Below are 114975 nucleotides of genomic sequence, written 5' to 3' on the forward strand. Positions count from 1 at the left end.
AGGATCTACCCATAGATCTTGGAACCTCTGACAGGCGTCAGCTGACATCAATCAATGCTCCAACACTGAAGCCGATGGTGCTATGCTGATCTACAGCAGCTGAGCATCTGGACCATTTTCTCCAAGGCGCTGGCAGCTTGAGACCACAGTATTTAAGAGGGAGTGAGGCCACTCAGAATATCTGTCAAAGCGTTGAATGGGATCCAGCCACAAGACATGTCCTATTTATACACATGAGTATTGCATAGCTTCCCCCTGCCCTTATGGCCCAGTAGGGGAGTGAGGACAGTGCTAGTAGTGAGGGTATATTCATAGCAAGAATGTGTCAGATGTTAATGAGAGGAAAGACGGGGTTTAAGCAGCAGTGCCTAGACTGTAACAGACCCAGCCCATTGATTCCTGGGAGGGCACCATTCCCTTCTATAAGTCAAACAGGAAGGAGGAGGATGGATCTAATCCAGCAGCCCTTCTGTAGGCAAAACTCCCCCTGGCTACAATGCCTGAATAATGAACACTGGGATTCTTCTTCCACCAGGTTCCCACTCAGCAGCATTTGGAATGACTGCTCTGATTGCTCTAGCAATGACATGTCCGCTGAGGCGTATAATGTATGATTAGTAATAATACTAATGCCATTAATATAAACTATTGTAGGATTAATTGAAAAGTAACCACTTTCAACCAACCATAGCCCAGACAAATCCCGCACAAACATTGATGTACCGGTAAGTATGTCAAAGAGTGGGCATGAATTTAGTCACATGTCCAGCTCCTGGACTCCCCTTCCCTCCTCCACCTGTGTACCACTGTACACTGTAAGCTGAGTGCTTGGAGGGAGGGGAGCCACCCAGGAGAGATTCAGATGCCAGCTATCTGTTGAACAGCGTGCCCACAGCTGGCAAGCAAGTGTTTCTACTGGTGGTGCACATCCACAGATGCTTTGGTGCACATAACAACATTTATTCTGCACAGAGATGGAAAAAAAATAGCGGGAACATTGCTGTGCACCATGGGCATTAGCACTTTGCCTGCCAGGCTCCACAGCCATCACCCCGAAATAGACAACAACAAAAACACAGCACTAGAAACTTCCAGGAATAGTCAGCTCCATCTACCACAATGTTACCAGCAGCTAGAACATGTGGGGAGAGTGGTAGTTTTGTACTGAGCAATGTCATAATTTTAGAACAGCCTATCTGCTGCCATGGTGGTGGCATAATATAGTTTTTCCCTTCAAAAAAAAAAAGAAAAAAAAAAGGTCACTCCCTCACCCACGTCCATGGAGAGACGGAGGAAGAGAGGGCTTTCTGGAAACCTTTGCTCCCACGTCATTTGCACTGAGAGCACAGACAAGAATTCTTGCTGCGAGGTGACAGCCTTGTCTGGGTCTGCGAGGCTTTGATATTCATAGCTCCATGAGGTCGTCACTGGAAACAACCTTGACGGTGATGTGACCTGGCATTTCGTCTGCTTCTCGGCCGCCTTTTCCCCGGAGCTGGAGAGTCTGTTGTTCTCTGGGGTCACTGGGGAGTGCTGCCAGCAGCACTTGTCCAAGGAACTGGTCACAAAAGACGTTGCTGTTCCAGACCTAGAGACACAATTGCAAGGGAACAGAAATAACTGCAGCTCAGCCAGCTTCTCTGTCACGTGCCACTGACAAGGGCCATTCATGGTAGAGAAGAGGCACTCACATTAACCCTCCAGATCAGGAGTGTGCATGTGTGTGTGTTGGGGGGGGGTCTAAAGTTGGCTAATTAACTGGAGTCAGAGGGCTGTTCTTGATTTGCATTTTAATTTACATACGCTATTAAAATAAAGAGATGAAAACACAATTTTGCTTGGCCTCGTATCTAACCTAGACAAGGAATAGAAATTGCCTGCTTGGGGTCATCATCAATAAAACCCTGTGTTGAATCAGCTTGTCGTCTCTTCCCTACAGCTCGTTCCCAGCCCCAGGCTGCCCATGGCCCCAAGGGCTATTCCTGCCATAGAATTCTGGCCCCACCTCTTTTGGTCCAGCCACACCTCCTCCACCACAGGCCAGGTGGTGGTTGGGGGGGGGTAGGGGCGGGGAATAGGCCAGCCTTGGGCATCTCTATGGCAGCTCTAACACCACCATATGGGGTAATCCTCCATTGCCAATTTAAGTACCGTTTAGGTTGGTGTCTGTTGCCACAGTGACACACGACAATCTTCACAGGGGCATACATCTGGCTCGGCCTGTGAAGCACTGTAATTCTGAAGTAGTCAGCTGTGTTTTTCTCTAATTTTTTCTCCACTAACTTGGAAAAGTGGGAGTTTGTGTCAAGTGTTATGGAGGTGATAGGGGCTGTGTAGATTGACCTCCAGAAGGCTTATAAATCTGCCCACACTGAGACTATGTCTACACAGCTTCCCTCTTCCGCAAAAGCCCATGCAAATGAAGCATGGATTAGCATACTGCCATGCTTCATTTGCATAATTAGGGTCCGTTTTGTGCAAGAGGTTTTTGCACAAAAAGGCACTGTCTACACAGTGCCTTTTTGCACAGAAAACCCCCTCTTGCACAAGAGCTGTTCTTCCTGAAAAAACGAGGAAGAACGGCTCTTGCGCAAGAGGGGGTTTTTGTGCAAAAAGGCGCTGTGTAGATGGCGCCTTTTTCTGCAAAAAATCTCTTGTGCAAAAACATCTCATAATTATGCAAATGAAGCACAATATGCTAATCCACACTTCATTTGCATAGGCTTTTGCAGAAGACGGAAGCTGTGTAGACGTAACCTGAGTGGGAAACAGATTGTTTCCCTTACTTGTGTTATTAGCTTACATTCGTACTCTGATTGCATTCCAAAGGCTTTGAGATACCTCTTCTCTCAGCCTCCTTTTGCTCATAGTGGATGGAGTAGAAACCTTTCCGCTCAGAGAATGGCTCCAGAGGAACTCTAGGTATAGTGTAGTGAACAGTCAGAAATAGTCACTACTTGTAACCTACTCTTACAGCATTGTCAGGCTAGCTTCCTTCTCTGGCAGTCTTTTCTCAGTGCTTTAAATGGAGTAGATGGAGTTATGGATTATTTGTAAAAATCCTACAGAAGCACTGACTCAAGCAAGGAGGAGAAAAAAGACTTCATTTTTTCTTACATTCATATGGTACTAAGCGATTATAAATTGTCATTTCAATGAGGGTATGGTCCCATAGCTGCACTGGCTTTTAATCTAAACACTCATGCTCCTCATACTTAGAAATTGACGTGGTCTGTATCAATTAAACCACACAGGTTGGTGTGTCAAAAGATTCTGTTCTTCGGTTTTAATCCTGGCTCTGCCATTAATTCAATGCGTGAGTTTGGGCAAATCCATTAATTGTTCTATGCCACAGCTTCCTCAGCTAGAAAACAGGGATGGAAGTGTTTAACCAGCTTTGTAAACTGCCTTGCAGTTTACAAATGAAGAGTGCTGCATAAGACCCAGGTATTATTAATGGTGTCTATTTTGGAAGGCGGATACAAGAGAATCAATATAAATTGCTCTATCCATTGGGACATTAAGGAGTAATTCTCACATTCTTCTGCACCAGCAGCCACAGTTCTGGGTATTGATCTTGTGAAGAAGCAGTTAACATTTGTCAGACCTTTAGCTCATCAATGTCATGTTTATTTAAAACCCACTGCGGTTTTCCATTTGCATTGCTGTATAAGCGGCACACAGATGCTGTGGACAAACCTGTCTGTTTCCCCTGCCCTAGCATTCCTCTGGCTGCTTTTGGGAGCACATACTTTGCTGCAGGGTGCTGGGATTCCCTTCCTTACCTGGACAATAATGGAACGTTCTATGTTCTTTCTGTAGAAAACTGCTTGTGTGTCAAAAATGGCATGGACGGTGTCTTTCTGGATGGCAGAACGAACTTTTTGATTCTCACACTTGATAATCAGGTAGGGATCTGCTCCTGAAATGCAATCAGCAGAGTCTTTATTAGTCCCACTCCACTAGCTGAGAAATTGATTCTGAGCCAGAAACACCAGTGAGTGTCAGAGGAACAAGTGCCAGCTACTTATGGAGGCGAGGGCCGGATTAAGGGGGGGAGGGGGACTAGCCAGGCAGCAGCCCCGGATGCCAACCTATGGGGGGTTCCTGATGGCAGCTGTAAGGGGCGCTGCGCGCCCAGTTCCGTGGCACCCCTTAGAGCTGCCATCAGGCACCGTGCGCCCGATTGCAGCTATAAGGTGTGCAGCACACCAAGGGGCAGGTATGCGCCGTGCACCTGGGGGAAGAGCTGCACATGCATCATGTGCCCACTGCCCGGGGCGCAGGAATGGCTTGAGCCGGCCCTGATGGAGGCATCATTGATCAGGATGAGAACAGGTCACTTGGCTTGGGGGACAAGACAATTCAGGGTTTGCAGTTTCCTGATCTGTCCTGGCTCGCTGTAAGACAATGAGAGACTCATTTAGCTTCCCTATGCTGCACTGTGAAGGAAAAGGGTGGCATACAAAGAAAGCCACGATGAAAAAACATTGTGCCTTCCCTACAGCTGGAAGCTGTTTACCAGTGTCATGCCGATCTTCTGCTAGCATCCTGGCAGCACATTTGAATATCCAGGAAAAGTCCCTCTCCCTTTGCCTTTTGCCAGAGATCAGATGATCATTTTTCATCCCACTTTGGTTAACCCAGTAGTTGCCAAATGATCCTAACTTCCCAGTCACCAGGAGAAATCCTAAGGAAATTCACAGTAAATCAAAGATAAGCTGCATAAGATCCGGGCTAATCTGAGGTCTGGGTAACAGCCTTACAGTTCAAAATGTATTAAAACAAGCACATATTCTTAAAGGTCATTTGTGTTTCCAAAATCCTCCTTAATCTTTATTAACACTCCCATCTAGCTCTGATAAGGGGGCTCCTCATCAGCACACCTCAAAGCACTCTACAAAGGAGGCCATCATCATTAACTCCATTTTAGCAATGGAGAAATTGAGGTGCAGAGAGGGGGAAAACCATTCACTTTACACAGCAGTGGATAAAATGCAGGTGCCCTGCGTCCCAGTACAGACCTCTAGTCACTAGACCATACTGCCTCCACCTTTGGATTTCTCCTTCTTCCCCAACACGATGGTCTGCTTGACAAATTCACCCTCTTTAACTTGCGCCTGGCTTATACACCAGACCATCTTTAAAATAAAGGTGTGTGGCCCCCTCGGCACCTCTCTAGATATTAAGGAAAAACATAAAAGCATAAAATTAGAGATGGTTAAGAAGTGCTAATTCCCACCAAAGGCGATGAAAGCCAGTGCTCAAAACCATTTTCATGTAGCTCCCTAACTAACACAGGGTGTGTCTACACTACAGGATTTTTTCGAAAAAAATTGGCCTTTTTCGAGAAAAACTTCCCCTGCATCTAGACTGCCACCGCATGTTCGAAATCAAATCAAAATAATGCAGCGGGGTTTTTTTGACTGCGATGAACCTCATTTTACAAGGAAGAACACCTTTTTTCAAAAGTGCTCTTTTGAAAAAAGGTGTTTTTGAATGCAAACAGGGCTTCTTCAAAAGAGAGCATCCAGACTGCCTGGGTGCTTTCTTTTGAAAAAGCGGATCGCTTTTTCAAAAGAAGTGGTTGCAGTCTAGACGCTCTTTTTCGAATGAGGCTTTTTCAAAAAATGTCTAGACGTAGCCCCAAAGTTAGATGTCTAATGCTGAACATCTTAATTTGAAAGAATGGGCATACACCCTCTTCACTATTAGGCCCAGAGCTGGTCAAATATTTTTCTATGAAACCATTTCCCTGTCAGAAAACACAAGTTTGTCGAACAAAAATGTTTCATGGGAACATGTCTGTTTTTGACACCACTGTCAATAACAAAGTGTCCAAACAAATCATTTACATTCTCATTTTGTTTTAATCATTTCAAAACATAAGGCAAAAACATTTCATTTAGACATCATTTCAATTCATTTTGTTTCTACTTTTATCTTAAATATCTCATATTAATATAATGTTATGTTTGCAGCATGCACTGAAACTTCTTTACTAGATGATCTCTCAATTGGAATAATGGCCATTTGCATGTGACACCTCCCTGCTCCAAAAGAGGTTGTTTATGGTGTTTGTACAAAATGCCAGATGTAAAAGTCTAACTCCCTTGTAGCCATTAAATTAAAAGTGACTGTAGTTTCTTAACGGATATCACGTATCATTTCTCTCATGGGCATCTGCTTGGTTACAAGGCATATTCCGACATCTCCCACGAAGAAGCAAGAGAATAGTTAAAAAGAAGCAAGAGCCATTGATATTTAAGGGAAAGGAATAGACTTGCTCATATTCTGTAAGCTGATGTAACCTGGCTAGCCATAGAATGGGACCGTTGCCCCTGACAACGGATAGCACTTACAGATTACTGCAGCAGGTAGCAATTTCTTGGTTTTTTTTTCTTGGTAAACAATTACTTCTGTGTCACTGCCTTTGGCACACAGGGGTTACAGTCTGTTACAAGTGACAAGAGAGCCCACTGCTAATCAAAGACATTTTGAAAACTTCTGAATAAAATGGGGCCTTTTCACAAAATGGTGTCAACCTCTATGGCCTTAGGCAAACAGCAAAGCAAAATGCTAGAGCAGATGGTTAATAGCAATCAGAAGAGCGATAGGCACGGTGAAGTCACAGAAAGGAGTACACAGGATTCTAATAGTTAACAGGCATATCTGTATTTAAAAAAAAATTGTAAGTATCCCTAGTACCTACAGTTTTCAGACACACATTTGTTTTTTTACCATTTCAACACATTTGTTTAAACAACTTAATCATAGCTGGGTGGGCGATAACATTTTTGAGTGTAAAAAGTGCAAACATAATAAAGTGGTGTAAAACTTAAAACAAAAATTCAGTTTTTTCCAAATTTCAGTTGTCTTGAGGTACCCCGCAGACTTCTCTCAAGTACCCCTATAGGTACTCATACCACTGGTTGAGAAACACTGACCCAGATAATTTCAGTCGATCCAAAAAAATAGAAAAGCTGGCATTTTAAAATTTGACTAAATGGACCTGCTCAGAAGTTCCAAAAATACAGAAAGAAGAGGAAGGAATAAGAGAGAGGAAAAGTGCAAAGGCAGGATAAATTCATGGATGGAATGTTGAGCTTTCTGTGACTAAGAAAAATGATACAATCTTCAGAAGAAACATGGTGCAAAAGCAATGACCTAAAAATCCGAGACAAGAAAAAGATATTTTTCTCAACGCTTCTAAAGGGCCTGATTTGCCACTGTCCTGTGATTTGTAGATTTACCTGTACAAAGCAAGGTATAACCGCTGCTAAATCAGAATGGTGGCATTTCACACGCACGTTTTACAGCAATCAGTATCTACACAGGTGCCAGGTGATAAAGAATCAGGCCTCCTAGTTCAGTTCAAGGTCTCACCTACACTGTAGCTCTGTGTCAATCCCATGGCTGTGTTCCATCATCAGGAAGGCGACGTGGCAATGTAAGGAAAGGATAACACAAAGACAAAAACAAAGCCAAAAATGTGAGTGAAAGCCCAAAACTAATAAAACCCAATGTAGACCCAAGAAAGGGGTGATTTATGAGATAGCTTTCCTAAGCCAAAATGAGATCTGGCCTGTGATCACCTGACAGTGCAGGCAAGCCATTGTTTTATGGATAACTGATTTTAGACAAGAACATTCACAGTCAGTTGCTATTGCGCAAATCAAAGGCTTTCAAGAGTATATGGAAAAGTGTTCTTCAGTAAAGATCATGGGGTCCTTAGTCAGTCTGTACTCAGTCCTTACTCAGCAAAACTCCCAATGACGGAAGAAAACTTGTTGACTCAAGGCAACAAGACATGGCACTTTATTATTAAAGAACTGAAATGTCCTGAAGATGACACTTAGATTAGAAACTGTTTGCAGCAGGGACCACTGTTCTGTTCTGTGTTTGTACAGCGCCTAGCACAGTGGGGCCCTGACTTATGAGCAGGAGAGGTAGGCACTACTGCAAAATAAATAATAGAGGAGAATGCTTATAGTGGTGTTAGAAACTGGGCAGGAACACCAAGTTTTGGAGGTGGCTTTGAGGACAGCACTCAAAACTATTTTCTTTTCTCCGTCACAGGAATTTGCTAGGGGTTTCCCGCACCCTCTCTTCTCTTGCTTATCAAATAGCCATTAGTGACCACACCATTTTAAAAGGAGAGGGAGCAGATAAAATACAGTGAAAGAATTAAACATGGGAATCCAGCACGACGCTTCAGTGCAAAACTTGGTGGGTTATTTGGTTTTAGAGATGAGCTGTGTTGAAAAGACCATGACAGACAGTCGCTGGGATGATTTTCAAATAGATGTGGAATGAAAAAAGGAAAAACAAAGGAAATATCCTTCTTCATCCTCTTGCAAGTCTGCCATTATAAGTGGCAGGAGGACAACTGGCTAAATCTCAGAACGAGTTTGCTCACAACTGAGTAATTCTGAGAAATATCTACTCCACTTAAGAAAGAACAATCAATTTCACACATACAGAAAGGAAAGCAATTGTCTAGGAAGGAGTACAGCAGAAAGGGATCTAGAGGTCATAGTGGACCACCAGCTAAATATGAGTCAACAATGTGACACTGTTGCAAAAAAAGCAAACATGATTCTGGGATGCATTAACAGGAGTGTTGTGAGCAAGACACAAGAGGTCATTCTTCCGCTCTACTCTGCACTGAGTAGGCCTCAGTTGGAGAAGGTTCTGTTCTGGGCACCACTTTTCAAGAAAGATGTGGAGAAACTGGAGAAGGTTCAGAGAAGAGCAAGAAAAATGATTAAAGGTCTAGAAAACATGATCGATGAGGAAAGACTGAAAGAACTGGGCTTATTTAGTTTAGAAAGGAGAAAACTGAGAGGGGACTTGATAGCAGTTTTCAAGTATCTAAAAGGGTGTTTCAAGGGGGTGGGCTGGAAATTCTTCACCTCAGCCTCTGATGATAGGAAAAGAAGCACCGGGCTTAAATTGCCACAAGGGAGGTTTAGGTTGGATATTAGCAAACACTTCCTAACAGACAGGGTGGTTAAACACAGGAATAAATTGCTTAGGGAGATTGTGGAATCTCCTTCACTGGCGATATTTAAGAGCAAGTTGGATAGACATCTATCAAAGATGATCTAGACGGTGCTTGATCCTGCCATGAGGGCACGGGACTGGACTTGATGATCTCTCGAGTTCTAGTTCTAGTATTCTATGATTCTAAGAGAAGCGGAAAATATGCAAATATGTGTCTGACTTATGAGTGACCAGACTCATCACTTAACATTGTCAACATCAAACAATCAATCACTTTGGACAGGACAGACTGCTTACAGCAGCAGCAAGTGTAGCCTTTAGAGCAAGTCTTTTAAAAATAAACCAACCAACCAACCAGCGTTTTGGTTGCAGGAAGCAACATTGTCACAATAAGCAAAATAAGAACCATGCCAGAATGGGTGTTTGCCATAGGTAGAGGTTTGCTCGGCTCCAGTTTTTGAGTAGTTTGTTCAGAAATACATCCACAATATGGCTCTCAGGGTATGTCTACACTACAGTGTTATTTCGAAATAATGCGTCTAGACACAAAATGTATTTTGAAATAGCGTTTTGCTATTTTGAAGTAGCACATCCACACTGATTAGATGCTGAATTGCATTTAAGGCCATCCAGAACCAGTACTGGTAGGGCATCAGGTCAGGAGTTAGCTTCAGGCAGTAGCCATACAAGGCATCTGAGGCCTGTGCTTAAAGGGACTCGCGCGCCCCCCCACCCCCGCCCTGCAGACAGCCAGTTTTTAGATTTCCCTGCTTGCTTGCTTACCTCACTGAGGGACAGCAAAGCATTTTTTTCTCTGCGTGCTCTGGTTGCCCTCACTCTGGATACCACAGCACTCGCAGCATGGAGCCAGAGTCGCCCCTGGGCACTCTGGTGCTTCTCCTGGACGTGTTGCTGTGAGCCTGACAGCACATTCTGCAGGCAGTAACAGTCTCCCTGGTGTGCCCCACTGGGGTCTTGTGCCTCATTCCTCCCTATTTGATCTGAGGAAGTGGGTCTGGCCCACGAAAGCTCATCATCTAATAAACCATCTTGTTAGTCTTTAAAGTGCTACATTGTCCTGCATTTTGCTTCAACTACCCCAGACTAACACGGCTACATTTCTATCATCATTCCTCCCTCACATCCTTCCACTTACCCCTCTCTACCCCCCTTCCTGCTATACAATAAAAGACATGTGTTCATTACAACAAACTCTCTTTATTGAACAAAACTGCAGTGGGGGGCGGATGAAGCTGAGGTGAGACTGAGGAAAGAAGGTGGGAGGGGGAGGAGGGAGGATGGGAGAGGGGAGGGGGAAACCTGGGAGGAGGGAGCTGGCAGGGGGAGGCAAGGGGAGGAAGGGGGAGGAGAAGCTCAGGGATCAAGGTTGGGGGTCTCACTGGTCCAACTGTCTCCCAGCACTGCAGTGCGGGGGCCTCTGTATCCCTGCGGGGTGGGGTAGGGTGGGGTGGGGTGGTGTGTGGAGGGTGTGGAGGAAGAAGCAGGAGGGGGAGGAGGAGCGGTAACTGGGGAGGCAGCAGGGACTGAAGCGGCAGGAGGCAGCACACTCTGCACCAGGGTCTGTAGGTGCTCTCAGATGGCACGGCCCTGGGCAAGCTACTCCTGCCGAAGTTGCAGGTCTTCCTGCACCCAGTGGTCGAGAGTGCGGTGCAGGGTTCACAGTGCCCCCAGGTGCTCCTGCTGGTACCCCTCCACTGCACAGGTGGGCCTGCGGTGTCCTCGGGTGTGGGAGGATGTCCTGGGTGGTGTGGTGTGCCCTGCACTCACAGCTGGTGCGGCTGTGGAGAAACAAGAGAAGTGGTCAGTTCTCCCTGGGGACACAGGGGGTGAAGCCCAGCCCCACTCTGCAAGGCGAGAACAGGTCTCCGCACCATCAGAGCCAATGTGCTTCCACAGAGGCCATGTTTGGGATGTCCTGCTATCCTCGGGAGTGGGAGCTGCCCTGGGACTGCACCCATGCCCCTGTGCTGTATATAGTGTGGGTGTGTGGGGGGAGAAGATATCCTCTGCCTCTGTGTAGATGGGGCTTGTGGAGGGAGGGCATCCTGCTGTGTCCCAACACGGGGTCAGGAGCATGATATGTCTCTTCACACACGCGTGTGGCTAACAGGCCAAGGCCCCTGTGTGGCAGCCAACTGGAGCCACGTGCCCAGGGGTGGCATGGTACGTGCTTGCACGTGCACAGGTTGCTGCATGATTCGTGGTCAGCAAGGCCCACATACACGATCCCTGGTCTCCCTCTCCTCCCCACCCCATAAGGGGACAGTGATGGCACTCACATGTTGTTGCCTCCTTGGATGACACCAGTGACAGGTCCGCTGGGATGGCTCGGGGGTCCTGGCTGTGCAGCATGCTCCCTCTGGGCTCCTAGCCCTCCTCCTCCATGCCCTGGTCAGGGCCCTCTGCCCGAGGGTCGATGATCACCTGGGGGGCACAGACCGTCCCGGCCCCCCCCAGGATGTGGTCCAGGGTGTCAAAATAGGGGCAGCTCTCTGGGTCTGCCCCTGTTTGGGAGCTGCCCCATGGCCCTGACATAGGCCTGTCGCAGCTCCTTAATTTTCATCCGAACCTGCTCCTGGGTTCAGATGTGGCCTTTGGTGGCCAGTCTGGCATCCATCCTTCCATAGATGGCCGTGTTCCTCCATCTAGTATGGAGGTCATGGATGTCGGAGGCATCCCCCAAACCTCAATCAGGTCCATGATCTCCGCACTGGACCAGGAAGGTGCACTGGACCAGGAAGGCGCCTGGCACTGGCTGCCTGGCTCGTGCTGGGGCCACTGGGTCAGGGGCAGCGAATACTGGCTCTGGGCTGGCAGGGCTGGAGCTGGCACAGACACTGTTGCCAGACTCTACCCCTTTAATGGCTCCGGGAAGGGGAAGGAGGAGAGGAGTTTTCCTGGTTGGGGCCAGAGTGGCCAGCAGGGCATCCTTGGAAGGGCTGGAGGCCCCCTATTTCGAAATAGCCCCTATTCCGCATCTACACAGCACTTATTTCAAAATAGGTGCTATTCCTCGTGGAATGAGGTTTACCAAGTTCAAAATAAGCCCTCCGGTATTTCAAATTAATTTTGAAATAGCCATTAGCTTGTGTAGATGCTAGTACAGTTATTTCGAAATAATGGCTGAGATGGGTGGGAGCCGGTCCCCAAATCAAGAGAGAGAAAGAAGAGGATTTGTTTTCTATATGGCAGTATTAGGAAGCTTACTCAGAAAGAATGTTTTCTAATGTCTCTGTGAACCGTAACTTTAATGCTGTAGAGATGCTGGTTAATGACCAAGATACAGGATCTACCTGAAGGGAAATTTAACAGAGCACTATTAACTCATTTGAAAAGACACAATAAAATTCTGTACAGTATTTAACGCCCTGCCCTACAATCCAATGTAATGACAAGCAAGTGGCTTACTGTGCTCCTCACAGTACATCAGCACCTCTAGGTAGGGATGACAGCTAATGGACAGTGTCAAGCTAGAGCTGCATACAAGGGTGGCAGAATCTGCCTTTAAAGCTATTTTAAACCATCTTGTAGACATAACTATTAATCACCAGTTACACGTCCCAGGTGCAAATTAGACAACTCGACAAAACCCATTTCACTACCTGAACTGAAGCAGTTTTTGGCAGCAGTGGGAGTTTACTTCAGTGACCCTGTGAGCACTGCAAGAGTGCTGGTGATTGAAGTGATAGAACTCAGTTCTCTTCCCCAACTATGTTCCTGTAGGGGATGTTGGAAGAAAATGTTTAAGGAATTTCAAAGGGGTAAGAAAAAGAAGTCTAAAAAATGAAGTGTCATTTTTGAGGGGAAGAGCAAGAATGCCCCGCCTCTCTTGAAACCCCTCCTCTGCTGGTCTTTAATGATTTCTCCCTTTGGTCTCGTCCATCCATTGTATCTCTGAAAAAATAACTGCATTTAGCAAAAATGAACTGTACAGCGACGACTGCATTCAGCCACTCAGAGGAACACAGATATTGGTTGCTGTTAGGGAACTGGATCAAATTCTATCCAACAATTTGGAGATGCTTAGGAACTTTTTCTGAAGAAGTGCATCTACAGGTCTCACTGTAATTGCTTCTTCACTGTAAGGAGTTACAGGAGCTTCTCTCCAGGTTCCTTGCCAACCAAATCTGAAGTTCTCTCTGGAGCAAACACAACAGGGACGCTGCTGTGTCAGCAGTCTTATTCCAGGTTCACCCGGACTGTCTTTGTTCCCTGTCTTGTTTTCTCTTAACCAACTGCTCTCTGCCAATTGTCTCTGCCAACGACTATCCCTTTGGTCATTGGAAGGGATATTAATTTAACTGCAGCAGACAGAGAGAGGATGTGAAAAACAGGACCAAAGAACAGTGGCAAGGCAAGTCTGTTAATTAGCTGTCAGTGACAGGCACCAGAGAGAGTTTCTCGCCTCTCCGCCTCAAGACAGCTTTTCTCTTTGATAAACACTGACATGTAACTGGTACTGTACAAGTCACAAGTCACTTAACCTCTCTGCTCAATTTATGAAGCCCCAAACAGTTGTAATAGAATAGTAATTACCCCACTGTGATTAAGCTGTAGTTGGCTAGATAAATCTTGCAATGCTGTATAGAGTTCAAGTGTCAACATTTTAAACTGGATATTAAAAAATTGGAGAGGGGGAAGAAGAGAACTACAAAAATTACCAGAGAAAGTCCCTCAGGATATGTCTACACTAGCCACCCTAGTTCGAACTATGGTGGCTAATGTAGTCATTCAAACTTGCAAATGAAGCCCGGGATTAAAATATCCCAGGTTTTATTTGCATGTTCCCGGGCGCCGCCATTTTTAAATGCCCGGTAGTTCGGACTCCCTACCCACGGCTACATACGGCACGGGCTAGGTAGTTCAAACTAAAGCCCCTAATTCGGACTACCGTTACTCCTCCTGCAATGAGGAGATTTCCTCCTTTCAGAGCAAGACTGAAAGCCCTTCTGGAAGATATGCTTTTGCCAAATACAAATGATGCTTTATTCAAACAAGTTATTGAACTCACAGCAGAGGAAAATGAGTGAATGGTAAGGTCCTGGGACATACAGGAGATCAAGCTAAATGATCTAATGGTTCTTCTGGTCTCTAATGGTATCAACTCAATGAATCTATGAACTATAAAGTATATTGAAGTCCTTGGATGAAATGTGGCTAGATGTATATAGCATACTGGACTTCATTACAGGGAATTCCCTGCAACTGACTCACTGGCCATTTTGAATTTCAAAAAATAAGTAACCCCAAAGAGGATATGATTTCTGTGAATTTCTAAAGAATCCCCTCTACATGCTTGTCAGAAGTGACCGCTCATTACATGCTCTATGGGCTAGCATGTTTAACTTATAATTCCTGCCATTTGTTGCTGCCTCCTTAACCCCAGCTCTTCTTTTGAAAGCCTGCTCTGGTAGCACAATGTTCCATAAATGCTGCACTTGTCTCTCCAGACAGAAACATCTAAGGCTTAAAACTCACAAATCATTCTAATGAAGTGAACAATTTGCATGCCAAAGGAGCATAGTCTCAGAGGAAATAAGTATTTCCCACTCTTTCAGAGTCTTCTTTTGCACTTACCACCGGATCTGTCTTGCTGCTGTAGACCTTCTGCGGAGTGAATTTTAATTTGGGTAACTATCCGAGGGTAACCACACAGAGTGCTCCAGCATGTCAGTTTAGGCTTATCTAGCTTCAGCTCCCTGCAAGATCAAGATTAAGCAGTTAAAATCTTTGGTGATGAATGTCAAGCAACAAAACGGTGAACTTCAGTGGAATTTTGATTTTTCTGGAACATAAAATGTAGTTCTTTACCTGTTTATTATCAATGGTTTCTGTTCCCGGAATGACATAATTAAGTAAATAAAAATCTCTCATATGACAACAATACATGGTGGAAAACCCTAAAAGTTACAGATATTAATAGCAACACAACAACATAACGGGCCTAATATCTTTTTCCATCCATTTTACCTTGTATATTTCCATTGGTTTCAATGGAATTACTCCAGATTTTGTCAGTGACCAGCTCATGAGTGATCAGGTGTAGAGGCTGGAGTGCGCAAGTTAGAGTTGAACTTAGATGGGGTAGCTTGAAGAGCAAAGCCAAGAATTACAGACTAAGCCAAAGGGTTAACCAGAGTTGTAGTCAGAATATATAGTGGAAGACCAGAGCTGACAGTCAGGCCTTGTCTCTAATTACAGGAAGATCAATGCTGTGGAGATCAATCTACCTGGGTTTGATTTAGCAGGTCTAGTAAGGCCCCACTAAATCGACCACTGACCATGCCTCTGTCAATGCTGGTACTCCACCAGGTTGCGAGGAGTAAGGAAAATTGATGGAAAAGTTTTCCCCGTTGACCTCCCACGGTGGGGATGCTGCAGAAATTTAAACTAAGGTATTCATGTAGCTGGAGTTACATATCTTAGATTGACTTGTCCCCTAGTGTAGACCTGGCCTCAGAAACCAAAACCTAGAGGAAAGGGTTTCAGTCACACATGAGTTTCAGTCAGAAGGCAAAACCAAGGATCTGAGAGGGAAGTGAGAAATCAGGAAGAAGCTGGGGGCTGGAGAAGGAACAGTTAAAGGCTGGGGTTGGAGCAAGACTAGAAACAGTGGAGGCCAGGACAGGACCAAGCGTAGCTGCAGGCAAGGGATCCATTGAGCAGCTGGCTACTGAAATACTGTTGCTACTCAGCTTAAGTAGAAGTCAGCTGATTCCTTCAACCAGTCAGGTGGCTCAGTCAGACAGCTTCAATGAAAGCCAGCTGCACTCATTAGGTTGCCAGGAAACTGGCTCTGCTGCAGGCTGTTCCCTTGACAGCTCTACACTCACATAAAGAAGAATAAGACCCAATAAACAAAAAGGTTCACAGTGTAGCTGACAGGAGGAAGCATGTGCATGGGAGACTGCATGACTGAAGCAAGTAGCAATGGGGTCAGGGCCCTTTCCATCAGTAGATCCCCAGGTTAAAATCCACCCTGACGTTGCAATTTATAGATGTTAGTGTCATCTGTGCAGTGGCCTGTGATAAGTGACTTTGGTGATCAAAAGAACCTCTCTGCCAACAGCCCAAACTGGCACTCATGCTGAAAATGCCACAGTAGAGAGGTCAAAGATTGAATGGGCTATGGGGAGACTTAATTATCCTCGCATCCCTAGAGGCAATCCCTTCCAGAGCAAGTCATTGTGGGGAAATTTTGCACTGCTGCTGCCCACCATGCAGTCCCAATTCTATGAGCTTCCTCAAACAAGCATCTCTTTAGATTGGGTTTGAAGGCTGACTTGTGTCAGAGACTTCAACTCAGTGTCCCATTTTACAGGTGTAAATATTTGATGCCATCGGCATGTCCAGTGACCTGGTCTGTGAGCTAGATTGTGAGAGAAGCAAATGGAATCAAATACACGTGTAAATACTAGTGCCCACAAAATTACACCTGCAGAATAGAAGAGGACTATAAAAGTCAGACCCACGTGCAAAAATTTCCCAAACTCGAGGGTCTACAGTGGCAGACAAACAATGTCTTGCCAAGTCCTGGACAGAGCTTTCAGACTTAAGACAAACTTTACTGAATTAAGTTAAAACTTATTTGGCTGTGTCTAGACTGGCCAGTTTTTCTGTAAAATCAGCCGCTTTTCCGGAAAAACTTGCCAGCAGTCTACACTGGCTGCTTGAATTTCCGCAAAAGCACTGACTTCCTACTGTAAGAAATCAGTGCTTTTTGCGGAAAATACTATGCTGCTCCCATTCCGGCAAAACTTTTGTGCAAAAGGGCCAGTGTAGACAGCTGAGATTTGTTTTCTGCAAAAAAGCCCCGATCGCAAAAATGGCAATCGGGGTTTTTTTTGTGGAAAAGTGCTTCTAGATTGGCCACGGACGCTTTTCTGCAAAAAGTGCTTATGCGGAAAAGCGTCCATGCCAATCTAGACGCTCTTTTCCGAAAATGCTTTTAACGGAAAACTTTTCCGTTAAAAGCATTTCTGGAAAATCATGCCAGTCTAGACGTAACCATTGTGTTCAAACCTTATGCTAATGGTTGAATCGTAATATCGGATGGCTCACACATTATCAACCAACCAACCAATGAAGGTGCTGCTAGTGGTTCTTGATAGCTGTGTAGAATCTGGGGTTGGTCATCTTCCTTTCCAAGTGCAAACTAATGGTTCTTATCAGCCTCTTGGAACTATTTAGTTTTTGAGATGTTACTAGACTAATTGTTGTTCTTTAAGTTTTTCCTGTTACAGACTCACTCTGCTATCCTTCTGAAGCTTATCTACTCACTGTCTTATTTTCTTCCTCCCCTTCAATTTTTTTCCTTCTTCCCCCCCATCCCTCCTTCTTTTATTTAGTCTTGGATCTGGACTTCCAATACTCTGGTCATCTGAAGAAGTGGGTTTTGCCTATGAAAGCTAATGATACCATCTATATGTTTTGTTAGTCTTTAAAGTGCTACTAGACTATTTGTTGTTTTTTAAGTTTTACCTGTTACAGACTAACTCGGCTACCCCATCTGAAGCTTATGTTAGATTTAAATATCTTTCAGGTCCATGGTATTGAAAATGCAAATGTTTATGTACTATTGTATGGAACTTCTTTATCAGAAAGACGGGATTGATACAATCACTGGGAGATATGAGGAATCTCAAAGACTTTTGGAACACTGCATGTGGATTTCCTAGGAAATATGGTGGTGAGAGAAGAGAGTGGGGATGAAGGAAGGGAGTGGTGGGGGGTGGAGGAAATGCAAATGACTCACTTTAGATCCATTCTTTTTAAGCTATTCCCTGCGGAGAGAAACCAATTATCCACTACTTACCTGCTCCTGGAAACTCCAGATCAATGATCCGCTGCACTGTATAAAAGATGAACTGGTTAAAAATGTTACCAGGATCTGAGCTGAACCTGTGATGAATCTAAATGCATAAGGCCAGCACTTGAGTGTGGGTTGAATGACTGCCCTTGCCAGAGCCCATATTAAGGTTGGGGTGATCTCTGGTAAGTTTATTAAACGCATGTAAGTCCTTTTACTGTTTCCAGCATAGTCTTTTCCCCACTATTGCTTTTACCTTAAGAATAAAATGGGCTTTCACAGGAAAAGCTGTGAAGTATCGGATAATGATGGATAACTACTCTGTTATTAGGGTCTGAAGCAAAAGTAGGCAGGTCTTCTTTGGCAGTCTCTTGCTAGGATATCCCAGTATGCTCAGGGGACTGTGAGGCACGTCCTATATAAGCGAGATGATGGCTGGAGGAACAAGAAACCAGTGGGTGCCATTATTGGACCATAGAGGGGGAATACAGAGATAACTGCCTGAACTGTGACACCTACTTTTAGGAAAAACTTAAACAAGAACAAATAGTCTGGTAGCACTTTATAGACTAACAAAACATGTAGATGGTATCATGAGCTTTTGTGGGCACGGCCCATTTCTTCAGATGAAGAATTCTTCAGATTTTAGGGCAAGGGTGGGCAATAACACAGTGGCAGTTCACCAGGATTAACCTCTGGTGGGCCACCACTGCTTTATTTACATGCACAGCCACAGGTACTGGTGATCGCAGATCCCATTGGCCAAGGATCGCTGTTCCTGGCCAATGGAGAAGTGGGATGGATTGGGACACCGCTTCATGCACCGCTTCCTGCAGTGGCTGGGAATAGTGATCCACAGCCAAGGGAGCTAAGATCACTGATACCTGCAGCCGGGAAGGTAAATATAGCAGTGGGGGCTTATCAGGTGTTAACCCTGGATCCAGCCTGCGGGCCAGTATTTGCTCACTCCTGTTTTAGGGCCTAACTAAAAATGGCCTCATTTTCAGAGATTCCTAGTGTTCACATAGCTTCCAATGAAGTTAATGTGTCTGAAAATGTTTAGCACGTCAGAACCCCCCCCCCAAACCCCACATCACTTGTATTGAACTCTGACTGCAGGCATCTAGCTTCAGAACACTGAGAACCTCACCTTCATTTAGAACAGCAGAGACTCATGTGGAGTCACACAGTCAGCTTCCATGATCCAGTGGTATTTGGAGGGTTAACTGTTTTAATGAAGGGAGAACTGGAGTCGGCAGGAGAAGCCTGTGTACGCTGTGGTAAAAGTAGCAAGTACCTGAGTTTTGATGGTACATCTGTAAAGAGCCTCAGGATAAACGCAGTGATGATGCCAGGACGGTATGTCGTTGGGATAAGAACATAGCGACCCTGTGTAAGGAGCTTCCTCAGGAACACAGTGCGTGTATTGATGTAAAGGGAGGTTGCCACTCTTTCCTGTATTTGCAGCTTGTGTATCCGATATTCTCTGTTCAACTCCACCTACAATTACACAGCAGAGCAAGATCTGGCATGTTTATTTCTCACTCACAGGTCTTCCTTGCTGCATTGTTTGGTACCGGTTTTCTGTGATGACAAGTGAATGCATACAGAATGATGTGCAGCTATGCAAGAATGAAAATCAAACGTTTGGGTTCCCTAGCCAGACCAAAGGTTCATTTAGGTAGTTCCTGGACATCATCATTATATATTACAATTGGATTTTGTGCTAACGGAGTTGGTTGACATCACCCTTCACCCACAACCACCACCCAACAAAATAGGCAACATTTCTAAACTTTAAATATAATAAAATATTTATAATAATACTTGAGCTTTTAATCCGAGGATCTCGGGGTATGTTTACACTTGTACCCTATTTCGAAATAGGGATGCAAATGCAGCAATTCTAAATTGCAAATGAAACCGGGATTTAAATATCCCATGCTTCATTTGAATAATTGTGTTATGGCACTATTTCGAGGTAGCACTATTTCAAATTAACAGACGCTGTGTAGACGCGGTTATTTCCCTTATTCCTCTTACAATGAGGTTTAACAGTTATTTCGAGAGAAGGGTTTTCTCTAAATAACCACGTCTACACAGAGTCTGTTACTTCAAAATAGTGCTAACTCGAAATAGTGCCATAACGTGATTATGCAAATGAAGCACGGGATATTTAAATCCCGGCTTCATTTGCAATTTCGAATTTCTGCATTTCCATCCCTATTTCGAAATAGGGTGAAAGTGTAGACATACCCTCAAAGCATTACCAAGGATCAATATCATTACCCCCATCACACAGATGGTGAAAATGAGACCCAGTAAAGTAAAATGACTTGCAAAATCAGTAGCAAAGGCAGAATTAGAAGGTGTGATTCTCAGCTGAGTGAAATGCTGCACTCTTTCCCAAATGGAGAGTGGGAAACCCTTACTATCTGTGCTAGTGACATTGAGCCCCTATATTTTTATGGAAATGTGGGTGAAAAAACCTAACAGTGGCAAAGCAGATACACAGCCATTCCAACCTCTAATGAAAGCTTCTTGTAAACTTCACAGCAACTGAATGTCTCTCAACACTTACGTATAGCTAGCTGGAATTTGTTAAATGAGCTTTTAAAGGGTATATCTACACTACATTCCTCTTTCGAGAGAGGAATACAAATGCAGCCGAGCAAAATTGCAAATGAAGCACGGATTTGAATTTCCCATGCTTCCTTTGCATAGTCACGTCCAGCCACTATTTCAAAATACCTTCTTTCGATATAAAAAACGCCATGTAGACACAGTTGTTTTGAAAGAAATCCCTTCTTTCGAAATAACCCTTACTCCTTAAAAAATGAGGTTTAACAGTTATTTCAAAAGAAGGGGTTTCTTTCAAAATAACCGCGTCTACATGGCGTTTTTTATCTTGAAATAGGGTATTTTGAAATAGCAGCCGGATGTGATTATGCAAATGAAGCACAGCAAATTCAAATCCGTGCTTCATTTGCAATTTCCCTCAGCTGCATTTGCATTCTTCTCTTGAAAGAGGAATGCAGTGTAGACATACCCAAAATGAAAAACTGCCTTTTTCTCTAAAGAAAATACATTATTTTCTTTTGATTTTTTTTCATTTTTTGACAAAAATCAGAAACGAAAAATTGATGTCTTTCAATTTTTTGTTTTTTCCTGTTTCTCTCTTCTTTCCTCTAACTCCTACGCCCTGCCCCTTTTTTCTTTTTCTGTTTTGCCCCTGACTGGAACAGGGAGCAGTGAGGGCATAAAAGCTAATTAGTGTCAAGATTGAGCATAGTAAGTTTATGGAGGGGAGGGGATGTTCAGAATTGCATGAAACTGATCTGTGACTGCGGATGGAAAATGCCTCCAATGGTCAATGATGAGACACTATAATGGAGACGGTTCTGAGATACTACAGAGAATTTCTTTCCCAGGTGTCTGGTTGCTGGGTGTTGAGCCTCTTGCCCAAATTAAATGTTCATGGTGTAACTGATCACTGCCTTTGGGGTATGGAAGGAATTTCCCAACAGGTTAGATTTGCAGAGACCTGGGAGTTTTTCATTGTCCTCTGCAGTGTGGAACCAATGTCACTTCCAGGTTTGAACTAGTGTAAATGGTGGATTCTCTCTAACTTGAAATGTTTAAGTCACAATTTGAGAACTTCAGTAACTCCGCTAGAGTTTGTTTAGGGGTTTGCAACAGGAGTGAATGGTGAAGTTCTGTGGCCAGTGATCTGCAGGAGGTCAGACTAGGCGATCATGATGGTCTGTTCTGGCCTTAAAGTCTGTGAGAATGAATGATGTGCAGAGTTTGCTTTTTAGTCCCCTACTTTTTCTTCTTGCTTCTTTGGAACTTTTAAAAATGTCCTCAACTTCTGTAACTTTTCAAAGTGGTCAGAGAAAATGGGAGAAGAGACAAATGTTTGGATTCTGTTCATTCTGTTGCATGGGTTCATTGGTAAAATGAAAAACGAGGGGAAAATGAGAACTCTAGCCAATTCCCAGACCTTAACATTTCAAACATGACAATTTAGATAATTTTTTAAACACATTTTTAAAAGTTGTATCAAATCAAAACCTGAGGAATACAAAATAATTCAAAATGTTCTTCAATTTCTTTCCCCTTGCCTCAAATGACTCTAGTTTTGTGATGAGCTGTTTTATACAATCATTAAAAGTGCAGTATTACAAGCTGTCAGGAGGTGGCTGAGTAAACACAATCATGTCTCGGGCGTAAGGCTTGCTATAGCTTGCCATTTCTTCAGCTCAATAGGCAGACATTCGAGCTTTGAAAACGAAGCTCCTAGCAACAACTATGGTATGTGAATGTATTTGTAGTATCTGTGCAAGAATCATGTTGAGAGAAGATCTAAGTTAGAACCCATCCCATGTGAACGATGCTGTGACCCTATTTTTTTAAATATGATTATGCATAACTCAAATATGCTTTAGGCAAAATGGAACATATGACCTTTCCTCAAGAACTTGTAATCCTCTGATTGTGTATACTTGATTTGTGTGTACGTATTTTTCTTGTATGCAAAGTTAGTAATATAAAGTGTAACCATTAATCTAGCTATCTAGGGAAAGCCTTTAGCAGTGCTCAAGAAACTTAATTGCCCAGTACTCAAGACAAGTCCTGTTTTTCCTGTAAGCCTAAACTGTGGTTGGTTGTTTTGCTTCCTATTCCTTACATAGAATTGCCACCTGATGGAATGCATTTTGAATTTAATAATTTTCCACAGGAATGAGGAGAAAAGGACAAAGGATTCCCACCCTGGGGAAATTCTATTTAAGGAATAGGAAGCAATACAATAATGCCTTCATCTGGTTTCACAGACTGCTCCTACCACAAGAGGGCACATGAAAAAAATCATGGAAACAAAGAACTCTAACGAGGGGGCAGAAGCTGATAGAGCCAAGCAAGAAAAAATGAAACAGCTCTGGCTTGAAGAACTCCAGCTGAAATAAGAACTGGGAATGAGAAATTGTGATTTGTAATTATTTCTTTTAGGGTATGTCTACACTAGCCCCCTAGTTCGAACTAGGAAGGCTATTGAGGGCAACTGAAATTACAAATAAAGTGTGGGATTTAAATATTTCGTGCTTCATTAGCATGTTCCTGGGCGGTCGCCATTTTGGAAATTAACTAGCCCAGAATAACTGCCCGCGTCTACACGTGGCAGTGAAACGGGAGTTCAAAGTAAAGCCCTTAATTTGAATTAGCTGTTAAACCTCATTCCAGGGGGAATAGAAGCTAATACAAGTTAGGGCTTTACTTCGAACTCCTGTTTCACTGCCACGTGTAGATGCGGGCAGTTATTCCGGGCTAGTCAATTTCCAAAATGGCGACCACCCAGGAACATGCTAATGAAGCACGGGATATTTAAATCCCGCGCTTTATTTGCAATTTCGGTCACCCTCATTAGCCTCCATAGTTTAAACTAGGGGCCTAGTGTAGACATACCCCTAGTGTATTAGACTTAACTAGCGTGTTTGTTTATTTTAGTTTAGTAATTTACTTTGCAAGTGATAACAGATAGATCAACCACTTAAATACTACTTTTTATACTTAATAAAGTCAATTTGTTTATTACCAAACAAAGTGTAAATAATTGTTACCTGAGGGGGAATAACAATGCATATTTCTCTTTCAGTGATAAAGGGAATGAACTTTAGGAGCTTTCTCTGTATAAAAGCTTTTATACAGAGTAAGATGGGTTTATTTGGTGTTTTGGTCCCATTGGGTGCTGTCAAGTCCCTCTGAGTCCTACCAGAGCTGAGCTGAGATCAGAGTCTGTGTTACTTTGCTGGGGGGACTATTACCATAATTCTGTGCCTTTGCTGGGGAGATCAGAACCTCTGGCTCAGCAGGCCAGATGGGGTGCCCCGAGGTGGGTGGGCTCAGTGCTATGATCAACCCATCAGATAACAGTCTCAAGGGGATCTCTGTGACCCAACCAATCACAAATGCATATACCTGTCAAACACCCATTGTTGAGATGAAGCTGCAGTCAGGTGCAGGCTTCCAAAATTCTGACCAGTTCCAAACCCAAATGGAGATGCTTGCCTACCTTGAAGATTTCAAAGCCAATAGGGAAGTTGTCGCCTTTCCCATCTTTCTTGTAAATGCGCTGATCCTGTTGCTGTAGTGAAATCAGCACTTTATCCTCAGCCTTCTTAACATCAAAGACATACTATCAAGGGGGAGAACAGAACAGAGAACCAGTTGTTAAGGCCAACATCTCTAGGATACCTACTATACACAAGAGTATAGTGCAGAGGTATCTGGAAATGGGTTTATCCCTGGAATGATGATTCTGCATCCGTGATCAACTCCTGACAACTTGTAGCTGGAAATTAATTACAACTGTAGAGATTTTGAAACTAACAGTATCAGAGATACTGAATATAGTGTTTCATTGAGACACTGGAGAGGGTCCAAAAAAGAGCAACAAAAATTATTAAAGGTCTAGAAACATGACCTATGAGAAAAAACTGAAAGAATTGGGTTTGTTTCGTTTAGAAAAGAGAAGATTGAGAGGCAACACGATAGCAGTTGTCAAGTATCTAAAAGGGTGTTACAAGGAGCGGGAAAAAAAATTCTTCTCCTTAACTTCCGAGGATAGGACCAGAAGCAATAGGCTTAAATTGCCTTGCTGCACGATGCCCAGACTCCCTGGCCAGACACCCTATCCCAAGCCATCTTCTGGCCAGACACTCTCCCTCCTAGCCAGACACACTCCCTCTTGGCCAGACACCCTACTCTCAGTCTGCTCCTGCATCCTTCCTCCTGGCCAGACACACTCCCTCCTTGCCAGACACCCTACCCCCAGCCTGCTCTGGCACCCTCCCTTGCTTCTGCTCCCTCCTCCTGGCCAGACACTCTACTCACAGCCTGTTTTTGCACCCTATCTCCCATCCAGACCTTGAAATCCCTCCCCCTTTTGCACATCACCTCCCTCCCAGATCCTGCACCCCATCCCTATCCCACTCACTGGCAGCCCTGTCCCACACTGAATCCCTCATTTTTGTCCCCACCTCAGAGCCTAAGGGGGTCCATAAAATCCACTAACTCTGGAACCCCAGGAAAGTAAATCTGGCCTATGGGAAGCCCTGAACGTCAGTCCTTCCTGTCCCATCCCTTCGCCCCGTGAGGCTGGGCAGCAGAGGAGTGAGGTGTCTCAGTTGGGGGCCACATCAGTGAGGGTTGAGGGTTTTTGAAGGAGTTTTTTTGCTTCTCACTTGTGTGGTCCCCAATTGATTTTTCTGTTGGTCAGTGGCCCCCAACAGAAAAAAAGGCTCCTCACACCTGCTATAAATAAAGAAAAAATGGAAACCTTTTGTGTTGGACATAAAATAATATTTTATTTTATTTAAAATGAAGTTTGATAAACTAACATGAGGAAGTTAAAATGCTTAATCTGCTTAATCATTTAAATTAAATCCTTCTCCCTAGCTGTAGCACTAGCAAATTGATTCAGGTGTAATTATGTAATTAATGGTGCATTTCTATTATCAACTGGTGGTCCATGGAAAGGTCCATTCAGCCAGGTGGTCCATGGGCCCAAAAAGTTTGAGAACCACTGCTATAGATGGTGCTTGGTCCCACCGTGAGGGCAAGGGACTCAACTTAATGGCCTCTCAAGGTCATTTCAGTTCTAGTATTCTAGTATTCAGTAGCATGACAGCAGTTGTACTTTGAAAAGAATAATAAAAAATTAGATCTACATAAACTCTGAGAAAATGGCCAAGATCATAAAGAGGAACTGCCACTGTGTGAATTGAATAAATTCATACCAGCGCTGATCCTTTTCTAGAGAGACGTTTGTGGAAGAGATATAGAAGAGAAGCCATTGTTCCCTGGTAGCCATCTAAAGACAAAGACAAATGGGGAGTTACAGATGATTCCTACTCTGAGCAGCGAAGATTGCAGCTCTCTCGTGCCCTGCTAAGAAAATAGAAGGAATGCTGACAAAAACTACCCATCTAAATGCAGACAAGGAGGCACAAAAACAGTCTGCAACTGAAGTATGTGGAGTGCTGCAAAGAATGTTTGTAAGCAAATGAGATTGATTTTCAAAGTAATGCGCAAAGCATTGAGTGCCCAGCTCCCACTGGGAATAATGGGAGTTTTGCATTTGACTCTTTATGCACTGTGCTGGAAATGTATGACAAGGATGAGAAAGAGGAGCCAGCTAACTTAAATAGTTTGTAAACAATCAGTTAGGAAAAGGAGAGACTTGTGGGCAGTGATGGAAGAGTCAACTCTGGAGAAACTTCCAACTCATTTGCATGTCTTGGAGTCTTATATATCCTTAAGGAGCATAAAAAGTGCAAAGAGATACCCCTTAATCACACTCAGCCAAATTCTCCACAGGGTTAATACTATTCATAAAATGGATTAGTGCCATCAGCAAATTTGGCTGAAAGTTCCTTTAAGTGTTGTAAGAATAGAAAAGGAGTCAGGGCAATGGGTCACTCACCTCCCCTCATCATCATCCATAAGGGACACCTTCTTCCTCCTGGTCTGTGTGGGCCAGGCTCAATAGAACTACAAATGAGTCCTAAATAAATATCTAGGTATTCTGCAAAATACTCCAGTAATCAAAACATATGAGTGTCTTTATACTGTGACAATCTCTGACCATGTTTAAACCAAGGTGGGTTGATTGTCTAAAAGTTCTGCTCTAGGAATTATTTTGGAGGATGTTCATGGCCTGTGTTATACAGGTCAGAATACATGATCACAGTCCCTTCTGGACTTGGAATCTAAGACACAACATGTGCTCCCAGTCCCAGATGTTCTTTACATGGATTGCACAGGCTTCCTCTTCAAGAGTCACCACTAACACCCAAGTCTTTGCCTTCTTCCATGACCTTATCAATAAACTAGGGAAATACAATCTAGACAGGACTACTTTAATGTGGGTAATAACCATTCTCAGATAGTATTTATTAATGTTTCACAGTCATGCTGGAAGGGCATAATAAATGGGGTTCCACAAGGGTTGGTTTTGGGACCGGATCTCTTCATTATCTTCATCAATCATTTAAATGATGGCATAGAGAGTAAGTTTATTAAGTCTGAAGATAATACCAAGCTGGGAGGGGTTGCAACTGTTTTGGAGGACAGGATCATAATTCAAAATGATCTGGACAAACTGGAGAAATGGCCCGAGATAAATAGGATGAAGTTTAATACGGACAAATGCAAAGTACTTCACTTAGGAAGGAACAATCAGTTTCACACTTGGGCTATGTCTACACTGGCACCCTTTTCTGGAAATGCTTAAAACGGAACAATTTTCTGTTATAAGTATTTCCAGAAAAAGCGCATCTACATTGGCAGGATGCTTTTCCGGAAAAGCACTTTTTCCGGAAAAGCGTCCATGGCCAATATAGACGTGCTTTTCTGGAAAAAGGCCCCGATCGTCATTTTCGCGATCGGGGCTTTTTTTGCGGAAAAGACTACTATGCTGTCTACACTGGCCCTTTTCCAGAACAGTTTTTCCAGAAAAGGACTTTTGCCCGAATGGGAGCAGCATAGTTTTTCCGGAAAAACACTGACAATTTTACAGTAGATCGTCATTGCTTTTCCGGAAAAGCAAGAGGCCAGTGTAGACAGCTTGTAGCTTATTCCGGAAAAGCGGCTGCTTTTCCGGAATAAGTGGCCCCGTGTAGACACAGCCTATACAGAATGGGAAGCTTCAGAAGGGTAGCAGAGTTAGTCTGTAAACTGGAAAAACTTAAAAAACAACAAATAGTCTTGCAGCACCTTAAAGACTGACAAAACATGTAGATGGTATCATGAGCTTTCGTGGGCACAGCCTACTTCTTCAGATGAATGAAGTTATTAAAAGTCCTTTTTCTAAATAAATTGGGGAGGAGGGGGGAGAAGGGTAAAAAGGGGGAATAAATAGTCAATTAAAGTGTCCATACTACATGAAGCTGATAGAGAAGGTGCAAAGTGTGGAAGGAGTACTGCAGAAAGGGATCGAGGGTTCATAGTGGAACACTATGATAATAAAAAAAAGTTCATCTTCACACAGCGTGTAGTCAACCTGTGGAACTCCTTGCCAGAGGAGGCTGTGAAGGCTAGGACTATAACAGAGTTTAAAGAGAAGCTAGATAATTTCATGGAGGTTAGGTCCATAAAATGCTATTAGCCTAGGGATAGAATTGGTGTGCCTGGCCTCTGTTTGTCAGATGCTGGAGAAGGATGGCAGGAGACAAATCGCTTGATCATTGTCTTCGGTCCAGCCTCTCTGGGGCACCTGGTGCTGGCCACTGTCGGCAGACAGGATACTGGGCTAGATGGACCTTTGGTCTGACCCAGTACGGCCGTTCTTATGTTCTTATGTAACACAAGCTAAATATGAGTCAACAGTGTGACACTGTTGCAAAAAAAAGTAAACATAATTCGGGGATGCGTTAACAGGAGTGTTGTGAGCAAGACACAACTAGTAATTCTGCTCTAGTCTGCGCAGATGCCACATGTGCTGTAGGTTGCTGACCCCGATCTAGATGGTTCTTGATCCTCCTGTGAGGGCAGGGGACTGGACTCGATGACCTCTTGAGGTACCTTCCAGTTCTAGTGTTCTATTATTCTACGATTCTTAATGCAATAAGATTCAGTGCAAAGCAACTCCTACCTGGGGATTCTGTAAGAAGGTGGCTCTGTAATCAAAACATCCTCCAGAGCGGTTTTTCAGTGGTTCTGAATGCTTGGTCCATGCCCCACGCACCATTTTCTTCTCCCAGGTTTTGTGGATGCTGAAGTACGAAGTGTTGACAATACGACAGACATCAACGTCGGTGAAGTTCTTGCACCAGTCTTCAAATGCCATCCTGAGCCAGGGACACAAGCAAGGCATGATTTGTAAAAAAAAACCCACCTCAGCTCTGTATAAAACTATAGGGTCCCTTCTTAGAGCTCAAGTCGAGGCATCACTCAACTTTGAACTTCACCCGAAAGTTAATTGATCCATTAGAAACCTTTACAAATAAACACATATAGTTAAAGCCTCCATCAAGTCAGTGCATAATATAGAGAGGCAGCTGTTCAATTGGTTGATTCATTTCTTAAGTTTGTTTAGTTATGGAATCTGATCCTAAGAACATGGTTATATCAGGGCTGGAACTGGCTCAGTTTGTCTGGTGAATGCCATCTGTGAATTTGCTATAAAAGTTCAACACAGAAGCAACCATTGCAGATACCTTTGTATAGCTGCTTGGTCTCCACACGTGGTTATAATATACGGGTCCCTCCTGAAGTGGACTCAGGATGTAAATAGAGTTTAATACAGTCTCTAAAGTATGCTAAGGCACGTGGCATGTGCCATTTAAGTCTCATCTATATGAGTGTTTTAACCAGGACGCATTAATGTGTTTGTGTCACCTCACACAGCTACATACGGGTCTGAAGATTAACATCCAGGAGGGTTAGTCTAGTAATCATGGATCGGGGTCTAGCCTGACATAGAAGTGACCTAGAACCAAGGCATTTAATACTATGTTTCCAATTCTGACAAAGCTAAGAATACACAGTGACACAATGAGTCTTGGGAGAGGAGAACCTTAACGCTCTGTCTGTGGGAAACCCTCACAGCTAACTCATCAGTGATCCAAAAATTCTCTCTGGAATTCAGTGTCCCAAGACTGGAAATCAATAACTAGGATCAAAATGAGTTAATTATGTCCATATTTATAGGCACCTGACTACTACAGTGATGGGTGAATTGGAAATCCATTAGGTAAATGCTGTACCAGGCAGATACAGTTTTAAATACAATTTTGGAGAGTGCCTGATATATAGTAGTTTGCCACGCATAAACTTAGGAAGAAGGGAATTTTCTTAAATACTGCAGTATCATGACTTTGAAATACCTGAAATACAGTACTCATTCACGTAGATATTTTGTTCCGTTGCATCTTTTGCATATGGCTATATCTACACTAGCCCCTCCCCCCAGTTTGATCTAGGGAGGCTAATGAGGGTGACCAAAATTGCAAAGGAAATGCAGGATTTAAATATTCCGCACTTCATTAGCATGTTCCTGGCCGGTCGCCATTTTAGAAATTGACTAGCCCGAAGTAACTGCCCGCGTCTACACGTGACAGTGAAACGGGATTCTGAATTAAAGCCCTTAAATTGAATTAGCTGGTAAACCTCATTACAGGAGGAATAACAGCTAATTCGAGTTTGGGCTTTAATTAGGAATCCCATTTCACTACCGCATGTAGACGCGGGCAGTTACTTCGGGCTAGTCAATTTATAAAATGGCGACCAGCCGGGAACATGCTAATGAAGTGCGGGATATTTAAATCCTGCATTTCATTTGCAATTTTGGTTACCCTCATTAGCCTCCCTAGATCGAACTAGGGGGCTAGTGTAGAAATACTCTACATTTTTTAACCCTTACCCCCTCAGAATCTGAAGAAACGACAATAGCTAATATCTAAAGTCAGTAGCTGAAGAACAGTCACATGTTCTCATGCATTCAGAGATACAACTCCAGAATCAATAAATAATTGTTGAACTTGGCCAGATACAGTAGAGGTTCCTCAAATAAAACCTTTTTACTCACCAGAACTCGCCATCATTTTGAACAATAAGTCCCAAGCTCTTGCGCTCAGAGTCGCTCACTTTCTTCCACTCTTCAGATCTAGAAATAAAAATTGGTTCAATACATGAAATTAAATCTTCGCATTTGAAAAAAAAATGTCATTTTATTGTCCCTTCACATTAAAATACTGTCTGAGCATTGAAAGGATGGATTATATAAGGAAAAGTTTTGCTACTTCAGAGATTACATCACTGACAAATACTTAAAGACAGAATGCTAAACACAGTTAAAGCAGCATTTGATTTACTTCCTCTGACAACCTCTTCATCAGTATAGCTGAGTCATTGGTTTGGAAGGTCAGATTTAGGTGAAATTTCCATGTGAGAATGACATTATTCCTCGAGGACCCTCAAAAAGTACATGAGCTGCTTTGGAAACAGTGGGAATTTCTTCCTGAGCTGTTTATCATGCTCTTCACTTGAATAGGAAGGCATTATCTAAAGCAGTGTTTCTGAAAGTGTACCGTGGAATCACTTGCAGAAACACTTTAACTGGCTGCCCCTGTTTGTTATGTACTGGCACCATGGCCACGCAGCCTCGTGGCTCCCATTGGCTCTGTTTCATCCTTTGCAGACAAGGGGAGCCGTGGGAAGTGGTGGCCCAGCCCACGCCACTTCCCGTGGTTCCCCTTGGCTACAAAGGACGAAATGGAGCCAATGAGAGCCGGAAGGCTCTGTGGCCACGGCACCAGTACATAAACAAACCGGGGTGGCCAGTTAAAGTGTTTCTGAAAGTGTTTCGGTGGTACACTTGCAGAAACACTGATCCAAGGGGTAGCTATGTGAACATTTAGTTTGTGACAAAGTGAGGTGCAAACCACTCCCATGTTAGTCTGCCGCAGTCCGTGCACTCTGCTGATGTGCATTTCCAGTCTGCTATTGCACTTTGATCTAGTCCTGTTTCAAAGATGAAAGTGCTCTAACCTGTTAACAGCCACTCTTCTTTGAGCCTGGGCTAGATCAAAGCAGGATTGGCAAACTGTTAATGTACATCAGCAGAGTGCAAACAAACAGCTAGACTGCAGCAGGCTAGATTCCATTCCAGACACATTTCTCAATCTATTGTATGAAGCCAAGCCCTAAGATACAACCGGATTTGCTCCGATCCCACAGACAGAGACAAACACCTACAGGATCTATATAAAGCATTCTTAAAACTGAAATACCCACCTGAAGAAGTGAAAAAACAGATTGACAGCCAAAAGAGTACCCAGACATGACCTACTTCAAGACAGGCCCAAAAGAGAAAACAACAGAATTCCACTTGTCATCACCTACAGTCCACAACTTAAACCCCTCCAACGCATTATCCACAATATACAACCTATCCTGGAAAATGATCCCTCACTCTCAGAGGCCTTGGGGGAAAGGCCAATCCTCACCTACAGACACAACCCCCTAACTTCAAACAAATTCTTTCCACACCTCCATCATAATCATCCAGGAATCACCCCTGCAATCAGCCCTGGTACTAACTCTGCCCACACATCTACACTAGCAATTTCATCACTGGACGCAGCAGCCACCAAATCAGAGGCTCATTTAACTGCACATCCACTAATGTGATCTATGCCATTAAATGCCAGCAATGCCCCCACTGCCATGTATATTGGCCAAACTGGACAGTCTCTACGGGAAAGAATTAAGGGACAAAAATCAGATATCCGAAATGGCAACACACAAAAACCTGTTGGAGAACACTTCAATCTGCCTGGTCACTCATTAATGGATCTCCAAGTCACTGCTTTGTTTCAGGCCAATTCCACAAGCCAAATACACAGAGACGGATTGGAACTTGACTTCATTTACAAGTTTAATTCTTATGCAAATGGTATGAACAAGGACATCGGCTGGCTCGCGCACTACCTTCCACATCCTCAGACCTTAACCAACCAATGGAGGTGCTAATTGTTCTTATCGGCCTCTTATCAGTAACTATTTGAACCATCAGCTCACTCTCTCTCTCTTTTTCCCCTTCTTTCTCCCTCCTTATTTCTCTCCTCCCCCTTCCCTTATTTATTCTTGGATCTGGACTTCTAATTCTCTAGTCATCTGAAGAAGTGGGTTGCGCCCACCAAAGCTCATGATACCATTTACAACAGTGGTCACCAGCCAGTAGATCGGGATCTACTGGTAGATCTTGGAGTCTCTCACAGGTGATCCTGACTGGTTTGACTAAGAGGCTATGAAGTGCCAGTACAGTTAGCTGCCCCTCCCCCCACTGCTGCACACCACTTGCCCTTTCTTTGGGAGCTTCCCCCTGCAGCCTGGGAGCCTCCAGCTTGTGGTTCAGAGCAGGGAAGGGAGAGGAGGGGTGCTGACGTCAGGGTGCCCCTTCTTCCACCCTGTATTCTATCTCCACAGAATGGGGAGAGGGGGACAACAAGGCCTGGGATGGAAGGAGCTTGCTGGCTGCTTTTGAGAGTGGTGCAGGGCCAGGGGAGTGGTGAGCCTGACTTAGCCCTAGTGCACCACCACCCAGGAGCCACCTGTCGTGTCCATCTGGAGCCAGCGCCGAACCTCTTCCCCAGTCATGTACCCCCACAACCCAAGCCCCTTCCCTAGCCCTGAGCCCCCCCCAGACCCAAACTCCCTTACAGAGCCTGCACCCTGAGCCTCCTCCTGCACCTCAACTGCCTGCCCCAGGCTCAGCTCAGAGCCCCCTCATACTTCAAATCCCTTAGCCCAAGACCAGAACCTGTGCCCCAACCCTCTGCCCCTGCCTGGTGAAAGGGAGGGAGAATGGGAGGCTGGAATGAGCAGGGGCAGGGCCTCGGAGAAAGGGCACGAAGGAGGAGGGGCAGAGGTATTTGGGTTTGAGGTAGATCCTGGATTGCACTTAAATTCAAAAAGTGATCATGTGCTTAAAAAGACTGGAGACCCCGAGCTACATGTTTTGTTAGTCTTTAAGGTGCTACTAGTCTATTTGTTGTTCTTTAAGGTTTTTTTTTTAATTGTTAACAGCCACTTTCCTTTGAATCTGGGATGGATCAAAGCAGGATTGGCAAACTGTTAATGTGCATCAGCAGGGTGCAAACAAACAGCTAGACTGTAGCAGGCTGGCTGGGGTAGATTCACACCCCATCTTGCCACAGCCTAACTGTTCACATGAACAAGCCCTCCAGGCAAGGCAAGCCTATAAATTTACATCAGCAGCACAGCACCTGTGCCACTGGTGAAGATTCTGTAAGCCAACAGTACAGAGCTCTCCAGTTGGCTAAATAACTCCACCTCTGCAGGGGGCAATAGCTACATTGGCAGGAGACTCTCTCCCACTGATACAACTCGGTCTACCCCGCAAGTTAAGGTATGTTAAGGGTACGTCTACACTTGCACCCTAGTTCGAACTAGGGATGCAAATGTAGGCGACCGAAATTGCTAATGAAGCGGGGATTTAAATACCTCGCGCTTGATTAGCATGATCTCGCCGGCACGTTACTCTGCTCAACAGCTGTTTTGAAAGTGAAAGTGCGCGCCAGGATGCATTAGTTCAAACCAAACCCCTTGAGGAGTAACGTTAGTTTGAACCAAGGGGTTTGGTTTGAACAAATGTGTCCCGGCGCGCACTTTCAATTTCAAAACAGCTGTTGAGCAGAGTAACGCGCCGGCGAGATCATGTTAATCAAGCGTGAGATATTTAAATCCCCGCTTCATTAGCAATTTTGGTCACCTACATTTGCATCCCTAGTTCGAACTAGGGTGTAAGTGTAGACATACCCTTAATATTTAATGCCTCAAGTCATGGAACAAACCCAGAAGAACCAGTCACTCTGCTTCTTAACCAGCTGGAAGCATCTCTACAGAACCCATGTGATGCTCCATGACAACACGATTGAAGCAATTATAAAATGTACACTTCGACTTGCCCATTTCATCAGGGCCCCAAGCTGGCCTTAAAGGCAGCATTTTTCATTTGGGAAAGGGAACCACAGAGAGATCTGGTGGGTTGCCAAGGTCTTGGAGGGGATCTGTGACACAGCTGAGAACAGACCTCCTGACCTTGACTCACTCTCCTTAAGTTTTAACCACAGACTATGACACTTGCCAAAAGAATGTTGTATGAGGCACGATGCAGAACAGAATGTAAAGTAAGCCACATCTCCCGCCTGGTGGCAGGATGTGGTATCCCATTTGTTCATAGGCTGCTACCCTTGGGAAGAGATGTCAGAAGTGAGGCTTGCCTTGTGGAATGATATTGCATTACATGGAGAGACACACCTGGGTGAGTTAATGACTTTTATTGAACCAGCTTCTGTTGGTGGAAGGTATAAGCTCCCAACCTCCACAGAACACTTCTTCAGATCTGGGGAAGGATGCAGAAAAGCTACTTACCTTGTCTCTTGTATCCTGGGATAAACACTGCGAACAACATTGTGTTTCTTAGCATTTAAACACACATCTAGCTTCCAGCAGGCACTAATGGCAGCTGAGTTATCACGACTTGGAAGAACCCAGTACGTACTGGTCACTCCATGCACCGTTCCACTCCTTCTTTCCCCAGGGATTCCTCATTCTGATCATGAAGAGCTTTTCTGACTTAAAAGAGAACAGGAGCCTCTCTCCAAGGTGCACCTTCTGAACTGCCGTCACCGAGTAGGCATGGCCTATGATCAGACCCATCTCTGTCTCCACCTCTGTGTCATTGGGGGATGACGACTGCATCACACAAAAAACAACAACAACAAACAACATCCTACAAGGAGCTAATAAGATGTTCAAAATCAATAAGGCCACTTCTGCAAACAGTCAAGTGGTTTAGGGGGTTTTATGTACAGCTGAGAGTTCTGTTGTAGAAACACAGTCGAAACAGAGGATTTGGCATAAGGAGTTAAAGCCAATATTCCTCCAGTTCAGTAGCAGGCAGCCTAAAGATGCAGGGGACTAGAATCCTAGTCTGGGGAGGCTAGGGCAGCTGATGGTCCCACATCACTACTGGGAGGCCCTGGAAAATGAAATCCTGGGAGTACAGGGGGATCAGGCACCGGCAGCACCCTGAAGGGATCAGAGAGACCTTCTGATTGGTCTAGGCTCACTATTTAACCCTGGAAGTGACCTGGCAAGCTGTCTGGGCAAACATGCAGGCTTTGTGGCTTGCTGTGATACCAGACTTCAGCTTGTCTATCGATCTCTGGCCCTGATTCCTGCCTGGTAACTACATCTGATCTTTGAACCTGGCCTGGCTCTGACCCTGGCTGTCACCCATTGATCCCAGCTCTAATGATTACACTAGTCCCTGGGTGTTGACTGCTGCTGTGCAGAGGCAGCCCTAGACTAGCTGCCAGCAACTGGCACCCTAGGTGAACCATGCAATTGGCGCCCCCACCTCCAAACCCCTCAATGATATTGCACCACCATTTGGCACCCCATTTAACTTGGTGCCCTAGGCGACCGCCTAGTTCGCCTATATGGACGGGCCACCCCTGCTGCTGTGACACAGTCTATGCCTCACTTGTATACATCAATGTTATCAGTTAGTTTCCTCTGGGGATCTTAAATCAGATTTGAACCCAGGTCCCCAAAGGTGACAGGTAGGTAGTGGGGTACCCCAGTGTACTGAATGACCTGATTAATTACTAATCTAAGAATGTTGGGCACGTGTTTCTGTAGCCAGACACGAACCCCATCTTGTTTCTCCCTCCCCCCCCCAGAGAGCAAGAGAAAGGCAGTCAGCCTTTGATGCCCTGGGAACGCAGGTGTGGTGCCTGTCCCTGACTCTACCATAAACAGAAACCAGACAGTAAATGGGCTAGCTGACGACTGGGAGGCCTCCTGTCCAGTGATGGCTAGTATCAGTAATTGACACGCCTGCACTGTCTCAGGAGAGGAATCTTCGCCCATCACATACCAGAGGTGCCCATTGTCTGCATTTTCCCAGGTGTGAATTATGCTTTGCACCCTTCGTGGGAAACTTGGCATTCAAAGCCATTTTTCCTAATTGGCCACTTGAGACCAGGAAGAAGCCTACGTGACCCAAGGGGTATAAAGAGGGGTTTAGTAGCCCACCCCCTTTGAGCTCCAATCACCTACACCTGCTGGCAGGTATTGATTGTCTCCCGAGGTCCGTGAGATGCCCAACCTCGCCCTACTTCTTCCCGAGGGATTGAGAGAAAGACGCTGGCCACGCCAAGTCTGGAACGCAGGGGTGACAATTGTACCTGCAATGTGTTTTCTTTATGTGTACACTTTAATTGTCACTCTGTTGTAAGTTTAGTTACTTTATTATAGTTTTCTTAAGTCAAGCTGCTTCATTTCTATTGTAAACTGCCTTTGGTAAGGTGATTTAGCTATAAACTTTGGGAATAAGTGGGGTGCCCTCATTCACTTATAAATATATATATACTGAACCAAGTTTCTTTATTTCTTTTCTCTTTCTTTCTCCTATAAATAAGCCAGTGCGTGTCAAGCTTCTGACTTGAACCCGTGCTGCTGTACCTGAACCGAACACAAACAAAAGAACTTCAGCCGGTCAAAAGGGACAGGTATAGGAAGAGCTTGGGCGTTTTGGATCGTGTCGCTTCCAGGGGACAGATCCATTGGGGCACCTCTCAGCCTCCCCAGGCTGCCCGCTGCGAAGGGATTTCTGTATCCTAGCAGCTAAAATCTGAGGTGTAATAAGCTCTTCCTATAAACTCGGGGCATCTGAGAGCCTGTTGGCTGCCCTCTGCGACGGGACCCCGGTCCTAGCAGTAAAGTCACAGACGTTAAACTATTTTTCGGGGCACCCTCCAGCCTCCTAGGCTGCCCACTGCAACGAGACTTTGCGTCTCAGCAGTTGAAGACTTGGGTGTTAACACACACGCACACACTGCCGTGACCATTTCGGCTGACAGTTTCTAATGCTCTTGGATTTCTATCCGTTTGAGGCAGTCCACTGAAGCCCATGGAAAAAAGACCCCCATTTAGTAAATGGGTTTTGGATTGGGCCTTTATTTTCTTTTTCTTTCATGTTGGGCCACATCCTGAGGGCCTCGTGTATTTTCTACGCAGCCAACACTCCCATTGGAGCAGTCGGAATGAGTTGTTAGGGTCTGGCTCAGTGCATTGCTCAGTTCTCTGCACTGAACAGTGTAACCAGGACCAAAACTCAATGACTACAGCAGCCTTTGTGTGGGTGGGAGAAGAGGGATGTATGACAGCTCTGGTAGCAATGTGTGACTGTGCCAGGCATTCTTACCCATTTCAAATCAGCTGGAAGATTTGAGCAGAAAGGCTCTCTTCCCTAGTGCAGCTATTTTATTAGCATGACAGAGTTCCGTACCTCGGCATATACTTTAATAAAAAAGGCAGCAAAAAGAGCAACTTCTCAGCACCTCTAACTATCACTACAGGTCTGAATAATGAGCTTGAAATTGCAGGACTAACTGCCAAGATCAGTGTATTTCAGCAACAACAGCTCACAAAGAATCAGTTCATATATTGTACTGAGAGCCGCTGACATTTCCCAGCCCCCCCCCCCCCGTTTTCCCCCTGTCTATCACTTTATTTCATTAGTACTGGTCACAAATAAGAGCACAAGTTTCCATGACAGCAAAGGAGTCTAGAACTACTCCTGCTTGTTAGACTGCAGAGCCAGAAGAATCTCTATTAGCGACTGCACTCTTCTTTCCAGCAGGGTGGCACCTGGTTTTTCACTTTAGTTTAAGGACACCCCCCCATTTTAAATAAGAAATGTAAAGCAGCTTCTGTTTGAACTGCCAAATGTACAAGCCCTGGGATGTTGTGTAAGCAAAGGGACATGTTGGTTCATTTCTAAATTGGGATGTATGTCACTTAAGTGTTAAATATTCTGCATTAACCAAGCACTGTGATGTGTATAACACACTTACAATAGCCAAGAGGTAAAATGCTAGTGAGTTTTATACAGCATGATAAATCAATAAACCTAGGGCCAGCATAGCAATATTGAGGAGCATTTGTATTTTATTTGACTAATTCAAAGGGCAGAAATACAACTCTGGGGAGAATGGAAAGCACTGGCAAGTGCTTAATTTTATTCCAACCGTCTAAACTTTTACCCTTTCCCCAAAGCTGTTGTTATTAAACAAACAGCCTTAGCATGTTAGTGATAATTTTAATGCCCCCTCCCCACCTTTCTGTTCATTGCAGTCACATTATGAAGCAGGATGCCAGCCTAAGAATCTGAGGGAAACTAGTGATAGAGCTCATCAGATTTTTTTTATTTTGAGTTTGTCAAAAAAAAAAAATCAAATCCACAAAATATTTGGAATATGATATGCAGTTGCAGTGCATCATGGGAGTTGTAGTTTGGGGTCATCATGTTCCCAATCTCTGCCTGGGCTCCCTGATTAGACTACAACTGCTCTGCCCTATGCTCTCCCCTTTTGATTAAAGGAGGCAGTCCACTGAAGCAGTGGAGGCCTAGTCTTAGTTAGAGAGACAATACTTTGGGAGAACCTCCATATTTTTTGATGACTTGCTTTGACATCATGGAGTATCTTTCGGTTATTGCCAACTTTCTGCTGCAGAAAGTGGAACAGAGGTGACTATTCTGAGATCTGCCCACATGTGCCAATGTTTATATACTTATATTTCCCAGAAACAATTTCCAAATGAAGCAGGTAGTAGGGTACCTTCATACTAAACAGTTAATCATCACAATACTTCTACAGGGAAGGCATGTGGCATAATTTTCATTTTACACAGAGGGAAATGAAGCAAGGAGGTTAAGTGACTTGACTAAGTCCATGGAGCTTAGCCTAGACATTTACAGGTCGCCAGAACTGAAAGAAGAAGGCAGTGCAGCCAGGAGCTTCAGAGAACCTCAGTGCTGTCCTTGCTCTTACAGCTCCTTTCCTTTCCCCCTGGACTGGCTCCAGTCCAGATAATAAGTAAATATAGCTTCTAAATAATTTTAAAACAAATTCACAGAAAAGCCTAATATTTGATGACCAGTTTGTTTTCCTTTCACTTGTGATGCGAGCTTCGTTTAAAGTGGGCTTTTTTCAATGGCTTTCTGCATTGACCTAACCCTGCTTCCGTGGAAATCAATGGGAGTTTTACCATAGTCTCTGGGGGAGCAGAGGTAGGCCAATGACCAGCAATTTTCACAACCTTACCTTTAGGGTGTTTGTTGTTTAGAGCACAGAGGTGTCTCTTTGCTGACCTGCACAGCATCTAACTCACTTTGGGAGTTATGTACGTATCTATAGGACAGTTGTAGCCTGCAACTACTTTTATTTGACCAGAAGCTTTAGTGAGAAGCATGAAGCCAACGTTCCTGCTTTGAATGGCTGAATGAGCTCCCCACTTCCACTCAGCTCTGGTGCTACATTAACACAAAGATGGCCTTATCACCACCAGGAATCTGGTGCTTGGAAGCTTAATGTCTGGAAAAGTGGTTTTGTACACACATTTCAGCAAGAAGTTAAAAGTCTTAAGGGGACAGGACGCCAACCTACTCGGTTAGAACTAAGGATACTCTACATTCATTCATCTCTGCTCACGTTACAAATTGGGTACCTCTCTCCATTCAGAAGAGAAAATTTCAGATCCATGGTATGGTCAACGGCGGGGCACGTGACTGTGGTTTCCTGAATTATAGCTGGTGGCTTAGGGAATTGTTCTTGGCTGACAGCACTGCCAAGTCATTAGCTTTCTGCAAAGTCCTCTCAAAATACAAATTAAGGCTATGCTGAATATATATATGTATGCTAATATTTTCCAGGCAAGAAAACTCATCAGAATAAATCATTGTATATCAAAAAGCCTGCACACATACCGTGATGGAACAGCTGATTAACCCCCCTCTTTTATGTACTTTCTGCAGTTCTTCAAACAGCTTCATTTGCTCAGAAATATTCTCACTGTATTTGCCTTTTACTAAGTCAATGGATTCTGCCACTGCTCCCGTGAAATCGATGATTGCATCTGCAGCAGTGCCTCCATCCAGGGCTTCATAAGATCCAGCTAGCCTAGAGGAAAGACACAATGATTTGAGATACCTTATAGCTGTTAAAACCATGCCAGATTGGATTGTATCTGTAATATTTAAGACTGCCCAGAAAAAGGATCACAAATATGTCCAAACAGCACAGAGGTGGTAAGAAAGTTTAGTTATACTGCTATGCAACAGACTTGAGAGCATCCCTAAGATTCCTGTGCTCTTAACTGCTAGAATTAGATGTAATGCCGAGGAAACAGACAGACATTCTGGAAGAACCAGGAGGAGGGGATCACTGCCTTAGAAACACCTCTTGGCTAGAGCTGGTTAGATTTGTTTTGTCACAATGGTTTTCTGTAAGAAAAGCTGTTTTGACACACCCCTCCCCCAGACTATATTAATTTCAAGAAAAAACATGGAAATGTTTTAAGTGTTGCCACATCCCATTTTGATATTTTCAGAACAAAAAATTTTGATTCTTTGTTTCAAAGCAACGTTTAATTTTGAAATGTAAAAAACAAAGTAAAAATAAGATCAAAATGAAACACTTTGAATTAATTAAAATGAAATGTTTTCACAGAGCAGATATGAATTTTATTTCAGAATCTTGTTTTGAAAAAAAAAAGTTAAAATGTTGGCTTTTTGTCCAGAATTGGGATTTTTTTATTTGAAATGTTTCACAATAATGACCACACTGTTTTGACCAGTTCTGCTGCTGTTAGTGGATTAACGAAGAGTCCAGGAAGCCTCACCTACATATTCCCCAAGAAGAGGAACAATTTTGGAAAGAACATGGGGAAATATGATAGAGAGGAGAGAAGAAATCTGTAACATCTGAAAGGATAGGGTGGATTTTTATGTGTAGCTGAAATCACTGAAAGGACATTGAGCTAATTCATACTTTGCATAAGCCTTCTCCAGGAGTGCGCTCCAGAATTCATTCTTCACGTTGGAATGGCAGTAGATCAGCTCCCCATTAATTGTTGGCAGTCTATCATCTATGACAACATCCGTCCACTCTCCAAAATACCAGAACTGGAAGTGAAAAATCCCAGCATATTTCTGGGGCCTCTTGGAATCCCATTCTTGTTCCTTAAAGCATGGAATTACCTGAGAAATGAAGAGAAGCACAGCAGACCAAGCACAATGAATGAGGGCTCATCAGGAGGTGGTCCATGAGCAGGTACCACATAGAGCACTGCTCTGGCAGCCCTGTCTGCCTCTCAAGAGCTTGAGCTGAAATCAGTGGAATTGTACCCACCTGTACCAATAGTGAATTTGGAGCCAAAGTGTCTAATGTCCCATTTTGTGCAATCCGCATGGAGAATGAAAACCTGTCCTGAAAGAAGCTACAGAGCCCAGGAGTGATATTTTCAGTAACTGGCAGAAGCAATACAGGGCAGGAGACCCCTGGTTCTACTACATCCTCTGTCTTATGCCAGTGAGGATCTGGGGGGACTCAGCTCAGCAGAGAGTTTCTTGTCCTCTAGGAAAGACCCATAATAACAAGCTGTGGCAGCAGCAACTGGGGAGTGGGACGGGCATATAAAATGAGCTAGTAATGAAAATGCGGACTTCAAATGTCCACTTCTTCACACTGCATATTCTTCTGAAGGGAAGAGAGAGGAGGTTAAATTATCACTGAGAGGAAGGAAAATAAGACCAGATTTGCACTGACAGCTGCCTCGCCCCCTCTGCAGGACACCTGGGTTCAGGGCACTCAGATCACCTTTGGGGATAGGTTTTATGTCAAGCACATTGGGTCACATACCTTTTGCCAGAGATTCTCCCAAAGAGCCAAGCAGGAGCAAGCTGCCACAAACCAACAGTTCCCCAGCTTCCCTTGATGCAAGTCATGGGCGCTGATTCCATTTACAAACAGGCATGGGTCATCACAGAGCTCCTGACAGAACAAAAGGGAAATTACTGGTGTGCTTGAGAGCAAAGGTATCTAAGAGCCCAACGAGGAGTTAGAAATAGAACTGACTGGACTAAAGACTTGTCTACCCAGGGACACTTAGGAGAGTTAAGGTGAATCAAAGACAGGTATGATATTAGGGCACATTAAACCCCCATCTGGATGATCTGATTTAGGGTAAAGTGGCTATTTGATGCAGGATTTAGCTACTGTACACAAAAGCCCTTTTAGTCCTGAATGAGAGCACCCAGTCTGCAGAATTTAAGCTTTCATTAAAAAAAAAAAGTTCAAACATGGAAGCTTATAGTTATGGATTTCAGTGTTGGGGTAGGAATGAGTCTTGCAAAAGAATCGATGTGGGAGGGCCCTTGTGCCATGCAACTCCACATCCTATTTCCCTGCCCCTAAAAAAGTGGCTTGATTTTCAAAAGTGCTGAGTAGTTGAAGCTCTCCTGAAGGAGCACAGGAACTCACCTCTCTAACCGTCAGAGCATACAGATCATAGAATCATAGAATAATAGGACTGGAAGGGACCTCGAGAGGTCATCGAGTCCAGCCCCCCACCCTCAAGGCAGGATCAAGCTCCGTCTACACCATCCCTGACAGATGTCTATCTAACCTGTTCTTAAATATCTCCAGAGAGGGAGATTCCACCACCTCCCTTGGCAATTAATTCCAATATTTGACCACCCTGACAGTTAGGAATTTTTTCCTAATGTCCAATCTAAACCTCCCCTGCTGCACTTTAAGCCCATTATTCCTTGTCCTGTCCTCAGAAACCAAGAGGAACAAATTTTCTCCTTCCTCCTTGTGACACCCTTTTAGATATTTGAAAACCGCTATCATGTCCCCCCTTAATCTTCTTTTTTCCAAACTAAACAAGCCCAGTTCATGAAGCCTGGCTTCATAGGTCATGTTCTCTAAACCTTTAATCATTCTTGTCGCTCTTCTCTGTACCCTTTCCAATTTCTCCACATCTTTCTTGAAATGTGGCGCCCAGAACTGGACACAGTACTCCAGCTGAGGCCTAACTAGTGCAGAGTAGAGCGGCAGAATGACTTCACGAGTTTTGCTTACAACACACCTGTTGATACAACCTAGAATCATATTTGCTTTTTTTGCAACAGCATCACACTGTTGGCTCATATTCAACTTGTGGTCCACTATGACCCCTAGATCCCTTTCCGCCATGCTCCTTCCTAGACAGTCGCTTCCCATCTTGTATGTATGGAACTGATTGTTCCTTCCTAAGTGGAGCACTTTGCATTTCTCTTTATTAAACCTCATCCTGTTTACCTCTGACCATTTCTCTAACTTGCTAAGGTCATTTTGAATTATGTCCCTATCCTCTAAAGAAGTTGCAACCCCACCCAGTTTGGTATCATCTGCAAACTTAATAAGCGTACTCTCTATCCCAATATCTACATCATTGATGAAGATATTGAACAGTACGGGTCCCAAAACAGACCCTTGAGGAACTCCACTTGTTATCCCTTTCCAGCAGGATTTAGAACCATTAACAACAACTCTCTGACTACGGTTATCCAGCCAATTATGCACCCACCTTATCGTGGCCCTATCTAAGTTATATTTGCCTAGTTTATCAATAAGAATATCATGCGAGACCGTATCAAATGCCTTACTAAAGTCTAGGTATATGACATCCACCGCTTCTCCCTTATCCACAAGGCTCGTTATCTTATCAAAGAAAGCTATCAGATTAGTTTGGCATGACTTGTTCTTCACAAACCCATGCTGGCTATTCCCTATCACTTTATTACCTTCCAAGTGTTTGCATATGATTTCCTTAATTACCTGCTCCATTATCTTCCCTGGGACAGACATTAAACTGACCGGTCTGTAGTTTCCTGGGTTGTTCTTATTCCCCTTTTTATAGATGGGCACAATATTTGCCCTTTTCCAGTCTTCTGGAATCTCCCCTGTCTGCCATGATTTTTCAAAGATCATAGCTAAAGGCTCAGATACCTCCTCTATCAGCTCCTTGAGTATCCTGGGATGCATTTCATCAGGACCTGGTGACTTGCTGACATCTAACTTTCCTAAGTGATTTTTAACTTGTTCTTTGTGTATCCTATCTTCTAAACTTACCCTCTCTCTGCTTGTATTCACTACGTTAGGCACACCTCCAGACTTCTCGGTGAAGACCGAAACAAAGAAGTCATTGAGCATCTCCGCCATTTCCAAGTTCCCTGTTACTGCTTCTCCCTCCTCACTAAGCAGTGGGCCTACCCTGTCCTTGGTCTTCCTCTTGCTTTTAATGTATTTATAAAAGGTCTTCTTGTTTCCCTTTATGCCTGTAGCTAGTTTGATCTCATTTTGTGCCTTTGCCTTTCTAATCTTGCCCCTGCATTCCCGTGTTGCTTGCCTATATTCCTCCTTTGTTAGTTGTCCTAGTTTCCATTTTTTATATGACTCCTTTTTTATTTTGAGATCGTGCAAGATCTCCTTGTTAAGCCAAGCTGGTCTTTTGCCATATTTTCTATCTTTCCTACACAGCGGAATTGTTTGCTTTTGGGCCCTTAACAACGTCCCTTTGAAATACTTCCAACTCTCCTCAGTTGTTTTTCCCTTCAGTCTTGCTTCCCATGGGACCTTACCTACAAGTTCTCTGAGCTTATCAAAATCTGCCTTCCTGAAATCCATTACCTCAATTGTGCTGGTCTCCCTTCTACCTTTCCTTAAGATCATGAACTCTATTATTTCGTGATCACTGTCCCCTATACTGTCTTCCACTTTCAAGTTCTCAACTAGTTCCTCCCTATTTGTTAAAACCAAATCCAGAACAGCTTCTCCTCTGGTAGCTTTTTCAACCTTCTGAAACAGAAAGTTGTCTCCAATGCAGTCCAGAAACTTATTGGATAGCCTGTGCCTCGCTGTGTTAGTTTCCCAACATATGTCTGGATAGTTGAAGTCCCCCATCACCACCAAATCTTGGGCTTTGGATAGTTTTGTTAATTGATTAAGACTTATAGATGCCTACATATGGATTTAACAGCCTAATTTAAGCACCCATATTTGAACACTTTTGCCTGAGTTTCTAGCTCTTCATACATTATGAATATAGGGACAGAATGATGGAGGGTAACAACCGACAGCGCATTTTGAGGAGAGACATGAATGAGAGAGTGATCACTCAGCATCCAAGAGCAGGGAACTTGCTGCAAAGTAAGGTTGGGAGAAAAGAAGAGTGTTGAAAGAGCAGGAAGTGATTTCACCTCACAACTGAATGTTTCTGCTATGGCCTTCATCATAGCTGATACATCAGGGTTTGAACTGGGGACCTCAAGAGGTGAAGACTATTAACCTTATTGTCAGCATTGGCTGTAATTTGTTTCTCCCGAAGGTTTTCCAAAGTTATTTAGGCACCTAACTGCCAATGCAATTAATGGAAATTCAGCAGCTAAAAACCATTACGAGGTTAGCCCTGTGGCTGTAAGGCCACATCTACACTACAGCTGAAGGTTGGCTTAAGGTACCCAATTCCAGCTGCATAAATAATGTAGCTGGAGTCAATGTATCTTAAACTGAGTTTCAGCATTGTCCTCACAACGGGAGGTTGATGGGAGAAAGGCTCCCGTTGACTTCCCAGACTCCTCGTAAGGAGGACGCGTTCCGGCGTTGATGAGGGTGCCCTCAGCGTTTAAGTCTCTATTAGACCTGCTAAATCAAATGACAGAAGGTCAACTGTGGCAGCATTGATCTTTTCTGCAGCCTCGGCATGACCTAAGAGTGAAGCTGCAAGATTTCAGCAAGTACAGGGGGCTGAAAGAACACAACTTTGTGAGTGCGCTGGCTCTGTTATTACTGAGCACTTGTCTAGTGTTCCTCAGGAAGTCACACAGCATCCACTGACAGTGCTCAGTAACGGGTGTCTATGCCGCTCCTGCCCCATGTTCCCAGTGGTAACACAACTAGCAGCACCTTGAGAGTTTGGTGTGCGTTGCAACCTGATAGTCACACTTCAGTGCCACCTGAACTGCATTCTAGAAACAGCAATAGAAGTGGGTCAAGGAGGGGGGGCAGTAGAGGTTGGAAGAGTGGCATCACAGGGACAGAGATGGTGGCAGAGGCCAGTGTGGGAGATAGAGAGGGTAGTGATGGAGAGGGATTGTTTTTAGAAAAGATTTTTTTTTACCCCGATACTATTTTACTCATTTAATAGCATTACTTGGGAGAATTGTTGAAAATTGGGAGGCACAGGCAACTGATCATTACTCAGTGCTGTTTTCTTCTGTCAGCAATTCTCTAACAAGTAGACTTCATGTATTAAAAAATTTACAAGAAACTTTGAATATTAGAAGTTACAAGGGAAAAGACACAGATAATCTGCTATGTCTGGTGTCAGCTATGCACAGATTACTAATCTGCACAATTGACAGGTCCTTTATGTTTATCTGGAATATGCAGGAACTGTAGCACAGGAACTGAGGGAAGGAACTCAGCTTCTTGCTAGGATTTAGACCACCTGAAGATCTGTCCTTTTCTTTGCAATAGTGGTAAACATTCCAAACCCAGCTAGAACAAAACTCTAGACTGTTTCTTTTGCTGGATTACTAAGTAACGCTGGCAGTAATATTTTCTAGTTTGTTTTTCCTGTTGTAATATTGTCTTCGAGTCATAATTAATATGGGGTGGATTTGATTTTGGGAACAAAAACGTCAAAGTATTTTTGTCGTCTCTTTAGGAAGCCAAAGAAAATGTGTTTTTGAAAGAAATTAAGCACACCCGTATTTGACATGTCCAAACAGGAAATGTATCCAATTTGTTCTCCTTGCCAAAAATAGCCATATTAAATTCTTCAGAGGATTGCTAGATAGCCTTTGTCAAAAGCCTGATATCGGCCTTATGTAGAGTCCCAGAGCAGTTTGTGTCAAAATGCCAAACATGTGGATATGATTAGGAGGGACTGACCATGAGGACCCAACATGAACACTGGGCAGAAGTGCTGATTGGCACGGTTTCCTTGTTTTTATTGTAGTTTAATATTTTTAAGATCCTGCTTGATAAATTTTTACCTGTTAAAATATTTAGCATGTTTGGAAATTTTGAAGCTAAACAATTAGCAAAAGTAAATTAGGCGATGTATATTTTCCTTCTTATTAATTACAGATATTGGAAGTGCACCCACTCCAATGGTACCTAAGTTTAGATGACGCAATCATCTCCTCTGTTTACAAAATATATTTCATTCCAAACAGATACTAGTTCCTTTCTTTTTCATTCTTTTCACAGTACCGGCAGTCCCCGGCTTACGTACAAGATAGGGACTGTAGGTTTGTTCTTAAGTTGAATCTGTATGTAAGTCGGAACTGGCGTCCAGATTCAGCCGCTGCTGAAACTGACTGCCAGTTCTGACTTACATACAGATTCAACTTAAGAACCCCAAGCGTCCCCAAGTCAGCTGCTGCTGAAACTGATCAGCGGCTGATTCCAGGAAGCCTGGGGCAGAGCAACTCTGCCTCGGGCTTCCTGTAGTCAGCGCTGGTCAGTTTCAGCAGTGGCTGACTTGGGGACACCTGGGGCAGAGCAGCTGGGGTGCTGCTGGGTTGCTCCAATAGCACCGCTCCTCGGCGCTACTGGACCAACCCAGCAGCACCCCAGCTTCTCTGCCCCAGGCGTCCTGATTCAGCCGCTGCTGAAACTGACCAGCAGTGGCTGAATCAGGACGCCTGGGGCAGAGCAGCTGGGGTGCTGCCAGGTTGGTCCAGTAGTGCCCAGAGCGGCGCTGCAGGACCAACCAGCAGCGCCCCAGCTGCTCTGCCCCAGGGTCCACAACAAAAGCCTGGTCTGCTGGGGGGGGGGGCACACTAGCTGCGCCCCCCCCCACCCAGCAGACCAGGGACACGGGGAGCAAAGCCGCAGCGGCAGCAGGGTGCCGCGCCTCTGAGGCTTTGCTCTGCGGCTTCGCTCCCGGTGCCCCTGGTCTGCCAGAGCAAAGCCTCAGAAGCGCGGGAACCCGCCGCAGCTGTGGCTTCGCTCCCAGTGCCCCTGGTCTGCTGGAGACGGTCTCCAGCAGACCAGGGGCACCGGGAGCAGCTTTTCTCGCCCCGGAGGTCGAGGTGGCGGATCGCTGCCTGCGAGCTCCGGGGCGAGAAAGCCCCGTTCGTAAGTGCGGATCCGACATAAGTCGGATCCGCGTAAGTCGGGGACTGCCTGTATAACAGAAGGATCTGATAGTATAGGAAACCATTGTTCTGTCTAATCCAGATCTCCTTTAAGAGAGTCAGATATCTATACTGTAAATATCACAATCATCAGAATTCTGATAATGCTGTTTCTTAGGGCTCCTGGGCTTTTTCTGATCCTATGCCTGTAATTTAGGTATAAATCCACTGAAATCAGTGCAAATACATATAAATAAAGTTGGTGCAGATTGAATCTGGGCCCAAATATTTGCAGGAAACCCTCTATTTGTCCCTTACTGTTCTGCTCAGTCATTTTGTAAACTTCATCGCTCTGAATACAGGAAGAAAATTTCTGGGGATTTTGCTTATCTGTAGAGAGAATTCGGCCTTAAAAAACTCAGTTCTTTCAACAGTTCTTCAATTACACATATCTGCATAGAATTATAATTGCCAACTATACAGAATCTGCATGGATTCTGAAAAGGAGGCAAAAGGTTATAGCTGCTTTTTGAGATACCACTAAAAATTATGACAAAGCCTTATTTTCATACGAAACTTTCATTCGGGTAATTGGACTCTGTTTGTGCCATTTCCTATTCTTGTAACTCTGCATGATGTATCTGTAATTCAATATCAGTCACACACTGATACTGAGAGAAAGAAAGAGGCTCGCTGAGTCTGTTGTCCTATTTTAGTTGACACAGCCCTTTCTGAAAGCTGGCGAGATGTGAAACAGTGAAGATAGTAAATGAATTGGCTAGTGAGCAAGACAACAGAATACTGAGCAGGTTAAGATGGTAGATTCATTAGTGTGTACATGATACAGCACAAACCATAATTTTAGGCAGCATTATACAGGTACACTACCTAAAATATAGGCTTTCTTCTGCTTGAGATAGAAACTGTAGCCTGGGATTTCACAAGCTGGTGGGAAAGGGTTGGAGAGACTTTTCAAAACCCAAGCTATTACTGACAGAAGGTCAGAGATTTATTAGTTTGAGTCATCAAATGGTTTGTACATCTCTCTAATTGAATTCTTCATAGAAGATGAAGGACCTGGCCTGCTGATGGTTGTGTCATTCCCCCATATCCCACAGCTGCAAACATTTAAATGGATAAAAAGACTTAAGAGACATTGACGTTATCTACCAAAATGATCAAAAACTGTCTTCTGCCAAGCCCAAGATTAATTAATTTAATGCACTGTTCACAGCAGCGCCATTGAAATGACACTGTAAAGCATTGTGAGAGGCCACAGATCTGGGGCTGGGAAGGACCTGATCTGTGGGGAAGTGCTTCAGGGCTGGCAAACTTGGAACTGAAGAGATAGAGTGGGCGGGGTTGGATAAGGGAGAGTGATTCAGGAACAAGGAAACAAGAAAAAGCAAGAGGAGTGAGTGAAATGGATTTTCAAAAGAAGCTAGGTGCCCAACTTCTATCGAATTCCAGTAGGTTTTGGGTGTACATCTTCCTATGAATCTTTTGGAAATCCCAACCTTAAAGGTCTACAGTTGAGATGCATTTGCTCATAAGACAGCTGGGCTCTGTGGCCTTGCCATGAGAACTGCATGTTGTGTGCAGTCCCTGCCTCAGGCAGTTCATTTGACACAAGGCAGGGGAGTCAGAGATAAATGCTCAGCCATGGGTGAGATACCGGGTCTTTGTCATCTGCATCATGTTCTCCTCCAGGCCCCTCTTCACACTGGGCCTACTTCAATGGGAACTGGGGCATGGCAGAATCAGTAATTCCTTCTTCCTGCTGTTGTGTGCAGATGAGCAAGTGCACTCTCGGCTATGGCTAACCCATTGTTTAAGAAGCAACTTCCCAAAAGAGGCAGGGGGAGACCACGGCTGTGGGACTGTTTGTGAGGTTTGCGAGGTAGGGAAGACAGTCTGTCCCATAATAGCTCCCAGCTGTTCTGGCACATTTATGAGCCCTCCTACATTTTGGGCTGGATGTCAAGGCAATGACATTTAATAATGATAATAATAAAATCAGTTCAGCTGTGCCAGATGCTCAAACATTCACAAAAAGCCTTTTAAAATTTTAAGTCTGAGATGACTTTGTGAACAGGATGGAGCCTGGCGGCCGTGCTTATGGACTGAATAAAGCAAAGTCTTAATAATCATGTGCAATAGGTCCTGCTATTAGTTTGCAATGGCCTTTAGAATGTAAAATAACTAGCGAGTGAACAGGAGAAGGTTTGTGTCTCCGAAGGACCTTTATTCAGGATTTAGGATCCAGTCATAATCTCACTTACCCTATGTAAATCAGGAAGTAACTACTGAAATCAGTGGTATTTCCCCAGTATAAGTCAGTCAGATCATGATCTAGCTCTCAGTCTCCTATTTATACACTGGCAACTTCTTTTTGTCCTTCACCCATGCCCCCCAATCCATCCTAAGCTGGAGAGCAGCATGACCCACTCCTTTTAAAAAGAGAAATTCAAGTACACAAGCTAATTCATGGGGCAGAAGTGCGTGCCAGTTTTGTGCGTTGTTACTCATACAGCTGGCACTACATATTAGTGGGTCTGCATTATTTGGAAATTAAGCAACACTTTTTTGACTCCTAAATCATTCTGCAAAGCTAAATATGTTGCAAACATTTCCATAGCATTTTTTTAAATCTTTTGCGCTAACAAGGCTAGCCTGAGCATTATACAGGCCCCACAATACAATTTTGGGGCGATTCCAAGTCAGTGTCTGTGTATCTGTGTGTGTGTGTGGTGGGGGGGGGGCGGGGGAGATGCTGTGAAAAGTGGTGGTTTTTTGGCCGGCACAATCTTCCTCCTGACCCTTAGCGCTCTGGTGCAGTTCTCTTTGAGACTGCTGACATTTGCAGGATATCCATCCATCCTCATATCTTTTACTGAAATTTGTCCAAAGTAGGACTGGTGAAAACATTTCCACAGAATAGTTCTTTGATAGAAAATTGGGCTTTTGACAAAATGATATTTTTCATGGAAAGTGGTGGTTTTTCAAGAAAAATGTAGACTTTGTTGAAGAACAGAACACCTGGAAACTAAAATTTTGGCCAAAACCAGAAAAGTTTTTGATGTGGAAATAGTGCCTCATGGGAGTTTTAGTTCAGGTCCCTTGTGCCCCTATTTTCCTCTACAGGTCAGGTTCCCTAGCCAGACTACATCTCCCATACGCACCATGGTCAGGGGGTCTCATGATAAACCACAATGGCTCAGCAAGACAGAGAAACCTTTGTACATCATGAGAGATGTAACTGACATAGGGTATGTCTACACTACCCTCCTAGTTCGAACTAGGAGGGTAATGTAGGCATACCGCACTTGCAAATGAAGCCCGGGAAATTCAAATCCCGGGCTTCATTTGCAAGTGCGGTATGCCTACATTACCCCGCTAGTTCGAACTAGCGGGGTAGTGTAGACATACCCAAAGGGAAGAGAATGGGGGCATGAGGAATTAAAACTACAACTCCAATGAGTCACCATGACACAATTTTCAAATCAAATTGGTTTGTTCTAAACTGGAAGGTTTGGACTCTAAATTTTTGTATTTTGAAGAGTGTTTTCAACTTCTAATTTTTTGGACAAAAAGGCAACATTTCCATTGCAAACTAGACCATTTTCTGGCCAGTTCTTATCTGAAAAAATCTCTTCTTCAATTCTGTCTCTTTGGGGGCTTGGAAGGGTACAGCACTATCAAAAAACAGGTGTAATCTTGGATGTTAAACACTTTTGGTGGCTGGCTGGATGGTAGAGCCTTTATTCAGCCTGGTGAACAATTGTCATGCAAGTAATTAAATCAATAGGATTTTGCGTGAATAACTTCTCACCAAAAGCAATAAAGAGATTCATCATCTGGCCTTGAATAGTTAATGAATTGAATATATTATGGACTAGATGAATTCAGTGCACTGATTAAATAGCAGAGTCTTTAGATAGGAAAATGACACACAAACAATTTTTTTGCCTTATCTCTTCTGGAACATGCAATCTTAAACAGGAGCAACCCAAAATACATCTGGAATGCATGCAAATGCAGAGAGAGACAGACAGACACAGAGAGAAAAACAGAGAGAGAATGAGAGAGAGAGAGAAAAATTCTGGGCATCTTCTGTTTAGCCTCAGACCTTCAAATCTGAGCAACTTTTAGTTGGGTCCTCAAATGGTGTAAATTAGCATAGTTCCACATAAGTCAACAGATAGAATATGATTTATACCAGCTAAGGACCTGATCCCTATATAAAAAGGATTAAGAGCTACAGAGCTGAGATTAGACAATGGCTGTAAATCCTGTCTTAATTTTAAAAAACAAAGTCATCCATCTAGCAGTTCTGGATTATATTGTTTTCTGAAAACATGCTTTTCAACAAAATTGTTGGACTGGTTTCATAAAATGGGAGAAAACAAACACAAAAATTGGAAATCATCATGAACAATTCTTCATACCAGTGAAATATTCAGCACCATCCTAGTCTGGAATTAATAATTCCCAAGTCTAACAATGTGAACGTTTGTCTCATTCGCTGAGGAATTGGCTGTTCTACTCTTATTTCCGTAAGTACCAGGTTGGCCTATGGTCTTGGATTCTCCAGGTTTTGTCCATTTTGAAAGGCCAGGGGGCTAGCATTGGGACACAGTATGGTGGCTGTGTACATGGCCAGTGTGGGAATCAGCAGTTCACAAGAGGAAAGTTAGGTGGATTTAAGTGAACTCTGTTTGACCTCAGAGCAAAAATTGCTTATCCACCTATGTAAGGGGAACCCTCTTCAGCAAGAAAGTCCTGAAAGTTCTGCTCTCCCCATCCTGCTTCCAGTAGGATGCTTTTCAGTCTGGACAGTACTTATCCCACAAGCTATCCCTGAGGCCATAAAATCCTTTATGCTCTTTTCCAGATGTTTCCTGACCCACCCTGAATTATATCAGGCACCTTTACCCGACACCTGGAGATGTTCCTTCTAACTTCAGTTGCTCAATTAAAGCTTTTTGCGGGAGGGAGAAAAGGGGGGAAATGGCATAGAGCCAGAGAACATAAGATTTCAGGTTACAAGTTCTTCTGTGACATTTCTACCCAATCCCTCTAAAACACAAAAACTTGTTAAGCATAATTCAGTGTTTTGAAATACTTTAACATGACATTTAAAGCTACAAAGTCAAGTGAACCATTTAAACATGCAAAAGCCGCTGAGGCTGGATGGGTCTAGTTAAATCTAGGTTTAGATTATTTACAAAACACTAAACAAACATTAAGGGTATAAGTTTGGTAGCAGGTAATACATCTTGGCCCTCAAAGTCAGTTGAAGTCAATGGAGTCTTTCCACTAAGTCTCCCAGGGTATGTCTACACTACAAAGTTAGTTCAAACTAACGGACGTTAGTTCGAACTAACTTTCATAGGCGCTACACTAGCGCTTCGTTAGTTCGAATTTAATTCGAACTAACGGAGCGCTTAGTTCGAACTAGGTAATCCTCATTCCACGAGGATTAAGCCTAGTTCGAACTAGCTAGTTCGAATTAAGGGGTGTGTAGCCCTTTAATTTGAACTAGTGGGAGGCTAGCCCTCCCCAGCTTTCCCTGGTGGCCACTCTGGCCAACACCAGGGAAACTCTACTGCCCCCCTCCCAGCCCCGGACCCCTTAAAGGGGCACGGGCTGGCTACGGTGCCCGTGCCAGGTGCTAGCCTGCCAGCACCCAGCCAGCAGACCCTGCACCTGGCACGGATCGAGCCACCCACCCGATGCCCCCCAGCCCTCCACCTCTTCCCGGGACCAGGCTGGCGGCTCCCGGGAGCATGCCCGGGACCGCAAGAGGCGGGCACCTGCCTGGGCTAGTGCAGACAGCCTGGCCACCCAAGAGCAGGTGTGCAAGAGAATCAAGGGGGTCCACTGAGACCCCCGACCCTGAGCTTACAATGGCCGTCCTGGGTCAGACCAAAGGTCCATCTAGCCCAGTAGCCTGTCTGCCGACAGCGGCCAACCCTAGGGACCCTGGAGGGGATGGACCGAAGACAGTGACCAAGCCATTTGTCTCGTGCCATCCCTCTCCAGCCTTCCACAAATCTTGGGCAGGGACACCACTCCTACCCCCTGGCTAATACCACTCCATGGACCCAACCTCCATGACTTGATCTCACTTCCCTTTAAACTCTGTTCCAGTTCTAGCCTTCACAGCCTCCTGCAGCAAGGAGTTTCACAGGTTGACTCTTTGCTTTGTGAAGAAGAACTTTCTGTTACTAGTTTGAAGCCTGCTACCCATTCCTTTCCTTTGATGTCCTCTAGTCCTTCTTTATGGGAACTAATGAAGAACTTTTCTGTATGCACCCTCTCCACCCCACTCATGCTTTTAGAGACCTCTATCCTGTCCCCCCTCCATCTCCTCTTTTCTAAGCTGAAAAGTCCCAGTCTCTTTAGCCTCTCTTCATATGGGACCTGTTCCCAACCCCTGATTATTTTAGTTGCCCTCCCCTCTCCCACCTCCTTTTCCCAGTCTCCCCCAGTTTTGTTCAAGAAAGACAGATTCCATTTTGGAAGACACGTTATCTTTTTTTTGTACATCAAGAAGAGGGGCTAGGGAAGGGTAAGTGGAAGGAGGTGAGGGAGGAATGGGGCACGAGCCCCCGATGGGGAGGACTGGGCTGGCTCTGCGGGCTTCTGGGGGTGGAAGCTCTCCTGCAGCCCCCCAATTGCCCCCTCTCCCCAGATGGCAGCCTGCGGCAAGTGCAGCTGGTCTGATGGCCAAGTGCTGTGATGTGCCCAGTGTGGGCACTCAGGGCACTCCAAGCCAGGACTGCTTTGCAAGCGGGGCACCCCTGAGAACTGTCTGTCTGGGGTGGGAGTCGGGACCCTTTAAGCACAGCCCTTGGCTAGCCTGAGACAGCATCTCCACGCTCTAAGTCCTCCTCTGATGCCCTGCCGGCACTGCTTCCGGCCATCCTTAACCCCGGTTCAGGGTCCACTTAATGTGGACATGCTAGTTCAAATTAGCAAAACGCTAATTCGAACTAGTTTTTTAGTCTGGATCCGTTAGTTCGAATTAGCTTAGTTTGAATTAACTAATTTGAACTAAGTTAGTTCAAATTAACGTTGTAGTGTAGACATACCCCCATTGATTTCAATGGGCTGTGAACCAGATCCTTAAATTTTGGTTTGGACATTTATGCTGGGAAAGGGTATAATATAGAAACAATAGTAAAAGTTTCTACTATTAATTGTTGATACACCAGATGCATTATAGGGAATTGTAATCAGTGCTCTTGGAACATTGGAACGCCATCAGAATCCACAACTATAGCTCAAGGGTAGAGTTATTCTGGGAATATATACGGATCTTCACTTATGTACAGTGGGGGCCTTTGTGCTGTGATTGACTCTTATCATTCATTGCCACAGTCAGGCTTCAACTCCTGCCATGAGAATGAAGAACCACAGCATTATCTAGTCCCTCCTGATGGCAAATAGTTAAACAGCACAAAATTACTGTGTAAAGATACACACTTTGAACCATGTTAACCTTGTTTCTGATGCTATTGTAGCAGTTTTACAACTAGGGAACGTAACCTATAGAAAATGTCACTAAAACAAATACAAAGTACTGCAGAGGAGCACAGACACAATCAAATCAGTGGGACACATGCATGTCTGTTCAACCAACTAAACCAATTTAAGGGATCCTGCTGCTTGCTTGCCTAAGGGTCTGAAAACTCAGCTATAAAAATGTAACATAAATAGTAACATGTATCTTCCTTAACTCTAGTTCTAGTATTAGAATCTTATGACTCAGTTGATCAAATATCACTGTGACAACATGGCTAATCTGTTATAAACTGAGAGAAGCTACCGACGACATCTCTGTGCTTCATTCACTCTTTGAAAATCAACAGCAGCTTGTATTCTATAGCAACCTTTCAAACTATGCTCAGGATGTTGTTCATTTAACCAGAGCAATTATCAGCACCTTGGCAGAGTTTCTTAGGCTCTGAGGGCATGTCTTCACTATGGGCTGGATCAACAGGCAGCAACTGATCCATCAGGGATTGATTTATAGCATCTAGGATAGACACAATAAATTGCCTGCCGAGTGCTCTCCCATCAACTCCGGTACTAAAGCAAAATGAGAAAAGTAAGCGGAGTCGACAGATTAGCGTCAGTTGTTGAATTACTGCTGCAAAGATACCGCAGTAAGCAGGCCTAAGTACATTGACTTTAGCTATGTTATTCACATAGCTGAAGTTGAGAAATGTAGGCTGACAGCCTGTGGTAATGCAGACAAGGCCTGAGTGATGAAATGGAGCAAGCTTCCCTGACTGCAACAAGTGGTAGATTTCAAAGCCAGAATAAAAGGTAAATTGTGATTTCCTCATGAGCCAGCCAATCATCATGAGTTCTCTCTTGCCTTTAGAATCACTCTGATTTTGTAGAATGTCTCAAGATTTAATGACTTGATATGCAGAAACCCAATGCTCAACAACAAACCATTAACCTGCCTATTCATTGCCAGAGTTGCTATTCACACTCATTCTCCCTACTTTTACCTTCCTTTCCCCATCCTCATCTCTCTCATTTCATTCTTGCCCTCTCTTACAATCACTGCTGTCATTTTACCAGGTCCCTGAAAGCACAGAGAAAAGAAAAGAAAAGAAAAGAAAAGAAAAGAAAAGAAAAGAAAAGAAAAGAAAAGAAAAGAAAAGAAAAGAAAAGAAAAGAAAAGAAAAGAAAAGAAAAAGGAGACAAAGTCCTGATCTTGAGAGGTGCTGAATACTCATTTCCCTCACTGTTAGTCAAAGGAGTTATGGGCAAGCAATTTCTTTTCGGAATCAGGCCCCAACTGTGCATGACCTTTACATAGCAATTCTGTGCCAGGTCGAAGAGAAATTCGACGTGACAACCCAAGGTGCTCCAACTTATTATTTTACTCCTGGAGGTTCCTTTTTCACTTTGATGCCAACTGCAAGTGAATGAAGCTCCATGACAACTGTCATGCATCAGGAGTTTTCCCATTATATCTGGAAGCAGAAAGTAAAGTGGATACAAATACAGTAAAACTCCAATAGTCCGGCACTCCTGATAGTCCGGCATCAAAATGGCAAGAGCCTAGTGAGTGAGCTTCGGCAAAAAATGAGTCACAAGGCAACAGCGGCAGCAGCTGAACTGAGCAAAAAGGGTAAAAAAGGCTTAAAAAAACTAAAACATTACAGTATGCAGTATAAGTATGTACAATAAAAAGGGTTAAGAACACTTTATTTTCAGTATATAATGTATACAATATATATATATAACCAGTTTATAGTACCTCCTGATAGTCTGGCATATCTGATAATCCGGCACCACCTAGGTTCCACAGGTTCCGGATTATTGGAAGTCTACTGAGACCTTTTTAGGGAATAATAAGCCAATAAACAGCCTTGTCAGAATGTTTACTTGATTATGATTTCATCTTGGCTGAAGTTCAGTCAGTTTTATCTGCATGGTTGAATTGTGAGGTTCCTTGAAGAGCTATCACTGAAGAGATATTACATAAAATAGGTTATTTATTATTTAGGTGATGTATGTTCACACGGTGTAGCTATTGGATCTAGTTAAGTCTAATATTTTCTTAATGCGATCTCTGAGTTTAGTGCTTATTATTCCTTTGGGAATCACTCTACCACCATGTGTACTCTACAACACTCAGATTAGGAATGAACAACACCACTCAGATGTAAGAAAACAGAGAAAGACTGCATAATAAATTATAAATACACAATCACTTTAACAAGCAAATTCATGTTAAAAATACCTGACTGTTCTGAAGTTTAAGTAAACTGAATGCAGTCATCATGGGCCATATTAGACTCCCACTACAGTAGGTAATGGTTCACCAAGAATAACCTGAACTCTGATTAGATGCAATATTTCACCTGCCTTGTTCAGGTGAATTAAGTCTCTAACTCAGGCCAGCCTAGATTGACCTCTGAGATCGATCCACTGGTGGCTGATTTAGCAGGTCTAGTTAAGACCTGCCAAACTGACTGCAGATCACTCTCCCATTGTCCTTGTTATTCTATCCTAGATGAGAAGAGTAAGGGATGTCAACTGGAGAAGTTCCCCTCTTAGCCCCCTCTGATGTAGAGCCCGTGGTAACTCAACTTAAAGTTCCACTGATCTGAATAATGTAGCTGGAATTGCATAGCTTAAGTCAACTTTCTATTGTAGTGTAGATGTAGCCTCAGGGTCCTACAGCATATGTAAGCAATACAAATGAGTGTCAAGCTGTCCACTGGGAGAATCAATAGTTTAGTAGGAAGTGAGCTGGATGACAGCGAAGATCAGTATGGGTTACAGTAGTATAAATACCATGCTTAGTAAGAAGCAATTACCCTTCTGGCTGCTGATTAAAGTAGCATGCTACTTCAAATGTAGTGGATGTACAGCCAGTGGAATTCTGCCTACATTGTGAGAATACTTCTGCTGATGCCAGTCAGATTATTCCCAAGGTTTAGCACATAATAATTTCCAAGAAAAGAATATAATTCTCTGGAGTCACAATTTTGGATTAGAGCCTTCCTAATGCTTCTGATTTTTGGCCATACCAAAAGCAGCTATGGATGAATATCAGTGTTCAGTTCATATATGGCCAAAATATCATACATTTTCTCTCCAAGATGGTGGACTTTTATTGAGAATATTGAAACTGGCAAAGAGTCCACCAATGTAGATAACTGAAATCTCCAAAAATATCCAGAGCTCTCCCTGTCCCCACATTTGGAGCTGAAATCTTGCTAGAGGAGCTCAGAAGTCTCCAACAGCACAAATTCAGCCCAGACCTCCTCATCCCATCTCTAATTACTACAGAACCATTCCAGGTTTGTGATTAGAATCCCTTCTTGTCATAGGTGATGTCTTAATTAGATACAAAAGAACTAGTCATTCCAGTCAATTGAAGCTTTAAAACATTATCAGCCTACAGAGAACACCGAAATGATTATTGGGATACATGGGATCAACAATTGGATCACATAGGTCACTTCCTAGAAAAATTAGTAATTTTTAGCTTGACTCTCACTTAATTCATCACTTTCTGAAGCAGATCTTAACCAGTTTATTCATTTGGAACCCTGCTGCCAAAGGAATGTCAGTAGAAAACCTGAGAAAACAGCAACACAAATGTCCTAACTCTCGCAAAGCACAAAACATTCTGGTTGTATTAATGTTGTGATTTGCTAAATGTTCTATTCTCTTATACAATATAAGTTGGTCAAATGCCACTATTTTCAAATGGAGGATACATTTTGCAACTCAAAGTCTGCAAAAATAATTCAGGGTGCAATCCATACATCTGCCATGCAAACTGCCCCAGGTGCGTACATTCTTTTCACTGTATAGCTCAGAGAGAAAGACAAATACTCAACCATAGACCAGTACAGCTCCATTAATAGGGCCCTACCAAATTCACTATGTATTTTGGTCAATTTCATGGTCATAGGATTTTATAGGTTGTAAATGCCATGATTTCTGCTATATAAATCTTAAGTTTCGTGATGCTGTAATTTTAGGGATCTTCATCCAAAAAGATTTGGGAGGAAGGTCACAAGGCTATTTTAGGAAGGAGTTGCAGTACTGCTGCCATTACTTCTGCTCTGCTGGATCCTTGGTCAGCAGCCACTACTCTCTGAGCATCCACCTCTGCGGGAAGTACAGATATAAGAATCCCCATAAATATGCTTGTGGTACCCTTACAACTCCCTTTCGGGTTGGAACCCCCAATTTGAGAAACACTGGTCTCCCCTGGTAAAATTTGCATAGTATAGGGTAAAAGCCCACAAGACCAGATTTCACAGTGAGAAAACAGATTTCACTGTGAGAGACCAGATTTTACGACTAATGACATGTTTTTTATGGCTGTGAATTATGGCCTATCCATTAGAGTCAATGTATTGATGCTAACATATTCCAGCTGAGGAGCTAATCCTCAAACACCAGTATATTCATCTAAGTAGCAATGGGCAAACTTGTGCTTAATTTCTGATCTGCTTAAACAGCATAGGTTCACAATACACTCAAACACAGCAGAGAAAGCCCCATGAAATGGTGGGTGAAACAAGACACATTTTGAGTGACAACATCGATTTTACATTTTTCTCTCTTACTGAATGTCTGGCAAAGCTATGGGACACATCAAATCCCGTGAACATGTCCTGCTAGAGGTCTATCATATAGAAACAGGATTGAAATTTTCCATTTTTGGGAGGAGAGATGGTGGAAGAGAGAGAAGCTTGTGATTTACATACAAAGCAGGGGATCAGGGATGGAATTGTGGGTCTAGCTGATGAGAGCCTGGAGGTCAGAGAGTTCAAGATTTGGACATTCTTTACCTGGGATGAGGAATGGCTTTGCGAGACTACAATAAGTTGAGTCAAATCAAGTCAGGCAAACAGCTAACAACTTATGAAGACAACTGAGCTCCTTAATGTTTCCCTGCCCCCCCCCCCCCCAGTCATGCTCATGTGTGTCTTATCTGAAATTAGATCATAAGCTCTTCAGATCGGGAACTGGGTTTCCCATTTGCATGATGCCCTGCAAAATGGAACTCTACTCAAGTTGGCACCAGTGGGTGTTTCCCCAATATAAAAATATAACATTGGCTTCAACATAGAAACAATGGAAGATAAAACTTAAAGTTTAGAAAGTCTTAAAGATTCTGAATTTTTACTAGAAACTGAATTTTCACAGATGTCCTCCCCGCCCCCAACTAAAAAAAGGAGCAAATTACTAGCGTCTTAGAGCTTTGCAGAGAATAGGTAATAACGCTCTAAGGGTACATCTAGACTACAGGCTTTTGTTGACAGAAGTTTTGTCGACAGATACTGTCGACAAAGCTTCTGTCGACAAAGAGCGTCTAGACTACATCCAGTTCTGTCGACAAAGCAAGCCGCTTTGTTGACATGACAGTGCAGACGCAAAGGACAGGGTAGATGCAAGAATGCCTTCTGTTGACAGAACTCTGTCGACAGAAGGCGTTATTCCTTGTAGAATGAGGTTTACAGCTGTCGACAAAACTGCTGAGTTCTGTCGACGTTATGTCAACAGAACTTGGCAGCAGTGTAGATGCAGGTATATGCAGGTAGACACAGGTAGTCCACTTTTGTCGATAAAACCCTGTAGTCTAGACACACCCTAAGAGATGCCACATAAAGGAAACTCACTTGTGCTAAACAAACTCTTAGGAAGCTCTGCTATCTGCAAAGTACAGAAAAGACTTCCAGTTATCTAGAAAAATATGTGGCTTTATTTGTTTAATTTATAAATTGAATTACCCTAGAAGGAAACATGCATTTAAATCACAGGAAAAACACTATGAATACTTGAACTAGTTTTGCAAGCCTAGAAAATAATGGCTCATGAAACAGGAAAGCTTTCTCTCATACCCATTGTACTTCTAAAAATTGAAGCAAACTCAAAAATGGCACAAAACTCAGATATGCAAAGCATTCTTTCCAATTCATTTCTAAAGAAATATTGAAACTTTTGGTGAAGGGTCAACAGAACAATGCTTTTTTCCCCTTTCTAAACAACATTTTCTTCCCACCACTTTCCTTGAATGAAGCCAGATATTTAAGGCCCAGTCCTTAGTCAGTGTCAAAATAGCAATCAATAGAGAAATACTGAGTTATACCAGCTGAGAATCTTACCCTCAATTTTTTAGTCTTGCAACATTTGTTCTGAGCCTCATCAGAAACTTGCCTCAAGGACAAACTGAAGTTTACTCTGAGAGAAACTTTATTTTTTAATTTAAAAGAGATTAAAAAGTTAAACAAAACTTGACATATTAAACTTTTCATTTAAGGAAACATTCAGAAACCTGAAAGTCTAGTGTTTATAATTTAGAGGTGACGCTGAGGTCTGTTCCTCTAGTCTCCATTCCATCTGTCGGACGGGAACATAAACTGGCCAATCTTCCAAAGTAGATGATGATAAAATCTTGGCATCTGAAGCACTGTTTGCTTGACCAGCATGTGTGTAATTTACAAATAGTTGCCTGTTCTCACATCCCTGAAAGAGTTGGCTACAGCATACTGCCGACAAAGTTGCCTTTTCCAAAACAGTGGCCTTGCTTCAAGTGTAAATAAATAAATAAAATAAATAAATAAATTTAAACACTCCTGGAAAAGTTCCTGAATGTAGCTACAGAGAAGTAAAGAATAGACAGAGGTAATGCAAACTTCCCAGCACTGCCTTGTAGCTTGCAAGTGACCGGAAGTATGGGACTGTGACTCAGACAATGGACTAGAACTTGGGACATCCCAATTCCCAGCTCTGTGACAGTCTTCTTCTGTAAGCCTGAGTAATAATAGCTCTCTACCTTACAGGGCCTTGTGAGTGCTGTTACCATACTATTGGTAGCCATACAAGTAACCAGAGGGATGGATATTGAGGAACCACCTCTAAGGCTATGTCTAGACTGCAAGCCTCTTTTGAAAGAGCGCGTCTAGACTGCACGCAGAATTTCGAAAAAGCAAGCCGCTTTTTTGAAAGAAAGCACCCAGTGAGTCTGGATGCTCTCTTTCTAAAAAGCCTGTTTGCTTTCAAGAACGCCTTCTTTCGAAAGAGCACTTTCGAAAGAAGGCGTTCTTCCTCGTGGAATTAGGTTTACCACCGTCGAAAGAAAAGCCGCATTCTTTCGATTTAATTTCGAAAGAACGCGGCTGCAGTCTAGACGCAGGTGAAGTTTTTTCGAAAAAAGGCTACTTTTTTCGAAAAAACCCCTGAGTCTGGACACAGCCTAAGGAAACAAAAGCAGCTAATTTTTCATGCTTTTTCAGTCTTTGGTCTCTCTGGCCAGACTACCAACCAGGATGCCAGCAATATTGGTGGTTTTTTGTGAGGGGGACACCTATCTACTAGAAATTGGGTTGAGACTTCAAGCTCTTTTCAGAAAGGGTCCCAAAAGCTCTCAGATGATAAAACAGAACTTGAAGATAAAACATCAGACTAGAAGTGGGTGGTCCTCGATCCAAGATAAATCACTTCTGAAACCTTTGCTCTGTATCATGTTTTTTTCAAGGAAAAGAAAAAAGCAAAATGTAAAGGGGGGAATTGCAGCTCCATTCCAGTAATAGATGCAGGAATTCCAGAAAACAAAACATGTTGAAATGGCATTAAAGCGTTACAGATAGAATAGTTTGTCAAAACTCTGCCATTTAGTCCAAACACAAAATTGAAACATGTGGCAGAAATCTTCATAAAGTCTACCACGCCCATGCTGTCAAGAGGGTCAGGACTCAAGGGGCAGAATCCAGGCTGCACTGAAGTCAATGAAAACCTCCCACGGATTTAGAGGGGGGCCGAGATTTGACCCCAACTGTTTTACTGGTAATCTAACACATACGTGCCATGCCTCCCTTTTCGATCCATAGAGCTGTGCACTAATTGAGCTGAGCTCACAAATCTCTCCAGTTTGATTTTTATCTTTTTGTAAAAATAACATTCCGTGTGCAATTTAGGAGAAAAAGCTGAAACTACTTCACCACCTATTGCACTGCCCAAGTCTTTGCAGGCAAAACCTGGACAACCTGACTTGGGTAGTAAGGGACAGGACTGCAAAAGGAAATCTCTTAAACCTAACAGCCCAGCAGCATAGCACTGAACAGCACAGAGTTCCCAAGAGCTGTGATCTCCCCAAGTGCGTAGGATTACGTCGAGACCACAGACTTTTCGGAAGAAGCTTTTCTGGAAGATCTCCCGAAAGAATGTGTCCACCCTGCCAAGGTGCATCGAAACAGTGATCTGCTTTTTTGAAAGATATCATCCACACTGAACGGACGCTATCTCGCATTTAAGGTGTGATTAATATAGACGGAGTGGACACCAGGGCACCTGTGCTCTTTGCTCTTTCCTCTTCTTCCAAAAGAGCATGTATAAGCCTTTTCACGAGTACAGCAATGGAAGTTGGGACAGTTCACAGAATGGCTAGCACTGGGAGTCCCGTTGTTACACCCTGCCTCCAGCACATGGGAGTCTTGGCTGTGGCGACTGGGTGTTAGCTCTGTCACACCTGGCTTTTCAGTCACTCAAGCACTCTCCTCTGGGCTATGCCAGCCCTGCCTTCTCCTTGCAGGTTAATGAGAGTCGCACCCCAGTCCCTGAGTCCCCCTGTGATACGCAGCCCCTAGGGATGGCTACACACAAAAATCCCAGATCTTCTGCCCCCAAAGGAGCTGAGCATGGGTGGTTTGTGTACATCTTGGAAGCTAACCCCCAACCTCTTTCCCCCAAGGCCCACCTCTTCCATGCACCCCAGAATCCAGAGCCCCCCCCTGCTGGCCACTGCCCAGGCTGACTAGTGCTCACAGACTCCAAGTCCCAGAGCACTAGGAGGTAGAGCACATGATGCCACTGCACTCCCACCACCCCCGGGAAGGAGGGCAGCACGGCCCCTGTCCTGGGAGCCCAGCGGCATTGTGGAAGTGGGGCTTTGGGAGGCAGAGTCTGGGCAGGGTCGTGCCTGGCAATTTGGGGAGGCTCAGCCTTCCCAACCTGCTGTCCATGAAGCCATATGCCCCACATACTAGTTTTACCTTAAATCAGCACTCTTGTGAGCACTTTATTTAAGTAACAGAGGTGAGGTAAAACAGGAGAGAAAGGTGGGAACAAATGCTTACAATGCAAAACAAGTCATAAAATAGGAACCTAGGTCTACACCAGGCCTGTTGATGGGGGAAGGAGGAGGAGCAAAAGGGTCAGTTGCTCCAGGGCCTGGCAATTCAAAAGGGTGCAAGAATCCCAGCTGCTGTTACTGCTACTGTGGCAGTGGCCGGAGACCTGGGCCCTTTAAATTGCTGCTGGAGTGCTGCACAACATGCTCTAAGGGCTGCCTGAGGAAGCAGGGGAACGATGCACTCTGGGCAATGCTGAAAGCTGGCTGCCCCAACCCTGCTTCGTGCACCTGAGGCCCCACCCCTTCCAGGAGCACCGAGCTGCCTCCCTTTGCTCAGGGACTTGGCAAATCTGGTGGCCTCTCCGGTTGACACTGAATAGTTACCTTTCCGCACTAATGAAGTAGGTTTTTCCCTGAAAGTTCAGTCTGTTGCAGAGGAATGTCTGTTCCCAGGAACCAGGAGCCAAACATCCATCAACGCACTCTCACTCCACAAGAGGGTTCCTCCTGTGACTGGATCCTGAGGATCTTCCCTCCTCGGTATTATACTGAACCAGTTTTTTGCTGCTAGACCAGAGTCAAGGCAAACTCCTGTCTTATAGCAACATTCCCTTTTATACTTCCAGATGGTTTCAATTATTTGCTGTTATCTCTGATGATTTTCCATTGATAGTCTTGGGTTTGAGCAAGGCTAAACAGTTGAGCCTGGCATTATAACACCAACTAACCAGGACAGGGTGACAACTTTCTCCTGCTTGAATGAATGAACTCTCAGTAAGAAATTATCCTCTGGTAACTAACTTTTACTCTAAGTCCAACAAGCATACTTTCAGTACAAGCACATTATTCCTTAAATAATTATTCCATACATCCATCTCACCTGGTTTATGAATCCTGACAAGTTACAAGGCCTTTATAGAGACCTTAGATGTTACTCTTTATGGATAAATATCCTGCCAGATATTTGTTTGGTGTAGCAATTTTGTCAGGTCTAAAGTGAGAGTTATTTGCAAAGAACAAAACATCCTTTCCCTGAGAGCCTCTGAGTCACAGAAACCCATGTTAAATATTTTGTGAGGTTTTCAGAGCTTTGCTAATTCAGAACTTGTGGCTGGACTCCAAATAATTGTGCTCCTCAATATTCTTATCCTAGCAATGGTCTGCAGAAAGAATCCAAGTTTTAATTTGAAAAGCAGATTCCTGTCTAAAAATGGGAAGTGGGCAGGTTTGATACAGCTGCATGTAGCCCCCTGGGGCCTGAATTTTGGCTGTGGACATTGCTGAGAAGGTTTAATAGGATAAAGTAGTTCTCATTTGGCTTTCTCAGTGAGATTCTCTGCACAATGAGCATTGTTCTCTGCTCACAGTCTCACCAATCATTTGGACCAGTCCAATAGGGACAAAGGAACAGAACCCAGACAAAACAGGGAAAGAACATTCTTAAGAACAACGACAAGTCTCTGGAATTAGACACAAACTGTCAGAAGATGGTTGTTTATTTTGCTGTATCTCCAGGAACTTCTCTATGATTCTGTGATTCCTTTTCCCATAGAACATTAATGCATTATCCATCTGGAATGGTTGTGTTTTCCCATTGCTCCCCTAGCGGGGTCCCTGCCAACATTCTGTGTGATGGAGTCAGTGGGTGTAGGAGAGGGTGGGGGGAAGAAGAGACCTGTCTGACTCCAAGTCTGAAGATTACATATAGAATCAGAATGGAGAATAGTGGGTGTAACAAGACAGGACTCATTGCCACAGTGCCTCCTAATAGTCACTCTGGCAATTAGCTCTTCAGCTCTGGACACCCCCTTTTGGCCAGTGTCACACCTGCGGTTACCTCTTTCCTCTACCTCTGTGTATTAGGAACCACATGCCTCCTAGGCTACATCTATACTGAGCATTGTTGCACAAGAAGATATGCAACTGAGGCACAGGGATGAATGTCGCCACGCCTCATTTGCATACCTAATGAGCTGCCATTTTTGCAGAAGGGGCTTTTGTGCAAGAAGGAGCTGTCTGCACTGCTCCTTCTTGCGCAAAACCCCCTCTTGTGCAGGAGCTGTGTTTCCTGAAAATAAGCAGCAGAATGGCTCCTGTGCAAAAGGGGTTTTTTTGCGCAAGAAGGAGCAGTGTAGACCGCTCCTTCTTGTGCAAAAGCCCCTTCTGCAAAATGGTGGCTCATTTGCATATCTTGCGCAACAATGCGCAGTGTAGACGTAGCGCAACAATGCACAGTGTAGAGTGTGGTGCCCTTCCCTCTGGGTACTGCCCTATTGCAGTGCCTCCACACTCTGGAGTCCTCCCCGTCAAGGAACCTCCAACCTCCTATGCTCACCTTGCCTCAGTGACCCACTGCCAGTCAACATCTAGCCCCTTATCTCAGGGGCAAACTACAGTCTGAAATAGCCACTCACCATTGACAATGGAGGGTGGACCCGCTGCCTTTGCCTACCCTGGCTGCTGCCCTGTAGGCCTAGTTCCCTGATGCTTGGGAGCTTGTCTAGCCAGAGCTTCCCCAGCTCTGCCTGCCTTTCCCCAGCCCTACTCTATGTCAGGAAGCCTGTAGGTTTCCTGGCATCTAGGTCCCTCCTGCTCCACAGCAAGACTGAGCCTGTTTCCACCCTTCCATGGGACTTTATTTAAACTTGGCCCTAACTGGATAATTCCTGCCACAGCGGCTGGCCCCACAGCTCCATCACTCCAGCCCTCGCCCAGGGCTGGGTTTTAACCCTTAAAGGGCCAGTGCATGATAGACGCCCCATCACAAGTGGTAAGGACATTATGGGAGGTGCACTGAGATTTCAGAGGCATTCCTTTGGGGTTATACTGGTTGAATCAGGAGCAAATTTGACCTTCACTATTAAATGTGTCTTTAATGCAATTCAGTCAGTTACAGACCATGATCTGCACACAGTTCTCTGGTGATATAACGTACACCAGGTGAGCTGGCAGTGAAAGGCCTATTAATCAATTCACTGCACTTCAGTGACTGAGGTTATTAAAAAAGAAAATTCAAGGCAGGGGCACCATTAAGGGGAGGTTGGGGGGAATGGTCAGTAGCCACCCCCTTCCCAAGTTGGAACCCCTGGATTTCATACCTGAGGTCTGCTTAAAGCCATGTCCTGACTCCAGAGACAGTTCTTAAATTGAACAGCATTTGAGCTGCTCCCAGCTTTGCTTTTAGGGTAGGGCATTTGTTGGCTGGGCATTCCAGCAACTGAAGGATTGTTAGATCAGCATGAAAACATTGCCAAGTACTTCACTTAAAAGATAGGGGCAAGAAAGTGTAGGAATGTGCTGCCGGGATCTGCATTTGAAACATTGCTGTTAAACTTCCCAGAAATGTTCTTGAAAAGGGCTTAACAGGGACTAATCCAAAGCTGACTGCAAAGAGTTTCAAAGGGATCTCACAAAACTGGGTGACTGGGCATGCACTAGGAGTATAATTCTGAATGCAAAGGGGCGCAGGCACTGTGGGATAGCTACCCACAGTGCATTGCTCTCAAAGTCGATGGTAGCCACCTGAATAATGTCAAATTCTTGCATACAATGGAGATATGCATAGTGGAGACTTTACAAAATCAGGTGCTAAAAAGTCAACCTTAATAAATTTGCTGACAGAGGGATGTAGATTAGGCACATGGCTATTGCAAATGAAGCGGGGATTTAAATATCCCATGCTTCATTTGAATAGAAATGGCTGCCGCTTTTTGCCGACACGGCACTTTGCCGGCTAAAAGTGGCAGTCTAGATGGGGATCGGTTGACAAGGAAAGCCTTTTCCGACCGATCCTGTAAACCTCGTTGCACGAGGCATAAGAGATCGGTCGGAAAAGGCTTTCCTTGTCGACCGATCCCCATCTAGACTATCGCTTTTTGCTGGCAAAGTGCCGTGTCAGCAAAAAGCGGCAGCCATTTCTATTCAAATGAAGCGCGGGATATTTAAACCCCCATTTCATTTGCAATAGCCATGTGCCTAATCTACATCCCTCTGTCGGCAGAGGGGTGTAGTTTAGACACACCCTCAGTGCAGACATGGCCTTAGGGAATAGAATCACTGCCAGGGCCTGAGCTGCAAGCCTTTTCACTGGAATCCCATAATCAAAAGGAAGAAGCCCTAAAACATCAGGAGAGGGGGAATAACTTGCTACTGCTGTCTGTCCCAAGCAAGCAACAAAGGCTATTTTTCCTTCTCTTGGAAGAATATGTTTCCTCAGAGATTAGCTGACAAGAAAAACAGACAGTACAATATTCACAAAGGTGGATTATGTTGGATACTCTTTGCTGCCTCCATTGGAGCCTCAATGATTTCCCCGACCACTATGAAGATGCCAGTTGTCAGTAGCAATTTATGTGGCTAATGTGAGATGCTCTCTCCTAAATGCCAGTTTGATGAAGGAATTTAGTCAGCTGTGTTTATAAGGGTCTACTCTCAACTCCATGCGTGAGGTTTGAGACTTCGGTAATTCCAACACTTAACGCAGAGAAATCTCTGAAAAAAAAAGGGACCAAGAAAGACTCAGGATGGAGAGATATTTAAATGCCGGGCTTGATTTGCAATTCTGAATGCCTACATTTGCAGCCCTATTCCAAAATAGGCTGCAAGTGTAGACATACCCACTGTTCCTGCAGAACAGAAGAAATCACTTGAAACCTACATAAATCAGCTCCTGGAAGACTTTTGCATACCTCCAGCAGTACATGCAACCCTAGTTGAGAACCACTATCCTAGAGCGTGTCTTTTTCTCTTCTAACTTCCCTGGTTGTTGGACGCCCTTGGGGTTATTTTTGGCTTTGGTTTATGGGGAAGGAGGGCAATGTGTCTCTTGCTTGAGAGGAGAGGGTGGTAGTAGTAGGGTAATGAAGATATTGCCATGAGGGAAAGATGAATTATATTAGCTTAGTCTGTTATCTTCTCTGTCCAAAATCACCCAGAATGCTTTGTCTCTTGTTCTGCTATGCTTCATTCTGGGCTTTATGGCTTGCATAGACCCAGAGAAGCACAATTGTCTTAGCATTGATGATCACTAATGATCCTGGGAGCTGATCAAACCATTGCTGAAAAAATCAGGATCAAGGCTTGGCACCAGCTGCAGAAATGAGCGAGGGGAGGGACCAGAGTACAGGCATGATGCGCTCATAGCAGTCTGAACTGTAGATGAGACACTTTGCACCAGCTGGAGCCTTCACAATTTTCTCACATTCAGGGGCAGATGCCTGAATCACAGTAATCCATTCTAGGGATGACGAAAGCATTGTTTGCTGTGGCCATGTCCTTGTTTGGGAGGAAGGGGGACAAAAGGAGGTGGAAGAAGCCATTGTTTCTCCCTGATGTTGCCTGATCAAGGTCCAGATTGATTCAACACTGAGCCTGAATGATGTTTTGCACCACTTAGAGCAGATGTGGGCAAAAGGCGGCTGGCAGGCTGGATCTGGCCCGCCAAGCCACTGGATCTGGCTCATAGCCACCTTGCTGGCACCCTTCCTACACAGCATCTCATATCACTGGCTGCTAATTGATGCTGGGGATGCTCTGGATGCCAGTTTCCTGACCACTAAAAGCTCTAGAAATTTTGCTGGAGGCAGGGGCAGCGAGTGAAGTCCCTTTACTCCCTCCGTCCCGTGCTGGAGCAGAGCCTAGTGGAGCAGCCAGCCCAGCGGACAGGCATGGAACTTGTCTCAGGTTCCTGCAGGGCTGCTGCCTGGGAGCCACCTAGGTAAGCACCTCCTAGCCAGAGCCTGCCTCTGGCACCCCAGCCTGTCCCATCTCTCCCCCCAACTCCCTGCCCCAGCTCACCACCCAAACCCTCTCCCCACCTCCATGTGACAACTCTCTCCCCAACCCTGTACCCCCTCCTATCCTCCTCCCTCAGGCCAGAATCCTCTCCTGCATCCAACCCCCCTCCCAGACCCTGCACCCCCAATCCCTGACCATAACCACCTCCTTCACCTACACTCCCTCTCAGACCCCATACCCCCTCCTGTACCCCAGTTCTCTATCCCAAGATCCCTTCTGCACCATATCCTCCATCCTAGACCCCACGTCCTCTCCATAGAAGTGCGGCCCTTGACCTCTTGCCAAAATCTTGGAGTAGCCCACTCCTGGCTTAGAGTGAGGGCTGTATGTGCTCAGTGGAAAGGCCAGCTGGGTCTTCTAACAATCTCTTGATTCTAACCAGAATCACTTTGGTCTTTCCCTGAATGCATCTGAGCCAGCAGCTCCTCATACAGAGGGTACATCAATTTATCTAGATATTTGACTAACTTTATGAAAGGCTACAGAAAATCACTAGAGAAGTCAGTACAAACTAACATGTCATATGACAAGACAATTACTTGTTTACACTGATATACATATGGTCTAAATACTTTTATATACATATATGTACATACATACATACACACACACATTCACACACACCAATTGATTTTAATTTATAATTACATGGTAAGAAGAGAAAGTAACTAATTTGTCAATAGTGGGCTGAGAAACTTCTGTATTTCTATATCTGATTTTGTACAAGTAGTTTTTAAATGAGTTGAAACTTGGGGAATAAAATAGATTGCTGCAAGGGGTACAGTAGTCTGGAAAGGTTGAAACCACTGCTCTAGGAACCTTCCTATCAGAATTAACCTGAGAGGCACTAAAAAAAACGGTGATGACCGGAGTCAATATAAAAACCCAAAGCCAGACAGGAGAAGACCAAAGTTAGGGTTGGAAAAGAATATCATGATACAGATGGGAGAAGGTTCTGGATAGAACCATCAACTGAACTGTTGTCAACAAAATAAGCATTGGCAATTGACTTGGAAAAATTTCTGGGGAATAAATGTAGTAAAGAAATCTTATAACAATAGGAGGAAAAGCAATTTCAAAAACAGAGAGAGGTAGACCATGAAACAGAACAGAAACACAGAGAAGGGGACAAAATTAAGGAGATATTCACATCAATATTAAAAGTCACTTTCTGTTCAGAATGCACCATTCAAAAGTATCAAAACTTTGCGGGGGGTGGGGGGGAATAATAGAAAACATGTAAGAATAAATAATGTTTTAAAGCCTGGAACCATTTGGATGGGTGCCATAGAATGTCCTGTTCTTCCTGCAGACAGTTTATAAGATACATTGAAGTTCTCTGACTTTTCATGAGACAGTGTCAACAATTTCTAATTGCACACGAGAAAAAAAAATGTGGGACTTGGCCAATTTATCAATTAGAATTGGTCAGAAAACAGTCTCCCTGCTCTAGTGGAACATTTTCAACAATTCTCCTCCCACCACCACCCTAAAAAAAAAACCTCACCACACCCAACATTTTCAGAAAAAATCACCTTTTTGTTATAAAAACAAAAAAGTATTTTTTGTTTTCAATGGAATATTTTTGCTTTTGGAATTTTCAAAGAAAATTAAAGGTTTTCAAGCAGACCCTTTTCATGGAAGTATTCATCTTGTTGAAAATGAAATTTTCTGTTGGAAAAAAGTATCAGCCAATTTTTGACCAGTACTCTGAGTAACTAAACATAAATAAATAAATAATGACAAGAATGTTTTAGGGTTGGAGTAATAATCATGTTTCTGTTCTATTTGCACCACTGTCTGTGCTGAGACATTACCTATTATGTCCTGGTCCCAGCATCAAGACCCTTACGGATTCCAATTATTTCTCTATTTAGATTGGTGCATTATATGTGCATTTAGGTTATCATAGCTGTTAGCATCAGTAATGAGAGGACAGAGATGTGAATTATAAAATAGGTTTTTGCCTTCATCCTGAAACACAGTCTGAATTTTTCTATCATAGTAAGTGCCATGGAGTATTTTGTTCTGATGGGTGTTTCTAAAACTCCATTACTACCTGGCAAGGTAATTGTTAGGAATCTCCTGTTTTACTTTTCTACCCTGTCATTGAGGGGGAGGCTAAGGTCAGTTGTTCATCTGAAGCGCTTTCTCTAAGACACTAGTTTTTCAATTTTGATGGTCTACAAGTAGAGATTCAGTGTACACAGGGCCATACATAAATGCCCATATCACTAAACATAATCCTTCATTGAACCTATTTCAAGCTTCCATGTAACTGCCTGTTCTCATATTTTTCACCTGATCTTAAGTCAATAGAGATGAACTTTCTGAGCAGCTACATGCCCAGTTTTGTATGTGAAAATGAACATGATTCCCTTCCCAGTCTAAAGTCTAGAGGTTGGCCCAAACTGGTTTCCTCAAACCTCACCTGCTGGCATTTCAGAAAAGGGCAGTTTTGAATCCCCTGATGGTTCAGTATCTGTGCTTTCTTGAGGCATGGTAAAGTGCTCTCAGAAAGCCTTCCACTAACACGTCTGTGGCGCTCTTCCTGTGCTTAGCACAGTGCACATAGCGCCCATCCTCTGGGCAGAGGACTTCATCACTTGTCTCTAGAGACTGATTCCGAACACTAAATTAGGATTAAAGGTATTGTTTGGAGTGCCACTAAATCAAGAACAGGACAAACATGCTATAACCAAAAAAAAAAAAAAAAAAAAAAGCCATATAACTTCAAATGAAAAAAGAGTGCTTGGTTAAGGGTTACTAGCCCCTTTCTGGGCTTTAAAGCATTTGGGAAGAGCAATTCCAAGACAGTGCTAAAATCATTCAGCGTTTTAGTTAGTTAGGGTTCCTCTCTCACACACCAAGCTTTACATTGTTCTGTCATTCCAGGGGAAGAAGAAAAAAAATGAAAACTACTTGTGGTATGTGCAGGGGACTGGACCTGACACATGTTTGTCTAACTTATTCTTAAAGGTCTCCAATGATTGAGATTCTGCATTGTCTGTAGGCAATTTATTCCAGAGCATAAAAACGCAAGTTTTTCCTAATGCCCACCCTAACTCTGTCACACCCTCCACGCTTTATGAAAATTAGCTTACGACTACCCATAACTCAAAGATGCTTTATGCAAAATGCATCATGTAACATGTCAATTTTAAAGTTACAGTCTGCTGAATCTATGGTTATGTCTAGACTGCAGAGCTTTTCCGGAAAAGCTATGCCCCATCCTAGGAACGCATCCGCTTTTTCAGAACAATTTTCAAAAAGTGGATGTGTTTTCGCCATCCCTGTAATCCTCATTGTCCAAGGAAGAAAGGATGTGTTGAAAGAGGAGGTTTTTCTGAAATTTAGCCCCGTGTAGATGGGCCAAATTTCGGAAAAGCTTCTTTCAAAAGCTCTCTCTGTGTAAAACTTTTGAGGGCTGTGCTCTTATAGCTAAGCCCTCCCAGAGCGGAATGGGTTCAGCATCTGTGTTGCGCTGCAGGAGAGTGGCAGTCATAGTTCCCTGTAGGTGTGCACTCCTGCGGCCGCGCAGGAAGAATTTAAGACCTGCCCACCTCGTTAGCAGAGCACGGCAGCAGCAGCCTGCAGCTCTGCACTAATTAGGTACTTCTTCCAGAATGCTGCTGACACTGTAGCTGGAAATGGAGAAAGATAAGCTGGTGGGGGGAATAAAGAAGGGGGTGAGCAGCTTTTTTAAAAAGCTTGAGCAGCTGGCCAGGCAGCTTTGTCCCTGCCTCTTCCCCCTTCCCTCTCTCCAGAGGCAGCCTCATGTTTTGTTGGGCTGCTTAAAAAAAGGCTCCTCTGTCCCCTCCCGTTTCCCTTCCCAAGTAACTCCAGCTGCTTGGCTCCCGTTCAGAGTACAAGGCAGGATACACCCATGAGAGAGCTATCCAGATCTAAGAATGACTCTGTGCTCACTTGGGTGGACAACAAGCTTCAACACTGTAGTCCCGAAGCTTGTTGTCCACCCATGTTATTCAGACACTGCTTAGGTTCAAAAATAAAAATAAATTACTAAAATTTGCAGAAGGATTTCATTCCTCAGTCTTTCCACAGGACTGAATTACACCAGTTTTGAAGAAGGAAAGATTTGTGATATGTAAAAACTGAAATAGTTAAAACAAAAAAAACCCAACCAACTTTCTCCTAGAAGACAGGGAGCAATATGTGCACAAAAAGTGCTCAGAAATGAGCCCATTAAATAATTTTTAATTTCAAGTGTAACAATTACTACATTTCATGTATCGATACTAATCGTAAAATATTTTGTTTACTATATCAAGAAAATGGACAATTTTGTTTTATGCTTCAAAGGAACAGATACATGTAAGATGCTAAAGGGCTACTAAAAAGAAAATTAATACTGAAAAATTTTCATTTGACTTCATATGAAAGAAAGAAAGAAAGAAAGAAAGAAAGAAAGAAAGAAAGAAAGAAAGAAAGAAAGAAAGAAAGAAAGAAAGAAAGAAAGAAAGAAAGAAAGAAAGCCATGTACCTTGTTAATTATTGCTTGTTTTAGTATTTTTTTCTTCTATAAACATCTTAAATATATATTATATGTATTAAAGATGTTTGTTACTAACTGGCATGCGCACGGTGGCACACATATGCACTTGTGCATATGATCTCAATATTGGTGTACATAATAAAACTCACTCCGCTTGTGGATGGAAAGTCTTAGAGGGAACATTAGTGGTAACCTCAACTCTGTGCCTTGACTAGGGGAGACCAGAGCTTCTGGTGCAGCAGGACAGAGTGGTGGGGAGCCCCAGAGGGCAGGAAGGCAGAATAATCAGCAGGAGACAACCGGGGGGAGAACCCCAGCAGGATTTCTGTGATCCAACCCAGCACACTATTGCTGCAATTTAAGTTGATTGCTTCTGGTCCTAGGGCTCAAGGTTAAGGAGAATAGTTTTTCTCCCTTCTCCTTGTAACTGCTTTTGAGAGCCTAAAACGTTATGCCCCCCTCCTCCTTTTCTTTTCCAGGCTAAACAAAGCCATTTCTTTCAATCTTCCCTCATAGGGCATGTTTTCTGGACCTTTAATCATTATTGTTGCTCTTGTCTGGACTTCTTCCACATCGTTCCTGAAATATCTTGAACAAACTGTTTTGTAGCACCTTTGAGACAAACAAAAAATGTAGATGGTATCATGAGCTTTTGAGGGCACAACTCAAATGTGGCACCCAGAACTGGACACAGTATTCCAGGTCTAATCAGTGTGTAGGAAAGTTAAAGTATTACTTCTTGTGTCTTGCTTATAGCATTCCTGCTAATACATCACAGAATATTTCCTTTTTTTGCAATAGTGTCACACTGTTGACATATTTAGCTTGTGGTCCACCATGAAACAAGTAATTAAAGAATTCATCTGCAAACAGTTGGAAGATAATAAGGTGATAGGGAACAGCCAGCATGGATTTGTAAAGAACAAATCATGTCAAACCAATCTGATAGCTTTCTTTAATAGGATAACGAGTCTTGTGGATAACAGAGAAGTGGTGGATGTGGTAAACCTAGGCTTTAATAAGGCATTTGATACAGTCTGGCATGATATTCTTATCAATAAACTATGGAAAAAACATCTTAGATGGGGCTATTATAAGGTGGGAGCATAACTGGCTGGATAACCATTCTTAGAGAGTAGTTATTAACGGTTCACAATCCTGCTGGAAAGGCATAACGAGTGGGGTTCCACAAGGGTTTGTTTTGGGACCGGTTCTGTTCATTATCTTCATCAACAATTTACATATTGGCATAGAGAGTACGCTTATTAAGTCTGTAGATGATACAAAGCTGGGAGGGGTTGCAACTGCTTTGGAGGATAGGGTCATAATTCAAAACGATCTGGACAAACTGGAGAAGTGGTCTTAGATAAATAGGATGAAGTTTAATAAGGACTAATGCAAAGTACTTCACTTAGGAAGGAACAATCAATCTCACACATACAGAAGAGAAGCAACTGTCTAGGAAGGAGTACTGTCGAAACAGATCTAGGGGTCAAAGTGGACCACAAGCTAAATATGAGTCAACAGTGTGACACTGTTGCAAAAAGCAAACATGATTCTGGGATGCATTAACAGGTGTGTTGTGAGCAACACATAAGAAGTCATTCTTCTGCTCTACTCTGCACTGATTAGGCCTCAGTTGGTGTATTGTGTCCACTTCTGGGCACCACATTTCAAGAAAGATGTAGAGAAATTGGAGAAGGTTCAGAGAACAGCAACAAGAATGATAAAAGGTCTAGAGAACATGACCTGTGAAGGAAGACTGAAAGAATTGGGCTTGTTGAGGTTAGAAAGGAGAAGATTAAGAGGGGACATGATAGCGGTTTTTAGGTATCTACAAGGGTGTCACAAGAAGGAGGGAGAAAAATTGTTCTCCTTAGCCTCTGAGGATAGGACAAGATACAGCAGAGGATAGGACAAGAAACAGCAGAGGTTTACGTTGGACATTAGGAAAAAGTTCCTAACTGTCAGGGTGGTTAAACACTGGAATAAGTTGCCTAGGGAGGCTGTGGAATCTCCATCTCTGGAGATATTTAAGAGCAGGTCAGACAGACATCTATCAGGGATGGTCTAGACAGTACTGGGTCCTGTCATGCGGGCAGAGGACTGGACTTGATGACCTCTCAAGGTCCCTTCCAGTTCTAGTGTTCTAGGATTCCATGATTCTATGACTCCCAGATCCCTTTTCACAGTACTCTTTCCTATACTGTCACTTCTCATTTTGTATGTGTGCAGGTGATTGTTCCTTCCTAAGTGGAGCACTTTGCATTTGTCCTTCTTGAATTGTACCCTATTTACCTCAGACTATCTCTCTAGTTTATCCTGTTAATTTTGAATTATAATTGTATCCTCCAAACCACTTGAAACCCCTCCCAGTTTGGTATCATCTACAAACTTTATATGTACTCTCTATGTCATTATATAAACCATTGATAAAGATATTGAATAGAACACAGAAATGATCCCTACAGAACCTCACTCAGTGTCATGCTAGAAGGGCATAATGAACCTTTGATAACTATTCTGTGGAAAGATTTCCAAAAGGTTATGCACCCACCTTATGGTAGCTCTAAGTAGGTTGTATTTCCTTAGTCTGTTAATGAGAAGGTCATGCATGACTGTATCAAATGCATATCTAGATATATCACATCTACTGCTTCTCCCTTATCCACAGGGCTTGTTAGCTTTCTTTGATAAGATATCGAGTTGGTCTGACATGGTTTGTTCCTTACAAATCCATGCTGTTACTTATCTTCCTGATATTTGCAAAGGGATTCCTTAATTATTTGCTCCATTATCTTTTCTGGCACAGAAGTTAAATTGACTGGTATTTAACTCCCTGAGTTGGTTATACCAAAACCTTGGTTTGGTGGCAATTCATTGTAAATATCACTGAGGGTTTCCCCCTCACTCCCCCAGTTCAGCTGAAAATTACAACTAAGAACCTGAAGACATTGTAACTTAATAACTGCAGCATGGTCTGTGGAATGTCATTGCCATTTGAGAGTGCAGTTGCTAGGGTAACGCGTGTGAAGAGCATGCTTTAGTATTGGCACGTGTATCTCTGGGAGCTGTGCCAATATCTGCGATACACAGCTGGGATGGATTTAACACCTACTTTCCCAGGAGCCATTTTTTCCTCTTTTTTGTAATCAGGACTAAGTCAGCCAGTTCTCGTAAAGCAGCTATTCACAGTTAGAAGAATGGCATTTGTATTAGAATGATGGATGGTTACATCAGGGCTTAAAGTAATCAGGTGCCAAGGACACTGTAACCCCTTAGCAAATCAAGTGTTCCATGTTAGTCGACTTCATTTGCAGGCTTCTGTGGAATGCAGAACTCATTATGAGTATGTAGCGCTAGGTACTGAATACACAGGCTAACTAAAGGAAATTATTTTTAAATGTCAGTAATAATCTCTTTTATGGTTCCTCCACCCCACCCTACCATGTAAAACATCGCTTGCGCACACAATTTCAACCTGAATGGCAGCACTAATATTTCTGCCTATGCCCCTTTGATTGCCATACTTAAATATGAAAAAGAGCTCTGGGTAAACTCATAAGTTTGTCTCTAACCAACAGAAATTGGTCCAATAAAAGATACTACCCTCGTCCATCTCGTCTTGCTCATATAAACAAATATTAGCTTCAGATCCCAAATTTGCACATTTCCTTTAAGAGGTACAGTCAGTGTTTTAGGTTTTAAAGTTTGCTTACATTAAAGGTTACTATTGCATAAATTATTTATATATCTTTTTTAAGAGATCCCGCAGACTGATGGGGAAACACATATCAAAACACACATCTTGATTTACTTCCTGACAGACATTCAAAATATACCTGGTCTGCTCTCAGAGCAGGCTTTATGGTAGGACCAAGCAGAAGTCACACGTATATTTGCATTGTCTCATGGTTGGAGCAAAGACTCCCTTGGGGAAATTGGAAGGTCAAGATCAACATTTAAATCTGCTTTTAACTGAAAGTAAAATTTTGCTCCTAAAGTGTTAACCACCTTTTCAGTGCACTTATGATCAATCACTGATAATTTCAGTGTACACCACCATGTATTATAATATTAAGCCAATACTTATAACAATTAATAATTACCTAGAAGCCCCCTGCATTTCCTTGCAGAGCAACTAATATATCATTGTGCCTTTGAATGGCACCTGTGTGGTCTCATAATTACTAACACATAAGTCTCTATATATCATTTGTAAAGGATAACAGTCATTGTGTGAAGAATGATGACTCCGGTGATGCGAAGAAAGGATAATGAAAAGCAGCCACCCAAACTTTACATTACATTTATAGAGGACACTCATGGCCCACTTCCACAGAGGACACTCCAGGCTTTCAAAAGCTGGCCGGGAGAATGGAAACTCCAAGTAAGCTGAGTGGAGAAGTAAGAAAATATGAATGGGAGGGGTTGATTTTAATATTACCACAGGGACATTTTTGTCTTGGATTTTTTTAAATGGAAGCTAGCTTTTTCTTACAAAATAAAATCAATGATTTTTATTCTGGAAGTTTGTTTGTCAGGTTTCCTCCCCCTCTTCCATTTTTCAGCGAAGAGGTTTGCTTTCAATTTTCTAAAACTAATTCCCCAAATTTTTCAGACATTTTGGAAAAAAATATCAATGTGCAGCAACACTCAATAATACAAACAGAATGCTAGGAATCTTTAAAAAAGCACTAAAGAATAAGACAAAGAATACCTTATTGTCTCAGTATATATCTACGGTACACCCACATCTTGAATACTGCATGCCGATATGGTCGCCTCATCTCAAAAAGATACCTTGGCATTGGAAAAAGTTCAGAAAAAAGACCAAGAAAATGACTGGGGTATGATTGAGGAAAGATTAATAAGACTGGGATTTTTCAGCTTAGAAAAGAGACAACTAAGGGAGATAGGATAGAGGTCTATAAAATCATGACTGGTGTGGGGAGAGTAAATAAAGAAGAGTTATTTACTCCTTCCTAGAACACAAAAACTAGGGGATCACCAAATGAAATTAATAGGCAGCAGGTTTAAAACAAAGAAAAATGAAGTATTTCTTCACACAATGCACAGTCAATCTACAGAACTCCTTGCTAGATGATGTTGTGAAACCCAAGATTATAACAGGATTCAATACAGCTAGATAAATTCATGGAGAATAGGTCTCTCAATGGTCAGGACAGGCAGGGATGGTGTCTCTGGACTCTGTCAGAAGCTGGGAATAGATAACAGGGGATAGATCACTTAATGATTACCTGTTCTGTTCATTCCCTCTAGAGCACCTGGCATTGGCCGCTGTCAGCAGACAGGATACTGGGCTAGATGGACCTTTGGTCTGACCCAGTATGGCCATTTTTCTGTTTTAAAATTCCCTGTGAAGGACTGGCATTTTTCCAGTCAGCCCGCTGAGTACATAGACAAACCTTCCATCCCAGGACCTTAGCACACATCTGTACATTCAGGGCTGGAGTCTTCCTGGCCTGGACGTGACTCCACCTGGGAAGGGAGCAAGCATCTTCCCTAGTCATGCATGGTCCATGTAAGAGGCAAGTTGAACTGCAGTGCCTACACTCTTGTGGCACCCCAATGGGATCGTGTGGGTCAATGGCCCTGCTCCCCGGCTACGTTGTCTCATGGGACAGGGAATAGGGGATGTGAATGGTTCACTGGTAAACCTCACCCTTAGTGGTTCCAGTTAACCAGTAAGGGCTGGAATAACTCCCCACCCCCGTTGGGCAGGGAACTGCCCCAGCCCTGCAGAGCCCACTCCAACCGGCCAGTCAGAGTAGCCCCTGTCCATGGCAGGGGGTGGGGAGGGTCTACTCCAGCCCATGCTGAACCCTTCCCAGTGCACTGTAGTGAACAAGGAGCAAGATGTTTTCTCATGCAGTGGCTGCCCACCACTACCATGTACGGAACTACAACATGAGCAACGGTGGGGACACTGGATGGGGAAGGCTCAAAGTTAGCTGGGAACAAATTCTCAGTAGTATTTCCTTTGTTGGTGTGATCCACATACTCTGAATCCAACCAGTTGCCATATTTAAGGTTGGATAGTAGTTTTCCCCCAGGTCAGATTAGATAGACCCTGGAAGGGTTTTGCCACATTCTGCAGCATGGACATGGATCACTTGCAAGTTTAAATGAGTGTAAATTGATTGAATGGGTGCTATGTAACTTGAAGTCTTTAAACCATGATTTGAAGACTTCAGTAACTCAGGGTACATCTACACTAGCCCCCTAGTTCGAACTAGGGAGGCTAATGAGGGTGACCGAAATTGCTAATGAAGCGCGGGATTTAAATATCCCATGCTTGATTAGCATATTCCCGGCCGGTCGCCATTTTGGAAACTGACTAGCCCAAAGTAACTGCCCGCGTCTACACGCGGCAGAGAAGTGGGATTCCAAGATAAACCCCTTAGTTCAAATTAGCTATCGCGGAATCCCACTTCTCTGCCGCGTATAGGTGCGGGCAGTTACTTCAGGCTTGTCAATTTCCAAAATGTCAACTGGCTGAGAATATGCTAATCAAGCGCAGGATATTTAAATCCCACGCTTCATTAGCAATTTCAGTCGCCCTCATTAGCCTCCCTAGTTCGAACTAGGGGGCTAGTGTACACATACCCTCAGACTTCAGGGGTCTATTTCAGGAGTGGGTGAGGTTTTGTGGCCTGTAATGTGCAGGAGGTCAGACTTAGGTGATGGTTTCTTCTGGCCTTAAAGTCTATGACTAAGCCTCAACTCCTGTGTACAGTTTGAACCCATAACCTTCTGGTCCATGCTGCCAGTGGAGATGCTCTGACATGGTACCACTTCTGCATCCAAATAATGTGAGAACACAGTGCATTGGAGAGACTTGTTCTTTTGGCCTGAGATGGCTGAGTGGCTTGGGAGCCTTTGTACAGAACCTCTAGCTCTCTCTTTGTGAATATGTTGCTGTGACATCCAGCCATTACTGAAGAATTGCAGTGCAATGCATGGTGCCTTTCTTCTTATCAAATTCTAAATCCTCAGGTGTAAGAAGAGCAAGTCCATACTGGCTTTCCTTTGCTTTCCAGGGGACGTTTTAAAAAACAGATTATTAATGGAAATCAGGGTAGCCTGGTACTGCTGCTAATCTGGCAGGGTTTTACAAATTGGACATATTAATCTCACAGGTGCTGATGTGAAGACAACAATAGGGCTTCTAATGTGGCATTTTCCCTATTTTTAGCATATCAGAGCTAAACCTCTGCAGAGATATTTCCAAAGACGCAACTCCTTAGCATTAATTTTGCTTGGAAAATGCCAATGTTGAAGGGATTAAGCAAGGGGTTAGCATTAATGCATGCTAAACATAGAACACCAGTCATGTGTGCACTATTCCTCAGCAAAGGTCCAGACAGAGATAGGACTTGAGAGTAAAGCTATTAATAATTAGAATTTTACATGGCTCTTTTCACAGCCAAAGCACTGTACAAATGTTGGCAAATTCAGCCTTAAACCTGTATCCCAAAGATGAGGCATTAGCCTGCTTTTATGGATGGGGAAACTGAAGCAGGGAGTTAACATGGTGTGTCCAAAGCCATGGAGGAGGTCAGTGTCAAAGCCAGGATCAGAAGTTAGGTCCTGGCTCCTTGTCCTGTGCCAAGGCACCAAGCCCATGTCTCTTGCTAAGAGTCTTTCTACATTGCAATCACAGGATTTAACTGCACCTGCTGCTGTAACTGAACTAGCTTTAATTAGCTGCTTCATGTGCCAACAGCAGAGAGTCACAGCACTGCAGATTAGAGCGTTGTCTATACTGGCACATTTTGTCTCTGACAAGTGCCTTTTGGGGACAAAACATTGAGAGCATTTACACTGGAATGCAACTTTTGTCCAGAAAAATACCCAGTTTTGGTGACAAAAAACTTCGAGCCATGAGAGAGACTTTTATCTTTCCCCCTCCCTTTATTGTTCACCAAGGCTGTGTCCAGACTCCATGCCTCCGTCGACGGAGTCATGTAGATTAGCCAGGTCGGAAGAGGGAAATGAAGGCGCGATTTAAATAATCGCGGCATCATTTAAATTTAAATGGCTGCCCCGATCTGCCGATCAGCAGTTTGTCGGCAGATCGGGAGAGTCTGGACGCGATGCCCCGACAAAGAAGCCTTTCTTCATCGACACAGGTAAGCCTCGTGAAACCAGGTTTACCTGTGTCGATGAAGAAAGGCTTCTTTGTCGGGGCATCGCCTCCAGACTCTCCCGATCTGCCGACAAACAGCTGATCGGCAGATCGGGGCAGCCATTTAAATTTAAATGAAGCCGCGATTATTTTAATCGCGGCTTCATTTCCCTCTTCCGAGCTGGCTAATCTACATGCCTCCGTCGACGGAGGCATGGAGTCTGGACACAGCCCAAGAGACAGTGTAGACTCTGCTGTTTGTTTTGTCCATGGAACTGGCTTCCAGCATGTGGTGTTTTAGATGCTGCTTGTAATTATTAGAACTGGGAGCACTGGCTGTTGGAATCTGGACGCACAGGAAACAGGAAGGAGGGAGGAGGAGATGGGCCAGGCCTAAGTGAGAGCTACAGAGGGGAGCAGCAACAGCTTTGTAAAAGAGGTTTCACCTTTGGCAAATAAAGGCCTGTTGAAGTTTGTTACTACCTTGCTTGCATGATACAACATAGCAGTATTCCACAATACCTGTCCTCATGGCTGTGCTCAGGCTACGTCTGCACTGCTGGCTTTGCTCGCAGAGCCTATGCAAATGAAGCGTGGATCAGCATTTTGCATAATTTATTCAAGCCATTTTTGTGCAAAAACAAGCAGTGTGGATGGGGAGGGGTTTTGGCGCAAAACCCCCATTTTCTGCAAGATCTTTATGCCTCTCCCAGAGGATATAGTCTAGACACAGCCTTAGGAACATACAAAAATGCTGCAATCACATATCCTGACTGAAGAGTAACCCTGCTCTCAGAAACTCTGAGGGAAGCAGCCTAGGGAAAGGCAAATCAGGTGTTCTGGCTGTTACCTGTGTACGGTGAGAATGTGATGAACTGGAGTAATCCCACAAGGAGTGAAAACTGGAAGAGAAATTTACAATGCTGACACCATCATTGGACCTAACCACATCAGTTACAAGATCAAGAACACACATTCCTGTTCATCCAGAAATATAATGTATGCCATCATGTGCCAACAGTGTCCGTCTGCTATGTATATTGGACAAACTTCTCAGACACTTTGCCAAAGAATCAATGCACACAAATCAGACATCAGACAGTTTCACAAAGAAAAAACAGTTTCTTGTCATTTCAACCAGACTGGGCATTGTCTCAATGACCTAACTACATGTATCCTGCTTCAAAGAGACTTTAACACCATTCTACAAAGAGAAACCTCAGAACTGTCATTCATGATTAAATTTGACACTTTATGAATGGGCCTTAACAGAGATGCTAACTACCTTATCCATTACAAAGATAGCTTCCCCAATTATTACCCCTAATATCATTATCTCATAGACACTAATCTTCCCCCCCCCCCCACTCTCCTTCTCTGTTCTAAAATCTGATTGGTCAATTTTATATAAGTTCACTTTTTTTATTGTATCCCTTTGGTATAAATGGTCATGGCCAATTTTCTTCCACAATTTGATCTGAGGAAGTAGATCTGGCCCACGAAAGCTCATTGCCTAATAAACCATCTGGTTAGTCTTTAAAGTGCTGCATAGTCCTGTCTTTTGTTTCAGCAAGACCAGAATAAGACGGCACCCCACATCACCTCAGGGGCAGGTCTAGGAGCACTAGGGCAGCCTAGAGCTGCTGGAATTCTGCTCCTTTCCTTCTGCCTCTCCCAGCAGGGAAAGGAGCAGAACTACCAGCCCCTCCTGCTTCCCTTCTACGGAGCTGCTGCTTCTCTGTATATAGAGCTGGGGAGAAGTGGGGGATGAGGCTGGAAGTTCTGCTCCTTTCCCTGATGGGAGGGGCAGTAGGGAAAGTAGCAGAATGCCAGCAGCTCCTCTAGCTGCCATAACACTCCCAGCCCCGTGCCTCCCTCCCCCGACCTCGGCCCATACACAGAAACAAAGCAGCCAGTGGAGGAGCTGGGGATGGCTGGCAGGGAGTCTTTCTGGTAAAAATGACTTGTTGCCAGTTTGGCACCATATGGGCCTATTTGCACCACTGCTAAGCAGCACCCCTCTTGTTCCCATCATATTGGTACAGGCACAAAGTGCTTCAGCCAGTCTCTGCTCAGGAACAGTTCACAGGCAGCTATGCAAGGCTGTAAACTGGTTTGGACCAGTCCCTGGCAGCTGTGCTAACTTTTGCCAAGCACCACAGTGGCCCATCAGCCAGCCCAAAAGGCTCTCTTGTGTGGACTCCAACTCCCATGCTGTGTCCCCTAGGAAGTGCCGCACAAAGCCTTCCCTGGATCTTTACCACATCGGTTGCTCATCTCAGGGGAAACAGAATCATTCAGTCCCCTTCCCTCCCTTCTCTAAAGCACTGTGCTCTTTGGGATAATTCATTTCTTTGTTTCAGTCAATGATTCCATAGCATTTCCCGTCTCTCCTTTTCAGAGAACTGGGGAAACCCACACTAAACATCAGAACCCTGAATGACGGCATCTGTGCACTGGGCTACAGCTCAGACTGTGCACAGGCAATTTTACTGTGCAAAGAGCAATCTAATTTTGTAATTGGAAAACGTGAGCAGGCAAAACTTCTCACACTGCTCACTAAACTCCGTTTCTATGCTTGTAAAATTAATAGCACCACTTAAAAAGCTCTAAATCTATACAGACCAGAACACCTGCCTTTCCTTACCATGTAGGATCCCAGACACTGGTCTTAAATATGTGAGAGAGTAGGACACGGACACACACGGTAAGAGGCAATTCAGTTATTTAGGGCACGTTCACACTGCACAGCTATTTTGGGATACTGGAGGTATCCTGAAATAGCTACCTGCGTCTACACAAGCTGCCTGTTATTTCAAAATATTTTTCGAACTAATGGGAGTGCTATTTTGCCACCCCAAGGATTAAGGAATGGCTCGAAATAGCAAGTTATTTTGAAATTTGGCACTGTGTAGATGGGCCAAATTGCAAAATAAGCTATTTAAAAAAAAACTAAATTAGGCATGCAATTTGCATAGCGTAAATTGTGTAAATTTTATTTAAAATTTAGGGTGCTGTGTGAGAAGTTCTCTAGGGTACCCTTTAGAGAACTCCAGCTAAATTTCTGTTGCATGCACTGGTCCAAAAATGGAGGCTGTGGATAACAGTGCACTTAAGGATGAAACTCTATGCACTTAAGGATAAAAGCACTTTATGGATCCAGCTACATAGTTTCCACACTCTGTTGCCCCGTATCTGTCCAGATATAACCCAATTACATTCTCCACTGGAAAGCTAGATGGTGCAGCAGAGTTGAAAATGGTTTTAATTCCATCTGAACTATTTGTTTATGTCCTAGTTTCAGGAATGTAAAATTAGCAAACCAAAACCCCCATTGCCAACTGACTGACAGACCCAAATATAATATCAGCAACTCAAACCATATAAGACAGGCACGTCAGCAGCAGCCAGAAGAGAATGATGCGATATTTGGCTCCTATTAAGACAGATACTAATAAAATAGTCCACAAGCAGACATCAGTACAAATGTCTCTGTGTTAATTGCAGCTCGTCAAGCAATAGTCATCCTTTAAAAATGTCTAATTCTCAAGGGAAGTCCACTCCCGTCCCTATAGAAATCCATGGCAAAGCTCCGATTAACCTTAGTGCAGCCAAGACGTTGTCCAGTCTCCATAATCAGAAAAGGAAAAAGGTCCCACCCCACATGCTTGCTCAGGATAATATTTTTGGCAGGATCCCTAATAGTTGCAGAGCCGGAGACAGGACACCCAACCTCAGAGGGCTCAGAGGAAAGGGAAGACTCCACAAGCCCCTTTTGGAGGCAGCTCCCCCTCATCACAACCCCCTTCCTTTCCAGTTCTATTAACATTAAGCCCATTCTACTCCATTATAGAAATGGAGTCTCTGCAGTTCTCAGGCACCATTCTGTAGAATAGCCTGTGAGTCCTAGAGAGACTCTCCTATTTCCTATTGCAGAAGCCACCAGAACAGTCTTTTATGTCAGGAACTAGGCTTTGATTGAACCATTCTTTGGAACCCAGCTGTGTCCACGAGGTTTCCTCAGAGTCTTAATATAGTGCAGAGAGTCAGGAAGTAGTTCTTCTAATTGAAACACTGATCAGTTCTCTAGGAGAGGATGGCACTTAGAAGCAAAGGAATTTGCTGTGTATCAGCAAGGGGAACATGCTGCAAGTTACTGAGCACTCTCCACTTTTCTGAAGTCAATGGCAGATGCGGCTTAGCCGTTTGCAGCATTGTTCTTAGAGCAAGGTTATAGAATACGGTGATGTTACTAGGTCCTGGTTTCCTGCTGCCCCCTAGCTGATGAGGTGATGTCTTTCCTTATTCCTATTCTTCTGTTGCCTCTTCCACAGAGAAATAAATTGTATGAACTATCATGCACCTGTGTATAAATCAATCCCCTTTTGGACAGATTATTCCATAACTTTCCACTAGGGTATTTTCCCATTAGTACTTAATGGGGTTTGATAGAAATGTCTCTATAAAACCCCACATGCCCACAAAGTTACATTAAGAACATTACAAAGTTCTTTTCTACAAGTTATTTGAACCACCCTGTAAAGTTCTATAGTGTGGAAAATACATTTCAAAATTAAAGGAAAGTTAAAAAAAATGTGTGCATGCATGTGCATAAATAAAATTGTTTGCCTAATTTCCTGTAGGGGACTGCATCTTCTGAAAAATGTAGTACAGGACACGATCAGAAACAGGACCCTGGATTAGATGGACCCTTATGTAGCAGATATGATGTATAGCCTAGGTCCAGCAGTTCTTCTCCCTCTCTTCAGTTACTTGAAACACCTGGAGCCAAAATGGTTGTATCTCTGTCTTGGGGAGGCAGAAGTAAAACCAGGTGAAGACAATCATGGTTTTCCTCCCCACCTTCTATAGAATTTCCATAAGGCAGGAAACCTTTATTTGATTCCAATAGTCCCACTGTGGAACAGTTCAACAGTCCAAGATGCAGGTTAGTATCAGGTGACTAAGTCACCTGACTCCATCATCCATGAGCCAGTAGCATTATGGAATGTCTACAGGAAGGCCAAGCCCATTCATAGTCCATTGTTCTAGCTCACGGGCCATTTGCCCTGTCAGGGTTTTCCATTATAGCCCCTGAAGTGTCTGCAGTGGGTTTGACCCAAAACAGCAAATATGAAACAGATCAATATTGCTAACTTCAAATACAAAAGCAATACATACAAATGGGATGACCACTACTAGATCATAACCTTTCCAATGATACCTTACATGAGTCAGCTTGTATAACATATCCCTGTTATATCATATTCATATCAGAAGGATATTTTCATAAAATCATATGCAGTCCTCTTCAAAGTGCTTCATAGCCTGGAGCCCCATCCCAGGGTAACAAAGAGATCATCTGAAGTTCTGGGTCAAAGGCCATGGTCAATAGCTGTGCTATTCTGGCACAATGGAACTCTCTAGAATTAGAGTAAAGCTTGTCCATACAGGAGGGAGAACTTCTGCAGAATAGCCTGAGACTGTGGAATTACTCCCCCAAGAACTAATGTCTATCATAAACCTCATGTTCTTCCATTCACTCAGTGTGCAAGGGGCAGTTCTTTGACCTTGCCTGCTCTAATATAGACATATAGCGACAGGCATATGTAAATAAAAATATCCCAAAAAAGAACACTCTACACATGTGGAAAGGATGAGAGAAACATCATTTGGCAGATGTGTAGGTGTGTTGCTTAATGCATAATTGGAAGGCAACCAGCAACTATGAGGAGCAGTATGGTATAAAAATCTACATAGAATTGAATGCAGCATAGCAGTTCCTATAAAAACAACCATATCGGGTCAGACCAAAAAGTCCATCTAGCCCAGTATCCAGTCTTCTGACAGTGGCCAATGCCAGGTGCCCCAGAGGAAATGAACAAAACAGGTAATCAAGTGATCCCTCCCCCATCACCCATATCTAGCCTCTGATAAACAGAGGTTAGGGACATCATTCCTATCCAGCCTGGCTAGTAAGCATTGCTATACCCATTTTCCATTAATTTATCCAGTCCTTTTAAAATCATCTGGCAAGGAGTTCCACAGGTTGATGGTGCACTGTGTGAAGAAATACTTCCTTTTGTTTGGTTTAAACCTGCTACCTATTAATTTCATTTGGTTGACCCCTAGTTCTTATGTTATGGGGATAAGTAAATAACTTTTCCTTATTTACTTTCTCCACACCAGTCATCATTTTATAGACCTCTATCATATGTCCTCTCAGTCTCCTCTTTTCTAAGCTAAAAAGTCCCAGTTTTTTAATCTCTCCTTATGTGGCAACTGCTCCAAACCCCTAATCATTTTTGTTGCCCTTTTCTGAACTTCTTTCTGTGTTCCTATGTAGGGATGCCAGGCTGTTACGTTCATGGCATACAAAGAGATGTTATCTAAAATATTTTTGCTAGAAAGTTACAACAATTGTTCTTTCTTTGTGAAATCCAAAATCTCTGCACTCAAGAATGAAAAACACAGAGAGAGAGAGAGTAAGAGAGCATGCTGCTCCCTAAGGCAGAGAAGCCCAAATCATGCCATTTTCCTCTAGGCTCTTTTCAGACAAAATTCTCAAAACTCAGTTTTCTCTGCAGATACATTTCTCTGCAGAGCCCCCTTGCTTGAAAGGAGGACAGAAAACTCCTTATAAATTTGAAGTGATGGTTTTAAATTTTAGTACATCACAAAGTGAAACCATGATTAACCAAGTCTGTCACATTATTATACTACTTCTGTCAGCACAGTAGGCCAAAAAGAGATTTCTCTACAGACTGACCCAGGTGATTGTTATTTTACTCCAAGAACATATAACTGTATTGAGTGATCTGTTACAAATAGAGTTTTTTAGTACATTCTGAGAATATTAATTTGAATGGAACTAATTATAGTCACCTCAAATATTTGGCTATATATTGAAGAATTATCAACAGTAAAAACCTTCAGGGGGTAGCCGAATTAGTCTGTACAGGATCAACTTAAAAAGCAACAAATGGTCTGGTAGCACTTTATAGACTAACAAAATATGAAGATGTATCATGAGCTTTTGTGGGCTGCCTGTAAAGAGCTACCAGACCATTTGTTGTTTAAATAAAAGCCTTAGTTAGGCTATGTCTACACTACAAAGAAAAGTTGGAAAAAGATATGCAAGTCTAGACATATCCTTCATCATGCACAGCCTTTAATTCACATTGTGTCTTCCTATATTAAGGCATTAATATATTTTGGACAGCTATTGACACAGCAAGTCTGTTTTCTCTACCTTAGAGCTGAATGAAATAAATGGGATGGGGAGGAGCAGGGAGGACAAGAATTGTTTTGTAAATTATATTTTACTACTGAGGGGTGTCTAGGAATTAAAAGCATTCCATTAACTTTGCATATAAGCAGCATAAACTGGGCTCCATTCATCACCAAGTGGTGTAAAATTACCTTTGGCCGCTTCCATTCCACTCTTCCAGGAGGGAATCTGTTGTAGAAAAGGGATTCGTCTGATGCTGGAAACTCTGGATCTTCAAACAGTTGTCTTTGTTTGATACACTGCTGCTTGAGCTGATGATACTTCTGATCTTTGAAAGATTTCACTGATGAAGACATAGTCCTCTGTCCAACCTAGATTAAGATTAATGGCTTGTGTAAATTTGAAAGGTTCTTCAGAGTGTTTTAGCTATCCCCCCTCATCATGCTCTCAAAACAAAGAGATTGCACAACCAGTAGTTCTAGGCAAAATTATAGACTGATGTCAGATAAAAAGGTGGATTACAAAGTAGATTAGTCTGGGGTTAGATTGTGAAGTTTTAAAAGAATTTTTCTTGGATATTACCCAGGACCTAATTTTTGAGTTGGAGAAAATTCTGAGGGTGTATCTCACTAGGTAGAATAATAAAGATCCTGGACAGAGCAGATACATGGCACTTCTGTCTTGGCTCATGGTTCTAGGAAGGTACATTCTGAATGGAGGGGATGTGTGCCCCCAAGATAGAGTATCTGGGAAGGCTTTGGCCTTTTTCCATCTGATGGGATTCAGAGTCAGTTTTTGAGGCCAGAAGGGACCACCAGATCATCTAGTTTGACCTTCTGTATATCACATGTCAATACCCACCACCCAACATCCACACTTTAACCCCAACAACTTGTATGAGACCAAAATATTACAGCCCACAGGAGACTAGATTATATGCCAGAGGGAGGACTAGGAGAGATTTGAGGTATGTCAGTGCCCCACAATGGCAGGGAGATGACTGAATAAGAGATTCCCAGAGAATCCTGGAAGGTGACCATATAAGGCCTTTCCAAGAAGAATGTGTTCGTCATCACCTTCTCCTCTCTTCCACAGCCAGGTAGAAAATTGAGCCCACTGTCTCCTCTTCTGTGTATATGAATGATGAATAGAGGTGGGTGAAGACTAACAATTTCCACAAGAAGCTATTTTAATTTTAAAGGCATATACTTGGGTTGGACTTGCTTTTGTATTGATATTTCAGTGAACTGATTTTCCTGACAGCAATATTCACAGAAGGAACTGGTATTTGAGGATATGGGTGGAAAGTGAATAGGAAATTTGCCATCTGTGCTTGCACTGATTCTAAGAGTTGATTACTTGACTATGAAGTCAGATAATACAAACATGCCATGTGATTTAGACAACCACAGCTCAAGTTTTCCATCTGCAGTAAACATGCTCCATGTCAGGAATTAGTAGCAGAACTTATTCAGGATTGTTTATGACTTTTATAATATTTTGCACAGCCTCATTTTCAACATGGCTTTTGAAGACCCAGGCTGCTGCTTCCTGTGGCTCCCCTTGTCTACAAGTGGTAAGCCGGTGCCAATGGAAGCCACGAGGCTCTGTGGCTGCAGAGTTGGTAAGTAAAGAAACCAGAACAGCCCATTAGCAGCTCTCTCAGGCTGTGTCTACACTATGAGTTTTCTCCACGAAATATGCAAATAAGTCCCTAACTCATTTGTATATTTTCTGCCGATCCATTTTTGTGCTGGGATTTTTGTGCAAAAAGAGAACGTCCACACTGCTTGTTTTTGCACAAAAACCCCAGCGCAAAAATGGATCGGCAGAAAATATGCACATGAGATTGCGACTTATGCAAGCTCATAGTGTAGACGTAGCCTCAGAGTGGGTCTGTGGACCACTTTGAGAAATACTGTTGTAGAGTATAGGGAGAAATACCATGTAACAGGGCATGCAATTGCAGTTAGAGCTATGCAAATAACTGATTGGTTGATTATAGGGTCAAAACTCAGAAATGAATCGAATTTCATTTCAGGTTGAACAAGATTTTCTATTTGATCTGAGATGTTAAGTTTCATTTGAGTTTCTTACCCTTTGCTTACATTTTTATTTTTTTAAATCATAGAACATTTGAAATGAAATAATTGACATTTTTGGATTTTTTTCTAGCTGAAACTATTCAGTGAATTTGATATGAACTTGCAAGATGTGTTTTCACAAATACACATTTTTCAGTGAACAAAACTGTCATCTAAAAAGAATTCACCCAGGTCTAAGCAAAGTACCTGAATGGTCTTTGTTAGGTGTTAGCGCATTCATGCACTGGAGTGGAAGGAGCATTTTGATATCAGATATGCATCCTCCATTGTTGCAATTATTTGCAAACGTACAAAATCCTGGATGCGGCCTAAACATGTAACTAAATATAGCAGATTTTCCTTTAGAGCGAAAATCTCTGATCTGTATTGATGTTAGTGGTGGGCTGTATGCAGATTGGCACAGCAGAGACTGGGTGAGTACCCTGTGCTAGAAAAGTGATACACCATTATTCAGTATTTCTTTCATATTTCTAGCTTTCATGGGCCAAAAATCTTCCTCTGTCTTTACTTAGGCAAAACCCCTATTGATAACAATGGGAAGTTTTGCTCAAGTACAAAGAATTACGGGGAAATCCTGGCCTCAATGAAATCTACAGGAGTCCCTTCAGTATTAAACCATGTGATTTTTACCACTTATGTGATTCAAAGATATTTCTTTGTATCAATACAAACAGCCTTTGAGCTCAACAGTATCTATGTTGGCTGTTCAGGGGCAAAACAGCTCAGTACTATGGTATTATTCTAAACACTTTTCCTTTTCTTGAGGGCAATTCTTTTTTCATTAATGATCCTTAAATAAGATATTCTATTTGGCAGTTGGTCTCTAAAGAGAAGGAATATTAAGTAGATTTGCTTCTTCCCACCTGCTACAAAGTCAAGCGCAGAATATTTTACCAATTAAAAAAGGAATAGCTGAGAAAAAATAATTACTCTAATTTGAATGGAATACAGATTAATATCTCATGATAACACTCATTGACGCTTTCTCATTAAAAAGTCTCCACTGGCTAACTAAGATTTCAAACGAGTCTATTTACAAGATATGCTTGTTTTTAAAATAGTTCCAGAGGGGATAAGGTTTTCAACTTGTCATTGCATTATTCACAGAACTAGGTTTTTAATGACTTTCCCCATCCCCCCTCCTAATGTACTGGGTGATGGGATTTTCAGTCCTTTCTTGATTAACACCTCCCCCCTTCCCCCCCAACTACTATACAACAGCTTTATTGCAGCAACGCATAAAGGCTGTCATACAATAAAGAACATAATCCAACCAATATCTGCATAGCCATCTGGGTCTTCAGGGCAGCAGTGTTGGAAGGAGTCAGTTTTGCAAACTATCATGAATTCTAGCGAGGAAGAATACCCTGGTAGTTAGGCTGCAAACCTGAGATTTGGGAGACAATCATTCAATTCTCTGATTGCTACAGATTCCCTGGCTACGTCTAAACTGGCATGATTTTCCGGAAATGCTTTGAACGGAAAAGTTTTCCATTAAAAGCATTTGCGGAAAAGAGCATCTAGATTGGCACGGACACTTTTCCGCAAAAGCACTTTTTGCAGAAAAGCGTCCGTGCCAATCTAGACGCGCTTTTCCGCAAAAAAGCCCCGATCGCCATTTTCGCGATTGGGGCTCTTTTGCACAAAACAAATCTGAGCTGTCTACACTGGCCCTTTTGTGCAAAAGCTTTGCGCAAAAGGAACTTTTGCCCGAACGGGAGCAGCATAGTATTTCCGCAAGAAGCACTGATTTCAGACAGTGGGAAGTCAGTGTTCTCGCAGATATTCAAGCGGCCAGTGTAGACAGCTGGCAAGTTTTTCTGCAAAAGCAGCTGATTTTGTGGAAAAACTTGCCAGTTTAGACACAGCCCATGTGTGGCCTTGGTCAAGTCATTTAGGCCCAAATCCAAAGGTAGAAGCCTAGCTCCAACTGATTCCTGCTACCTCAGTAATGGTAAAACATCCACTTTTGAAAATATGTTCCCTCTCTGTAAGTCACTACCTTGCAGGGGCTTTGCATTGTGATCAGGCTCTGTGCTGCTGAAAGAGGTAGAGCTTCAGGAAGAAGGGGAGTGGCTAAGGGCAACCAGCCCTCAACCACCCAGAGAGTATTATGTTTTTCTCCCCCGAGGCAGCCCTCAGAGTGACCAGGAACGTGCCTTGTGGTGCTCAGGTGGCTATTTAAATGGCCTGGTGCTCCAGCTGTCACCATTTCTGTGATAGAGGCAGTGGCTGGGAGCCCTGGGCCCTTTTGAATTGCCGGGCCCCAGGTCAACAGCCCCCTTGGCCAACTACGTATCAGCGGGCCTGGTTGGGAGGACAACTACATTCAAGACAGTGAGGTGGTGAAATACAGCAGTACCTGGGGAATGAGGAAATAGATGATGTTGCCATAGGCTGGAGGATATTGTTTCAACAGTCGATCCCATTTTTTTACTTCCAATCTCTTGATTAACTGCTAGAAAACATCTTACCTTGCTGGCATTCTTACTGGATTTACAAACATATAGAGCAAGGCTTGGCAACCCCTGCTGAGTTCCTTGGAGGGCTCCGCACACTGTCAATTAATGAGAAACATCATCTGTGTAATGCTTGCTAATGAGTGGCCCTAAAATGTATTGCTATAATTTGAGACCCTCCTCAGCATTGCTAGTTAGGCTGGGCTGCAGTAAACAAAGAAAGCACGTACTTCAGACTGAAAAATCTGCCGGTCAATAGATTCTAGTAAAACTACTCGTCCCTGCCCCCCACCTTGTCTCCAGTTGCAGTAGTGCGCTTTACTTTTACAGTCTTTAATTTAGACTCGCCACACTAAACTTCCAGGCATTGGAATATGAAGCCTCGTTCATGCCTCTGCCCAGTACAACACAATCAAGCCGCAGACCTGAAAGCTTATTCAAGGAGAAGCTGGACACTCACAACTCCTGTTGAAACTGACTAGAGAATGCTCAGCACTTCTCAGGAACTAGCATCAGGCTTGAAAGCATTTTTCTAAACTGTTCCTTGCCAGGAGATATTGACTTGCATAAGCTCAACAGCAGAGACAATGAAGTTAATCCAGGCAGACAGTTCTCCTTTCTATAAGCCTCTACTCACATGGCCCCTTCCTTTTTTAACTGCAAGAGTATTACTTGATTTTTACTTACAGTGACTATCTAGCCACACGTCCTCAGCTGGAGCGAGCTCAGAGCTAAATAACATTCTGCATAGCTCCATCAGGAGTTCTAAAATTAAAGGGCCATCAACCTGAAATCCGATCCATTTAAGGACATTTAAGAACAGTTTTAGACATTATACCTCTGAGTGCTGCTGATGATTGTTGAGGTTTTAGCTTTTTTATTTAAAAAAAACTAAATTTGTCTTCCCTGCTGTGTGGAAGACCCACACAAACAAAACCAGAGAGCTCATTAACTCCTGCAGGGAAAACAGTTAAAATTATTATATACAAAGTGCTGTCAAATATCCACAGTAAACAAGCTGAAAATAACAGAGAAATATATATCTTAACGGAGACAGATATTTCTTTGCTGATCTGCCAATTTTAGTCACCGTGTGTGTTACTAAGTCCTATAGGTTAGAAGATTTCAGAAAGAAGTGTGATTTTTTTTTAAAGTAATTGATGCCCTTTAAGCACAGATTTCTACGGCTAGTGTGTTTTGCTGTCTACAAGCATATCTTCATTTCACAACAGGGAGGTTACAGTGAAGTCACAAAGGCTTTTTCATCTTCATAAAACAAGGCACTAAGTTGCTTTTTAATCTGAGAGGCTGCAGCAAGTGTGGCCTTCTCATCTAGCTCTCTCTTCAAAAGAGGAGCCAGATTTATTGGAAAGACATTTATTTCATTATGAATCCAGACACTTCTGTACATGGAATTCACAAAATTCAAAAAATGAGGAGTACGGGATCTTTCAAAAAAGCCTGCTGTTTTCAACAACCGCATCTAGACTGCGTTTTTACCTTTGAAATGGCGCTTTTTCGAAAGAGCGCCATTACGTGATTATGCAAAAGAGAGGGATATTTAAATACCCACTTCATTTGCAATTTCAAAGTGTCTAATTTACATCCCTCTGTCGAAAAAGGGATGTAGTCTAGACACAGTTACAAAGAGAACAATGAGTCTCGTCTACAGCCATAGCTAATAGCAAGCTGGCTTTTTAGCTCACACAGCAGAAGCTCATACACTGAGTTGCAACCGTACCAGATTTGGTTTCACCTGCAGATGGCTGTCTGTTAGTGTCACATGTGTGTAACCTGTCAGACAATTTGTGCCAAAAAAACAACCCTCCCACTTTGTTCCTTTGACTATTCCCATTTGAAAAACAAACAAAAAAAATCATAAGTAATAAGTGAGCCAAGTAAAAAGACAGCTGTTTAATTGAGATTAAACATACCTTTTGGTATTTTAGTAACATGTAGCTCTCCCTGGTAACATGCACTCCCAAGAACTCACTTCACAATGTCTAGACTATAGCAGACTAGTTTTACAGCCAGAAGCTTTACATTTCTGCTACTGCTGAACTATGTCCCTGAAAGATTCCTAATATGAGGAGGTTTCAGGAAACGAGAAGAACTGTATACTGCTTTGTCAGTTTCTATTTGCTCAGATTTAAGAGCTTTATAAAATGGTGGTTTTTCAAGTGTGTACTAACAGCCTGGCTAAATTCAAAGCAGTTGTGAAATCTCCTTCACTCAGAACCATTTTGGAAAGAAACATTTTCCTGTTTGCTGATTTGCCAAGTTCTAGTCCATGGTCTCGGTTCTGCTGGGAGCTAAACTGGCCTGAAGCATTAGCCCTTCTCTTGTCCAGTAGTAACTCACTCGGTTAGAAAGGAAATTGAACCGAAAATGTGCACTTAACTATTAGATAGACTGGTATTTTATTAAGCATATGAAAGTTTCACTGCCCAAACTAGGTTTTAGTTCACGCAAAGAAATATTCCAAGGGAAAGACACATGAGTGTAAAATGGTGTAATAAAATAAACTGATAGGGGCTAAGTATTTTTAGTTGCATGGATATGGCTGTCCTCTTCCTGTGTGTCTTCCCAGGGAAAACCTACCTACAGTACATGCCTTACACTTTCTAGTGAGAATATCTGTCCTTTCTCCTTCCATTCATACCAACTGGGGAAATACAGAGGCGGGATGGTACTGACCTGACAATAATTGCTATTTGTAGATGGGGTCAAGGATTCTAGTGAAGTTTCCATCTGCAACCAGATTTAATGTTTAAGGTGAAGGAGGACATGAGCCCATGCATTTTCTGGCATGGTGAGGTACCAAAGCTAACAGCAGCTCTGCCAAAGCTACATTAGGTAATGAAAGCTGCATTGTTCGGATGACTTTTTTGCTTTGTGCTCACACCATAACTAAGTGTATGATTTCAAAAAAGAATTATTTGGGGGAAAGGTCTTATACCGGTGGTCAGACACAGTGATCAAACGGTCCTTTCTAGACCTATTAATTTGTCCCTATACAATCTATGGACGGGGAGCTAAGAAAGTGGAGGCTCATGTTACTATAGTGTTCTTTGTAACTGAAACATCATGGCTCAAGACCATCTCTGATGCAACTCCATGGGTTTCTGGAGTTCTGTAAGAATGATCTGGACCCTAAAGCTATTTTCATGGTTTATAACCAGGGGATACACCCAGTCTGATTTGTATTAAAATGAACATAGCAGGACGGAATGTTTCAGTGGTTGGGTAAAGCAAGTCCTCAGTATTGTGTTCCTACACAGACTATCTTAACTGGGGTTCAGCAATAAGCAGGGCTGCTTGCCTGACTAAAACCTCCCTGAAGCAAGTTGATGGGAGTATATGGGGAACAGGTGGAACTTTGGCAGCATGCCGCTACTTGTACTATGGGGTGGGTAGTTACTTACTTCTGGAACTGGCCAGCAGTAAATTAAGCTCTAGGCTCAAGGCGAAAGCAGGGGTAGGAATCTGAATTGTGCGTACCAGGGAAGCACAATCCTTGCCATGGATACTTCTGGGGAGATGGAGTTAACACACAACTCTTGATTAGGCAGTGCCTAATGTCATGAACTAGCCAGATACAAAGTTGGCAGACATCTGGAGATCCTTCTAGAGCAGGGGTGGCCAAGCTTTCTGAGCCACATATGACAACCTTCAGTAGTTTGAGAGCCAGGGCTCAGGGCTTCAGCTCCTGGGGAGGAGCCTGATAGATAAAGCCCCCAAACCCTCTATTCCTGATAAAGCCCCAAGTCCCAGCAGATGTGCCCCAAGGGGCAGAAGTCCCAAGTCCCCTATCCCTCCATTCTGTTGCAAGCAGGCCCACAGTTGGGAGGGGTGAAAAGGAGGCAACACTCCCAGGGCCTGGCGATTCTAAAGGGCCCAGCGCTCCCAGCTGCTGCTGCCACTACTGCTCCATGTGGCTCTGAGGGTTGGGGTGGGGGGGAGGACTGGTGTGGCAGGCTCTGGATGGCACTGAGGGCTGGCTGCCCTGACCCCATCCCTTCTGCTCAAGGCCCTGCCCCTTCTGGGAGTGGAGAGTCAGGCCCCCTCACCTTTCCCAGGGGCCTGGTGTGACTGTCAGTCAGCTCTCTTGGAGGCAAGGCAAAGTTTCTAGGATCTCCTCCCCACACCCCCTCCCTCAGTGTGGATACTGGGGAGGGGAGGGAGAAGAATGCAGAAAGCCTCACTTTATGGGAAAAGAGCTGCATGTATTTCATGAACCACAGTTTGGCCACCCCTGTTCTAGATGAAATAAGCTATATAAATGCAGGAAAGTACAAAAGTGACTTTGGGCTACATCTGTACTATTATCTCTGGATTATCCATCAGTTACACATTTGTAAACTCACTTAATGCTAATGAGGGTACTCAAGTGCTTCAGGGCATGAACTGAAGGTAATAGAATTCCTGAGGTCTAGCTAAGGACCTCTGTTACTGGCGATCATGCACAAGGTGGAAAGAACCCACTTACCATTGCATCCCTTATAAGGCAAATCACCTGTTCTCAAGTATAGAGTACCCTCTTAAAAGCAATATGTATACCTGTGATCATGTTTTCAGTCTACATCAGTGATCTTTTATCCATTTTAAAGCTAGACAAAAATGTACACACAGTAGTAAATATTATTAGACATATACATTTGCCCAAATTTGAATCTTATGGACATTATAAAAATATTTCTCTCATTCAACTTCTCAAGTATTCAGAAAGTAGAAGCTAATCTCTGCTTATGGAAAAATATAGTTGTGATGCTTTGCATTTTTGCCTCCACTTTATACAGAATCAAATTTGAGTAAATTATTCCTAACAACCCCCTGCCCTCCACCCCCCGACCCTCTAAATAGATCAGCATTGTCATTCCCTTTTTACAGATGGGAAAATTGAGGCATGAAGATCCAATTCTCAGAAATACTTTGGTGCCTAACTCATCTGTGCTTCTGAAAATCCCATTAAACACCTTTCTGAATTCATAAGAATCTAAATAACTTTCAGGATCTGAATCAAGGTGGCTAACGGCTAGATTTTCAAGGTATTTAAGTGCCTAATGGGATTTTTAAAAATACACAGGTTCTTATCTCAATTTTCAGTACCCAAATACATTTAAAGAGATGCTCTAAGTGATTTTTCCATGGCCATAAAATTAATTTCAGGAGCACATGGTATGAGCCTTAGATTACACTCTTGATTTGCAAAGGAAATAACTGAGCATGTTTGAATGATGATACATTTGCAATTAATACTAGTGCAAGTCAGGGTATACTTAACAATAAGCTCATACAGACTGGAGAAAGTATGCCAATAGAAATGCTTCTGGAATCTTTCTAGACATGTTCTCTGCTTGAAACTAAAACTGGCAACATTTTAGGAACCGTGAAGACAAACTTATCCCTGCTCTCACATTCTATTCAGTTTTAATGATGACCATGACAATCAAATGCAGTGAGTCCAGGAATATCTTGTTAAATTATTTTGAAAGTTTACTTATCCATTGTGCTAAACACCTACTTGCTAAATATTTATTCTAGAAACATTTCTTAAAGAAGGCTTTAAAATGCAAACACATGACTCATAGTAGAAAAGTCCCCAGCAGCAATTGAGCATGCTTTTAAGAAATCAAAGAAGGTGCAGTGCTGTACCTCCTGTGAAACTGATCTAACAGTTTGAAATTGGAATCACATTGTTTATCAACACTGGCCCTTCTGATATTTTGTGTCTGTTTGTCTGTTCTACAGGTGTGACTATTAGGCTTCATGTAGCCGTAGGCTGGTTACCTCAGAAGTGACTGAATAGTTGTATTTTTACAATATCTCATTTTCAGAAGTCTGAATCAAAGTTCAGTGTCAAGCCGAGCCACAGTTACTTAAAATACGTTTTCACACAGTAACATACAAGTACAGCATTTTCTTACTGTGGCTATCAAAGTGATATTGAAGTGTATCATTACTACGAGGAAAGTTTTGTTTCTGGTAACAATTCAAGCAAATCCACTAAACACATTTTAGTGTTATTAACATTGGCACTTACCTGGTGTATATAGACTCTGCTCCTGGGCTGTCAGGCAAACAAAATTTCCAAAAATCAATACTCCAAACAAAGCCTCCCTGGTTTCTTAACCTGAAAATTCTTTGGACTGTACCAAAATCTAATCATCAGAGGGGAGACTCAGAGTAACTTCAGAATTTTTTTTTCTCCAGTCTAACTTCTGCTTGCAGAAACCAATTATGAGTCATAAGGGAAAATGGGAAAACATGACGAAAAAACAAGGATGCTCTCTCTTGTTTATTCCATGGTAAACTGTTAACTGGCTTTATGGCTACATCAGTTACACAATTTTTAACAAGTGGAGCAAACAATAAGGGAAAGGATTTTTGTGAGGATTTTGGATCTTCTTTTGTGACAAACGGGAAAAATTCTACCACATCATAAAAAACAGATTTTTTTATGCCTGCAAAAATTTTCCTTGCTTATCCCTTCAACATATCTCTGCCAGAATGTGCCATTATAAAAAAGAAGTTTAAAGCAGAACATGGGAGGAGTTTCATCGAGCCCTAGTTTTTGCTGCATCTCCTGAGTAGCAGAACATAGCAGGCAAAAGGCAAAGGTAACTTTTTGCCACCTCTGTGCTCTCTGAATTTTGGAGGCCTGCCCAAACCCCAGAGACTACTCCAAGTTATGGAGGCCGTGTATAGCCACTTATGGGCTACCAACTTGCCCTGAGTAACCAGAGCACTCTGTTCTGGCTTCTGCTCCTCATATGCCCTTATCATACACCTAATTTGCATCTGGTCCTAAATTATTACTTTACTCCTAAAGCATCTGGAGAATCCATCAGCATGGGGGTCTCTGCAGGAGCAGTATAAAAGAACTGGAATGTGGCCCAGAATCATGGCCATGGGGAGGCAGATTTGTCTAGTGGTTTGTGTAGGACTGGAAGTCAGGAGCTCTGGACTTCCTAATCCTGGCTCTGCTACTGATTTGCTGAGTGAACATGGGAAAGTCACCTGGGTAATGTTGTTAACACGGCTTAAAAAAGAAAGAGGAGACAGTTTGTACAAGGCCCTCAAGTGACTTGCAGATAAAAAGCTAGAAAAACTTCCCTAAATATAAGGATTAGGTACTCAGAGTTTCTTAAAAATTAATGAACTCCATATTACATCTCTGAACATATCTTTACTACAGCTCTGATGCAACAAAACACTTATAATGAAGCATGTGATTAAATGTTCAGCTAAATTAGGGGCTCTTTGGGCAAACACACAACATTAACAGAGTCCTATTCTAGCATTCTCTTAGTCCATTCTAAAACTTGGGTTAGATTCTTTGTGTGGGTGGATTCTCCTGTCTTCTTTAGTAGATTCACAATCCTGGTCAGTAATTTCTAGGCTCCACCTATAATGCTATATTTGGAAATAAGTGTGCTAGTAACAACTGCATGAGATCCATGAAATACTCCTAAGGAGTCTGATTTCCTGGCTATAGGAAACTGGAGTAGTTACATCCACAGACATCCATGTGGCCCATCATGCATCAATGGAGGAGGTGGACAATGCCAGGGTTAGCCAGAATATGGGAACTGCAGGAACAGAGCACCACGATCAACAGGAGCTACAAGCAGCCACACCTGCAGATGCACAAAGTGTGTAGGCTGCATATTGCCCACCTCAATATAATATGATAGAAGGATGGTGGAGTTAGTCTGCTTGGTCTAACAAAAAAAGTGTATTTCACTGATAACAATAAACAGGCAGCAAGATCAATTGGATTGTCTTATAATTGAAAATATTTACATAGTATCACAGGGCACAGAGTTGCTCCTATAACAGAGCCACTGGTATAATTTCTAGGTAGACTTCTTAATGTGAGATAATGCTGTTATACTAGAGAGAATAGTGCTTGACAGGGCAAAGGCTTCAGCTTCCAATCTAAAAAGCTTCACTCTGACATGAGACAGGATTGAGAAAAAATTCCGACTAGATCAGGCCTCTTATACCCCAAACATTTTGAAGGATTATGTTGGAAGTAATTTCTTGTTTGACTCTAGTCCCCTTACTAACCACAAGCATACTGTACAGTGCACTATGTTTAGTGTGGTGTTTAGTTTAGATTTCTGCAGACTTCCTTCCCACAGGGACATTTTCTGCAAGGGTATATTCCATTTCACTGGGCAGGAAAGTTAGGAAAATCTCCTTGCTGATGAAAGTATATGCGCTTAAACATTTAGGCTGTGTCTAGACTGGCATGTTTTTGCGGAAAAGCAGCCACTTTTGTGCAAAATCTTGCGGTCTGTCTACACTGGCCACGAGTATTTGCGCAAGAACACTGACATTGTAATGTACAAAATCAGTGATTCTTGCGCAAATACTCTGATGCTCCTGCTCAGGGATAAGCCCTTTTGCGCAAGTATTCTTGTGCAAGAGGGCCAGTGTAGACAGCCATGTTAATTTCTTGCGCAAGAAAGCCTGATGGCTAAAATGGCCATCGGAGCTTTCTTGCGCAAGCGAGCGTCTACACTGGCACAGATGCTTTTGCACAAAAGCAAATCTTTTGCGCAAACGCACATGCCAGTATAGATGCTCTCTTGCGCAAATACTTTTAATGGAAAAACACAAAAACTAAAAGTATTTGTGCAAAATCATGCCAGTCTAGACGCAGCCTTAGAGTCTAGTCAAGTGATTAACTTCATTGACTGCTGTGTTAGATCCGTAAGTACAGGACAGAAGTTTTAAATGAAAAGAATATTCAGAGCTAAATTTTTGTTCTCCATTTTATTTAAGTGTACGTTTCATTTAACACACTATTCGTGCATACAAATGACTGTACTTATGTAGTGGATGATAACACAACTCCTTTTACAAAGTTGCTTAAAACCAGAGTACATACAATTTTCATCTCAGAAACAAGTTATTCCATGCCGTGTCATCTTTTGAGAAGGAGTCAATCAGTTATAGTAATGTGATGTATCCAGAGGTGCCGACAGCCTCCATGAGCCCCTGGACAAGAGAGTGGGGCAAGGGAGGGGAGGGGGGAGTGGCTCCATGCTCCCAGAAGGGGTGAGGCTTCAGTGAAAGAGCCCGGTACAATTGCAGCAGCGTCTGGAGCCTCAGATCTCTTTGAATTGCCGGGCCCTGGGGCAACTGTCTGCTTTGCCTCCTCCCCACCTATCTCCTGTTAGCAAGCCTGAATGTGTGTCCTACAAAGTGACAATGTCCTAAGTTAAAAGATTTAGATATAGGATGAGATTTCCAGAAGCTCTCAGCATTGGCGTAGCTCTACTCCCACTAGAGGCTTTTTTGAAACCTCCCCTCACAGTATGCCTCTGATGCCAGAAAACACTTAATTAAATTCTTAAGTCCAACTCTGTTCAGAAGAAGATTTAAGCAAATGTAGTCCCCTTCCTAAGGGGCCTCTGACTTTTTCCTTTGTGCTGCAATCTAACTCTAGAGACTACAACTCCCACGAGCCTTTGGGGAAAAAGGAAGAAATGCGGGCTTGTCCAGGCATTTTGGGAGAGAGGAGCCAGGCTGCTGTGGAGGAGGCTTGTGTTGCAGCTAGAGCCTGGGACTGAGCCTGCGGGGCTTGGATCTAGAAGGCTACTTCAGAGGCTGCTGTTTGTCCCTACAGGGGACAGATTCTGGATGTGCCTGTGGCTAAGAAGGGCTACAGAAACCTGCACAAGGAGGAAACTGAGTAACTGGGCTCTTTGGGAAAGTGCTGTCTGGGACAGACCTCAGAAATAACTAACTCCAAAGAGAGGCAGAATGACCAACCCAATGATCCAGAGCTGCTGGCGTTTGGTGGATCCTGCTCCAGTGGCAGAGGGATTTTGCAGCTGGCTTCTCAGCTTAGACTAACACACACAGGACCTACACAGTGCTGTCTCCACTCCTTCAAGTGCACTCACACAACCAAGTATCTGGGAATCTGTATCCAGAGTGCACACTGTAGGGTGGGATAAATGGTGGCAGTGCAAATGCCAGATAGATAAGTTCCCTTTATTTCTGTGTACTTTGTTAATTGATTTTATTCATTTTTAATCTGTTAAACCCTTTCTTTAAGTTGTTAAGTAAAGGCATGTTAATTCTAATTTAATCAATTAGATGTATTTTATAATTGTTGTCTTGGAGTTAGATCTAGATTATCGCTGGAATAATTTTACTCCTGGAGGCTCCCAAAGCACACCATTAAGTGTGTACATGGCCAGCCACATGGAGGCACCGCCATTGAATATTCTTTAGGAGCAGGCAACTGCAGCAAGGGGGTGGATGGGGAATCCCCAACTAAACAACATCACCACTGGGGTATTCAGGATCTCCTTTTATGTTGAAAACATCAGGCGCCCAGGCACACATGTGAGTGTGACCTGCTCCCAAGTAACCCAGGGAGGAAAAAGGGGGTTACACAAATATTTAACCTTAAACATTTACTTTAGTCATTGACTTCCCGTGGATTTATCATGGGCTTAAATGCTGTCCTGAATACTGATGCTTTTCTGAATTGGTGCCTATGTTAAATCTCATCTAACATGAATTATTAGACTTGGTAATGAGAAATTACATTGCCCATTATAGTTTCAGGGACCTAGCCCATTGCAAATTGAGGTCAGGTCTACACTAGAAGGGAAGGGTGAATCAAGATATGCAACTCAAACTATGTTCATTACCTAGCTAGAGTTGGCATACCTTGTTTCGAGTTTCCCTTCCATCCCCACAGCGGGATGCTAAGGGAAGCAAATGCTCCTGTTGTCTACCCTTACTCCTTGCAAAAGTAGGAGTACCAGCCACTGACCGGGGGGAGAGGTGGGGAGGGGAGACGTCGAATTTGATTTAGTGAGTCCTAACTCAACTCCATAATTTGAACTCTGAGGGGAAAAAAATGATCACAGTAGAGTCAATCTTCCATTTAGTGATGACATGGCCTTATATTGTAGTCCTGGATCTCAGAGCCTGAGCTTGATGAAATCCCATAATAAAATGCTCGTCCCCATGGAGGGAACAGACCTAGCAACATGTATGTATAAGTTTGTACAGTGGCTGGTTCTGATATGGCTGCCGCCTTTTGGAAGTGTTCATCCATGACAAATATCTGCAAAATCATGATGTGCTAGAGGTCAGGCACAAAGACTAATCAAGCTATTGGGAGTTTTTCCGTTAACTTGGGCCAGGCCCCTAGTGCATTGCTGGAGTGTAGTATTGATTTGGCGTGTGTGAGCATTCTAGTCCACAGAATGAGGAGTTGATTTTCTCTCCCCACCCAGAACAAAAATCAAAACAGCCGTCATGAAAAACAGTTCTGTTATCACGTAGGCCACTAAGCAAGCCAGCTGGCCCAAGCATATTTATTTCAGAATAGGTGCCTACAGTCTACTTTTGTCCTACTCCTGATTGCTTGACATAAATATCGCTTACAACTGACTGCAGCAGAGCTAGTTGAGAGAGTGAGGGGATGAGATTTTTCTCCATTAATTTATGTACCAGGCCCCAACAGCATACTTGGCTCTTTGCAAACAAAATGCCTAATGCTGTCAGTTTCTCACTTCCCGCCAGCACGCCATTCATCAATTATTAACAAATTGCCCCATGCAAATAATTTAATAAAACATGAGGTTATTTCCAACAGGGATTTTCCTAAAGGCAGCATGTTTATTTTAGTTTTTTCTCATTTAAGCAGTTTTGTATGGAGAAGGACCCAAGAGACAGCATTTGGATTCCAGTCAAGATTCACATAAGGTTTAGCACTGGGTTCATAGGCATCAAATTTCCCTCTAGCTGGGGTTGTTTGACCCCCTCTCTGTCTCAAGCACCACTCCCAAGCCTCCACCACACCTCTTCCCACTCATATTCTTCCCCTTCCTACCCCATTCCAACCCCTTCTTCCAAATCCTTGTCCCCACTCCTCCCCGGAGTTTCCTAAACATAGAAAATCAGCTGTTTGTAGCTCTCAGGACATGCTGGGCAAGTGGGGAAAGAGTTGTTCAGCTGGGCCACCAGCAGGTGAGAGGCACAGGTGGGAGGGAGGCAGAAAGGAGGAGCTTGGTGCCAATGGGAGTAGAGAATCCATTAATTTTCCCCCATGGATTCTCCAGCTCCAGAGCACCCACAGAGGCGGCGTCTATGCCTGGGCTCACAGTTTGGGTTTGAGGCTAAATCAAGATAAGGCATGGACTCAAGGGCTCCAGTCTTTTACATTCTGTTCTTTAGAGATGTTGGCCACATCTGACTTGGTGCTTGCAAACAGTCCCCTTCCTGCTTTTATATTGATCCCATTTTTATTTGCTCCCAAACCCAAACTTCAGGTTGGGTTTTATTCAGGAACAGGAATCTGAACCCTTTCCCCCTGAAATATGGTTTCGATCTCTCTAGTGTTGTCAGCTCTTTAGGGGCGAAATCACTGCATGGTGTAGGACTAAGTAAGGAGAAGGCAATGCATGCAAAGATTTCAGAATTCAAAGGGTTAAACTCTACTGATGGTTTATACTGATGATACTCCCAATGACTTCAGTGGAAGTTGTCTGGTTTTTGGGTGGTCTTTGGAGGAGTGTATTGGAGGGCAGAATTTATTCTGAAGACATTTCAGCATTCTCTGGAAATCATTCTAAACACTGTGAAATAGCTGTAAAGAGCCCTGGTCCTGTTTCCATGAAATCAAAGGGATTTTAATAGGAGCACAAGCAGGCCAAAACAGTACAGCCAGTCAGCAAACTCAGCAATGGGTGACAGGAATGGAATTCAGCTTGTTGGAGCCCCCTACAGGTGAAAGGGGAGAGTAGGGATGGCTGGGGAGGCAAGTGGGGATGAAGATGAGGATTTCTGAAGATGAGCTGGTCTGATGTGGGAGGGAGGCAGAAGAGGGGGAGAGGAGTGGGGCGCAAAAAGTAGCCACAGCTTCAGGGAAAGCACCCACCCATCACTGCCCAGACCAGCAGCCAGAACAGGGGCAATGTCCATAATGAAGAAGTTCATCTGGAGCCCTGGATAGCTACAGTCGCTGCTCCTGTTTCCTCATTTTTTCAGGAAGACTGGCTCTTGTGCAAGAGGGGGATTTTGTGCAAAAAGGCATTGTCTACACAGCTCCTTTTTTGCGAAAAAGCCTCTTGTGCAAAAATGGCTGCTAATTAATTATGCAAATGAAGCGTGGCGATATTCTGCGCCACGCTTCATTTGCGTATGCTTTTGCAGAAGAAGGCTGCAGTATAGACATAGCCCTAGTGTCCCCAGGAGTCCATAGCAACTGAGAACAGGTAGCGCTCACTGCCTCTGCACACCTACGGGGGCCATCTCCTACCCTAGGCTGTGAAAGAAATTTGTGTACAGCTGCCCCACCAGTTCTGTGCTGGCGAGGGAGGCTCTTATGCCACAATAAGTTCTAAAGTAAAACCAGATCTAATATAGTCACAATGAAGATTCAAAATCTCCTGAATTTGACAATAAAAGATACAAAAAGTCTGAGTCTTTTGAAAGCCAGAATACTCCTTTTAGAGCCACATGGCAAGTGTTACTCAGTGCCTACAAGGAGAAAGCAGAATATTGAAGCCGAAAGGAAAGTCGAATTTGGCCCATATCATTCAGAGTAGAAATGGGACTGCCACCAGCTCACTAGATGGCAGTGTTGTTTAATCTTAGCCTGCTGCTGACCAACTAATTGTCTGCCTGCCTCCTGCTTGATCCAGGGTCTTGTATTGTGTGGCTTCCTCATGCAAGCTAGCCATGTGCTTGCACAAAATGCTAAGCTTTGCAGACTCCACACCCTCCCACGACTGTCTTACCCAATTTGGCAGAGGTAGGGAGAACGGAATGGTGCGCTCCAATAGTCTGGTCACGCTGGTCAGGCTCGCTTTGGCAACAGCTCTCATACTGGCTCTGCATGTTGTTCCTAGGCACCGTTGTCATGGTCCCAAAGCCCACTGTGCTACAGCAAAGGGTGTGAACAGCTCGGATATTAGGGTAAGTGCCCAAAATAGTGCATGCAATTTGGAGGCTGAAGTTTCCTAAAAGGCACCTAAGATTACCAGCACATAATATTCCGAGCCACACATCAGTCATGCTGAAAAACACTCAGGCTATGTCTAGACTGCAGGCTTCTTTCGAAAGAGGCTCTTTCGAAAGCATCTTTCGAAAGAGCCTCTTTCGAAAGATCGCGTCTAGACTGCAGGCGGATCTTTCGAAAGAGCAATCCGCTTTTTCGAAAGAGAGCACCCAGCGAGTCTGGATGCTCTCTTTTGAAGAAGCCCTATTTACATTGAAGAACGCCTTCTTTCGAAAGAGGAACTTTCGAAAGAAGGCGTTATTCCTCGTGAAACGAGGTTTACCGCCATCGAAAGAAAAGCCGCGTTCTTTCGAAATAATTTCGAAAGAACGCGGCTTGAGTCTGGACGCAGGGCAAGTTTTTTCGGGAAAAGGCTACTTTTCCCGAAAAAAACCCTCAGTCTGGACACGGCCACAGAGAAAGAAATCTATCCCAGGGGAGCATAAAGGGGACACGAGGTTCTCCTCCCCCTTTTGAATGGTCACGTACATGCTGAATCTAGTGTAAACATTAAATATTAACAGAACAGCCTGTGGCACTTCTGTTTCACAGTGGAACGCAGGTAAAGCCGTTCCCATCGCAGGTTCATGAGAGAGACTCTCAACTGAACTGGCTCCCTCCTTAGCCGAAGCAGCTTGAGGCCATGAAAACTGAGCTGCTTCCAAGAGTTTAAAATCAAAGCATCATCCAAATGTCAGGAAAATGGGTGCTTCCAGCAGCATTTCCTCCCTTAGGGACATTGGAAAGGTATGAAATGTCATCGTAATCCAGAAAGATGCTTCACCCATACACAGAGCAATTTGGAAAGCTAAACAATCACAGAGAACAGCCTGGCTGAGGCTCAAAGGGTACGGCCAGACTATAGGGGTGGTGGTGGTGGTGTTTCGGGATACCAGAGGTATCCCGAAAAAATTCTGCCACATCCAGGGAACGCGTTTGCTCTTCCGCTTCTTTTGTGGAAGAGAAAACACTCTTTCCGAAGCCCCTGTATTCCTCATTCCATGAGGGTTTTAGCAGGATAAATGGGACAAATTTTGGAAAAGCCTCTTCTGACAAAAGTATTGGAAAGAGATCCTCAGTCTAGTCATACCCATACACAAGAGGAACAGAAGGCCCAGGCCTCACGTTTGATGTTTAGGAATCAAAAAATGTAGATGGTCTCGTGAGCTTTCGTGGGCACAACTCACTTTTCATCTGAAGAAGTGGGTTGTGCCCACGAAAGCGCATGATACCATCTACATTTGTTAGTCTAAGGTGCTGCAGAACTATTCGTTTTTTTTAAATGTTTTTTCAGTTCCAGACTAACACGGCTGCCCCTCTGTCAGGAATCAATTAGTTGTTCCTTGCATTGTCTGGTTTGGAGGTATTAATGGTTCACCTTGAATATTTTTGCCACGAGGTGTTTTTTTTTTAACCAGATGAGCAAATATGTTAGTGAAGCACACACCATCCATTGGGTGGGCTGCCTCCAAGCCATTAAACACATGGCTCTTTCTTTGAGATCTAGGTATGCTGCTAATTATGAAAGATGTCTGCTCTTTATTAGGCACATTTATGCATATGGTAACCTTCCGCACAGAGTTCTTGGGAGCCATCCATTATTATGGGAAACCTGCTTACAGCCACCCTGAATTTAAAATACAGCACAACTATAGACTGTATATGCATATAGGATTTTGTAAGGGATTGTTGGCCCCTTACTAAAACTCAGCTTTGGTTGGCTAGCCCCAGTACCAAAAGCAGGGGGAAAGGTCGATGAGAAACCAGGACCGATGGGAAGAGGTCAACGCTCCAGATCAGCCAGATTGACAGGGCGGGCAGGTTAATGGAGGAGTCAGGAGGCCGGGGGCGAAGGGTGTTCCATCCTCTGTGTGAACTGGATTTGCCTAGGTCAGACAGAGTGGGGCCGAGATTAGGAGAGAGCAAAGGCCCAAGCGGAACTGCCAGCTAGAGTGAGCCAGAGACAGCACAGAGAGCAGAGCCTGTGCTGGGAGCTGGGCTGCAGCCACAGACCCTGAGACACAGCCCAGATAGCAGATCCATGCTGGGCAGAGAGCTGCAGCCACCGAGCCAGGGGGTCAGAACAGAGGGAGCTGGAGGCAGAGCAGCAGAGAGTGGAGCTGGGGCTGGAGCAATCCGGAGCTAGGTGTGATGAGCAGCAGGGGAGAGTGACCGGGGCCCAGAGCAGAGGCCCAGCACAGGGAGATGCCACCAGCTAAGAGGCCTTGCAGGCCAGACTTGGAGGGTGATAGTAACTCCAACTGGGAGGGGGGAGGGACTGAGGCTGAGGGGAAGGGTCCTGCTAGTCAGAGCCTGACGGCACGTGGCCACCACCAGAGCAAGTATCCAACCCACAACATCCCTGCAGCACAGCCAGGGTCTGAAAAGGAGGCCTAGGACCTATGGGGAAACTGGGCAGGGAGCACACAATGCCTCCTCCTGCAGCCGAGTACCCCAACCTGCCCGCTCCTTCTTGCCAGAGTGGCACACTGGCTTACCTTCACCTCTGTTTTGAACTGTATGTAATGATCAGTGGGTCAGGGAAACACCCAGCGTAGAGAGAGTACTCAGAGTGGGGGCACTAGCCCCAGTACTAGGTGACCACAATAAGGTTGAAGGTCAAGCCCCCCCAGGAATCCTGGGCCCAGTCTAGTTGGGGTTACTAGGACTCTGCCACACAGGAAAGCGGAAGGGGAGCCCTGGAGGTCAACAAGGCCCCTGGGTAAAGGAAAGAAGTGGGAGCAGGGACTCCGTTCTTTTCGCCAGCCCATTTCACCACGGTCGTGTAGAAGCCTGGAAAGTTCCTCTAAATAGCAGGACCATTCCCCTGCTTACACTTACAAGAAGACTCTGAACCTTAGACTCTGAAATGGGCCCAGCTTGGTCTTGTTTTTGCAAATTACTATCCTGCTTTGTTTAATTATTGCAGAGGACAACACCGGAGGTTTAGAATGGAATGGAATATTCCTAGTTGCTTTTTTTTACCTGCAGGCTATTATGGCATATGCCAATATTTAAATAAGAGTTTTCAGGTAATGTTGTGAGTTAACCTGTGTATATGTAGGGCAAGACCCTGTCCTGCACAGTACTATTTAAGTCTCCAAAAAACCCAACACCTCTCTGGGATCAAGTACTGATTGATATGAGCCTATGGTCAGCTCCTCTTCTTGGTAGGACTCATGCTTGACAGCAGAACACATATCTTTTTGGAACTACATTAAAGTGCACCTGGAGCTCTGCCCCCCTCTGAATCCTGTGCTAGGAAGATAGCACATAGATCTATACTGCACCTAGGATTGCCCAATTCTGGCACTGACTGCATGGTCTTGGAAAAAATGCTTCTGTGCTTTGTACCTCAGTTTCCCTGTCTGTAAAATGGGGATAATTCTTACTTCTATAGGTGTTGGTAGGATTTATTCGTTAATGATTGAACAGTGCTTTGAGACTGTCTAGTTCTAGGTTTGTCTCTTGCATACTCATACCTCTCCTGTCCCCACACATTACACTTATATCCGAGTGTCTCACTTTCTTTAACGTGTTTATGCTTACAATGCCCTTGTGTTGCAGGGACATACTATTGCCCCCATTTTACAGATGGGGAACTGTGGTCCAAAGGCCCAGCTTCTCAAAGGTATTAGGTGTCTAACTTGCTTTAGTTTCAAGTACTCAGTCTCCAAGGAACCCTGTGGAGGAGCAGGGAATTAAACCCAAATTACCTGAGTTATAGGTTAGCACGCTGAGTGTTCTCTTTCTTACTGCCAAGGAGTATAATTAGGTGCTATTTTTACAAATCTTGTATAATCTCCTTCTTTGACCTGCAATGAGCAGAAGAACAGCTTGATTTTGGGCTCCAGAAATATTCCCATATCTAAAGCTGTGTCAAGGGCACCTAAAGCAGAAGAGGAGGTTTATATTTTGTAACCCAATAAATCAAAATAAATGCATAACCACCAGATGGGAGATACTAGATCAGTATTTCTTTCTAGAGACATTTCTGCTATACAGTGAAATCACTTCTTTGCTTAGAGCTAAAGGTTTGTATTTTCTTTTCCATTTTTTGGTTAGGTTTCTGTTGAACTACGCCATTAAAAATGTGTGGTGTATGCTGCTGGAATAACTGCACAAGCTTGTGCGGATGTAACTGGTTAACTGGTTACAAGTAAAGGGCCAAGAGGTGCTCTAGCTTGGTCAGGCCCATTGTGCCATGGGGCAGCTCCAGCCTGGCCAGGCCCACCATGCTGGGCTGGAGCAGACTGCTACCCCCAGGATCCTGGTCAAGAAGTTAACTGTTTAAACATAACATTTAACCAGTTAACTGATTAAAACAAGGTTTTGCATCCCTGTAAGCTCACCCCACACCTCATTCACCCCTAAAGACTATGCTGTTGCCCCTTGTTAGGCATTTAATATATGGAGATATGCTTATCTCAGAACTGGAAGGGACCTTGAGAGGCCATCAAGTCCAGTCCCCTGCCCTTCATGGCAGGACCAAGTACCATCCCTGACAGATTTGCCCCAGATCCTAAATGGCGCCCTGAAGGATTGAGCTTACAACTCTGGGTTTAGCAGGCCAATGCTCAAACCACTGAGCTATCCCTCTTCCCCCTTAAGAAAACTGAAGAGTTGAACACTTCCTCAGGTATATTTCAGGCTTGAATTCAGGACAGCATTTCCTTGTACTTGAACATGGTTGCACACAAGTTAGTTCAATAACACAGTAGTGGCCATAGTCAGTCTAAACTAGAACAAAGTGGTCATCAACATGTCAGCTAACTGCAATTAAACCTTTGTCACAGATTGGCCCTTGACATTCATTAGGTTCTCATCAGAATGGAAGCAGAAGTACAATTGCATCAAATTGCCATGAATCTACACCACAAACCTACCCCGGGGCTCAATCACTCCTGTTACATCCTACTGGAAGCAAAACTTTTAGCTCGTGGACCAGTTTTCTGCTTGGTTTTTACAGTAGAAGCAAGCTAGCCACAACACACACTCAGTGCTTGGGAGCTAAGCTCTCTCCCAGGACAGGACAGCAGGAGGTGAAGGGGTACATTGTGTGACTGCCCACATGCTGAGCTGACACTTTGCACTTACTGTCAGTTTCAGTCCTGTTGCTCTCAGTTGTTTTGGCCTCAGGGGAGCAGCAGTTTTCTAAAGGGCTTAATGTAGCTAAGTTCAGTCACTGAGCTCTTCAGTTGCACCATCCTTTCATAAGCCAAACCAGAGCAAAAGCCTCATTATTTGCCATTTATGTTCACGCCCTCTCCTGGTTAACAACCCATTAAACTACACAGCTGGCATGGCTTAGACTGACACCACTGCACTCTATCTTAACCTTCTGCTACCCCTATGCATCATTACAATATACTGTCATGTGGGCTAATCTGATATCTGATTTCAAAATGTTTCTCTCAGTAGCCATTTTCTGGACATCAGTCACCTTTGAATGACAGTTAGGACTGGTCTGATACAACAGGAGCAGTTGACTGTAGCACAGCATCTCCTCTTTCATCGTTTCTTTCATCAGATAGAGTTTGAATCTAAACTTGTCCCTGAGCTTTGTTCTCCAAGGATCAGGACCACTAATTCCAGGCCTGTATGCAGGAACTTCTGGGGGGGGCGGGGGACTTTTTTGTAA

At 43.6% G+C, this 114975-nt stretch overlaps 1 protein-coding gene across 8 annotated transcripts; it reads right to left on the reverse strand.

The window, feature by feature from the left end:
- Positions 1-1224: 1224 nt before the first annotated feature.
- CAPN6 (calpain 6) lies at positions 1225-114450 on the reverse strand. Of its 8 annotated transcripts, none has more exons than XM_075940911.2 (15): positions 101337-101580; positions 95309-95391; positions 90921-91100; positions 42133-42264; positions 41263-41471; positions 40200-40392; positions 34923-35116; positions 30423-30500; positions 28488-28683; positions 23907-24029; positions 19134-19336; positions 14605-14726; positions 7387-7416; positions 3786-3922; positions 1225-1588 (listed from the first exon to the last, which is right to left on the reverse strand). In XM_075940911.2, exons 3-15 carry the CDS (start codon positions 91083-91085, stop codon positions 1406-1408), a joined length of 1965 nt encoding a protein of 654 aa, XP_075797026.2. In that variant the 5' UTR covers positions 91086-91100; positions 95309-95391; positions 101337-101580; the 3' UTR covers positions 1225-1405. The 8 variants fall into 8 exon arrangements, with proteins under 8 accessions (XP_075797026.2, XP_075797027.2, XP_014435624.4 ...); XM_075940912.2 differs by lacking the exon at positions 101337-101580 and adding an exon at positions 97228-97246; XM_014580138.4 differs by lacking the exon at positions 101337-101580 and adding an exon at positions 95981-96036.
- Positions 114451-114975: the final 525 nt, after the last annotated feature.

The sequence above is a fragment of the Pelodiscus sinensis genome, chromosome 13 (assembly GCF_052426305.1).
Source record: "Pelodiscus sinensis isolate ZL-2025 chromosome 13, ASM5242630v1, whole genome shotgun sequence".
NCBI lineage: Eukaryota > Metazoa > Chordata > Testudines > Trionychidae > Pelodiscus > Pelodiscus sinensis.

What these genes read in the sequence shown, in the direction of transcription:
- CAPN6 (XM_014580138.4), bottom strand. Translation starts at nt 96,035, where the DNA reads ATGTTATTTAGCTCTGAGCTCGCTCCAGCTGAGGACGTGTGGCTAGAT. An exon ending in CCAGTAAGAATGCCAGCAAG is followed by an intron (nt 91,101 to 95,308) that starts GTAAGATGTTTT and finishes ATCTTAATCTAG; the next exon opens with GTTGGACAGAGGACTATGTC. An exon ending in GATGTACCATCAAAACTCAG is followed by an intron (nt 14,727 to 19,133) that starts GTACTTGCTACT and finishes TTGATCTTGCAG; the next exon opens with GGAGCTGAAGCTAGATAAGC.